Below are 144179 nucleotides of genomic sequence, written 5' to 3'. Positions count from 1 at the left end.
GCATCATACATAACCATTAAATTTATTACGTCACTGCTACTAACTCCGTTCAGAAAAAAATTCCACGCAGTATCCACATATGCCACTAAATGTACCTACAAAATCATATCATAGTACGACACACAGTTCAGAACGTATGACGTCGTAAACACCGAACATCGTGAAAAACTGCCACATCATGCACGACGATTTAATTTAACACACGTTGAATACTAGTTGTATTCACGACTAATTTTGCGGACAGTACGTACCTATTCCACTGAATGTACTTGAAAAATTATATCGCTGTGCGACTTATTGTTGAACTGCGTGAAAAGAAAACTGCAAGAAGAAATTAGATATAGATATATCTGAAAGATGCGTAAAATATCTTAAATGTGTGAAATATATATGACATGTGCCTGCTCTGGCAAAATTGTGGGTAAAAATATCCTCCAAACTCCTGCAGCGATCTCAATCAAACTCGGTACACCTATTACTACCTGGAAAGAATACTGTAGGGCTAAGAACAAGCAACCTCCTATTGAGGTGGAGGTGACAACATGGAGAAACAATGGGGGAGGAAGAAATGGACAGAGAGAGGGTGAAGAAAGACACAGACACAAATATGATGGAGGAGGAGATGAACAGAGAAAGGGGAGATGAGGGCGTAGACAGAGTAATGGGAGAGAAAGCGATGGACAGAAAGGAGGGCGGAGGATATAGACAAAAAGAGGATGAAGGGGGAAATGCGTTAATATAAGTAGAATAAATACATACCCGGGTAATGCAGGGTACTCAACTGTTGTTGTTGTGGTCTTCAATCCTGAGACTGGTTTGATGCAGCTCTCCATATAAACGTGAGCAGCTGTATGAAGTCTAAACTTGTAAGAGGTCCATGATTAAGGAATTTGTTGCTAGCGCACTCGAGCAGCTGGATTGCTCACGCGCAGCCTGCGATATGTAAGCTATAAGAGAATCTGAGACCAAAGAGCAGTGTTGTATGCGGTAGGAACTGTGTGGTAGTAGCAGTAAGTTGATGCTAGCGAGCAGTCTGGTGTATCGTGTTGGCTGGGCCGGTCGTGGTGCAGCGATGACGGAGCCTGAGCGTTATAGTATAAGGTAAAAGCAGCCTCGCGCATATCTAGTAATGTTATGTGAACTCCCATGTAAATCTTTTAAAAATGTCCTAATAATGATCTTTGTCATATAAAGTAATTTCTAACAAGCATTCATTTCAATTTAAAGAATTTACTAATTTCTCCAATCCATGATCATTCCGATTGTTGCAAAAGAAAAATCAGTTGCTTCCTTTAATAAATGACAAACCTATAGGCCAGCATTGCACAGAGCTGTGCCGGAAAAAGCTATTGTAAGAGCAGATAGTTGCCGACTTTATTGAGGTAAGAAATTTTGCTTTTTATTCAGAATGATCTTACAGGGCCATGACGCAGCACTGCTGTCGTTCAAAATTTACCAGCTTACTGAATTCATTTTTTTATTACGAGGTTTAGGAATTTTTCTGTTTCGAGCTTACATTAAATGGGAGACAAATTTTGTGTGGTGGTTAAATGTGAATGAATTTCTGTAGGGAGGTTACACTAAATTAGAATCACATTCATTATTCATATTATTATTTATTATATTTTTTGTGGGGAGGCTACAATCTGTTGGTTCGAAACCGGTAATTTGTGTAACTAGATAGCATTTTTAACAGTAGATGGGTGCTGTTTTCTTCTTTGCAGGAATTAACTTGTATTTTGTACATAGCTACGATTTTTCTCCAAAATAGTACGAGGGTTTTGTTGCAAGTGCCATTAATTCTGAGGCACTACACTGTATTAGTGGTAATACAAGTACATTAAGTTTTTAAGTAGAAGAGCTATAGTGCCACTTTTCATATCGAATCTTTAAAATCGAGGCGGAAGCACAATTTAGCACAATGACCATGCACCATCTACTAACCCGTGTTTGAAAGACTTTCTTCGTGGTTTTGCACCTGGATCAAGTCTAGGGACATGCAAGAGTATACCGAGAACACAGTAGCACTGAAAATGCGTTTTGTGAACGAATGGCACTTAAAACGTTATCAATTTCCACTCTTCATATGTAAATGAATTTGTATTTGACAACGTTTCTTGTAGAGGTATCTCGAGACACATTCAATTACAATGTGTTGTTCCCCATGGTGATTGAGTGCAGCTTCTTCACTTCGCCTGAAAGTGCGAAACCGCGGGGTGATTTCAATGCTTTCATAATTAATTCGCTGCCTTAAAGATCGCTCCTAGCTCCGTACCCTGAAACGTCACATTTCACAAGGCCTAACATCGTCTAATCTCATTCTTGGTTATTACTGACAAGTACAAGTCTTTTAATAACAGATTGAATTCCTAAAGAGTGAATTTCATGTTACTGTAACTTTTATGCTATTCGCGAAGTACGCGTAACTGGTAATCTGCGAGAAAAGCGAACATTTTGTGATTATCATGGAGTAACACATTTTGTGGTAGAGATTTCAGACGACGTTTGCTGTTTCAGAGGCTATGTGCGACGGTTGCTGGAGAGGGCCGCTTCCGTCGCATGGAGTCCAGCGCCGCGTCGATCCTGATTCATCGAATTTCGTTTCCACACACACAAAATTCTTCGCGTTATTATATTGTTGAATTATGCCAATATTCTCATTTTCCAGTAGTTTCCTGTGTTGTTCGAGTCGTGTTAATGGAATAAAGATGTTAAAATAACACGAACCTTAAATTTTATTCATTTTGTAATATCTACATCTGTAACTTTTTTTCAGTAGAAAACGTAATATCTACTAGTACATTACAGCACGTCGTTTGTTTGCTGCAAGAGTGACTCAATTCGAAAATTGGTAGCAAACTTTTAATTGCTGGCAGGGAAAGAACCGCTTGCAGCTATTCCTTGAAATGCTAGGGCGATACTACTGTGCTTGCAAAACTCACCGCTAGATGACCTTTGCGCCCTTTCCACACGCATTTAATTTAGTGCTCCAGGTGGCACTTACAGTGTCGCATCACAGTTGTGGTTTGACTGTTGTCGAGTTAAAATTCAGTGGCTTACGCGAGGATCGTTAGACTTCGCGTTAGAATGTTAGGCTGATTGGTAAGAGCATTCTTAGTTGTAGCAACAATGTATTCTTCCTACATGTGCCAATTTTGTTAAATTAAAATTCCAATATTTTTATGTGATCGAACATCGGCATCTGCAAACATTGTCGCGATTATATGGCTGCGTCGTCGTATTGTTTTGTAGATATCCATCTGGTTCCTGTATTTACCTCTTGCATGAAAGCCATTTGCATCAGTAGCCAAATCATTGGTTAAAAACAAGCACCGTCACATATGTCAAAGTTTTACTGAATATATTTTGAAATATGAAATTTTTGCAACAAAGATATTTCGAAGCAAGCTACTCACTTTCACAAATGTGATGTCCGTGTGATGTCCGTGCAGCAAATCGTCTGCGCTCCTTGCTGCATAATACGTCCTTACTAGGGGAAGGCCCTACACTCGGGCTACCGTTTCGACTCGTGTTTGACAGTCCGCTTCTGTAGCACATAAAATGAAGAACTCTAACAGCAACACCACGACATACACGAAAATTGGTAGACGTGTCTCTACATCTGGAAGATGGTGTCTACTGAAATTTGGCGCCAGTCGCCTAAGAGTGGCGCTAGTAGCCAATCAGTTTTACTTTAAATACACGCTGTAACATCGTGAGCGTTGAAACGTCCCCTTTGAAAAATTTATACAAGACTGTGCTTAAACTGACACACAATATTTTTTAGCGCAACGCAATCTGACTTTCAAAATTCCCTACAAAAGAATGGCCCTGACTAACATTAAACTATACCTTTCACAAATCACTTACCTCACAAAAGGCTAATGGCTTTTTTTCGGGTGGCTGTCGCCCAGGTGGGTGCCCGCGACAGAGAATTTGCGTTACAAATGTGTAGAAACAAAATCCTATAAATATAACAGCGTCCAAAAAATTTTCACCAGCATTGTGATACATTGACGCATATACACACATTTCATAACTCTTAAAGTACGATTCTTCGTTTCCAACAACCTTTTTCACAAATCAGAGTCCCTAATCACTACTCATTATTCCTTACCTTATTCGTCGACACTTCTTCAGTATTTCATCATAAGAAATACGTAGCATAATCAAACTCCTCATATAGCATCAGCTTACTGATCATAAACATACCGCAACAGCATAATACACATCGTCGTCGTAATAATAACATCATAACACCTCAGTCAAATCTCAAAAACGTCGTAGCTTTCTGTAATAATTTCAAAACCTAAAAAAAATTCTCTGCTCATTTCAATAGTGTCGTCTACCTCAAACATACTTTAAAATCATGCTCCCTTACCAAATATATCATTCAAAGCTCTCATAGTATCACAATGGTTCCAAAAAAATATGAGCATTTCACAAAGTACAGACAAAAATACAATTTCATGAGTGTGAAGTTATCCAACTGTGTAATTGCGTAAACTGATGTAATAAAAAAATGTTTATCTCACAGTTAAATGATCAGATAGCTGTGTAATTTGTGTGTTAGAGAAATACGGTACCGATGTGTAAAGTTGTATAAGCAAATACCATATTAGCTTGTGGTTGCCACACACATGGTACACAAAGTAAGCGTGTACCCCCCTGAGGATTAATGTAATTATACCCTCAGGTGTTACAGATTACAGCAATGGAATGAAATGTATCATGGAAAAACTTCGTATCATTGTACTTCAAATATCTTTAAAAATAAATGTTTTAAATACAAAATTAATCACTCAAATGCGTGTCCTGTAGCGCTAAATGTGCGTCTTGCTGTAAGATAATTCTGTGGAAGTGTCGTAATTATCGTCCTCCGAAAGCTAAGTTCTGCAGAAGTCAATGTACTTACCCCATCATAAACGAAAGTGAAATGCTTTGTGTATAGATATCGTAATTATTATGTACATTACTGTGATCAAGAAAATACTATACTGTAAAGTATTGTTGTGCTACGAAAAAGGCCCTCACATTGTAGCTTACTACTAAAACATGTTTTGCTTTCCAGAAGAATTCAGAAAAACTGTGCGGATATAAAACAGATACTCCGCAAAAGCAACATTGTAAATTGTCACTCATTAGTAGCGTCGTGATATAATGGTGTATCTGTCAAAGAAACCAAATGCTAAGTCATCATTAATTCCACAGAAAGTACTTTAAATCCAGAATGTATTTTCAAGTAAACCAAAATGTTGCATTAAAATCTCATTAGCAGTACTGGTAAATGTTCTAAGTATGTGAGCCTTATAGTCGTTACGTAATCGTGCAACTAACAAGCAAGAATGTACACACACAATAACACTGTGACATCTGTTCACTATAACAATGCATTCGTCATTTCTGTTTCAATAAGTTCTCTTGGTTCTTGACTGGATATTTAACTTCAAACATTGTTGCATGTTAACAGATTCTAAGCCTGACAAGCATACTAGTAATGTAAAGTGAAAAGTTTTATGGCAATGACAAAGTTAAAAAGCAGATTATCTTTCAATAAACGGTTTTACATGTGAAATGTGGTGTAAACCTTTACTCTTCCTAGTACGCAGAGTTTCAACTTCAACGCAATTATCATGTGGTATACGTCGTTAAAGAATACTGGAATTTTTCTTAATGTTAGCGTCTATGTTATTTTTCTCTGAGCCAGCCGGCGCACGTGGGTGCCTGCGGCGCGAGTCATTGTCTGTCTCTTTGTTGGCGCGCGTTGTTATTGGGATTAGGAGACCTAACTTCTACAAATTTGCCTTGCCGAGAGGGCCCAGCTCTGTTAGAATCCCGCCAGTTCTGATGAAATTGACGTCTGTCGTTATGATTATATCGTCTGTCGTCATGTCGGTAGAGTCCGTAGTTTCTTCCTTGTCGGTCACGTGGTGGAGAATTTCTCCCTGAATCGTAACTCCGCGCTGAACTGTTGCGTCTGAAGTTATTCTGTCTCCCCTGGTAATAATTGTTTTGGTTCCCATATTGTCTGTTTCTGTGGTTATCTCTGTCATATTCATTACTACGGAAATGCGATCTTTCTCTGTAACTATTATTACTCTGCCAGTGGTTGTCATATGGGTGGTGTCTGTTTTGGTCACGATTTGCGTTGTAAGAATAGCCTTGTCGTGTCCAGTTATTGTTTCTGTCGTCACGGAAATGTGACGTATGTGACCTATAGTGATTGTTTTCCTGTTTTCGCATCCCGCGACTGTCTGTGTCAATTTCTAATTCCTGTAAGAGTCCTTGAAATGCTTCAATGTCGTCTTGGCAACGTCCTGCCAAAATAATATGTCGTAAATGTTCAGGCAGTTTGATTAAGCAAATGCGGATGAGTTCTGAGGGGCTGTATGGGTTTGAAAGATACTGATTCTTATGCAACATGTCTTCAAAATATTTCATAAGACTGGAAAATTCAGATTGTTCGAAACGTTTCATCATTATGATGCTATGTTTTACTCGGTCTTGTGTGGCTTGAGACCAATATGCTGAGAGGAAGGCATGGTAAAACTCTCCTTCACTGTGGCAATCGTGAATTACCGATCGCATTCTTACATCTGGTTCATTCTCCAAGTAGCCACACATAAATTCTAATCTGTGTTCTAACGACCAGTTGGGAGGAAAACAATGCGACAATTGATGGAGCCATGTTTGTGGATGAATGTCGTTTCCAGAATTCTTAAATGTTTTGAATTTACGTGTAGTAATGAACAGCTTATAGTCAAAATCATCATGTCGGCGAGTCGCATATCGGTCATTGTTAGGTCGTGTCGGCCGTTCCATCTCAAAATTCGGTGCACATTGCCAATTTCTTTCATAACTTCCGAAATGCCCTGTGTTATTATTTTGTGGCTGTTCCGTATTTCTGTGTCCCTCTTCCCGTATTGGGGCGCGAGTATCCTCTGAAATACGTAATTCTTGTATTACCTGTGTCAGCTGATCTTGTACTTCCCGGATTTCTCTTTTGTACTGTGTATTGATTTGATTTTGATTCTGTTTGAATTTTCTAATTTGTTCATACTCTTCTGTGTCAGTGAAGGCTACAGGTCTTGTGTCATTCAGATCATCATCTACCTTTGTAGATAAGTTAGTGACCTTATCCGAAAGTTCGGCTACTTTCTCCGATAGTGAACACATTTCCTCAGTGTGTTTTTCTGAACCAAGTTTCAGGGTGTCCATTTGTGTTGAAATCGTATCTACTGTGTCCTTTAAGTTTTCTTGAGTTTTTGCAAGTTGCGTAACCGAATCGGTAGATGCAACTGAGTCAATTTTAGCTTGCAAGGTGTTGTGATTTTCATGAACAATAGTTTGCAGTTCTTTTATGGCTGCTTCATGATTCTGTAATGCATTTTCATGACGCGAAAAAATAGGTTGGAAATGCTCACAAATTTGTGTTTTTACGTCATTACAGACTTTTTGACATTTCGATTCGATGTTATGTAACTCAGTAGTTAAATCTTCACGTGTTTGTTCAAGTGTGGTGTGAAGATTTTGTTCCATTGCGTCTAACTGTTGCTGTGTTTGTCTCTGATGTTGTTCCACTGTGTCTAACTTTTGAAGCTTTTGCTGTGTTTGTCTCTGATTTTGTTCCATTGTGTCTAACTTCTGAAGCTTTTGCTGTGTTTGTCCCATTTGTTGTATTAATTGTAATAACAATGCATTGGTGTCTGAAACATGTTCCTCAGTGCTTTTCGGCAGTGAATTTGCACCGGCGACATTCACATTTTGACAAGCGGAAAATGTGTTTTGACTCATTTGAGAAAACGGTGAGAACCTAAAACCTGAGTCTACAGTATTTGCAATATTGTGTTCTGTCATTCCCGATTCCCGAGGCGAGCTGTTGCCGACCGATCGATCGATAATGCTTCCCTGTTCACTACCTGTTTCACTGTCTACACCATTATTTGACGCCCGCTCCATTTCCCTATGCACAGTTACCAAATTACTACTTTGAACATTAGTAAATTCATTACTCGGCGGCGCTGATAAGCTACGCTCGTCGTCACTATTATTTCTCAGTTTACTTTGGAGCCTAGTGTTACGTTTTTCACACGCCATTATTGTCACAGTATTTCACACGACAACACAGAAAAACACAATTTGAAGATCAAAAATAAGAGAACTGAAAATAATATCTAGTTAATTGCAGCTGCGAAATACTTGGTGCAAATCTAAATGCATGCCACAACTGTGTACAACAATGAAAAAATACAACTACAAAGGAAATTCTCTCTACAATTACGCGCTAGCAATAAACAAAATCTACGCTAATTACACAAACTACAAGGAAAAAATCAGAAGATTCCAGTGAGGTATCCTCGGCTAAGGGTCGACATATGAAACGTCCCCTTTGAAAAATTTATACAAGACTGTGCTTAAACTGACACACAATATTTTGTTAGCGCAACGCAATCTGACTTTCAAAATTCCCTACAAAAGAATGGCCCTGACTAACATTAAACTATACCTTTCACAAATCACTTACCTCACAAAAACCTTCGCTGCTCAAGCTATTGCAATACAGCGAGCGCCACTATGTTGTTGTTGTGGTCTTCAGTCCTGAGACTGGTTTGATGCAGCTCTCCATGCTACTCTATCCTGTGCAAGCTTTTTCATCTCCCAGTACCTACTGCAACCTACATCCTTCTGAATCTGCTTAGTGTATTCATCTCTTGGTCTCCCCCTACGATTTTTACCCTCCACGCTGCCCTCCAATACTAAATTGGTGATCCCTTGATGCCTCAGAACATGTCCTACCAACCGATCCCTTCTTCTGGTCAAGTTGTGCCACAAACTTCTCTTCTCCCCAATCCTATTCAATACTTCCTCATTAGTTATGTGATCCACCCATCTAATCTTCAGCATTCTTCTGTAGCACCACATTTCGAAAGCTTCTATTCTCTTCTTGTCCAAACTATTTATCGTCCATGCTTCACTTCCATACATGGCTACACTCCATACGAATACTTTCAGAAATGACTTCCTGACACTTAAATCAATACTGGATGTTAACAAATTTCTCTTCTTCAGAAACGCTTTCCTTGCCATTGCCAGCCTACATTTTATGTCCTCTCTACTTCGACCATCATCAGTTATTTTGCTCCCCAAATAGCAAAACTCCTTTACTACTTTAAGTGCCTCATTTCCTAATCTAATTCCCTCAGCATCACCCGACTTAATTCGACTACATTCCACTATCCTTGTTTTGCTTTTATTGATGTTCATCTTATATCCTCCTTTCAAGACACTATCCATTCCATTCAACTGCTCTTCCAACTCCTTTGCTGTCTCTGACAGAATTACAATGTCATCGGCGAACCTCAACATTTTTATTTCTTCTCCATGAATTTTAATACCCACTCCGAATTTTTCTTTTGTTTCCTTTACTGCTTGCTCAATATACAGATTGAACAACATCGGGGAGAGGCTACAACCCTGTCTTACTCCCTTCCCAACCACTGCTTCCCTTTCATGTCCCTCGACTCTTATAACTGCCATCTGGTTTCTGTACAAATTGTAAATAGCCTTTCGCTCCCTGTATTTTACCCCTGCCACCTTTAGAATTTGAAAGAGAGTATTCCAGTCAACATTGTCAAAAGCTTTCTCTAAGTCTACAAATGCTAGAAACGTAGGTTTGCCTTTCCTTAATCTTTCTTCTAAGATAAGTCGTAAGGTCAGTATTGCCTCACGTGTTCCAGTGTTTCTACGGAATCCAAACTGATCTTCCCCGAGGTTGGCTTCTACTAGTTTTTCCATTCGTCTGTAAAGAATTCGTGTTAGTATTTTACAGCTGTGACTTATTAAGCTGATAGTTCGGTAATTTTCACATCTGTCAACACCTGCTTTCTTTGGGATTGGAATTATTATATTCTTCTTGAAGTCTGAGGGTATTTCGCCTGTTTCATACATCTTGCTCACCAGATGGTAGAGTTTTGTCAGGACTGGCTCTCCCACGGCCGTCAGTAGTTCCAATGGAATATTGTCTACTCCGGGGGCCTTGTTTCGACTCAGGTCTTTCAGTGCTCTGTCAAACTCTTCACGCAGTATCGTATCTCCCATTTCATCTTCATCTACATCCTCTTCCATTTCCATAATATTGTCCTCAAGTACATCGCCCTTGTATAGACCCTCTATATACTCCTTCCACCTTTCTGCTTTCCCTTCTTTGCTTAGAACTGGGTTTCCATCTGATCTCTTGATATTCATACAAGTCGTTCTCTTATCTCCGAAGGTCTCTTTAATTTTCCTGTAGGCGGTATCTATCTTACCCCTAGTGAGATAGGCCTCTACATCCTTACATTTGTCCTCTAGCCATCCCTGCTTAGCCATTTTGCACTTCCTGTCGATCTCATTTTTGAGACGTTTGTATTCCTTTTTGCCTGTTTCACTTACTGCATTTTTATATTTTCTCCTTTCATCAATTAAATTCAGTATTTCTTCTGTTACCCAAGGATTTCTACTAGCCCTCGTCTTTTTACCTACTTGATCCTCTGCTGCCTTCACTACTTCATCCCTCAAAGCTACCCATTCTTCTTCTACTGTATTTATTTCCCCCATTCCTGTCAATTGCTCCCTTATGCTCTCCCTGAATCTCTGTACAACCTCTGGTTCTTTTAGTTTATCCAGGTCCCATCTCCCTAAATTCCCACCTTTTTGCAGTTTCTTCAGTTTTAATCTACAGGTCATAACCAATAGATTGTGGTCAGAGTCCACATCTGCCCCTGGAAATGTCTTACAATTTAAAACCTGGTTCCTTAATCTCTGTCTTACCATTATATAATCTATCTGATACCTTTTAGTATGACAGCCACTACTGCCAGCTAAATAAAAGATTCAAACTATGGAAGGCACTAACTACTGATAGGGATAGTTAGCAAATGAAAGATATTAATAGAGAACAAACAATGTATTTACCTTGATATCATCATATATAAATATAGCAGTTCATGACAAATTTCAAAACTCCGCCATCTCTCTCCCCACATCCACCACTGCTGGCGACTCACCTCCAACTGCGCAACGCTACGCGCTGTTCACATCCAGCTGCCGCTGCCCAACACTACAATGGCAAGTATTACAACAATGCAAAGCAGCCACAGACTGCACACAGCACAGCTAGTGATTTTCATACAGAGGTGGCGTTACCAATAAAAAAACCTAAACAGCCTACTTACAGCGTTAGTTACCTGTGAGATTGGACGTGGTTAGTTGATGTTAGTCAAGAATGCCTTCAAGGGGACAAAGACGCCATGATCCATACCTCACTGAGTTTGAACGAGGTCGTGTAATAGGGGTACGAAAAACTGGGTGTTCCTCCTGCGATACTGCAGAAAGACTTGGCAGGAGTATAGCGATTGTACGTGATTTCTAGCAGCGCTGGTGACGGTAATGTACGGTCGCAAAAAGGCCGTGCTCCTCGCGGCTACGTGGCAGTACTGAAAGGGATGAGCATTGTGCTCGGGTGAGGCTCTGTCGCATCGTACTGCTTCTGTAGCAGCAGTTGGCACCACAGTGAACAGTTAAAAATCGCTTACTTCAATAACAGCTCCGAGCCAGAGCCCTTGAAGTGTGCATTTCAGTGATCCCAAACCACCGCCATTTCCAACTACAATGGTGACAAGCGAGAGCTAATTGGAGGTCTGCGTAGAGGCATGTTGCTCTTTTGCATGAAAGGTGTTTCTCCCTCTATGCCAGGGATAGCGGCCAGACGGGGAGGGGGGGGGGGGGGTGGGGGAGGGTGCAACCAACATCTGCATGCTAGACACACTGGACCGACACCTGGAGGTATGCTCTGGGCTTCGAATTCGTATGACAGCGGGAGCACCCTCTTGGTTATACCACGCAGCCTGACTTTAAATTTGTACGTCAGTCTGGTGATTCGATCTGTTGTGCTGCCATTCTTGAGCAGTATGCCAGGGGATGTTTTCCAACGGGATAACGCTCGCCCACATACCGCTGTTGTAACCCATCATGCTCTACCGAGTGTCGACATGTTGCCTTTGTCTGCTCAATGACCAGGTCTGTCTCCAGTCGGGGCATCACTGGTCGACAGCTCCAGCGTCATCCACAAACAGCATTAATCGTCCCTGTATTGACCGACCAAGCCTAACAGACATGGAATTTCATCTCACAAAGTGACACCCGACACTTGTACAAGACAGTGCATGCATGTTTGCATGCTTGCATTCAACGTACTGGCAGTTAGACCGGTTATTAATGAACCAGCATTTCACATTTGCAATGGCTTATCTCGCGCTTACATTAACCGGTTGCAATGCTAATCACTTACGTATGTTACCTTGACAAATATATTCCCAAAGTTTGATTATTCTACATTAATTATTTTTTGGTGTGGCAATTTGTTTTTTTCGTCGGTGTATTTTGATTCACTACACCTCCTCCTCTTACTTTTTGAGAAAACCACCTCTAAGGTTCATGATGAGCAATCGACTCGAAATTAACTGGATCGATAGACAATTGAAAAACTTATATGTATATACAAAAGGTACATAAACTCCTATGTCGCGAGAAATCGTCACAAGAAACTACATCCATAACGACAGCACCTCTCGATGAAAGCGGCACTGGCCGAGCGACAGAGGCAATTGGCTGGACCGTGGTGGTCGATTCCTACTTAGAATTTGCATTTTTATCCACGTCTATATTCTCCCTATCGAAATTTGCAGGCGTAGGTGTATTTCTAGGGTACGTAAATCAATAAGTAATAATAAAAATGTAGCTACATAAATTTCTGAAGAACTTGAAAGAATGAAAGAATTACGTTTTTAACCCTTTTACAATCCCTCTTTTACGCACTGTGCTACACATTTAACATTTCGTCGAACATGACTTCATAATAGCAGTTCGCTTCTAGAGACTCTGCGGGAACTGCAAAATCACGTGGACCCAGTAACGCCACGTATTATCGTTCACGATTAGCTTTCAGTACCGATTGTTCAGGCGATGTTATCACGTGCATGGTATAAACCAAAATTAATTCCCGAAAAGAAAATATTTTAACATGTAAACCACGTCTGTTTATCATCGAATGTTGGGAATGAACGGTGTAGTTACTCGAAGAATGCACTCGGTGAATGTTTTTGGTGCTGCGAATTTATTTGCTTCGAATGCTTGTTAACTAACCTTCCTCCAGGTTGTTCGAAGGAATGTGACGGTATGTTAGAATGCATGTGTGTGTAGACTCTGTGTATGTCCACGGAAAATGCTCAGTTTCCCTTTCTCTTTGGATCCCCTCAATTTTGAGTAGATTTTTATGGGTGGTTTCTCAAAAGCGGGTGGTGGGGGAGGGGTGCCGAAATATACATGAGTCAATAATCTTGCGTATTACGCAAGCTACCTGCTAAACGCGAGCTGAAACTCGTCTGGCTGCGTCAGAGGCCTTTCCTTGTTAACAAAATCTTTTTAAAATCGTACTATACAGCCTACTTGAAAAACGTTTCGTTGCAAATAACCATCATTAGCTGGTAAAAGTTTTTATTTTTATAGTTGTCCAAATGGTTTTAACGTTGAGATCATAACCTGGCATAACTTTTAATTTTTTTTTTATGGCGAATACTTCAAGTCTAAAAATTTAAACTGCAATTCATGGATTGCTACGTACGGTATTCCAACCAACAATTAAGTTGATTTGTTACGCGTGTGGGAAATGTTTTGTAGACATGCAGATTTAATTTGCAATACTCCTACGTAGTATATTACTGTTAATGACACAATTTAACTTGAATTTCTTTCAGATTATTTCATTTCATAATGTCATTGTTCATGGATAAACATGGCAGAAAGAAGACGGCGAAACTAGCCTTACAAGTAATTTTTCAGTGAAAATATAGTAGACGATCTTGGTAACTTATAATTAAGTTACATATAGCTTCTTATTTATAACTGATAACTTATGGCATCATGATTATTCCTTCTTTAAGAAACGTTGCAGATTCTGTCCAGGACGCTGACATTATTACTCGCGTTGTCAGTGCAAGGAGTTCAGTTGTCGGGAGTAAGATTTACAGAAGTACACCCATGTAAGTTCGTTAACCAATTCTTCGTCCTATGGCAGTGTTGGTATGTAGTAGCAGCGACCCAATTTTAAGGATAGTAAAGTGAACCCAAGTACACTGCAGAAGCAATAATCTCTGCGATCAGGTCTGTAACAAAAACTACAGAATCATTTCACATACATGAGATGTTTTTTGAAGGTTTATGTGACGTCAAACATTTGCAAATATGAATCGTGTAACTATGGGGACACGTAATATTAAAGATTGAAAGTTATGAATATTATGAAGGATTCATCCAGTTCACTGTTATACAGACTATCCTGCACTGACGTTAATTTCAAGGAAGCCGATCTAATGAAGAAGAAGTAGAGCGCACTGACAGTGAAGGAACGCTCACCGCTGCACTCACTGTGTTACAGGTAGCCGCGCCACAGTGGGAAAGGGTGCAGCAATTGACTGAGTCTGGATTACAGTTGCATTTTTTAAAACGTTTACTAAAGACCAGATTTTGATAAAACTTCGGTCGCTAATGACGGCACAAATATTTCTTTTTAGGCTGGTCCAGAATTACAGTATTAAACATCGAAACACCGAAACAGCAATTTCGTTCTGAAACAAACCACAGAAAGAAACCAACAACCTCTCAATTAAATGAATAAATTTCTGAATTTAATGAAGCAACCAAAACATTGTGCCACAACAAATTTCAACTGTGTTTGCTGTTCGCAAACAGTAAAAAACTGCCTGTCTCGCACTGTCTTACGAGGCCAGCATATACAGGGTGAGTCACCTAACGTTACCGCTGGATATATTTCGTAAACCACATCAAATACTGACGAATCGATTCCACAGACCGAACGTGAGGAGAGGGGCTAGTGTAACTGGCTAATACAAACCATAAAAAAATGCACGAAAGTATGTTTTTTAACACAAACCTACGTTTTTTTAAATGGAACCCCGTTAGTTTTGTTAGCACATCTGAACATATAAACAAAAACGTAATCAGTGCCGTTTGTTGCATTGTAAAATATTAATTACATCCGGAGATATTGTAACCTAAAGTTGACGCTTGAGTACCACTCCTCCGCTGTTCGATCGTGTGTATCGGAGAGCACCGAATTACGTAGGGATCCAAAGGGAACGGTGATGGACCTTAGCTACAGAAGAGACTGGAACAACACATTACGTCCACATGCTAACACCTTTTTATTGGTCTTTTTCACTGACGCACGTGTACATTACCATGAGGGGTGATGTACACGTACACACGTGGTTTCCGTTTTCAGTTACGGAGTGGAATAGAGTGTGTCCCGACATGTCAGGCCAATAGATGTTCAATGTGGTGGCCATCATTTGCTGCACACAATTGCAATCTCTGGCATAGTGAATGTTGTACACGCCGCAGTACATCTGGTGTAATGTCGCCGCAGGCTGCCACAATACTTTGTTTCATATCATCTGGGGTTGTAGGCACATCACGGTACACATTCTCCTTTAACGTACCCCACAGACAGAAGTCCAGAGGTGTAAGATCAGGAGAACGGGCTGGCCAATTTATGCGTCCTCCACGTCCTATGAAACGCCAGTCGAACGTGTACCTCACCCCTCATGGTAATGTACATGTGCGTCAGTGAAAAAGACCAATAAAAAGGTGTTAGCATGTGGACGTAATGTGTTGTTCCAGTCTCTTCTGTACCTAAGGTCCATCACTGTTCCCTTTGGATCACTACGTAATTCGGTGCTCTCCGATACACACGATCGAACAGCGGAGGAGTGGTACTCAAGCGTCAACTTTAGGTTACAATATCTCCGGATGTAATTAAGATTCTACAATGCAACAAACGGCACTGATTACGTATTTGTTTATATGTTCAGATGTGCTAACAAAACTAACGGGGTTCCATTTAAAAAAAACGTAGGTTTGTGTTAAAAAACATACTTCCGTGCATTTTTTTATGGTTTGTATTAACCAATTACACTAGCCCCTCTCCTCACGTTCGGTCTGTGGAATCGGTTCGTCAGTATTTGATGTGGTTTACGAAATATATCCAGCGGTAACGTTAGGTGACTCACCCTGTATATAGCAACTGACACCAGTACAAGCCAACAACAAATTAACAGTTTCACACTTTAGAAAAGAATCTATACCACTAGTTGTTAATGCTCACTGAGAATTACGTAATCTGAGATGGAACATAGCCTCCCTTTTTTATAAACGACTGGTCGTCCCAGCCACTGGTTCATCATTAACAGGTCCATTAGAATATAGCATTAGTCTATGTCAGTCCACAGAAATACAATACAGTATCGGCTCTTACACATGAAACGTATCTGTATTATACATTTGCATAACCAGTCTCCCTGAACCCACTAGCACAGCTATTGTTTCAATGTTAATCATTCCAGCCACTGCCGTGGCCTGATTCCAAAGTATTATTAACTGTTTCAGCTAGTGAACCTGAACCAGTTGCTTCCTCATTACACAATACCATACAGCAAATATGCTCTGAGCAGCTATCTAGTCTTTAAAATAAAGCTTCACAATTGAAGAACATCAATTTTAAGCACCAATATCAGAAGAAAGAAATGGATGCACTATCTAAAACTGTAGCGCTAAGAAATGACGACAGTAAATTACCGAGGGACAAACCTGTGGCAAATATTCCACTGACTCAACAGCTGCATTTCCCCTTATGAATGTTTCCGAGAGGCAAGTTATGGACAGGTCGCCTGCTGTAGGCCATTGTGTCTTCCAATACACAGCGTGCGAGCCGCTAACCGCTGTGTCCAGAGTAGTCTCCAGTAAAACAAAACAGCAGCGCTGCAAACCTGGGTCCCGCTTACGACAGCGTACCATTCTCCAGTATCCGTCGACTAGACTTTTATACTCCTTCTTCGCTCAAAGCTCACTCGGTCGCGCAGATAAACGAATTTGAAGCAGGGTGGTTCCGCTACACCCGGACAAATAAGTGTCGCCAACCTAGTTCGTCTGTTGCCAACCTAGATCAAAATTTCAAACACGGCACTACTCCACAGCCAGGATCTCTGAGAGGAAGAAAAGAGCAAGAGCTGTATCTTGCTGGAGCAGAGGGAGGCGGTGGGGATTCACCTACAATCCTCGGTGAAAGTGAATCCCCACTGTCTCTCTCTCTCTCTCTCTCGCTCTCTGCCGAGAAGCGAATCTTTTATTATTTATAATTACTGTTTAAATATTAATACACAGCTCCAGCCGTTCTGATGACGTTACTTGCACTGAGAACTTGTTAATAATAATTTCAGGTCATCAGAAAACGCTAACTACAAATTTTAGTTACTGTCAGTGCTTATTGACGAAAAGTATGGATGAATAATCAGTGCGTCCTGAAAAGGTAGACGACAGACCGCTAAGATAGCTCGAGGTGGCAACAAGCGAACTAGTGAGTGAAGTGAACTCTACACAAAGACGGAATTAATTGTTAGAGCTGCTTCGGCAAACACAGTTTTGCGATATCGTGTGGATTCTAAAATCGTGTGAAGCACTTTGTGACTTTGGCGGTGCTCGGGAACTAATCATTAATGTCCGGCAATCTTGTTATGAATACTAATGGTAAACTGGCCCCAGAAATCATTTTATTAATTTTGCAAGTGGACAAATAAAACGAAATTAGTTGGCATCCTAACATTTTACTATTCTCATTATGCTTAGCATTTAAAACTATCCATTTGCCACATTTTTGTGCAGTGTTGCACAACCGTTAGACCTGCGACCGACGGAGGAAAACCAATTGGGGCAACGTCCACGAAACATGAGGTAAGGAGGTTAGATACAATTTAGTTACAAGACGTGGTGGTACGGGGGAGGGGGGGGGGGGAGGAGGTGGGGGGGGCGGACGCACTGGACTTTCATGTGGAAATAACACGTAGCATCATTGTGCATCCCAGTGTACATACTGTGGCAGACGATAGCAGACGATGTTTCGAACATTCATTCCCCTGTCTGCTGTGATAGTGTTACACTTTCTTCACTTTCTAATTGAACCATTTGGCGAACTAAATAGCGGCGGCTTGCAGAATCAGTCCAATCCTGTAAGCTGTGCCTCAGTCATGTCTCCGCAATATCCCTTCATTCAGGAGCACAAGCGCCGCTAGGAATGCGGAGAACTTCTGTGAAGGCTGGAAGATAGGAGGGAGGTATTGCCAAATGTAAAGCTGTGAGGAAGGGGGGGAGGGCAAGGAGGTTTGTCGTAAGAAGCGCATGGTTAACTCAGTAAGAGCATTGTTCGCGAATGGCAAAGAGTTCTAGTCCCCATCTGGCGCAAAGTTTGTCCGCCAGGAATTTTCAGTGTAGTGTTAGCTAATTACTGTAAGTCGATAAGCAAAGCTCTCTGCACTCACTAAAACAGCCATATTACGTATGAAGGAAAACTACATCCCACTTATCTTTAAATATTGCGTCACATGTTCTGTATCAACGCATGGGCAGCACTACATGACTCCGGTTTGCTTGTGACACAGTGGGTGGCACATGCTTGACCTCGTAGTAAGAAGTACAACATAACTCACTGAAAGAAGAATTTTAGTGAGTCTGCTACAAACGTGATTTCATCACGATGGTATACTATACCACCATCCTGCGCACTTCCAGTTTATTCTCTCTTGAAATAACAAAACCGTAGTATGCAACACTACGTACATGAAGACAAACATAGTCACCGTAGAAGAAACTGAACACGGAAACACAAAGTCTTTGAGAGAGTTTGTATCCAAACATGTATCTAGTTACGATATAGACAACAAGCATGGTGCTGACTCGAATAAATGATACAAACAGCTCTAGGTGCCGATCTGCGAGTGTATTCTCTGAAAGGGAAAAGTGCGAAAATAGTGTTAATTAGAAGAGAGATTCATATAACTGAATGTAAATATGTAACAGTAACAATTTCGAATAATTCTTTACGGTAGATAATGACTAATTTCCTGTCTGATCCTCGTCGGTTGATAAACGATTCAGGGTGAACCTGCTGCTGCTTGCTGCGCACGGCTTCCAGCAAGTTTACAAAGAAGTCGCCCTTGACTGCGCACGATCGACAGAGCGGAGATTAAAGATGATAAGAACTTAATAATGGGAGGTGAGGCTGATTTATTGGCTTTGTACTGGAAAATATCTTGCTGACCTTACATTATTCATCTCTGTGCGTCACATAACAATAAGTAGGCCTACATTTCTTACTGGAATAAAGACGTTTACAGAAGCACATTCCTTAATTGTTACCCATATTTATTTTATGATTGATATCATTGTGTAAGATCGCGAAAGGGGGATGATATACAGCAGCACAGTAAAATCACGTTTTTTGCACTCTACCTGAGGCGATACTTCAGACACAGAACTTTACTTTTATGAAAACAAGTAGTTAGTATTCACTTCGTCAATTTTCTATTTGAAGTGAAAACAAAAAAAATGAACTGTGTTTCTACTGAAGCATATCGAAAAAAGTTCGTTTCCACGTATTTGTGAAATCACCATTGGAATTGTGGAACAGTCGTACAAAGGAATGTCCATAATGTACAAATGCATAACTACAGTATCCAAATTAAGAAACATGATCCAGGACAGTTCCTGCACACTGGGCGCAGCTGCTTCGCGTGTCTGTAACGCGAACCGTGGCAAAGCGCCCTAGACCACGCGGCTACCCCGCGCGGCACAACGCGCTTTTGTTAACGTCTCTGTGGCAACGGCTTTCCATAGCACTGTAGCCTGCTATCGTTTTCGCGTTCAGTTGTTTGCGCTTCGCAGTTGAAAGCTGTCTATGATGTCATATCTCCTGAACTACATGGGGTTCCATCATATATTTTTTAGATGCATTTAGCGGCACATGTGGATAATGCCTGCGATTTTTTTTTTTTACGAATACATTTAATAACGCAGAAGTAGTACATTTCAACGTCATCCGTGATGAGACTGTTTTTCACACATTTCATTGTTTATGACGTCATTTTTTCTGAACTATGTTAGGTAGGTGGTTCTTACGCCAACAGCGATTGTTGCCTGACAGGGATGTGCACCAAATTTGGTTGAAATCAGTCGTGTGATTCAGGAGGAGGAAACACACTCAGATACAAACATACATTTTTATCATATATATAGATTCGTTGTTTCTTTACATATAACAAATATATATGTTCAGGTTTTTTTTAAAGATAGCAGAGAATCATAAAACGAAAACTTTGAGTTCAGGATCAGTGGAAATCAGTATCTCAAGTGGAGTGACGTGTGAAATGAGCAATGAATACGATTTATATATGATCTTATTATGCTTTAAAAAAATTAACTGTTCGTTGGTGCTCTTAAAAAATTGCCTGTTCGTTGGTGGCGCTCGTTGAGAACCAGTACACCACTGTCTGCGTCCACCGATATTTTTAGTTGATAACAGGCTGACGATGGACCAGTCTGCGTTACAGGAATTTGCACATATGCATTTAATCTACAGTGCGAACGAAAGAACGGAGATATATCTTGATCAGGAATTATACCGCCAGTTACATTATTAATACCTACGTGTGGGCATCCTGGGATATTTGCAAATTCTTCTGTGAACTCCGATGGGCCGATATTGACACTAATTTATTTACTGAGTGTACATACTGCATCGGAAGAATCACATGGCTGGCCATAGTACGTCTAACTTTCTGTCTTTCTTCTTTCTCTTTGATGTCAGCAAATGGGGGCAGTATGTCAATGTCATGGGCGTCCGAAGAAATTTACACGAGTGGAGCAAGATTATAAAACTTCCATTTTTAGTCCAACTGAGAAGTTGACCTAGAGAACGCGCTCCAAGAAACGCGTTTGCCAGGATGTACCCAGAGCTTATTGTATCGTAAAAGTTTCATCGTCATCCAGTCAATATTATTGTAAAGGTAGATTACTGATGTACCTTAAATGTAAGCATATTTTATTGATATATTCAAAGCACATCTTTCTGTACGAGTAATGAGATATATCTTTCTTCTCTACCAAATTCGGCTGAAAAAATGCGGAGTTTGCTGTGGCACATCGTGGAATATCCCGCTTCAGCCTCTAGAGTTTCATGAAATCCGATAGGTGGCGACGCTATACCTGTATAGTCTTCAAAATTGCTTCTGTAACGGAGGATCATTCCAAGCAGAGGTAACTGGCTGTCAACAAAAGCATGGTGAGTCGTTGGGCGAGTGTTCTGTCGCCATCGCAACAAAGACGCGCAGACCTGTCCGGTCTCTCACGTGTTGGCCGGCGGCACACAGCTGTGACTCCTGCCGTGTTTAAACGTGCGGACACAATCATGCATCACGCTGTTCTCCTCCTCCACGAAAACACAAGGCCTCACGCAAGGCTGCGCACCCAAGAAGAGCTCAGAAAACGTCACTGGTCTTGTCTTCTTCATCCACTTTACAGCCCGGATCTCGCACCCCACGACTGTCATCCGTTTGGCCCAGTGAAGGATGCTCTTCACGGGAGGCAATACTTCGATGACTAAAACGACTTGCAAAATGATTTAGATAAGATATCTGTATGGTGCAAAAAGTGGCAATTGACCCTGAATAAAGAAAAGTGTGAAGTTATTCACATGAGTACTAAAAGAAATCAGCTAAATTTCGATTACGCTATAAGTCATACAAATCTGAAGGTTGTAAATTCGTCTAAATACTTAGGGATTACAATTACAAATAACCTGAATTGGAACCATCACATAGATAATATTGTGGATAGAGCATACCAACGACTGCGATTCATTGTCAGAACAGTTAGAAGGTGCAACAGGTCTACTAAAGAGACTGCTTGCACCACACTTGTCCGCCTTATTCTGGAGTATTGCTGTGCCGTGTGAGATCCGCATCAGGAGGGACTGACGGATGACATCGAAAAAATACAAAGAAGAGCAGCTCGTTTTGTATTATCGCGAAATAGGGGACGTAGTGTCACAGACATGATACGTGTATTGGAGTGGCAATCATTAAAACAAAGGCGTTTTTAGTTGCGACGGGATCTTCTCATGAAAGTTCAATCGCCAGTTTTCTCCTCCGATTGCGGAAACATTATGTTGGCACCCACCTACAGATGGAGAAATGGTCATTACGATAAAATAAGAGAAATCAGGGCACACACAGAAAAATTTAAGTGCTCATTTTTCTCGTGTGCCGTTTTAGAGTAGAACGGCAGAAAGACAGCTGGAAGGTGGTTCATTGAACCCTCTGCCCGGCACTTTATTGTGAATAGCAGAGTAATCACGTAGATGTATATGTGGATGTAGATGAAGCTTATGGATGCAGGAAGACGTTGGCTCCGACGTGGACCAGTAGAGTAGTACCATGCGGGCATACAAGCCCTCCCAGTAGCGTGCCGTAAAGCCGCCGCACTGAACGCATTGTAGCCAAAAGAATGGGGAATAATATGGTGTTTTCTAAACATGAATAAAACCAACTTGCTTTCAGTACAAAAGTGTTGCGTTACTTACAGAGCGCCCCTTGTGTCAGTAATATGAATATGGATTCAGGAAACATCCGATAACAACCATCAAATTGGCTGGTAGAACCAACTGCTCAACTTCTTTACTCAACCTAACCGGCCTTTGACTGTCGTTTAGCTGTTGTTATGTTGATATGAAAATGGGCCACGTACCTCACAATTCTAAGGCTGGATGTCGTGCAGGATTGCACCCCCATATAGTTCAGGTATAATATAGATTCAGAGGGTCTGAGCATCTTACCTACCTTGATTCACCATTTTTTCCTCTTGTAAGGGGCGTCCACAGATGAAGTCTACGTGGATACATCTACAGTGTAGCATGGCCGTGCTCAGCATACACTTCTACAATTGCACTATCGTCTCAGCAAGCCTTGAAGTGTCAAATGCAAACTTGGTGTTGACTTTAAGATGTGTACAAGCGATGGGGTTGTTCTTGTGGGCAATGGGGACGGATGTCGGGTAGACATATTGCAACCATGTTTGTACAGTGCTAGGTGTTGGAACTGCTCCTTTCCGTATGTCAGTAAGCGCTGTGCAAGAAAGCGACAGACAAAAAGTCGAGTACTCTATTTTGAATAATTTCTGTAAAGATTCGCAGCCTCCAACATTTCAAAACAACGCCGAAATTGTTCCCACGACGAGGTAACGGTATAACAGTCCGCCATCATTCTGCCAACTGAGCAATGTAATACTTAATGCCACCTTGTTACCGTTTGCGTGAGGTTGTTTAGAATCTGAGACGATCGTTTCTGGCGGTACGCCTATGCTCACTGTTAGGTAGCTTGTTAACTGACACCCTCCCAGAATCCGTGTATGGCGACTGGTTGAATTTAAACTCAATAACTGCCACTGTCGTTTCTTGCTTGTTAACTGGCACCCTCCCAGAATCCGTGTATGGCGACTGGCTGAATTTAAACTCAATAACTGCCACTGTCGTTTCTTGCTGCTATTATTTTGTTGTTGTTGTTGTGGTCCTCAGTCCTGAGACTGGTTTGATGCAGCTCTCCATGCTACTCTATCCTGTGCAATCTTCTTCATCTCCCAGTACCTACTGCAGCCTACATCCTTCTGAATCTGCTTAGTGTATTCATCTCTTGGTCTCCCTCTACGATTTTTACCCTCCACGCTGCCCTCCAATGCTAAATTTGTGATCCCTTGATGCCTCAAAACATGTCCTACCAACCGATCCCTTCTTCTAGTCAAGTTGTGCCACAAACTCCTCCCCAATCCTATTCAATACCTCCTCATTAGTTACGTGATCTACCCACCTTATCTTCAGCATTCTTCTGTAGCACCACATTTCGAAAGCTTCTATTCTCTTATTGTCCAAACTAGTTATCGTCCATGTTTCACTTCCATACATGGCTACACTCCATACAAATACTTTCAGAAACGACTTCCTGACACTTAAATCTATACTCGATGTTAACAAATTTCTCTTCTACAGAAACGATTTACTTGTCATTGCCAGTCTACATTTTATTTCCTCTCTACTTCGACCATCATCAGTTATTTTACAACCTAAATAGCAAAACTCCTTTACTACTTTAAGTGTCTCATTTCCTAATCTAATTCCCTCAGCATCACCCGATTTAATTTGACTACATTCCATTATCCTCGTTTTGCTTTTGTTGATGTTCATCTTATATCTTCCTTTCAAGACACTGTCCATTCCGTTCAACTGCTCTTCCACGTCCTTTGCTGTCTCTGACAGAATTACAATGTCATTCGCAAACCTCAAAGTTTTTACTTCTTCTCCATGAATTTTAATACCTACTCCGAATTTTTCTTTTGTTTCCTTTACTGCTTGCTCAATGTACAGATTGAACAACATCGGGGAGAGGCTACAACCCTGTCTCACTCCTTTCCCAACCACTGCTTCCCTTTCATGCCCCTCGACTCTTATAACTGCCATCTGGTTTCTGTACAAATTGTAAATAGCCTTTCGCTCCCTGTATTTTACCCCTGCCATTTTCAGAATTTGAAAGAGAGTATTCCAGTTAACATTGTCAAAAGCTTTCTCTAAGTCTACAAATGCTAGAAACGTAGGTTTGCCTTTTCTTAATCTTTCTTCTAAGATAAGTCGTAAGGTTAGTATTGCCTCACGTGTTCCAACATTTCTACGGAATCTGAACTGATCTTCCCCGAGGTCCGCTTCTACCAGATTTTCCATTTCTCTGTACAGAATTCGCGTTAGTATTTTGCAGTTGTGACTTATTAAACTGATAGTTCGGTAATTTTCACATCTGTCAACACCTGCTTTCTTTGGGATTGGAATTATTATATTCTTCTTGAGGTCTGAGGGTATTTCGCCTGTCTCATACATCTTGCTCACCTAGAGTTTTGTCAGGACTGGCTCTCCCAAGGCCGTCAGTAGTTCCATCGGAATGTTGTCTACTCCCGGGGCCTTGTTTCGACTCAGGTCTTTCAGTGCTCTATCAAACTCTTCACGCAGTATCTTATCTCCCATTTCGTCTTCGTCTACATCCTCTTCCATTTCCATAATATTGTCCTCAAGTACATCGCCCTTGTATAAACCCTCTATATACTCCTTCCACCTTTCTGCCTTCCCTTCTTTGCTTAGAACTGGGTTGCCATCTGAGCTCTTGATATTCATGCAAGTGGTTCTCTTCTCTCCAAAGGTCTCTTTAATTTTCCTGTAGGCAGTATCTATCTTACCCCTAGTGAGACAAGCCTCTATATCCTTAATTTGTCCTCTAGCCGTCCCTGCTTAGCCATTTTGCACTTCCTGTCGATCTCATTTTTGAGACGTTTGTATTCCTTTTTGCCTGCTTCATTCACTGCATTTTTATATTCTCTCCTTTCATCAATTAAATTCAATATTTCTTCTGTTACCCAAGGATTTCTATTAGTCCTCGCCTTTTTACCTACTTGATCGTCTGCTGCCTTCACTAATTCATCCCTCAGAGTTACCCATTCTTCTTCTACTGTATTTCTTTCCCCCATTCCTGTCAATTGTTCCCTTATGCTCTCCCTGAAACTCTCTACACCCTCTGGTTCTTTCAGTTTATCCAGGTCCCATCTCCTTAAATTCCCACCTTTTTGGAATTTCTTCAGTTTCAATCTGCAGTTCATAACCAATAGATTGTGGTCAGAATCCACATCTGCCCCTGGAAATGTCTTACAATTTAAAACCTGGTTCCTAAATCTCTGTCTTACCATTATATAATCTATCTGATACCTTTTAGTATCTCCAGGATTCTTCCAGGTATACACCCTTCTTTTATGATTCTTGAACCAAGTGTTAGCTATGATTAAGTTATGCTCTGTGCAAAATTCTACAAGGCGGCTTCCTCTTTCATTTCTTCCCCCCCCCCCCCCCCCCAATCCATATTCACCTACTATGTTTCCTTCTCTCCCTTTTCCTACTGACGAATTCCAGTCACCCATGACTATTAAATTTTCGTCTCCCTTCACTACCTGAATAATTTCTTTTATCTCGTCATACATTTCTTCAATTTCTTCATCATCTGCAGAGCTAGTTGGCATATAAACTTGTACTACTGCAGTAGGCGTGGGCTTTGTGTCTATCTTTGCCACAATAATGCGTTCACTATGCTGTTTGTAGTAGCAAACCAGCACTCCTATTTTCCTATTCATTATTAAACCTACTCCTGCATTACCCCTATTTGATTTTGTATTTATAACCCGGTAATCACCTGACCAAAAGTCTTGTTCCTCCTGCCACCGAACTTCACTAGTTCCCACTATATCTAACTTTAACCTATCCATTTCCCTTTTTAAATTTTCTAACCTACCTGCCCGATTAAGGGATCTGACATTCCACGCTCCAATCCGTAGAGCGCCAGTTTTCTTTCTCCTGATAATGACGTCCCCTTGAGTAGTCCCCGCCCGGAGATCCGAATGGCGGACTATTTTACCTCCGGAATATTTTACCCAAGAGGACACCATCATCATTTAATCATACAGTAAAGCTGCATGTCCTCGGGAAAAATTACGGCTGTAGTTTGCCCTTGCTATTATTTTAGGTTTATGAAATACTGTACAGTAACTGAAACAAAAAAAAACCGAAACGATTCCAATGAACCAGAGATCCGAATTAATGAGACCAGAGAAACGAGATGCCACTATCCGAAGAGCCTAACAAATCTTCAGAAAGAAGTTACACATCCTGACTGTTTCTAGCCACAGAGACATGGTTAGCATTCCCCACGAGTAATTGTTCACATAGTAAAATTCGAGGGACTGTTGTTGAATCGTGTGCGAGGAAGATACATCAATAAGCACCATCAGTCTGCCCTTGAAGTGAACACTTCGAAGTACCGAATATGGAAAATACTTGCGAAGCAGCGCCTACGCTACTGCCATGAACATCGCGGAGCCAAACGATTTAGGACAAAGAGTTCAGATGTGCCGTTATCTAGTGTAGCACTCCCTACAGTTTGACTGCTCGCGGGTGAGGCCTCTTTCAAGCATGAAAGTGTTTTCAGTAGCCTCAGCAGTCACGTTCAGATTGATGAAGGTACATGGCCCAAGTTCGTCTCAGATCAACAGTGACTGCCTCTACCAATCCATCAATCTGTGTGTTTGTGTGTGTGTGGTTTATGTAGAGACATACACTGCAGTTTTACAAAGACCTGCGCCGTGTGTCGTTAACAGCTGCCAGTGTCTATTGATAACAATGGACGTACGTTGTCTTTATTTGAACTTGTTACATCTCGCACCTGTCACATACTTCTTTGGGAATCGTAGTTCCTCTGTTTTCTAAATATTTTATTTTCCACTGATAAATAGATCTGATTAAACAAAATGATCTCCTTTTCTGATAAAAGGGAAAAAAAAGCCTTATGGGCACTTCATCAGGAAAGAAATTGTTGTACAGTAGCAATCTTCGGATTCAGCTTGTATAGCTTTATTCAGTAGTTACATTAAAATGCGGGGGAGCATATTCATTTGTACCAACGGCATTAGAAGTAACTGGTGCATAGTCAACAGTACAGGAGTGTGCGGGTGGCAAAAGGCGCTGCGGCAAGCGTCACTTCTGTTCGAGTCCTCTTGTGGGAACTTCCGCTGACGATTACCTTGGACTGGCACCCTCTTGATTTTAATGTTAGAATCACTCTCTCTAGAGGGATCCCTGTGAATATTCGTAGAAAAGCTACTTTGTTCTTAAGCTGTGCTTTGGTGCCACATGCTATGGAATTATTTAACGAAAAAGTACTAATAAAAAGAAATAAAATTGTATCTGAGTGCTTCTGTTGTTAATTAACCGAAAATCTCTGAGAATTGACGTAATAATCACTACAAATCACCTTGTTCTGGCGCCATCTGAACGAGTTCTACGTATTTGGGAGGATAATGGAATGTTAACAAGGTTTTTTTAACTATTATAACTGGACAGGTTCAAGTATTACTCTGCGAATGTACATGTTTCAAAGATATGAAGAAACAAGCAGTCTTTGTTGCAATGTTGAAGATTTTATTCTTTGTAATTTCCCAATGACGCGTTTCACCTTTATTTAGGTGTCTTCGGATTGATCTACGGAAGAAATATAAAATTTCATAGTAGTGGCGTGACGTTATTTAATGATATTGGATTGCCACGAAAATATTAAACAATCTACTGATATTTGGTGGCGATGGATATGTGGGGTACCGCGTATAAAATATCCCAATCGGTAAACGTCCCTTGCCAAAGCTTTAAAACCACTGCAAAGCGTCCTATAAAATAGGATAAAACAGTAGGTGACCGAAAGGCAGTTCTTAAAAAACATGTAACCTTCTTTGTCCTAAATTGACAGCCCACACTGGAAATAAGAAGGAAGCAGCAGATTACCTTATTACGGCACCTTATTACGGCACGCGGAGCAGTTCAATGCAAACGAGACGGGGTTAGGACTACAGTATCAATGCAGTGCTGCAATCTTCTTATCGTGGATTGAGTGATAAGAAGACTGCAGCACTGCATTGATACCAATAGTCACCACTTCGAACACCTTCTGTAAATGAACGTTCATGCCACCTTTGCGAGCTTCGTTGACCTTCAAAGACCTTACTGTTACACATCGTTGGATTCGTCTCGATAGCCGCTATCAGACAATAAGTACCAAACTATAGCATTCCATTTAATAAAACGAAGTTGATCTTCTTATCTCTGAAGCGACCCCACCTAGCAACAAAAAACCAACGTCATATTATGGCCTATTATGGCCCCCCATTGTTCCATGCAGCTTTTGTTCCACAAATTTTTCAGCTCCTATCATACTTTCGGAGCTAGTTAGTGACTCATCCTGCATAACAACTTTTGAAGACGTTTTTGTAAGCTTATTTCTGCGCGTCTTCTTGCAGATAACTAGTAGTTTTAATTTAATAGTTCGAAATTAATTTAGAGGTATCGTTTAAAGGTATAGTGAATTATACTGAAATCCGGTAATTTAATTTGTCATATGACATCCTGATAGTGCGATATTTGAGTGTTGTTGAGATTCTTATTGCGTGTAGGGCTACGTTTTTCTGTCTTGCTAAAATGTATTCAGTATCTGAGAAACTAAAAAGCTGTGTACAGCGCACTACTGGCATTCCATAGCAAGCATCAGAAACTTTCCGCTTTAGGATCCAATAAAGAACCCACACGAATGCTATCCTCAAACCAAACACTGTACTGAAATATTGATCGAGTTGAAAGGAAGATTCAATTGGTTCAGCGCTCAGAAAAAAGAATTCATAATGATAAACATCTACCAATTTTACTTTTGTAGAAAAGTGTCGCACTGGTCGACTTGCTCATATATTGGGTACATGTGGTCATGGCTGTCCCTTCTAGTGCGTTTCATTCGGCTGCTGTGCTTTTGCGATTACATTTAAATTCATAAATTCAGTAATATGGAACGTTAAAAATCAGTAAATCCAGTGCAGAGTAGCGTTCGGTTTCAATTTTCGAAATTGGCGGTCGCTTTTGAATAAAACATTTAATGAAAGTACGAATGTGATATGCTTTTAATAGCTTCCACTACGAAATTCCGTCTCTAAATCTGGCAGAAAACCCAAAAAAATTCTGGTCGTGTGTACAGTACACCTGTGGAAAGACGCAGTCTATACCTTCACTACGCGATGACAATGGTACTGTTATTGATGACAGCCCCACTACAGCAGAGTTACTAAACACGTTTTTCCGAGATCCTTCACAAAAGAAGACGAAGTAAATATTCCCGAATTCGAACCAAAAACAACTGCCAACACCAGTAGCAGATATCCTCGGTGCAGCCAAGCAGCATAAAACACAAGAAGGCAAGGTTTCTGGTCCAAACTGTACACCTGTCAGGTTCCTTTCAGAGTACGGTGATACAATAGCCCCATGCATAGCAACCTTATACATCCTCTCGCTTGTATAAAGATCCGTACCCAGAGACTGGAAAGCTGCACAAGTCACGCCAGTACCCAAGAAATGAGGTAGAAGTAATCCGCTGAATGGCAGACCAATATCACTAACGTCGATTTGCAGTTGGATTTTCGAACATATACTGTGCTCAAACATTATAAATCACCTCGAGGAAAACGTGTTATTAACAAATAGCCAAGACGTATTCACAAGATATCATTCTTGTGAAACACAACTAGCTCTTTATTCGCACGAGGTAATGAGTGCTATCGTTGTGGGCAAAGCAAACCGAATACTGCAGTTTATTAGCGGAACACTTAGAAAATGTAACAGATCTACTAAAGAGACAGCTTATACCACGCTTGACCACACTCTTCTGAATTTTCTGGAGTACTGCTGTGCAGTGTGGAATCCGAGTCAGATAGGTCTGGCGGAAGACTTCGAAAAAGTTCAAAGACGGGTGACTCGTTTTGTATTATTGCATATGTAACACGAACTGAGGTTTTTCCCTGCGGCAGGACCTTCTCGTGAAATTTCAGTTAGCAACTTTCTCCTCAGAGTGTGGAAATGTTCTGTTAGCGCCCACCTAAGTAGGGAGAAATGATTATTGTAATAAAATAAGAGAAATCAGAGTTCGCACGGAAAGATTTAAGTGCTCGTTTTTCCCGCGCGCTCTTCGAGAGCAGATCGGTACAGAAGTGGCTTAGAAGTGGTTCGATGAACCTGTGCCAAGCACTTAATCGTGAATTGCCGTGTAGTGATGTGGATGTAGATCTCGTTATTAGCCACCTAGCTTTATGGTAAATACTGTGGACTCGCATTTGGGAGAAAGTTGGTTCGAAATCCCATCCAGCCATCCAGAGTTAGGTGTCCTTAAACAGCTTAAGGCAAGTGCCGGAATGTTTTATCTGGAAAGGAGCTTGTGCTCTGTCTCTAATGACCCCGCAGCAGACGGAACGTTAAACTCTAATTTTCGTTCCTCCATTTCAAGCCACTTTCAACGTCTTAAGATAACCGCTATCTAGATCAAGCAAATTAGGTTTTTCGATGCATGTCAATGGAATAAAGTTTTCTTGCGTTTCTTGCGGCGTGAGTTCGCTGTGTGTCCGCGACGTTTCGGAGGGCATACATTCTTTTCCCATTTACTGCGAAATCAGTCTCCACCAGAAGATGGAAGGAATGTCTTCCGAAAAGTGACGGATACACTGCGAATTCGGGCGTCAAGAAAAACAAGAAGAATTTGCTGCGCTGCCCTAGAAGTTTGCGTAATTTCTCAATATTCGTACATTAATTTTAGATCCATGTGTACTGTTTCGCTAACACCAGTAACTCCCCGCCCACGATTCCATGTATAAAACAGCTTCAAAAGTCTGATTAGTTTACAAATGAGTTAAAGTGTTAAATAGTTTTTCACGAATATCAATATTTTTAACCTCATATCTCCTTAACTAAGCACGTACATTCAGTGGTATTAGTGGATAACGTCTACAAAATGAGTTAGTAGCAAAGAGGTAGTAAATGAAACTTCGTGCCTAATGCTGAAGTTTGACTGCGTGAATAGCGAAAATGTAGCAAGCGATAATTTTTTCCCTTTCATTATTTTGTGAGGGGAAAAAGTTTCGAGAAGTTTCGAAAAATGTGTCAAGTTTTGATGGAACTCGCTAAGTGCAGCGGATGAATACAGTCTGGGTAATTTTACGCCCTGAGTTACGCTGCCTCACGACATGTACACAATTTCTAACTATTATACTTGAGTTATTGTGTTAAATCTCTAACGTAAGATGAGTAGATTGTGATAGCTTCTTAAATTTTTAAAGCCACTCAATAATTTGTTGATTAAATTCCAATCGTTAGCGAAATGGAAACCACAATGAAAATCAACAACGTTTTATAGGCAGCGGTTAGTAACCCCGTCTACATAATCGCCACTCCGACTGCGACATTTTTCGTAGCGTTGTACCAACTTCCGAACACCCTCCTCAGAGAATCCAGCCACCTGTGCTTTCCGCCAGTTCTCTACGCTGGCCTACAGTTCGCTGCTGTGACAAACGCTGTCTTCGTGGGCAGCAGTCATGTCAACAGAGATGAAAATCAGACGGAGCCAAATCCGGGCTTCCCACCGAAAACGCGGCAGAGGCGTCCTCATTTCCCTTCCAGTGTACTGGCGAGAATTCTGCCGAAGAAGGAAATTCATGACAGGTCCGTTATGTGGGGTTGCATGAAATCAGGCGAAATCTCTCGGCAGGCACCCATACTGGGTGGGAAATACTGTTTTCTAAGGCATCCTTACACGCTAACTGTGCACTCAGAACTGAAAAGACTGACGTGACGAGATCGACGTGCATACTATTGACAGTGCAAAGCTTCATCGCATTTTCACTGAGGTTTTCATTTCTCGACCGATCGTACCTTAATACACTAATAGCCCTCGTATGAAATACCGAAAATGAAATTTATTTTTTGAACCTAGAAACCGTTAGACAGACAACCAGCATCTGGAACCAGGTGAGCGGGTGACAGTTTTAGCTGGCTACTAATCTAGATTCTTAACTTTAGGAGGGGTCTCTTCTCAACTTTCGACCATCCATCTTTTTGCACTGCGTACTTCGCGTCTACAGGGTGTTACAAAAAGGTACGGCCAAACTTTCAGGAAACATTCCTCACACACAAATAAAGAAAAGATGTTATGTGGACATGTGTCCGGATACGTTTAATTTCGATGTTAGAGCTTCTTTTAGTTTCGTCAGTATGTACTGTACTTCCTCGATTCACCGCCAGTTGGCCCAATTGAAGGAAGGTAATGTTGACTTCGGTGGTTGTGTTGACATGCGACTCATTGCTCTACAGTACTAGCATCAAGCACATCAGTACGTAGCATCAACAGGCTAGTGTTCATCACGAACGTGGTTTTGCAGTCAGTGCAATGTTTACAAATGCGGAGTTGGCAGATGCCCATTTGATGTATGGATTAGCACGGGCAATAGCCGTGGCGCTGTACGATTGTATCGAGACAGATTTCCAGAAAGAAGATGTCCCGACAGGAAGACGTTCGAAGCAATTGATCGGCGTCTTAGGGAGCACGGAACATTCCAGCCTATGACTCGTGACTGGGGAAGACCTAGAACGACGAGGACACCTGCAATGGACGAGGCAATTCTTCGTGCAGTTGACGATAACCCTAATGTCAGCGTCAGAGAAGTTGCTGCTGTACAAGGTAACGTTGACCACGTCACTGTATGGAGAGTGCTACGGGAGAACCCGTTGTTTCCGTACCATGTACAGCGTGTGCAGGGACTATCAGCAGCTGATTGGCCTCCACGGGTACAATTCTGCGAATGGTTTATCCAACAATGTGTCAATCCTCATTTCAGTGCAAATGTTCTCTTTACGGATGAGGCTTCATTCCAACGTGATCAAATTGTAAATTTTCACAATCAACATGTGTGGGCTCACGAGAATCCGCGCGCAATTGTGCAAATACGTCATCAATACAGATTTTCTGTGAACGTTTGGGCAGGCATTGTTGGTGATGTCTTGATTGGGCCCCATGTTCGTCCACCTACGCTCAATGGAGCACTTTATCATGATTTCATACGAGATACTCTACCTGTGCTGCCAGAACATGTGCCTTTACAAGTACGACACAACATGTGGTTCATGCAGGATGGAGTTCCTGCACGTTTCAGTCGAAGTGTTCGTACGCTTCTCAACAACAGATTCGGTGACCGATGAATTGGTAGAGAATTCCATGGCCTCCACGCTCTCCTGACCTCAACCCTCTTGACTTTCATATATGGGGGCATTTGAAAGCTCTTGTCTACGCAACCCCGCTACCAAATGTAGAGACTCTTCGTGCTCGTATTGTGGACGGCTGTGATACAATACGCCATTCTCCAGGGGTGCATCAGCGCATCAGGGATTCCATGCGACGGAGGGTGGATGCATGTATCCTCGCTAACGGAGGACATTTTGAACATTTCCTGTAACAAAGTGTTTGAAGTCACGCTGGTACGTTCTGTTGCTGTGTGTTTCCAATCCATGACTAATGTGATTTGAAGAGAAGTAATAAAATGAGCTCTAACATGGTAAGTAAGCGTTTCCGGACACATGTCCACATAACATATTTTCTTTCTTTGTGTGTGAGGAATGTTTCCAGAAAGTTTGGCCGTACCTTTTTGTAACACCCTGTATAAAAGAGTGAGACAGCACCTTCGGAATTACGCGGGATGACGTCAGGAGTGAGAGATACGTAGTCTGGGGCGAGGCGCTGGGAACATGGGCGGACGAGTGGAAAGCTGGCAGGCGAACCGGTCTGCTCCGACGGTACAGACAGGTGCGGAAACGGCGGCGGTCGCACGGTGCGTCCGTCTTCTGAGCGAATGCTGAGAGCACGTTTTCGCTTTGTTGTCAATGAGATTGCAATATGTCTTAGCTGCCTTTGAGAAAAGGAAGGATCGAAATTTGGCTACTAAAAGGCCCCCGTACACCATCAAACAAATAGTCAAATATTACTACGTTTCCCATACATTGGACGTTGTACGGTGGTGTTTGATGTGTTTGTCAAGCATGGATCACAGTTGATGTGTTTGCGAGAAATTCTGGCTGACAGAAAGTTTGACAAGATGGCGGGCGTTGTTTGTGTCGATGTTTTGCAGCGTATTTTTATTGAAAAGTAGCTTTATTACAATTAATCTCACTGTATAGTGTGTTTCCACTACTATGGAAACTACTATCAGGTATAAAAACAAAACAGCACTGGCATTACCAAAATGGTAGAGGCTTCGCATCTCTTCCAGCTATAGATTACGTAGGCAAAGGTTAAGGACCAAATTAATAATCTAAGCATAATATACAGGCGGGAGTGCAGTGAAAGAAGTCGATGTTCCCGGTTCTTCCACGGACGATATAGTCTGTACATTCCCTCGTCAAGTTATTTTAATGAACTGTCATTAGAAAACCAAGTAGAAGAGAATAAATTTTCTCACACTTGTGTCTTGTTTTGAGACGACATAGTACTTCTAATAAGGTTTTAAAAGTTTCGCTATCCGTCCGCAGAAAGTTGATGTAATCATCAGGTTCTGTGTGTAACATTTCTTTAACAGGTTTTCGTAAGTATATTTCTCTCTCGTTCGTACCAATCCCTGGTCCATCATCCTGTTTTCTTCTTCTTCTTCTTCTTCGTCTACTACTACTACTACTATTACTTTAAACACAGTGCAAGAGTCAATATGAGAAATGCTTCGAAGTGAGATTAAACCGAGAAACATTCACTGTACGTGTACCGACTTGTTTGACAAATCTGCGGCTACATAAGGCCGAATTTGGCAAACAAGTTTGCTCGTTTACATGGGCCTTTATATCTTTTGACGATACTCAGAAGAAGGCAGTAGATAATGACTCCCGGGTTGGTGCCTTGTTCTTTCACCTCCAGAAGGCGCTCGATAGAGTACAACACTAAAGCCTAATGGAAAAAAAAATGAGCGTACGAAATATCAGACCAGCTATTTGAGTAGACTGAAGAGTTCCTAGCAATCACAACACACCATGTCGCTCTTAACGGAGAGAAATCTTCAGCCGAAAAAGTAACTTCGGTCCATCCCGAAGAGAGTGTTATAGAAATATTACTTTTCACAATAAATGACCTCAAGAAGAACGTAAGAAGTTCCACGGAGCGATTCGCGGATGATACTCCTGTATGTAGAGGAGTCGCGATGCCAGAAAATTGGGGTGAAGTGCAGCAGGAAATGCAGAGGATCGGCACTTCGTATTGCGATTGACAGCTGACCCTCAACATAAACCAGTGTGACGTATTGTGCAAAAGCAGACACAAAGACCCACTGCTGTATGATTATGCGATTGCGGAACAATCACTGAGGGCCGTCACATCCATAAAATATCTAGAGTATGTGTGCTGAGAGATTTTAAGTGGAACGACCAGATAAAACTAATCACAGGTACGGCAGATGCCAGATTGAGACTCAAAGACTTCTTAGGAAGTGCAGTAGGCTTCAGAACCTTCGTTCCACCAATACTCGAATATTGCTCGTCAGTCTGGGATTCGTACCAAATAGGATTGGCGGAGGAAATAGAAAATCTCCAAGTAACAGCAGAGCGTTTCATTACATGCGCCTTTACTGAGCGTGAAAGCGTCATTGAGATGCTCAGCCGACTGCAGTGGCAGTCGCTACAGAAGAGATGTTCAGTATCTTGCTAGGATAGTCAGTCAACGTATAACTTTCTCCTACGTATATTTCACGAAAAGACCACGATGATGACGTTAGAGACGTTGTAGATCATATAGCGGCTTACCGAAAATAGTTCTTCCCTCGAACCATTCACGACTGGAACACGGAAGAGGGAAACTGAGTGTAGTACACGAAGCACCCGGTGAGGTGGCTTGCAGAGTATAGGTGTAAATGTACTTTCTTGCCTTCCTTAGAACTTGCCCATCGAGTTATGGGGGGGATCTAAGCTGACTATCGTCTCTCAACCACGGTTTGTCTTGGTATTTTTCATACGAAAGTAATTTCCAGGAGAAGAAAGCGGTAAGTGACGGGAGATATTTGTAGTCTGACTGTTACTGCTCCACCACCCTGCACGTAACACTAAAACATCTAGTACTAAAAAAAGAAAAAAAATATCGTTCGGGTTGCACGTTCAGTTGGAGCACGACATTAAAGTTTATTTGGAAGTCTCTGTACGGATCTTAATCTCGTCATTGCTTGAGGTACGAAAGAAGCGCCCGTGTATATTTTTCTCTTAAGTCGGCCAACTCAGTTCGTGAAAAGAACGTCGTACTTCTTCTATAAATTTGCTATCAGTTGCAAGTGTGGAGGATTGTCAAATTTCGAAGATCACAAAACGTAAACATGCAGTGCTATAGCCTACAGGTTCAATGAGTTTCATCTGACGTCAGTCGAGATATATGGAGACTTGAGAGAAACGATGTTTGGCATCATGTAGTAGAGCGTCTAAAGAGGCACACCTGTACCTAAAATAAATGACTTATTTGTAGTGCACTCGGAAAGTACGTTTTTTTCGCGTGGCCTGTAATAACATACTGCTTGACTGTACGGGAATCGCCGGCCGCGGTGGTCTCGCGGTTGTAGGCGCGCAGTCCGGAACCGCGCGGCTGCTACGGTCGCAGGTTCGAATCCTGCCTCGGGCATGGATGTGTGTGATGTCCTTAGGTTAGTTAGGTTTAAGTAGTTCTAAGTTCTGGGGGGCTGATGACCTTAGAAGTTAAGTCCCATAGTGCTCAGAGCCATTTGAACCATCCGAAAATGCAATAAAAATGAAGGAGTTCCCATCTGAAAATACAAAGTTTACTCCTCCCGCACAGGAAGGGTGGCTGAGGGTGGCCAGTTGCAGCACAGGCAGATGTCCCCCTTGCTAACGTTAACTTTTCACCTACAACATTTTTTTCGTACGATACGTCGTTTTCGAGATATTTAGTTGCCTCTAGTTAAAACAAACAAACTGAATGTCATTGTCATTAGATTTTGCAAAACTAGAGAGAAATGCAGAATCAGGCAAGGATATACTTCAACTGGGAAAACAATGAAGTAATACGTTTGAATGGGACATATCTCAACTTCCTCCGTTCTGATTCTAGTGCAGACGAACTTCAACAAGAAATGTAAACAATTCAGTAAAACACATTTGAAGCTACGTTTGAAAATCAATCTTATGAAGACTATAATTTGAAAGTGAAATGATAGAACCAACTGATCTCTATTTGTATTTGTACATAGGGTACTTGAAGAAAACGTTAGGATAAGCAGGCAAAGAAGAAAAGAGAGCAGTAACAGTTTTGCGGAATGCTTTTAGTAAACTTGGTAATAGATTTGAAAACGAAGCTTTCAATGTGCCTGAAACGGGCAGTATACTGTCAGCGTGTATTTTCAGTTTCGAGTTCAACTCCTGATAGTAATAGAAAGACTTTAAATGCTAAAACCATTCGATATCATGGGTTTTCAAGAAGTAATGATGAAATTCATGTCGCGAATTATTGAAAAGAGACGGAAACAAAAGAAATGGATTTCGGGACAGTCTGGTATGGAAGACATTTTTCTGACGGAAAATGGATGTGAGTGGGACTTGAAACCCAATGAATAGATGGTAGGTGGATCAAGAAATATTTTTCTTGGCTCCAGAAGATAAAATACCGAGGCGATGATCTGATGGAAGGTGTAAGGACGGCAACAGAAAACATGCAGGAGTAACGAGGTTTCACACGGTAGAAGTCCATGACGCACGAAAAGCAGAGGGAATCACGTGGCTAAGACGATGACGATGGTGAGGTTGTGTTACGGTCAAGAGAAGGAGGACGCAGCACTCGCTTTGGGGTAATCGCTAGGTTTTCAGCGTTTCTGAATAGCGCTCACTGACCGATAAACCATACCGGTGTGTGTTGTTAAAATGCTAATCGTGCCAGTCAAATACTGACGAAGATATTCCTTATGCTGCCATCAATGGTACAAAACGACAGATACATTCTCGAAGGTGTTATTGAAACGTGGGTGAGAAACTGGAATGTTTTTGCATACGAGTAGTAAGTTGTAAACCCATGCACATTTTTGGAGAGAAAAAAAAGTGTAAGAGCACATGCAAACACAGAAGATTTTATCCGATCAAGGAGAATATAATAAGACTTATATTTTACATCCGATAAAGAACAAGATCATCGTCTCATTGTACAAGAATGAGACGGAAACTGACCTCTCCTCGTCATATGAACCATCCCGTCTTTGCCCTAAACGATTTAGGAAAAGTACTGGTAATCTAAATAGAACGTGTTCGCATATCGTAAAGCGTAGGGCGTTGATGTGCGAGGCAGGCGAGATTAACAGTAGAAGCCTGAAAATCTATATTTGGACATCCGGGCTCACATCTAAACTTCGAGCAACAAGAATGCTGGACTAGTGGCTTAAGAATCGCACCACCTGACCCTGTGGCAGAAAATCAACAACTCTTTCTGAGACTGGCATCGGACAGTTTCAGGATTAGCGAGGAACTGTGTTAACGCCACACTCATAAAGAATGTGAATGTAGGTTCTGTTTCTGTCTGTTCCTGCACAAGTGACTGACTCGGTATAAAAAACACAAGTAGAAACTGCTGGAAACAATATTGACCTGTGACAGAGACCCGTTTCTTTCTGCAGACCATTATAACAGAAACATAGGTACTGTGCTACTAGTGACGTACGGATTAGTATAGGCACAGTCCACATACTGTAAAAAAATGTCCAATGACGTGGAACGTCAATTCTTCGATGAACACAGACAGATTCCGGGAAGTTCATAAACTGTAATGCAAGTACAGAGTGTATCAAAGAGACTGACCCGATTTTATAACGGTATATTACTATATGAATGAAGACAGAAGCTTGAGTAGAATATTAAGTTTCGCGTCGAAACAAAAGTTTAACTTGGTGCCGTAAGTAAGTTGCCGGTTCATGTGGTTGAAGGTTCTCCATAGAGTGAACAGCGCATACGCTCACTCGTTGGTTCTGTACCCAATGTGTGTCGAATCGAGACGACGACAACATAACGACCAAATTTCATTTTTCAACAGTATGGAGAACTACCACACTGTCACCTCCATGTAAGAACTTTTCTTACCAATGAGCTGCTGCCTCAACAGAGGATGCTCCGATGGGGCGTACGAATCTCGCACTGCACCAATGCCCGCTAGGTCGCCTGACCTCAAGATACGTGGTTTTTACTGTGATTGTTTGTGAAACGCTGCGTTCATGTGCCTCCTCACCCAACAACTTTGGGCGAACTGTGGAGCTGCATGAAAACAGCAATAATGTCGAAACTGCAGACATACTCCCAAAAGTATAGGACGAATTTGACTGTCGTCCAGATGTTCGTTGTGCGTCTGGTGCAGGGCGCATTGCGAAACGACAACAAAGAAACTGCTCGTAGATGTGACTGAAAAAAGTACCCAAGGTTGTGTTAGCATGCAGGTAACAGACTGACCCTTGAAAATCAGATGATTCTTTTGAAGTAAAAACTTTGCAGTCTTGTACGTAAGTTAATATCTTCTCCAAGAAGAAGACATAGCCGGATAAAATCGGGTCCTTCTTTTTGAAACACCCACTACACTGTTATCAGTGTAGGTTAAGGAGTACCGATAAAAATGTTTTGCCTGTATCTTCCATTTTCTAATAGAATTCACTAAACTTTTTGATATATTTTATATTTTTCGCTAAACAAGATTTCTTGTATTTTATTCACATGTGCACCGACCTTTCTTTTCAGAACATATCAGTAAAGCCTGTACTAGGAAAAATATGGCATGACAACCGACACATTCAACCGCAACAATTTGTTGCTTGTAGCATTTCACTGTTATTTTAAGGAGTTCCTGAAGCTGTCTTTGTACCGGACAGTGGCGTTTGTAAGATTTTTTGCTGCAGAGATTGTGGTGGAAATGTTAAAACTCCCCTTTTTCCAGTTTTAAGGGACCTCGAGCAGTTTCGTTCTTACAATTGTAGATAAAATCGTCTTGGTGATAAGTTACATCTGCGAAGAATTGTTTCATTTCCCCCTGGTCAGTTAGGCGTAAACCATATGTACGTGCTAGCTGATAAACCCTGCACTGCCAGGGTATTCATTTTGCCAGTTTTCTATTAGAAACGAAAACAAAAAATGAACAGTGTTTGCATTGTAATGTTGACAAAATTTAATTTCCATGTTTTCATGAAAACATCTTTGAAATTATCCAGTACGCTCCTTGTCATATGATCTCGGATAGTTTCTGTGGTGTCACCGCCAGACACCACACTTGCTAGGTGGTAGCCTTTAAATCGGCCGCGGTCCGTTAGTATACGTCGGACCCGTGTGTCGCCACTGTCAGTGATTGCAGACCGAGCGCCACCACACGGCAGGTCTAGAAAGACGTCCTGGCACTCGCCCCAGTTGTACAGCCGACGTTAATAGCAATGGTTCACTGACAAATACGCTCTCATTTGCCGAGACGATAGTTAGCATAGCCTTCAGCTACGTCATTTGCTACGACCTAGCAAGGCGCCATTACCAGTTAATATTGAAATTATAAAACATGTACCGTCAAGAGCGATGTTCTCCAATTATGGATTAAAGTTAAGTATTATATCAACTACGTACTTTATTTGCTACTATTAATTCCCTTAACTGTTCCAGACCTCGCGCCAGCCTGCGTGAGCTTAAGCGCGTGCCTTTCGGCTTCCTCTCATTGTGACTTGGCTGTCTTGCCAAGTCACAACAGTTTCTGTGCACCGATCGCAGCTGACTCGAGTGTCTACAACGCGATTTTGTAAACATCTCCATGGCAACGCCTCTTCACAGCTCTATAGATGGCTAGTGTTTTCGCCTACAGCTGTTTGCTCTTCGCAGTTGAAAGCTGTCAAAAGCATTGCCAGGTGTCAGGGAATTCCTTACGTTGATCCGAATGTAGGAGTGTCTTAGTAACAAAGAATAAATGTATTAAAACTTTATGCGTGATACGACAATTTGCACACATCTCAATGATTATGACGTCATCTCTCTTCAACTATATGTCGTAAAATGGTATATTTGTGTAGGTACATTCAGCATCATATGTGGATACTGTATACGAAATATATTGAGAGTTGGTAGCAAAGAAGTAATAAATTTTACGTCATGCATGATATGGCAATATTTCACGCAACCAGTATTTATGGCGTCATAAGTCTTCATCTACGTGTAATACGATGATGTAATTTTGTATGTACACTCAGCAGAATATGTGGATACTGGCTGCAAAATATGCTGCCAACAGAGATTATCCAAAGAAGCAATAAATTCAAACGTAATACACATGCGGCAGTTTTTCAAGCGTATCAATGCTTACGTCACAAAATCTCCTGAACGCTGTAGATAGAAAATCGTGTTAAATAAAATGTAGCACAGCTGAAATGCCTAATATCCACAGCACATTACACTTTCAAGTTGTGCTCCCCTTTATTCTCTCCCCGGAGAGAAAGTGACGGCGTACTGGTAGTTCGGTTTATCTGGCTTTTGAATCTCCGCGAAGCGTTATCAGCAGTTGCTTTAGGGAGCCGACACCATATGGGACGGAAAGAAACGTGACGCCTTAGACGCTGAAACCGCTGACGATAGGGTTCCGGAAGCGAACGCCGGGCGCGCAGGCAGAAAACGGCCGAGTGGTCGGTGGTCGGCAGTTGGCGAAGCCGCGACCGCTGAGGTAAGCGTCCGCTCTCGTCGATGATTCAGCGCCGCGCCGTCGCAGAGATGCAGATTATGCGCCAATCAGAAATTGCTCCGTTACTTTTCCCGCCAACGAGCGCCTTGGCGAAACTGGCACGAACAGCCCGCTTTGCGACCCGGCTATTGCTGTTCACTCCCAGGTTGTTCAGCTGACAGCCAGAGGCGTCGAAGCGGTAAGCGGACGTGCTTTTGCACGGCTGGGGTACACTGAGGTGACAAAAGTCACGAGATACCTTCTGATATCGTGTCGGACATTGGTCTCTATTTGAGAAAGAAATTTCTTAGAATGAACGTTTCGGGGACAGAACTGTGTGCAAGTGAGTCATGGACTGTGAGATCATCATCATCATCATTTAAGACTGATTATACGTTTCAGCGTTCAGTCTAGAGCATAGTCCCCCTTATAAAATTCCTCCATGATCCCCTATTCAGTGCTAACATTGGTGCCTCTTCTGATGTTAAGCCTATTACTACAAAATCATTCTTAACCGAATCCAGGTACCTTCTCCTTGGTCTACTCCGACTCCTACTACCCTCTACTGCTGAACCCATGAGTCTCTTGGGTAACCTTGCTTCTCCCATGCGTGTAACATGACCCCACCATCTAAGCCTCTTCGCCCTGACTGCTACATCTATAGAGTTCATTCCCAGTTTTTCTTTGATTTCCTCATTGTGGACACCCTCCTGCCATTGTTCCCATCTACTAGTACCTCCAATCATCCTAGCTACTTTCATATCCGTAACCTCAACCTTGTTGATAAGGTAACCTGAATCCACCCAGCTTTCGCTCCCATACAACAAAGTTGGTCGAAAGATTGAACGGTGGACAGATAACTTAGTCTTGGTATTGACTTCCCTCTTGCAGAAGAGACTAGATCGTAGCTGAGCGCTCGCTGCATTTGCTTTGCTACACCTCGCTTCCAGTTCTTTCACCAAGTTGCCATCCTGTGAGAATATGCATCCTAAGTACTTGAAACCGTCCACCTGTTCTAACTTTGTTCCTCTTATTTGACACACAACCGGTTTATATTTCTTTCCCACTGACATTGCTTTCGTTTTGGAGATGCTAATCTTCATACCATAGTCCTTACATTTCTGATCTAGCTCTGAAATATTACTTTGCAAACTTTCAATCGAATCTGCCATCACAACTAAGTCATCCACATATGCAAGACTGCTTATTTTGTGTTCACATATCTTAATCTCACCCAGCCAGTCTATTGTTTTCAACATATGATCCATAAATAATATGAACAACAAAAAAATGGTTCAAATGGCTCTGAGCACTATGGGACTCAACTGCTGAGGTCATTAGTCCCCTAGAACTTAGAACTAGTTAAACCTAACTAACCTAAGGACATCACAAACATCCATGCCCGAGGCAGGATTCGAACCTGCGACCGTAGCGGTCTTGCGGTTCCAGACTGCAGCGCCTTTAACCGCATGGCCACTTCGGCCGGCAATATGAACAACAGTGGAGACAGGTTGCAGCCTTGTCTTACCCCTGAAACTATTCTGAACCATGAACTCAATTTACCGTCAACTTTAACTGCTGCCTGACTATCTGTGTAAAGACCTTTATTTGCTTGCAAAAGTTTGCCTCCTATTCCATAATCTCGTAGAACAGACAATAGCTTCCTCCTAGGAACCTGGTCATATGGCTTTTCTATATCTATAAAACGTAGATACGATTTCCTGTTCCCCTCGTAAGATTTCTCCGTTACTTGCCGTAAGCTAAAGATGTGGTCCTGACAACCTGTAAGAGGCCTAAACCCACACTGATTTTCATCCAATTTGTCCTCAACTAATACTAGCACTTTCAACAATACCTGAGAAGATTTTACCCACAACGCTGATTAAAGAGATTGTAGTTGTTACAATCTTTTCTGTTTCCATGTTTAGAGATTGGTGTGATTACTGCTTTCGTCCAGTCTCCTGGAACCTGCCCCGACTCCCACGCCATTTCAATTATCCTGTGTAGCCTTTTAAGACTTGACATTCCACTGTATTTGATGAGTTCCGACTTAAAACTGAAAAAAATACCAGAGTCGACTCTATTCAAAGGAGGTGCTACAGAAGGATGAAGAAAGTGAGGTGAACTGATAAGATAATGAAAGAGGAGGTTCTCCGTAGAATCGACGAGGTGGGGGACATGTGGAAAACACTTACAAGAAGGAGAGACAACGTGACATACGTGTGTTAACTACAACAAGGGATAATTTCCGTGGTACTTGAGTTCCGTGGTACTTGAGGGAGATGTAGAGAAAGATAGAGAATGTAATATAAGCGGCAGTCAAGTGAAATCGAGACAGGTGGAAAAGAAGTAACAAACTGTATACTATTTCAAAAGTAATCACCATAATTGTCAGTACATTTATCATACTGACAGACGGTAAGTGCCTTCATGAAAAAATGTTTGCCGTTGCCTTCGGAACCATGATTGAATCCAGGAGGGTATATCTTCGTTCGAAGCAAATCGACAGCCACGAATGTCTTTCTTTAGGGCCCACATGTTGTCAAAGTTGTACCGAATATGCCGCAGAAGTTTCACTGGGAAGCCCTTACACATCCTCCACGCAGTGATCATCCTGTTCCCGCCCTTTTTCCATATTCTGGGAGCCCAAGAAAGACATTCGTGGCCGCCGATTTGCTTCCGACGAATAAGTGCACGCATGGCTACAGTCATGGCTCGGTAGGCAACAGCAAACACTTTTCCATGGAGGTGTTAACCGTCTTGTCTCATAGTGGAATAAATGTACAAACAGTTATCGCGATTACTTTTGAAACAATAAACGGTTTACTTAACCTTCTTCCATCTGACGTTTTCATTTGACTGCCCCTTATACGCTGAAGAGCCAAAGAGACTGCTACACCTGACAACATCGTGTAGGGCTCCCGCGAACAGCAGAACTGTCGCAACAGGACGTGGAATGGACTCGACTAATGTCTGAAGTAGCGCTGGAGGAAACTGACACCATGAATCCTGCAGGACTGTAGGATCTTTTTCCGACCGCAACGATGTCGGAAATTTGATGTTTTACAGGATTCCTGATATTCACGGTACTCTCGAGAAATGGTCGTTCGGAAAAATCCCCACTTCATCTCTACCTGTGTCCCATTGCTCGTGTGCCGACTATAGTACCACGTTCAAATTCACTTAAATCTTGGTATCCAGCCATTGTTTCAGCGGTAACCGATCTAACAACTGCGCCACACACCTTCGGTCGAATGTAGGCGTTGCCGACAGCAGCGCCGTATTCTTCCCGTTTACGTATCTCTGAGTATGAATACGCGTGTCTTTACCAGTTTCTTTGGCCCTTAGAGTATCTCCAACTGACATAATATAAATAAATAAAGTGCATATCCCACGCTCGATTCCGCCTTTCCTTGTAGCAGATCGATGAGAAGTACGACGTTCTCAGCTTTATCTAAAGGGAGATAATATTGTTTCGTATTTCTCTTCTCCAGTCAAGACTCCTCTTTCTCTTTCCAACCTGTCTTCCCAAGCTCACAGGAAAAAAATATTAGCCACCCAATTACAAGAGCATGTTGGTCGCTTTGGAGATTATGAAAAACTGGCACCAGGTCGTCGTGAGATCGTCTCCACAGTTGTAAGAGGGAGATGTCATTTTGGGTAGTTAACTTTGTTGACTTGCTCAGGCTGAGAGAAACACTACCCCACGTCCCTGAGTCACGGATTAACATGTCAACGGATCAAACTGGAGATAGCGTCTTCCGTAAAATATCTAGGCGTAACCATCCAGAGCGATGTTAAGTGGAATGACCACATAAAACAGATAGTGGGAAAAGCAGACGCTAGACTCAGATTCATCGGAAGAATCTTAAGGAGATGTAACCCCCGCGAAAGAAGCTTATAAGGCGCTTGTTTGCCTGATTCTTAAGTATTGTTCATTTATCTGGGATCCCTTTCAGGAAGGACTGATAGAGGAGGTAGAGGAGAAGATCCAACGAAGAGTGGCGCGTTTCGTCACGGGATCTTTTTGCTGACGAGAGAGCGTTACGGAGGTGCTAAACAACTCCACTGGCAGACGCTACAAGAGAGGCGTTGTGCATCACGGAGAGATTTGCTACTCGCATTTCGAGACAGCACTTTCAGGAGGAGTCGGTCAACATATTACTTCCCCCAAATACATCTCGCGTATTGACCACGAGGAGAAAATTTGAGAAATTAGATCCAATACAGAGGCTTACCGACAATCATTCTTTCCACGCACTATTCGCGAGTGGAACATGGTTGGAGGAATCTGACAGTGGCACCGAAAATACCCTCCGCCAGACCCATTAGGTGGCTTGCGGAGTATGATGCAGATGTAAATGTAGATGGTTTTTCTTATTATATAACCAAGTTAACAAATTATATTTATGTAATTAATATTTAGCCCACAGAACGTACAGGTTTATCTAAATTAATTCTGCTTGGTTAGAGCTTCCACGAACAAGAGACAAGGTAGCAACAGACGATAACAAATGAACAAAACTCTATTTCAATGACTTTAAATTTGCCACCTATACAGCTTCCGGAAGTATCGATGCAGCAGAATGTTATTTAGTTCTTTGGTGAATGGGATATTTACGAATAAAAAAAAAACTTTGAACATAGCTGCTAAGGTTCAGTGACCGTGTCAGAATTATATTGGAACAAATAAGCCCTCGGTCACAAATATTAAGTCAAAATTGACCTGGTTTCGACGCTACTATGAGCGTCGTCTTCAGAATTAGACTAGCTGTTCTAAAACATATTAGGTATATAGTATATTAATAAAATTAAAGTTTGTACTGATTGGAAAAGATGCAGTACTTACTAGTCACATATTAAAAAAGATCTGAGCCGGAAAGGCGATGTCATGAACCGTTGTGAGATGGCGAGCCGCTAAGGGCTAGTCTTGTTGCAACCCTTGTTCACAGCACGAGCAGCCCTTAGCGGCTCGCCATCTCACAACGGTTCATGACGTCGCCTTTCCGGCTCAGATCTTTTTTAATATGTGACTAGTAAGTACTGCATCTTTTCCAATCAGTACAAACTTTAATTTTATTAATATACTATATACCTAACATGTTTTAGAACAGTTAGTCTAATTCTGAAGACGACGCTCATAGTAGCGTCGAAACCAGGTCAATGTAACTTAATATTTGTGACCGAGGGCTTATTTGTTCCAATATTTACGAATAAGTTATAAAATCATCAATGAAATGAGAAGAAACTAGGCAGAAAAAGAGAATAATAAGAAAATCTCAATGCGGACAGCGATCAAGCACCCTTCTTTCCGAAGTAGATGGCAAAGGTTCATTAATAGTGAGATCTGGTAACTCGTGGCCAAGGGAGATGTGACACATCATCCTCGTGCTCACATAATAATCAGTCGTGGACGATGCGAGTTCTGCGAACAGGGGCTCCGTCGTCTCGGAACGCAGCATCGCCATTGGGGAACAAACACTGTACTGTAGGATGGACCTGATCAGCCAAAATGGTCACATAATTCTTGTCAGTAATGCTACCTCGTAGAGTAACCACGGGACCCATGGAATACCACGTTATGGCTCACCAAGTCATCACCCAAACCCCGCCATGTTTCACTCTTGGTACGTAAACTCGGCCACATGTTAGAGGCAGTGTGAAACGAGACTCATCCGGCGGAATGACTTTCTTCCATTGCTCCATAGCCAAGTTTTATGGCTTTGGGTATTTGCATCAGGTATGAGCGGTTCTGGAATTCCATCTCGCTCTACAATTTCCAGTTCCTTTCGTATTGTTTTGGTGCTGAGAGGGTTCGCGAGCGGGACATTCAGTTCTGCAGTGACTTTTACAACTGTTGTCCTCGTATTCTTCGTCACAACCCTCTTCAATGAGCAACTCCCGTGATCACTCAACCCACACTTTCGTCCGCTTCGTGACGTAGCGGATGATGTTTTTCTGCTCTCCCTGTATGTGGTATAAATGTTCGTCGCGGTGCCTCCTGAAACACCAAACACACCGGCTGCCGTGGTTACGGAAGCAACCATCATATTGACACCAAAAATTTGCCCACGTTCGACTTCACTTAGCCCCGACATAATTCACTCACAGCTATACAGAACACTGTTCTATGACTGACACGTACATCGTATTGAGGACATTGCGCAGGTGCCGTTTGTGGTCAAATACAGCAGCGTAACCTGAATACGTCGCTGGGGTCAGCGTTAATGCTCACGCACGCATTTCTCGCTCCATTTTCTGTTCACCTCTGTAGTTTCTCGACAGAAAACTGTGAATATTGAATGTTATTCGAGTAAACTGAGCATTGACAGATAAAACTGTGCAGTGGAAGCTACTCAGACGAATTTACACGAGCTACATGAGCTGTCATCGGAAGCACACTGGACAAAAAAATGACGTACCTCCCAGGACGCATAACGCTAATAGTGTGTAACACCAGGTTTGGTCTTGATAATGGCTTTAGTTCGACAAGGGAGAGATACAAGTTTCTTCTGGTATGCCATATCTGGCTAAAGCCGCTGACTGATGATTACATCCTGCAGAGCCACTAAACTACGGTTTTTTTACCATGGTTTCGACATTTTCAAATCCGCCTTCTTGTGAAAGGCAGACTTCACATTAGCAATTCATTCAGTAAAGCTGTCTCCACATTACACGTACCAGCAACAGTCTATACGTTCATATATAAAAATTAAGGCCTCTAGAATCAAGGAACTCATCTCGACATGTAGCTGCTAACTTGGTGTGTTATTTTAAAGGACTGGTTTTACTGAAGTGCGTACTGGCGTATGCTGGCGCCAGCACACCATGCGCCATAGAGTTTACGAGAGTATCGTTAGAGGCCAACAACAAGACCTGCAGGAAACGCGCCGCCAACGCCCTCACAGCCGCCAGTAAGATATCCGCCGCAAATCGGAGGGCCAGTTTGTTCGAGTTTAGTCAGTTAGTTCGTTCCAGATAGTTCACTTAGTTCGAGAGTTATGCCAGTTAGTTCGAGTTCGTACGCCGTGGAGATCTGGCGTGTCACTGAGACAGAGCCACAGACTTGGTGTCTAACACAGAGACAGGCAGCACATAGAAACCTTATAGTGAACATAGCGGACTTCTACTTCATCAGCATTGAGACTATGTGGACTATACAGAAGAGAGCTCGTACCACAGCACATGGAAACTTAAGTAGCTCTTTGTTCATGAGTAAAGAACCCAGTTAGTAATTGCGTGCAGTTTGTGTTCTAGAATAAGGATACCGGCCACCAACCAACATCCTTTCCTTGATTCCCGTGGTACAGCTCTACAGAGACAATGAGACGACATGAAAGTGGCTAACGAGGGTACAACAATGCGACAAGCCCTTGATTCTAGGGCCCTTAACTTTTACATACGGGCATACAGACTGTTGCCAACACATGTCATGTGGAGACAGCTTTACTGAATGAACTGTTAATGTAAAGTTTGTATGTCCTCCTGAAGAAGACGTATTTAAATCCGTCGAAATCGTGGTAAAGGTAATTAGAAAATCACTATTTATTGCAACAGGTTGTTTGCGTATTGTACTTGCTGTTCTGTAACCGTTGGTGTAGTGCAGCCACGTTCAAAATACGGGGATTTTGATTCTTATATTCCATCCACTGTTAGAAATGGTCCCTGACATTTTCTGTGCGTGATTTAGCGAGCCAGTTTAGGTGCAATAGTGTGGCTGAGTAGACGTGCAACTAGCCCTCTGAACAAAGCTGTATCGTCTTGGAAGACGAGATTGTCGACAGCACACTCGTCATGAAGATGTGGGACTCGACAAATAGCTGAGACAGTTCGTCGTCGAGAATATTAAAATAAACAAGTAAAAACCCTCGTTAATTTCTACGTAAATGGCCACAGAAAAAATAAAATAAAATAAAAATAAAAAAATAAATCTGGTGTAAACTATGCCCCAGTAGGTCAACCGTGTACTCGACACAATACATCGTTTGGAATCAAGCAAATTCGTCATGCATCGTACCACAGTACTCGGTTCCACTCAACTACCGTCCTCTTTTGGGTTGTATGGTCCATTGTTCAGATCAAGGTGCCTTTGTGAGAAATGATCTTTTGCGAAGTTCTCGGCACAAACTGAGCATTGCATACAGTTCCGTTCACAGTTTTCGCTCCGAAACTGATTGAGATGGACTTGCTTTTACAGAGAGCCGAAATTCCTGTCGGGTTTGATACCGTATGTCACTGCCAAGGTGTCGGTTAGAATCTTTTTACGACCATTTGTTCTTACATCATGCTACTACATATCTATAATTGATGTACAACGCCTATGGAGAGGTTGAACAGTGCAAATTGATACCTTAACAAAATCCAAGACACGTCTAAATATTTCCAGACACAGTAGCCCCTTTCTGCCCTTCCGTCATGTCTACTTGACGACCAATATCACTGCGCTGTTTTCGTACAACCGACTGTCACTTTCACACCACTTCATTGCGAAAGCGCCCCACTATGTGTTTCTGTATGAAATTTAGCTCAAATTTACCTCCCACTCTATAAAAGATTTACGTGTTACCAAAACTATGTACCCACAAACTGTTACTCAAACTCGTATGCTAACCTTTGACTAAAGAGAACTTAATTGGATTTAGACTGTAACTGCTCTAAACACGACCTGTCTTTACACTGAATGCGCAACTGAAGTAAAACAATTATCTGGGACTAATCAGAATTTCCACTTACCCCGCAGCTTGACAACATTGTTGCAGGTTTCTCGGAAACACGACAGCAAGCAGGCAGCGGCTAAGCTAGAATTTTATTTTTAAATAAAATTTCTAAACAATATTCAAACTGTTGCATACGATACGGTGCAATGTGGCAATGCGCAATAATAAACTTTCTTTAAACAGTCGGATGGGAAGAGTAGCATTCCTACGAAATGATACTCCAAGACAATGATTTTAGAATGAAGTATGTATTCAGAAAGAGAGTAAAAATCCTCGTGATCTTCACACATAACACTTGTCTGAACAATACTGTGCTTAGCAAAGTGAACAATGATCTAAAACGGGTACAATGTTCACAGAGAATTTCTATTTGTCATCAATAGTGTACAGTAGTGGATTTCTGTTCCTAAGTATGCGCAATATGTTACATCTATTTACGTTCCGGGTCAACTATCAGAGCCTGCACCATTCATCAATTCTCTGCAGGTCGTTTTGCTAATTCTTACTATATTCTGGCGTTGCTAGTTTAGTATAGACAACTGCATCATCTGCGAATAGCTTTAAAGAGCATCCGACGCTTTCTACTAGATCATGTATGTATATTGTAAACAGCAACGGTCCTGTCATACTTCCCTGCATTCCTCTGCATTTTATCTTTACGTCTGTCGATATAGTTTCGTAAGAGCGACGTGTTGTGTTCTATCTGCAAGAAAGTCTCGAATCCAGTCGTATGTCTGCTCCGATACTACGTAAGCGCGTATTTTTTTCATTAAACGGCAGTGCAGGACGGAGTCAAATGCCTTACTGAAGTCAAGGAACACGGCGCTGTGGATCTCATGGAGGAACAGAGCGAGCTGAGTTTCGCAGGATCTCTGTTTGCGAAATCCATGTTGATTTTTATAGAGGACTTGTTCGTTTTCCAAAAACCTCATAATTCTTGAGCATAAAACGTGTTCCATAATTCTACGACAGATTAACGTCAATAGGTCTATAATTGTGTAGATCTGTTGCGAGGTGCCGGGGCTAGCAGTGTATTTAACACTAAATTCTAGAATCTACATATGCAAATGATGCTCTAAGCCCCCCCTATTCTAACTCCGACTTTTGCTGTTGCACAAGGATTAAAAAATATACGCGAACTGACTGTAATCAACCCTGCAAGTGGAGTAGAAAAGAATTTGGCACCTGCAATAATTTAATTTGATAAATAAGTTAAATAAAGGAAGGTTTCATTAACGTAGTGAGAAATGATGGGTTGCTCTACCGATTAACAGAATGAAAGTTCTGTCCAAAATAACAATATGATTTATTAAGACTAAACACAAAATAATAAACAAAAACACATGAAACATTTATAATACATCAAATTGGCTCAAATTGGATACACAAACAAACGCTGTGAAGGTGAAGTTGTCCCTAAACTAGATTGTGAGGTTTATGACGAAGTGGTATGTGGAGCCAATTCCTTGCCACTCAAATCTTAAGAGAGACACACAGCTAACCCAACATTAATTGCTGCTACTCAAGACAGAACAAAGTTAGAAAAAGACGAACAGGCGCGCTCTGCTGAGCTCTGATTATCACCCAGGAAAATCCCTATCTGCCGGTGCTGTGGACATACATTACCAAACTGTCTTCTTAACTGCCAGAACACGATCTGGCGTACCGGAGGCGATGGCTGGTTGCTTCGACGTCCTCGACCGAAAGGCGAGAGCCGACCACCAATGGAGATTCTTGGCGCCAATTTCTGCGTTGATTTTGCTACGTCATGGAGCTATGCCCTGAGCAAGCAAATCACAGTTACTATTTTGCAGAAAGCGCGGGAATTTTCCCGCCACAACTGCCTGGGTACACAAGTCATTCCCACGCCTCGCTGGTAGCCCGCCAGAAAGTGTTTTCGCTAAGATTCTGCGAAGTAATGGAACCTCTAGTCCAGCCGCTACTTCAGACCCCTCCGGGCGTGTCTTTTGACAATGTCGGAGTCTGCAAAGCATTCACTCGACTCCTCACACCCGTCGGCTTAACCCTTTCCAGATCAGGAGCACCCGCCTGTCACCGGACCACCCGGGTGACGAGAGACGCTGCGTGGGAAGTCCGCGTGTGAGGGAATAGCAACTTTTCACCGCATGCAATTAGAGACGAAAATCGTAAGATAAAAATATGAGAGGGGCCTCATGCCACCTCTCACTGTCTTACGGCCTTTCTTTAAAACAGGAATGACCTGCGCTCTTTTCCAGTCGTTATGTACCTTTCGTTGCATAAGCGATCTACGATGAATTACTTGTAGAAGGGGAGCAAGTTCTTTCGCATAATCTTTATAGAATCTCGTAGGTATCTCATCTGGTCCCGCCGCCTTTCCACTACTAAGCGATTGTAGCTGCTTTTCAATTCCGCGATCGGTTATCTCTGTTTCTGCCGTTTCGACGTTTGCACGACGATTGTAAAGGAGGGACAGTGTTACGATCTTCCGCGGTGGAACAACTTCGGAAGACCGAATTCAGTATTTCGGCATTCCGTCTGTTATCTTCCGTTTCGGTATCGGTGTGTGTTTGCTGAGAGAATGAATAGGTGATTTTGACCCACTTACTGATTTTACATACCAAAATCTCTGAAGGTTTTTACTCAGGTCGGTTGACAACGTCTTACTTTGAAAATCATTGAACGCTTCTCTCATTGGTCTCCTTACGCTCATTTTCGCTTCGTTCAGCATGCGTTTGTCAGCTAGGTTTTTACTTCTCTTGAATCTGAGATGAAATGCTCTTTGCTTACATAGCGCTGTTCTAACACAGCTATTAAACCGTGGTGGATCTTTCCCATCCTTTAATCTTATTCGGAACATACTTGTCTAGGGCATATTGAACGACGCCTTTGAATTTTTTTTCCGTTTGTACTCCACATCTTCGCCCTCATCACCAATTATTTGATGCTGACTGGTAAGATATTTTGAAATTTGTATCCTCTCACCCCTGCTGAGCAAATATATCTTCCTACCTTTCTTAACATTCTCTGAAGGATCGGTCGTCATAGATGCTGTCACAGCCATATGATCACTGATACCTTCCTCTACGTTAACTATTCGATAAGTTCAGGTCTTGACTCCTCATCTTTTACTTGATTTAGATTTTACATGTGTTTCGGAGAATAAACAGACGATGCTGGTGGCAGATTGTTTGGTGGCGAACGGCCGGACACTATTCGTGTTCTTTCGATAAAGGCTATTAAGAGCCAAAACTCCGCTAAGATCTTTTAGCCGATCATTCCGCTGCTGTATGTGTCTCTTTGTGATGAGAATTACTGTGGGCCTGATCGGCTACAACTTCTGAACAACGATGCCTGCCATCCCGCTCACTCGCCTGACACAATACAAATTTTAAGAAAACTACCGAGGGTGGACCATAACAACGTGAGTTGCCTCCATGTCGCGACTATTGTATCATGCTGAATAACATACCTCGTAAATTGAGAAACTGATGTCTCATCTGTGAGAAACCTTCACAGTAAACCTCTCACTGCGAGACAGGAGTTTGTACCGCAACCTCCATCACCTGAATTTACCAATTTTCCAGGAAGAACGGTTTACCATTCCCTTGAAAACTATTCCGTAACGACTGGAAGCTGTTTTGAATGTCAATGGTTTTTGTGCATCGTATTAGATAGGGCTGTTGTTAAAAAAGCAATGTATCGATATACCGATTTTTTTTTTAAAGAGTGTGATAGATGCCGGCAATATTTTTGACAGCAATTCATCGATACATCGATGTACCGATATCGAAACGTCAATATCGAGAGCCATATTTTTATTTTATATTATATTTTTTCGCAACTTTCGATAAATATTTTAGGTTTTTCTTTTGAAATTGTAGGAGAACACAATTTCACTTTCACTGTGTGAAAGAGTCTTACTACTCTTTGAGCTTTCATTACGTCCAGTCTTTCTCTCTGACTATGTGAAGCAAGTACAGATGGCACAAAGAAGAAGTTCTATTGCACTGAGGGGGGAGGGGCGCATAGAATAACAAGGTATCCAATATGGAGAAATGGCACACCAGATGACCAGTTGCATTGAAAAAGTATTTTTAACGCTACTAGTGGGCTATTTCTTCACATCGGCATTCTTCAAAAACGGTTGCTGAAACTGATGAACAAAAATCAAACTGACAAGATTGGTCTTTGCGATGGGCGGAGACGTCGGATGGGAATGCTGACATAATCGCCACTCGGCGCTACCAACAGGACCTGCAATGAAATTAAAATGTGTGCTGGACCGAAACTCGAACTCGGGACCTTTGCCTTTCGCGGGCAAGTCCTCTACCAACTGATCTACCCAAGCACGACTCATGCCCCGTCCACACAGCTTTACATCCGCCATTTCCTCGTCTCCTAGCTTTCAAACTTTACAGAAGCTCTCCTGCGAACCCCGGTCCGGCACACAGTTTTAATCTGCCAGGAAGTTTCATATCAGGTCATTCTAGAACCTGCAATGGTTAACTGCACAACGCAATTTTCACACTACATCTGTTGGGTCACTGGCATTTGCAGAAAGAAGAAACAGGGAAGTCGACATGGAGTGTTCCGCACAAATCCGATATGTGACGAAACCGAACGACGGACCCATTGGACATCTTTTACTGTCCCCCCTTATCTGCAGTTACCATTGTTAGCAAAGTGGTTATCGCAAACGTGAACGTGCATCGTTTTCCTTTCAATTCTTGCTCTACGGGGGAAAAGCAGGCTGCTAGCTTGATGATGAACAGAATATCTTATGATAAATCAATACTTTAATATATATATATATATATATATATATATATATATATATATCGTATCTCTCGAGATATATAGATATATATATATATACATGGCCGGTTCGACGATATTTTTTCCGCTGATATATTGATAACTTTCTCCAACATATCTAGAGCCCATAGCGCTATTTTTTTTTTCAAAAGTCGATATATCAGATGCCTGATAACTTTAAAAATATCAACAGTCCTCGTATTAGGTATGGCAGTGTGTTGTGTTTTTGGTGTTACATATTTGTTTACTCCATGTACTACCTACTGCTACTTTGCTATTCATCGCCTACTCAAACTAAAAACTACTCGGTATACGTAGCATTCTCTAAGTTTTATACGATTTGTTCTGTCCTGAAACAACAACAACGAAAAAGGTGACGTGTCGTGAAGGGCATTGTAATATAAAGAGCTGATGATAAATTGCGCCATTTCTGCGGGAACTGTTGTCACTTTTGATGGACGAGAATTTGCCGTTATTGGGTAACTAGGACACGTCCGACAAACATATTTCATTGTCCGAAATATCGATTTTACAATATTCACGGAGCTGTCCTCTCTCTTTCCGCTTGTACATTACGTCGCTGTTCAAGCGACAGTGCGTTAGGAAATCACGTAACACCGTTCTGTCTGGTGAGAACAGCGAGAGCTCAAGCGTAATAGAAGGGGCGCAGTGGACTTCGTGCAGCGAGAGGTGCTCCGCGCGTGTGTCGAGACTGCGTCGAACGTGTTCCACAAGAGCGAGCGCAGAAGTGAACGCGCCTATCAGCGGCGTAAATGGAAACCATTGCCTGGTTGCACGGCAGCTGAGCTACTACTCACGTCTCTCCTCCCCCCCCCCCCTCCCCCGCCCCTACCCACTCGAATCTCTTTTCCCTGGAACAGGGAGGTAACTGCGGCCTAATTTTCACGGGGCCCTGCTGCACGTGCCAGGCTCGTGGTCATTTACCCTATTACACAATCCCTCTCGTTCTTCCTTTTACTCTCACAGCGATAAACATCGAGCACGTGAGATCTGCGCACGACCAGGTCACTTCTGCCTCCGCTGAGGTTTGGCCGCCGTTCCGTATAACAGCGTAGGGAAGCGAGGGCGAAAACCGCGTAAACGGTCGCGTACACAAAGGAAAAGCGGCTCACCGCTGTTTCGATTGCGTTCTTTTTTATCTTCTGTTCATTTCAATGGTGCCTGTTGCCTTTCTCCTCTCGCAAGGAATCAGTTTCGGCTTGGCAACAACAACTCGATTGTGCTGCGGGCGCCACAGCGGGATTCGGCCGTAACGAGTGCATTGTATCCGCGAGGGAACAAGAAAAAAAGGGAGGGCAGAAAAGTAGCGGAGAGATAGAAACGGCATTAAAAGGAGTCGGCGAAACAAAGCGCCCCGGGAGGGGAAGCGGAGGGGGAGATGTTTCATTATTGCGAATCCAACCAGACCGCGGGACGTCTCAGTGGGGACCAAAGAGGACAAAGACGGCGGAAAGAGAGGCAGGGAGAAAACGGCGTGAGCCGTGGGAGGGGAGGAGGTGGTGTGGCAAGGGAGGAAGGGAAGGGGCCGTAGTAGAAGGAGCAGGAGGAGGAGGAGGAAAAGAGAGAGCGCGAGAGAGCGAGCGGGGTGAAGAACCGGCAACTGGGTCAGGAGCAGAGAATAGTCACGCAGCGCGGCGCAGTCAATGGCACATTATGCAACCTTATTATATGGCAGCGCGGGCAGCAGCAGCAGCAGCAGCGGCGAGCAGAGCAGCGCCAAATGACGGGCCGTGCAGCGGCGCTCCGTGTAGGGCGGTGGCACGCCCCCCCCCTGGCCCCAGCAGAGCGGGGCCTACTGCTGTAGCACAAGAGCAACAGTGTCAACTTGTGGCCTGCGCTCACTGCTGTACCACTGTTCTCTGCCAATCGTACAGCCAAGCAGTGGGGGGTGGGAGGGGGCAGGGACTGGGGTTACGTGTGTCCCAACAGTTTTTGAAAGCAATTTCAATTTTTTAAGTGTTGAAACTTCCTGCCAGATTGAAAGTGTGTGACGGACAGAGACTCGAACTTTGCCTCTCGCTGGCAAGGGCTCTGCTGACTGATCTACCGAAGCACGACTCACGACCTGTCCTCACAGTTTTACTTTCGCCAGTTCCTCGTCTCCTACCTTCCTAATAATCATATCAGCGCGCAGTCCGCTGCAGACTGAAAATTACGTACTGAAAAAAAAAGCAATGAAAAATAGCATGTAGCAGCAGTAACCGATCTAACAGCTGTGGCAGTCTCTTGTTGTCTTGTATAGGCGTTGCCCACCGCAGCGCTGCATTGTCCCTGTTTAAATATCTCCGTACTTGAATACGCATGACTATACTAGTTTCTTTGGCGTTTCATTGTAAGAGAATAAATGTCGCTAGATCGGTTGCTGCTGGTACAATGGCAGGTTATCGAGATTTAAGTGATTTTGAACGCGGTATTATGGTCGGCGCACGAGCGATGGGACACAGCACCTCCGAGGTAGCGATGAAGTGCGGATTTTCCCGTACGACCATTTCTCGAGGGTACTATGCATATCAGGGGTCCGGTAAAATACCAGATCTCCATCATTGCTGCGGCCGGAGAAAGATTCTACAAGAACGGGGCCAGCGACGACTGAAGAGAATTGTTCAACGTAACAGATATGCAACCCTTCCGCAGACTGTTGCAGATTTCATTGCTGCGCTATCAAGAAGTGTCAGCCTGTGAACCATTCAGCAAAACATTATCTATACAGGCTTTGGGAGCTAAAGGCTCACTAGTGTACCGTTGATGACTGCACGACACAAAGCTATACGCCTCGCCTGGGCCCGTCAACACCGACAATGGACTGTTGATGACTGGAAACATGTTGCCTGGTCGGACGAGTCTCATTTAAATTCTATCGAACGGTTGGACGTGTACGTGCATGGAGACAAGCTCGTGTACGCATGGACCTCGCATGCTAGCAGAGGACTGTTCAAGCTTGTGGAGGCTCTGTAATGGCTTGGGGCATGTGCAGTTGGAGTGATATGGAACCCCTGATACGTGTAGATACGACTCTGACAGGTGAGACGTACGTAAGCATCCTGTCTGATCACCTGCACCCATTCATGTCCGTTGTGCATTCCGACGGACTTGGGCAATTCCAGGAGGACAAAGCGACAACGCACACGTCCAGAATTGCTGCAGACTGGCTCCAGGTACACACTTATGAGTTTAAACACTTCCGCTGGCCACCGAACTACCCAGACATGAACATATTTGAGCTTATCTGGGATGCCTTGCAGCGTGCTGTTCAGAAGGGAACTCCACCCCCTCGTACTCTTACGGATTTATGGAGAGCCCTGGAGAATTCGTGGTGTCGATTCCCTGCAGCACTACTTCGGACGTTTGTCGAGTCCATGCGATATCGTGTTGCGGCACTTCTCGTGCCGCGGGGGCCCTACGCGATATTACGCAAGTCCACTAGTTTCTTTGGCTCTTAAGTGTAATATGGACACTGCCTACAGAAAAAACAGCATTTCTGGAAAAGCATAATTTAAATTTTTGAAAACGAAATGCAGGCGATATGTAGTTCAGACAACAAGAGAACAGCGACTTTTTAAATGTGCTGCTACACAAGAATGCTAAAGAGGTGTCACACAAGAACGCTGATGATTTGTCGGTAGATCGGGCACGTGATGAGGAGGTACTGAACGGAACTGAGGAGAAAAGAAATTTGTGGCAGAAATTGAAGAAAAAAAAGGGATCGGTTGATTTGACTTGTACTGAGGTATTAAGGAACCGTCAATTTAATAACGGAGGAAAGTGTGGGGGTAAAATTTGTAGAGGGAAACCAAGGGGTGAATAGAGTTAGCATATATGTTGCAGTAGTTATACAGTGATGGAAGGGCTTGCACACGATATTTTAGCGTGGAAAGTTACAGCAAACCAGTTTTCGGACTGAAGCCCACAACAACAACAACGTAACTAATAACGAAAACTGACAGAGGTGAAAATAAGTGATAACAGGTGGAAAAGTACTCCACTGTGCATGGACTTACAAACGGGCGATATGCGAGATAGCCGCTAATGTGGTGTTACGTCCCGCCAATGTCTCCAGTGTGAAATATTGTCCTAGTAAGTTCTAATGTAATCTAAATGCTAACTTCTGTCCGCATCTAACTGAGCTCAATTTTCAATCGTTGTCGACCTTAACAAGAACTGTAATACTGCTTCAGCTCTTAAATGTTACAGTTTGCTGTATAGTCGTATGTGTTACAGGAGATGCACATGTCGTACTCGCATCTGAATACAATACTACAGTTACCTCTCTAGTGAATTACGAATTCTTCCAATCACCTCCGTGTCATCTAGTAACTATTGACAGGCAGTACAATTCTCTCCTCCATTTGTCAACCGCATCAATGGAGGAGCTCTCACTTCTCTTCTGAGAAGACCCAAAACAAAAAAACAAGGATTGATAGGTGATCGCGGAGACAAGGGTCCAGGTTTTCCATCGTGCGCCCTGCTGGCGCTTTAGATATCCCTTACAACGCGAGCCAGATGTGACAGTGCCCCATCACGCAACAACTGCAGGCCGTGGATCATGTCTGCGTGGATTTACAAGGGGCTTTAAATTCCTAGAATAGCAGCGACAAAATGCACAGAGCGAGAGGCCATCTACAGCTCGTCCAGAAAGCAGACGGTACTTATAAGAGACGATGGACACGAACGGGGAGCAGTAGTTGAAGGGAGTGAAACAGGATTGTAGCTTACTCCCAACGTTATACAATCTGAACACTGAGTCAGCAGCAAGAGAAACCAAGGAGAAATTTGGAATGTGCATTAAAGTTCATAGAGAAGAAATGAAGCCGCGCGGGGTAGCAGCGCGAGCTAGCGCGCCTTGCCACGTTTTGCACGGCTTCCTTCGTCGGAGGTTCGAGTCCTCCCTCGTGCATGGGTGTGTGTAAGTAAGTTAGTTTAAGTTAGGTTAAGTAGTGTGTAGGCCTAGCGGTTTGGCCCCACAGTAACTTATCACAAATTTCCAAAGAAAAAATGGAAATTTTACGGTTTATTGGAGACTTCGTAAATCTGTCAGTTACAGCAAAGGACTTGTAAGATCAGTTCAGCGAAAAGGATAGTGCCTTGAAAAGATGTTGTGAAATGAATATCAACAAATTCAAAACAACAGTTCAAAAATGATTCAAATGGCTCCGAGCACTATGGGACTCAACTTCTGAGGTCATCAGTCCCCTAGAACTTAGAACTACTTAAACCTAACTAACCTAAGGACATCACACACATCCATGCCCGAGGCAGGATTCGAACCTGCGACCGTAGCGGTCCCGCGGTTACAGATTATAGCGCCTAGAACAGCACGGCCACCCCGGCCGGCAAAACAACAGTAATGGGGGTATAGTCGAAATAGATCAAGTGATACTGAGGGAATTTGGTCCGAAATTGAGACACCATAATTAATATTTGAGCTTTGCTATTTGGTTAGCAAAAAAGCAGACGGTGGAAGAAGTAGAAAGGATAAAAAAAAAGACCAGCAAAAGCAAGAAAATCGTTTCTGTAAGAGAGGAATTTTTTAACAACGAATACAAATTTATGTCAGAAAAAGTCTTTTGTAAGTCATTTGTCCTGAGTACACGTGCGTGCAGAAGTAATACTTGGACGATAAACAGTTCAGTTAAGAAAAAAGAAAGGTTCAAATGGCTCTGAGCACTATTGGACTTAAATTCTGAGGTCATCAGTCCCCTAGAACTTAGAACTACTGAAACATAACTAACCTAAGGACATCACACTCATCCATGCCTGAGGCAGGATTCGAACCTGCGACCGTAGCGGTCGCACAGTTCCAGACTGTAGCGCCTAGAACCGCTCGGCCACCCCGGCCGGCAGTTAAGAAGAGAACAGAAACTTTTTAAATGTGCTGGTACAGATGAGAAGACCCGATGGGTTATAAATTATGAAAAATTTGATGCTAATTACACGGATTCATTGTCCAGTCCAGTGAAAGGAAGAAAGAAGGTAGATCTGGATTTAACATTCTGCCAATGACCACAAACTGGGATTGGGGGAAACTGGTCATCTCCTTTTCAAAGGAACCTTCCCAGCATATAGGAGAGCCACAGAAATATTAAATTTTGATGGCTCGAGGAGTATATCAATCGCAGTCACCCCGAATACAAGTAATGTAACCACTTCGTCCCTCGCGTAATTTGATCAGTGAGGCAAATACGTTAGTTTACAATCTCATTATCCCCAGGAGAGAGCATAAACAGAGTTTTGAGTCAACTTTTATACAGGGAGTTTAGGCATACCAGAAGAAAGAATGATTAGCGATGAGAAAACTTTAAGCAAGATGACAGTTACTTTTTTTAATGTTGTCCAGTATTAATGGGAAAACAATGTTGAAACACGTCTCCAAATTGCCTAGCTGAAGTGTTTCATTTGATACAATTTCTGGCACCCTGACAGAGAGAATGAATATAGAATTCAAGACGAACAGAAAGGATGTATGAGGCAAGTAGCTTGTACCCTTCATGTCTCGTTTTCCGATTGTAATTGGGACGCATTTTCCTGTTGGTATTGCTTGTCGTTAAATTCGTTTCTGGTCAGTACAGCTCAAGGATGGGAAGCCTCAGTACTGCAAACGAACGCGGCTCTGATGCGTCCAGTGCCAGCCGCGGATCACAGATGACGTGTCAGTGCGTCTTCGCACAAAAGGGCGGCTGCTTACGCTTTCAAATGCTGTGCGGACGGAGAGCTTCAGAAAACAAGTAGTTCTTACGACCTGGGTGGTGAGGCTGGCACCCTGATGTCCCCGTATCTCTTTCAAGACACACCGCCCTCTTGTGTACTGGTAAATTTACCACTTACAAACGCGTTAATTGCCGCGCGGAATTAGCCGAGCGGTCTCAGACGCTGCAGTCATGAACTGTGCGGCTGATACCGGCGGAGGTTCGAGTCCTCCCTCGGGCATGGGTGTGTGAGTTCGTCCTTAGGATAATTTAGGTTAAGTAGTGTGTAACCTTAGGGACTGATGACCTTAGCAGTTAAGTCCCATAAGATTTCACACACATTTGAACATTTGAAAAAAGTTAAGATGTCGTATATTAAAAAAAGTTTGTAAATTGCAGATCTTTTGAACAAACACGGTAATTGCTAATGTGTAGGCACGTTTCTACCAAGCGATACCAGGAGTGTTTACTTAGCTGTAAGTTTCTCCTTTCTTTGTTAATGTTTGCCCGGTTACGGTGTGAATAGCTGGTGTGAGGAACGCAACTCTTCTGTAGCCAAAGGTATTTCTCAGGCCACAGCTGACGTGGCCATGTGGTGTCATGCACAGGGATGCAGGTCTCCGGTTTCGCCAACATAAGTGGACCAGCCTTCTGAAGAGCAGTATCCCGTAACAAACTGGCACCATGCTGGGCGTTAAGAAAGCTGTTTCTTTCTTCTCCCTGCATCTATCTTTTCTCACGTGGGATATTTCCAAAAAAAGTTATTTTTAGGGGAGGGTTTAGAAGTTTCAGTCTCTGCTCACCACTGCCTGACCACTAGTAACACATTTTGATTGCCTGAGAAAGTTTAGGTGGCGCTCTTTTTCATGGTGCATACAGGAGCATGAAAAAGCGAAGTTTTTACATATTCTGTTGTTGGATGTGGGTAGACGCAGATGTTATTGCCTTGGATTCAGACTTTGATAAGGCAGGCATTGCACACTGGGGTCTTAATGGATGTGGAGGAATTTCAACTCTAATATCTGACTTCGATGAAGACTGACGGTTTCTGGTCTGAGATTCCGATGGATGCAGACGTTACGTTTGGACACGGAAGGCATCTCTTCATTGGTCAGGCCGGCCGGTGTGGCCGTGCAGATCTAGGCTCTTAAGTCTGGAACCGCGTGACCACTACGGTCGCAGGTTCGAATCCTGCCTCGGGCATGGATGTGTGTGATGTCCTTAGGTTAGTTAGGTTTAAGTAGTTCTAGGTTCTAGGGGACTGATGACCACAGATGTCAAGTCCCATAGTGCTCAGAGCCATTTGAACCATTTTTTTTTTCATTGGTCAGTGCTGCTTTGCTCCGTGAACGCTGTAGATTCTAAAAGGGGCGAATATACGAATCCAAGATCGTATTATTAATTTCATAAGAGGTTTTATAGGAACACATAATTCCTTTAGACTGCACACAATGTAACTTGGCGGATGAGGCCTGGATGCACAGAAGCCCGGATACGTCACGTGACGTGCCAATCAATAGCAGTCAGCCGTAGCGTGCTCTCGAGTTCATTTCGTATTGTGCGGAGCGAGTTTACGACTGATTCTGGAATTCTGCACAGTGCTCTTTCAAACGTTATTTCGAAGTAATCTGATCAGTACTAGTGGCAAAAGCAAATCTCACCCACCGTTTTACAAGTAGACAAGAGAAATTGTGTTTGGCGTGTATCAGTTCCTTAGACGGGAGTCGGAAGGGGCGTCCACAGTTGATCACAAAGCTTCTCCCGTTGTTGCTAGTTATAATGAATTCTACTCTGCTTTTGTAAATGATGAAAGTCTATGTGAATGCAGCTTGTCGCTAACTTGGTGTAATGTTTTGTCTGTACAGAAGTGTATCTGTCGCCTTTATCGCTCTTTCCCTCTCACACATAAATCGGTACAATAAAGTCAGGGCTTCGTGTTTTCTAGTTAGGCTGATCCGTGAAAAGACAGAGAAACAATTATGCTAATGGAGGATTCTCTCACTCTCTCTCTCTCTCTCTCTCTCTCTCTGTCCTTTATCTGTGTACAGTTTAAATATATTATTTACGTGAAATCAGCCTAGTAGAATCTCTGGTGGAGCCCTTCGTCTTAATATTCAGCGGCTGGCTTGCTAGAAAAGATCTTTACATTGGTTATTATTATTAAGCGCTGCATTCAGTTGGGAAAATCGATCGTTTGAACAATTCGTTCAGTTTACGACAGATCTAAAATTTCAGATGTAGACGAAGCCTTTTTGGACGATTTCAAAAAACTCAGAGATTGCAGGCTCTCTTCGTCACAGCTGAAACTTCCCAATTAATTACAGGGCCCAGACAATCATCAATGGTTCAGACAGAGAACTCATTCGTCATTCACTCTAGAATAAAATGGTCACAAACCTTATTTCTGAGGAAAATTGTATATTGAATCCATTTCCGTACATGTTCCGTTTTCCGTTGGTTCCAAGTCTCATGTAATTTTCTTTTACAGGTTTTTCTTTCTCTTTATCTATCACGCTAGCGGCACAAACTTTCCTAGCTCGCTTTAGCGCGAAGAAGAGTAAATAAATCTCCTTTAGCAATCCGACAATCTTCCAACCGATACTTCCGAAGCTGTTCCTCTCTCTCTCTATAATAACCATGGAGCATACATTTCTGTACCTCTGTTGTTCCAAAGAATAAACGTACTAGAAAAATACCTTGGCGTCGACGAGCTGTCGGCGCATATATTACTAGAAAATCTGATCAGATACTTTTCAAACGTAAATACATGTGGATGATTTGGTTGACCATCATTAATTATTGCGTGGTAGAGGGTAATTTTCCGTGGGGAGATTACATAGTGCCGAAAACAAACACCTGAGGCATGCGGTATCGGGTTGAGAACTGTTCAACGGATCCAAGTAAAGTCAAAGCATGTGCGGAAAACGGAGGATCCACCGATAAGCGTCGAAATCGAAAGAAATTAGTAAGCTAGCTCGACGATTTCAGCAAGAATGTATTAAGGCTCAAAATATTTGACATTTATAGCAAAGGTGAATATCCCACAGCAGATAAACTATGTTCTTACACGAAAGAAGTCGACAGTTTCAGCGCCAGCGAATCTACCATGCTCAAAATATTAAATGGAGAAAGATCAATAACGGAAGAAAACTGCCCTTGGAGAGAAGTGAGATTGTGGAAGCAAATCTGTTTCCTTGAGATCAATGTACGAGATAAAACAAGCTGGGAAATCGGCGTTTACTACCTCAGAACTATTCAAGACCAATGTGCCGAAAGACAACGCAGGATGTTGGAGGTCTGAAGGTTCCTGTGGGCAAGGGGAGACACCTTATTGTGCGTCAAGCTGGTTCTGCCGAAACAGGCTTCATACCAGAAAGTAACTTAACATTTAAAGCAAGAAAGTCAAAGCATTCAGATGACCACCACTGTGAAATGACTTACGCTGTCTTCAAGGAGTGGTTTGTACTACAGCTACTTCCGCACCTGGTCGAGAATTCTGCTATTTTCATGGACAATGCATTTTGTGAGAGTGAGTAAGGGTCCTACTTGAAATACAAGTAAGGATGAAATTATTTCATAGTTGTCACTGCGCCACAAACCAGGAGAGAGTTACTCGTGCTTGTAAATGGATACAAGCCTAAATACCGCACTACGAGACGGACGCACATGCAAGACAGCATGGTCACCGTGTAATCAGATTACCACCGTATCATTGCCACTACAATCGTACTGCGTTGGTATGGGCGCAAGTTAAAGCCTGTATCACAGGAAGAAATTGCACCTTTTGAATTGCTGACGTCGAAAAAGTCGCTCAGGAAACAGTGAACAACGTAGCTACATTCATAAACACTGCAGAGAGAAGAATGTTAAAAGGAAATCGACAGAGACTCGGTGATGGAGCCTTTCATTCTTTATCTTCACGACTCTGATTCGCCTGAAACAGACAGCGAGGATGAAAACCATATTTTGGGCTAACTGCGTCAGTACTGCTTATTGCCGCATTTAAAAATATTCGTGCAACTGAAGTCAATATTACGTGACTTGAGACTGGATTTTCTTGGCCGGTAACCGACTGATAAAAAAAAATGTATTCCTTTTGCTGTTTCGGTGTGGACTATGTTTTGAGCGTGCCTTCGGTCTTCAACAACTCGCTGATGTGGTTGTGAACTCAAATGCGTAAAAAGTTTTTTTATTTATGCTGATCGGATTTCAATCTTCACTTTTGAAACGTTAATTATTCGTTCATTCGACGTGTTATGACAGTTACGTCAGTGATTTAATATTCTAAAATTTTCTTCGAAAATTTTTGTTGGAAAGATTATCGAAATTTGTTCATGCTTTCTCAGAGATTAGCTATAACAAACAGCGAGTGAAAACTTTTTTTATATAATGTGTGTGCTGTGTATAATAGGAAGAGTATCATCGACGATCATAAATTATTTGATGTAAGTGAGGTGCAAGAAACAGAAAACGCCATTGTTTTTCTAAGTAATGATTTTTAATGTATGACACACTTTTTTTTATATTTTCTGAAATAAGATTCTAGCTGCTGCGAGTCGAAAAGATACTGCACACGTAGATCGCTAAGACGTTTGCTTAAGTCATTAAAAAAATAACAGATATAACTTTCATACATGCAAAAATTTACTCTGCCACACCAAATTAAAATTGTGACTACAGTTTGGAAACCATCAAAGGATGAACGTAATCTTCGGTTTCGAAAGGGACAGGTAAGTACTTGTAAATGCACCACAGTTTTTCCCATTAATCACAGGCATTGCAAAACATTTTATACAAACTGTTTGTGGATGGTCCAGGATGCGTCAGTAAACAAAACATATTTCGCTACGTTTCTTTTCTTCTTCTTTTTAAATTTCATTTTGCAAGACAGCACAAGATGATCCTATTTTCCCGGTTCGAACGGGAAAGATAAGTAAATAAACTGCGGTTTTTCCCGGCTGCTCATCATGGTATTTTCTTGAACTGATCGACTGAAACGACGAACAAAGCAAATCTGTCTGTTATTGTTGTCACTATTCATCCTATTATCAAGCGTTATTTTTCTACGTTCCACGTTTTATAAAGCCCCGTATTTTAAAGGCGCGCAGTTTGATGACGTGGCCTTCCTCACAAAGCTGTAAATCAGTGCGCTTGTCACCTGTCTTGTATGAGCACGGAACGCACGTAGCGTTGATGGTCGGCAGTCAGTAACCGACTGCCGAAAGGAGCGCAGCTAACGCACAGCCTGGCTACATTGCAACAGACGGCTCCCCCACCACTAACTGATGGCTGCGCGAAGTCTCCGGCCACCCGCTAAGTTAAGCTGCGTGCGCTCTAGTATGACATTAATGATTTTCATTTAACTTTTTTCTCTGACTCGCAAGTGGACTTATTCCAGTAAATCATTGGCCACACTTTTTTTTCTTTTTTTTAGATTTCGCATACTATGCATAGTATTAACTCCCTAGCATCTCCGACTGATACTCCCATATAACATGACCAATACAACTGTTTTTGCTTCACCGGCTATACCCTGCAGTCCACTCTAGGTCTTCTGGCCTTTTTTTTTTTAAGAGAAAAGGAAATATTGACGTGAAGAGGTCCGGCGAATGGACTGTCCTGCTGATTCCCTGAACTTAAATCCTATCGAGCACGTGTGAGGTGCGTAGGAGAAACATATTTCGGGCCGTCCACATGCACCAAGGGTTATCAGCATTATCAACCGCTCCGGTGGAGTAATGGAACGCCCTACCACAAGATCTCCTTATCAACGTTGTAGCTAGCATGGGAGCGCGTGGTGCAGGCAGCATGCATTGTTGTCTGTGGTGATCATAGGCTCTGCTAAAAACTATGCCCCTCCTTTTTTGATGTGCAAGGGACCGTCATAAATCGCAGTGAATTCATTGTAACTATTGTGCTTGATAAAAGTGTTATTTTTGTTCATCCCATTGCGTATTTCTTTCACTTACCCCCTTTAGCATTTCATGCATGGTCCAAGTTTCACGTTTTTCAAGTTAGAAACAACTTTTGCAGCACAAGATTCGTGAGGTTAAATTATGGTGTTACTTTCGATTTCCTGTGTTGCTAGTCCATGTTTGTGATGCAGGAGATACCTTCATTCGGTCCGCACATTCCAGCTGGCCGATTTCTGGCGTGTTTCACCATTTGTTACACTACTTCACTTGCTCTTCTAATTGGGAGATCAAAATACCTGTGTTTACAGTGTGTAGTGTTGGAAAATGTCTCTGTGGGTTTATCTTCTGTTTTTAGTTTGTGTTGTGTGTGTGGTTTGGTATTTTCTTCTTTTTTCGTATGGATGTGTAATTGTGTATGTATTTTACACATTGTTTACAGAACAAGAGACACACTCCCGTCGCATTTACAAACAGCAGTAGACAAACGAGACAAATGGCAAGGAGCAGGTACATACTAGTTAGAATGCCAAGAATGTGAGTCAGTATTCCTGGGAATGACAAGTAGGTATAAAGAACATACACGAAGCTGGAAGTACGAAAAAAGCCATTCTACCTTTGCTGAACACCTGATAAAACATGGACATGAACCATCCAAAACGGAACAATACACGAAAATCATTAGAGTGAACAGTTACAAGAAAAAACTCCTGACATTACAAGGAAAGTTTCGTATACAAAGAGCTCTTGCATGAAAAAGAAAGTTATTAATGACCAAATCAACATAAGCAGTAACTCATTGATCATGTTAGTCACTGAAACAACAACAAACAGAAACGTGAAACACAAATAGAATGAATAATTAATGAGTCTTCCTCTCCTCCCCCCTTTCTCTCTCTCTCTCTCTCTCTCTCTCTCTCTCTCTCTCTCTCTCTGTCACACACACACACACACACACACACACACACACACACACACACACACACACACACACACAAAACTACCCACTCATGTAACGAATAACACATTCACACATAGTAAAAAAAGGAAAGATGAAAGACAAATTCAGAGTGGTAGTTGGCAACCATACACACAGTAAACATACACACACATGTTGATCATCACACAAACTGAAGTGCAAGTGAAGTGTTGTAATAAATGTGGAAGTCGTAAGTAAACCCATAATTTAACCTCGGGAAATTTGTGTTACAAAAGTTGTTTCTAATCTGAAAACCGTGAGAAAACGTAACGTAGTAACACATTTATAAATGCCACATAGTACGTTTATTATATATATAAAAACAAACATGTATTACAGGCCACTGCAGAATCTTCATAAATAAAAGAAGCAAAACAATACTACGAAAAACAAACTGCCTTTCATTTAGTTGCAAATATGGAACATTCTCCGTGAATTTTGAAGCAACTAAGGAACGACGGAAAACGGAAAAAAAATGGTAGTAATCATATTTCTGAGAAATTTACACATTTCGCTTAACTATGTCAGCATTTCCGTTACGCATTCTGATGGTTAAACTGAACCACTTTCACCACTAAAGTTGTATGGCATGAATGTCTGGGAGACCCCAAAGGCAGGTTCAGCCATCTAAATGGACAGGTCTCTCCTTTTCTTCGCGAAGGGATTAGCCGAGCGGTCTCAGGCGCTACAGTCATGGATTGTGCGGCTGGTCCCGGCGGAGGTTCGAGTCCTTCCTCGGGCATGGGTCTGTGTGTTTGTCCTTAGGAAAATTTAGGTTAAGTAGTGTGTAAGCTTAGGGACTGATGACCTTAGCAGTTACGTCCCATAAGATTTCACACACATTAATATTGAAATGGGTGTGTGTGTAGCATAGCGTCATGCTCGTGACGGAGGTGATAGAGAAGGCCCCCAGTGACGGCACACAATCTACTCCTCTCGAGTAGCACCGATGGGACCGCCGGGATTAACGTCCTGACCTGACGGGCCGATGGTCATCACTACATGAGACGCTGAGCAGAGGCTTGGAACTTCGCGCAAAGGCTGGTGACCACGTATTTTACGTCACCTCTCTTCCTGTCCCCTCTGCCGTAAAGGCAAAGTGAAGACGGTCGCGCATTCAAGTACTGGTCAACCCTGACGGTGCTTAACGTCGGTGATCTGACAGGAACCGGTGTATCCACCTCAGCAGGGCCGTTGACACTTTCACCACTGACAGTAGGGGCGGAAGTAGCGGTCTAGAGCCACGAGACAAAGGCCGGTCGGGGTGGCCGAGCGGTTCTAGGCGCTACAGTCTGGAACCGCGCGACCGCTACGGTCGCAGGTTCGAATCCTGCCTCGGGCATGGATGTGTGTGATGTCCTTAGGTTAGTTAGGTTTAAGTAGTTCTAAGTTCTATGGGACTGATGACCTCAGAAGTTAAGTCCCATAGTGCTCAGAGCCATGTGAACCACAAGACAAAGAGCGGCGCCTCAGTGGGATCTGTGACCAGGGTTCATGTGTCTAAACGGTCCGCCTTGTACGACACAGTCGAGACCAAAACAGCGAGAGGTCTCGCCAGCTTAGCTATGAGGGCAGCCGTATGTTATAGCAATGATGGCATGTCACAGAGCGTGCATGCACATGAACTTTTTTATCAGTCTGTACTCAAAGGCAGAAGGTAAGATAACAAAATCGAGAGCTGACATGGTACATGCTTTGAAAGATACAATATGGGCAGTCTGTATCACTCGCAGAGCTGTATGGAAAGGTTGAAACATCCCCTTTGAAAAATTGTGAATGTTCAACCTTATGACTTATGTCATTTGATTTTCAAACAGCTGAGCAAAACTGAACGTACTCAGACATTTCTCTCTTTACTTATTCTGATCATCACTAAACTGACGCTCAATATTTTTTTTTTTTTTTAGCGCAACGCAATCAGACTTTCAATAATCCCTACAAAAGAGTGGCCCTGACTAACAATAACCCGTACCTTTGATGAATCACTTACCTCACAAAAATCTTCGTTACTCGAACTACTGCAACACAGCGAGCGCCAATACTGCCATGTAAATAAAAGATTCTAACTACTGAAGGCACTAACTACTGATAGGCACAGTTAGCAAATGAAAGGTTTTGATAGAGAACAAACAATGTATTTACCTTAATAATGTTCAAAAGTCATATATATATATATATATATATATATATATATATATATATATATATATATCAGTTCATAACATCCATCTTTACAAATTTCCTCCTTTTTGGGGGACACACGTCCAGATCGTCCGCTTATAGTAATCTCTCTCCACATCCACCACTGCTGGCGGCTCACCTCCAACTGCACAACGTTACGCGCTGTTCACATCCAACACTACACAAGCGCGTATTCCAACAGTGAGTCCAGCCAGCCACAGACTGCACACAGCGCAGTCAGCGATTTTCATACAGAGCACTACGTGGCGTTACCAACATAAAAACCTGAACAGCCTACTTACAAGGCCATTCCAGAACGTCAATCACATTTTTCTGTTCTACATCCTTCGTGCTAAAACGTGGCAGCAGAATCAAATGTCATGTCATTCACTCTGAGTACAATCCCCTAAAAAGGAAGGTGTGGAAAAATTTAGTATCTATTGAAACATGGAACTAGTACTTGTAAACATTACCACTAGATTTGCAACATCACGCTTGGTGACAAATTCCAAAACTCAAGGCAGAAAGGAACATTAGAGTAAAGGCTCTCTCTGTGTCCCACTAACAGCAGCAGATCAAACTGCAATACTAAGAGCTCATATGAAGCACTGTACGCCACCACACGTGGTACAATCTGTAGACAAGCACTTAACATGGCTGAGAATGACATGGGGTGGATTGCAGACGTAGGAAGGACAGCGTGTGTCATGCCCATACTTGGACAATTCTCTGAAACAATCCGGCGCGCACCCACATCCTCTTCCAACTGACACCTCGAAGATGACGACACCTCTAGCTGACAAGTAGCAGCATACCATCGCCCTCCCACATACTGAATCACACGCGTCTCGCCTCAAACTCTGACCGAAACAGTGCGTAACTCCTTTTTGTGCGTGGGAGCCAGCTGTGAAAATCGTGACTAGCATGTGAAGCAAATCTGAATTTATTATTGTTAGAAAAAATGTTTAGTGAGACACTTTTCTTTCAGTAAGACATCATTTTTGATTATGCTTATCATTTTACTGAGCTTGATACCTATATGTTCCTTGTCATCATGCTCATGGACATCACATACAGGCATTTCACATGTGCGCACCTTAACTTTAAATGATTTGATTTTTGTAATTTTCCTTGTCATACCTGTATTCTGTGTACAAATACATTCAAAATCACATGTGAAAATATTTGGTACCGCGGACTATGCATGGAATTTTGTTGCATTTCACTTGTCTCTTTAGGTCTGATAAACTGCAATTTTTTACTGTTTTTTTCTGAGTGTAAATATTTTTTTGTTTTTGTGTACGATAAATGTCGTGTTTTCTCTGTAGTGTAAAGCACATGTTCTTTAACCTTTCATGATCATGTTTAATGATATGCATCCTCGCATTTATAAATGCAGTGTTAATGTTCACAAGTGCCAGTTCCATGTTTCAATACATACTAAATTTTTCACACCTTTCTTTTTATGGGATTGTACTCAGATATACGTAAATTTGCACTGGTACCCAAATTAAGGTACCCATGTTTCTTTTGGTTTAGTGACCTAAACTGAATTTCAGCATCATTCACTTTCACTGTTTGAAGATGTTTGCCATTAGGTAACGACTCTGTAACTGAAATGCAGCATCTAGTTAACCAACGTCTGTGGAGTGGTCAGCTATAGGTGGCGTGCTGGTTTCAACAAGTATGACTGTGTTAAGATGTATTTTTTTTTTTTGTTTATACTCTGTACGTTGGTAAGGCGTACCTTCCCTATCCATCCAGATTTTTCGGCTCATCATAAGGTGAACAGTTCCACTGACTGAGATAACTACCATCTAGGGAATAAAATTTGCTTGGCAGTGTCACAGTAGGTATCACAACGTGCATCATCGAATGCAAAGATTTTTTTTAATGCAATTGAGCGTTACTGAAAATCGCCGAAGCCGTGTGTTCATCACTTTTCATTCTACAACACCTTGCTAAGCAGATCATTTACATTTTTTGATATGCTAATTAATGACAGTTTGATTTGCGAAGTAATAACATTCATTTAAGTCCAGTCGAAATCAGGCAGCCTGCATATACGAATGTTTATTGCTATTTGCAGTATAACGATAGTGATTGCAAAGCCGATTTCTGTTCCTGTTTTCATTTCTTCATGAGCAGTTTGACTTTGCATGTGTACTGGGTACAGCTGAAGGCGACTTCAGCAAGATGTGTCCACCCCAAAGCAAACAGGAAACTTCAACACACGAACCGTCCTGACTCCCCCTTCCCTCCGAGGAGGTGGGAAAAGGTACGATAGAGTGCCACTGGGCCACAAGCCGGCCACTATGCCCATAAATTCCAGGAGAGACGTCGCTGGTGAGGCGCCCCAGCTAAAAGTTGTACGGCTATGGAAATCCGCAAAATGCCTCCCTGTTGGAAGTACGATTCCTAAACAGTACGGGCGGTTCTTTGTGTCACTCGTAAGAGAAATTTTCTAGGGAGAGGGGGGAATGCAGATCTTGAAATCGTTCTAAAAAGGCACACCAGTACCTGAAAATAATGGTTACATGCTTTGGCTGCCAGTTCGGCGCATACCCCAGCATTTTTACTTATTTTTGTGTTCCCAAAACTGAAAACAGCGTACCAGGGGCACCAAAATAATACGACATAGCGACTGACTGGAACATGAAAATTTTTTTACGTGGACGTCTCTCAAAGTCGGACATCAGTACACTTGAGGCGCGTAAAAACGCAGAACGGAGGCACTCTGCGCTCTTTCGACACTTCGAATTCCGCTCTCAGTTGAGACACTTCAGTGAGGACGCTATGGGTGGGGACTTGGCCTAGCAGACTTCCGGTTCAGACCTCATCAAGTGCAATGCAGCAGCTGCGCGGAAACAGACACACTCAGTGAGCCACCGGCAGCGCCCGCAGCCAACACATTCACACTTTAGGGATGGTGAGACTGATATGCAGCATGGGCAGTGTAGGTCGCGATTAGTTGAGTAACCTTCCATAATATCACTATTGGATTTCACTTGGTCACTGGGGCAGGCACAGTTGCACAGTAAAAACGTTTCTGTTTTGAGCATGATTAGCAATCACTGCTGTTGAGTCGCGGATTTTAATCAGTCAATCTTAATACGTTACGAAGCTGAAGATACCAGCACATACTTCCCTATCCTAAAGTTTCTCAACCGCAGTTCATTCAAATATTGTTTCTTCCTTTCATTATTAATTCTTATCGTATCGGGAATAAGTTTTTACAGCATTATTAGTCAATGTTTGAAAATCAGCTGTTGTTAATAAACTCAGTGATTTATTTTAGCTTTGAATTACATTTCATTGTCAGTATAATTAATGAAAATTTGTGATTATCTCGACTCATTGACCGACTGCTGGGTCGAAAAGTTAGCGTTTGCTAATTCTGTTACGCACATTTTAATTAACAGCGTTTCTTTGGGCAGAGATCTATGTTGGCAACTAGCTATCATCATTAAACTCTTTTTAAAAGAGCGGGTGTTTTGCGTTATTCATATTTCATAGAACTTTATGATGTATTGCTATTGTTAAAATGCATTTTCAGATAATCTGAAATAACCTCGCAGAGTAGAGGAGGAAAGAAAAGAACTATGTGCCTGCTGACAGTAAAGCTAACGCTACTTTTCACAGTCAAGAGTAGAGTGGAGGAAGCAATCGCATGTAGTCGAATTATGTCAGGAGATGCTGGGTTATTACGTTAGGAAATTATACGCTACAAATAATGGACGAGTTTCGCAATTAAGATAACCAATGACGGCAGAAGTAAATAGCACGTACGGGGTGATCAAAAAGTCAGTATAAATTTGAAAACGGAATAAATCACGGAATAATGTAGATAGAGAGGTACAGATTGACACTCATGCTGGAATGACATGGGGTTTATTAGAACCAAAAAAAACGTTCAAAAAATGTCCGACAGATGGCCCTTCATCTGATCAGAATAGCAATAATTATCATAACAAAGTAAGACAAAGCAAAGATGATGTTCTTCACAGGAATTCCTCAACAATAGCTGTAGTCGAGGAATAATATTGTGAACAGCACTGTAAAGCATGTCCGGAGTTATGGTGAGGCATTGGCGTCGGATGTTGTCTTTCAGCATTCCTAGAGATGTCGGTCGATCACGATACACTTGCGACTTCAGGTAATCCCCGAAGCCAATAATCGCACGGACTGAGGTCTGGGGACCTGGGAGGCCAAGCATGACGAAAGTGGCGGCTGAGCACACGATCATCACCAAACGACGCGCGCAAGAGATCTTTCACACGTCTAGCAATACTTTGTTTTTTTTTGTTCTAATAAAACCCCATGTCATTCCAAGAATGTGTGTCATTTTCTACCTCTCTATCTACATTATTCCGTGGTTTATTAAGTTCTCAAATTTATACTGACTTTTTGATCACCCGATACACTGCAGACTACAAACAGCGGGGAAAGTTTTCCTAAAAAAGAGACGTTTGTTAATATCGAATATACACTGTCCAGTCACATTAATGTTACCACCTGTCAATAACCCGAATAACCACCTCTTGTAGCGCGGATCGCTGCGAGGCGTGTGGGAAGACAGCCAGTGAGGTTCTGGGAGGTACCAACAGGTATCTTAAGACGCCATTGGCGTGCCCAGCTACACATGGTCTCTTGGTTGAGGATCCGTGGCGCGAACAGCCCGATCGAGGTGGTCCCACAGATTTTCGATGGATTCGGGGAATTTTTGGTCAGGGGAGTGTGGTAAAGCCCGCTGGTGCTCTTCGATCTGTGTAGGTACACTGCGAACTGTGTGACACGTTGCACTGTCCTGAAGATAGATGATGTTATGCCGAAGGAGAGCAGATTGCATATAGAGCTAGACATGGTCGCTAAGGATAGATGCATACTACTGTTAAGCCACTGTGCCTTCCAGAGCGACCAAATCGTCCAGGGAATGGCTTAAAAACATTCCCCAGACGGTAAAGCTTCCTACTCCAGCTTGGACCCTTCCGCGGACTGTTGCAGGATGTATTTGCTTTTGGACGTTTCACGCCGTACGCGCCAACAGCCAGCAGATCGGTGGAGCATAAAGCGTGATTAATTTGAGAAGGTCACCTGTCGCCATTCACTGGACGTACAGTTGCGGTGCTGGCGTGGAAAGTCCAGCCTTCGTCGTCGATGAAGAACAGCATGGATGAGTGAGACAGGCGCATGCCGCGGAGGCCCTTACGCAGCAACTTCCGATTAATGTTCGTTGAGGAGACGCTGTTGGTAGCCCCTCGGTTCATATGTGTGATCAATAGCTCAAAACTCGCACCTGTATTCGCCCTTACACATCTCCGCATGCGTCGTTCACCCCTCTCATCTATGGCCCGTGGCACACCACTTGTCGCCGGTTTTGGAAAGCGCCATTTTGCCATGCGCGACATTCTTTAACCACTGTCGCACGCGGACAGTTTACAAATGTAGCCACTTCGGGAATGTTTCCACCCTTGGGCCGAAACCAATGGTCGTGCTCTTCTGGACGTCAGATAAATCGCTCCGTTTCCGCGTTACAACGATTGCACTGTTTTCCGCGTCCCATCAACACACTTTATGTACCCTCCACTGCTAGTGCTAGCACGTGCTGACTGTGAGGAGGAATTGCCCATTGTTATCGAATATTGCCGGTGGTCACATTAATATGACTCGGCCACGTACAAGTTAATTTCATTGTATGGAAGAGTTTTTATATTTAATAAAATTGCAGCCAAATAGCCATATACAGTTACTTTGCTTAACATTTTACATTTACATTTACATTTTACATTTTTGCATATTCATTTATCGATTTCACTCTTTTACTGCGCAGTTCTATGTGATATCGTTCACAGGCTTCGTTACACAGTTAACATACACATATTGTGGTTGGGTCGTGATAAGTTTTGTTTTTGGAGATTAGATGATGAAAGCCGTGAATAGAAAGTCTAGTTACGACATGTCGCTGTTCGAAGTTTGGTGCTGTCCACGAGGTGCTTCGGTGCCATTGACATCTGGCCATATTCTCGTTTGTCCTCCATGATCTTCAATTGCTTTCTGGAAGCCCTGGTGTGTGGCATCATATATCGCAGCTTGATGTCTTCAATTAGGAATGTCTCTCTCGCTAGAAGGTACACTAGTCTAGATCTTGTTGTCTGTGAGAGACCTAGTGCTCTTTTTAGATAAGTCGATTTTACCTTTTCTACTGTTTCTACATTTTTTCTGTCAGGTGGTCCCATATAACCTCCATCCGATAGGCCAGGATTGGCAAGATTTTTTTTTTGGTGGAAATCTTTGTCTGGAGTGTAAGATTCCATGGAAGTGATAAGTGATACGTAGACGATAAGCAGTACAGGCGAGTGGAGAATAGAAGTTTTTTAAACATGATGCTACTAGATTAAGTGTGTAAATCGAGTAGCTCATGTAGAGATACTAGACCGAATTGGGAAGCAAATAGTTTCATGGTATAACTTCATTAATGACAGAATTGGTTGACAGGACACAGTCGAGGCATCAAGGATTACTTAACTTGGCAATGGAGAAACCTGCATGGTAGGGGTAAAAATTTTAGTGGAGGTGCAAGGCATGACTACACGTAACAGGTTCAAATGGATGTCAGTTGCAGAAGCTATGAAGAGCTTTAGAGTCCTGCACAGGATAACAACAACAATTGATGAAAGTAAAAGCCGACTGAGCAGACGGGGTGCCCACATGCAAAGTGAACGAGCGGACAGCGGTAAGCGAGAGGCGGGAAGCAAGCGTTTACTCGCGTCTGCTCGCCAGTCACCAGCGATGCTTGCGTAACTCCCTCCACACTGAGGTTTCAGCTCCGTCCGGTCCACTGCCTCCTACATGCCATAACGCAAACGGGTAAAAATTAACGGATTTCTGTCTACTTTAAGACTGATTTGAGACACACAAATGTCGTTATGTTGTCTTCATCCGAACTGGATACACCCAGAGGCGTTAATTTCACTGAAATTTCAAACAGCGAAGAAAGACAAGTTGAGGAATACATCTAGCATGTAAGGTGGTCATGTCCTTTGAATTTTGTATATTATCGATGTGCACGTCAGAGGGAGAGCAAGTTACGCTACTGTTAAACAATCTTTGGTCTCGATGTGGCACAGTCTCGGCCTCTTCGCAGTCTAATACATTCTTAGTTGAAGTATGGCTGGTGATGGACGGACTCAGTTGTGCTGTGTTGACTTGTGATTGTATCTGTTACATGAACAAAGATTTACTGTAGAGGACAGCAGGATATATATAATATATATATATTGAAAGGCGGAAGGAAAATAAATTCGAATAATGTTTGATGTAAGACTGCAACACTGCGCACCTAACTTGTAGAAATGATTATTGGTAGCTAGTTAACTTTTTTCACATGCTCAGAGCTGAGAGAAATACCATCCCACTTCCCTGAATCATGCATTAAGAGATGAAGTGATTAAGCTGTTGGACTTTTATAGAAATTTTCTGTTAACATAGTGCCATTTGTAGATCATTGTTCACTTCCTTAAGCATAGTATTGTTGAGACGACTGTTGTGTGTCAAGATCAAGCGAAGCCTTACTCTGTCTTTCTTAATACATACTTCATGCTAAAATTGTTGTCTTGGGATATCATCTCGTAGGAATAGTTACTCTTCCCATCCCGCTGTTTATCATTACGCTTTACCACGTTGCACCATGTGGTATGAAACAGGATGAATAATTTGCAAATTTTATTTGGAAGTAGAGATCTAGATTAGACGCTGCCTGCTCGCTGTTTACTGTTGTGCTTTCGACAAATCTGCAACAATATTGTGAACACGCTAGGCAGGCGGAAATTTTGATTAGGGCCAGATAATTGTTTTACTTCAGTTCCGTGTTGAATATAAAGGCAAGTCACATTCAAATCAGTTACAATTCAGTTCAAATTAGGTTCTGTTTAGTCAAACGTTTGCATACGAATTTAAGTAGGATAACAGTTTGTGAGTGCATAGGTTTGGTAGTACGTAGATTTTTATGTAGTGGAAGGTAAATTTGGGACAGAATTTTCATGCAAAAACAAAAATATAAAGTATATATATATATATATATATATATATATATATATATATATATAAAATCCATCAAAACATTAGAGGGCCAAATTACTAGGTAAACAATCTTTTTATCTTTGAGATAAATTAGGAAGTCTTAAAAGAGTTCCTCCTCAATACTTACCATAACGATACAGACAAAAATTAAATGTAGTGAACTATTAATACTAATATTTTCTGAAAGACAATTGTGTTCGTTGATGGATGCCGTTACTTGGATTAAAGTACAGACTTGCTTTGAATTCTTCACTACTGATAAATTTTGACTGTGTAGCAATTTTAAAATGTGGCTGAAACACACATCAGATCTAACATTGTTAAAATATAAATGTAAAACAGCGATTCTTTTTTTAAGTCGAAAGAATACAAACCCAATAAAAATGGCCTTACATGTTATAACTCATCTGGCCTTAAGTTAAAACCTTCGTCTACTCAAGCATTGTTAAAATGCAGTTGGCTGGCATGAATGCATGAATGAACTCTTTAAATGTGAACATATTTTGGTTCGGACTTACGGTGACCGTTATGGAAATGGTTACAGTTAACTTGTGGTTTATTTGAAAATTAAATAGTAGTAGAATTAAAAAGTAGGTATACAATAAAGGATAACTTCATACAACAAAATATTTTATCAGGCCTCCGTATTTGAAAACGAACAACATGATCTCTTGAAAAGCTGTGAAGTAATTAACCGCCTGCGTACTGGGCTAAGGACAGTGATATCTTGCGGTTAGTGAATTCTATGTGTTATGCTACTAACATTAAAAGTAATTTTTGCACACCTACGAAACTGGCATAGTGCATGAATAAATGGCGGGAAGGAAAGTAGAATTAGTATTTTTTTAGTCTGTGAGCAGGTCAATAGTGAAGTCATATCCACATTTCTCTCAGCATAGAAATAAAGAATAATATTGTAATTACAGTTTGTTACAATACAGATGAAATGGGATACTACTTTTGTGACTTCTTACGGCTTTCTGCAATATCGGCCGACGCGATCACAAGGGGAGGGGGGGGGGGCGGGGGGGGGGGGGGGGGGGGGAAGAGGCGGGAATACAATGAATTACGATCGCAAAAGTTTATACTGAAATATGTTGTCTTTTCCCGTACCAAACATACATCAAGTGATGAAACTTTTTCACCAACGCGTTTCGTTTTATTAGTAAAGAGTCATCAGCGGCGATTATGTAAACATTTTGCAATAATTTCTATATAGTAATCGAACCGTAAGAACGTATTACCCTTAAATGTTTACAGAATCACCGCTAATTCTACCTTACTAACAAAGCGCAACGATACTGGTAAAAGTTTTTTTTCTTTGTAACGCGTTAAAGGCAGAAGACGTCAAGTAATACTAGTTTTAAGACAGCTGTTGCCAACTGTGGCCATCAGAACAAGCATTTCTGCAGCAGCAACCACTAAACAGTCACCATTATCTTCCGCAGCCGATCGTTAGGGCTCATAATATGTTTTGATAAGAATGTGAGCGTCTGACTAAAGTCTTAAATGAAGTGCTCATATAACATCGAAGGCGCCAGTATTGTTTCTCTGATCATGTTCAGAAACTTGTAACTTTCTTTTATCATTTCACTGAGAGAGTTCGTAGGCGTCGGAATTACATCAGAATGGCAGGTAGAATTACGTAAGGAAATGATTCCACAAACGTAAAAATGTTAGTACCGTTAGCTCGTCTGAGAGAGCGTTCGTCAGAGAACGCTACATCACACTTACGCTGAATGCACATTAATGTTTATGACGTCTATAGGGGCAGTAATATTCATACTAAACGTTATTAACAGCATGTTTCTTTCCTCTTACGTAGGCTGTGAGTTAAAGATGCATCTGTAGTGTCGATTGATATTCTACCACTCTTAGTTAATTTCGCTTTCGACGTTTTTAATATGCAAGCTCATTTCACTTTCGACATTCTGTATATACATTCCATTATACTGAATGAATAAAAGTACTAATTTTATGCTCTCTACTTCAATAACGAAATTTTACGTTCGTCTTTACATGGTAGAGATTGCTTATAAGTCAACAGAGAACTAATATGACCTAGAATTTCGTGTTCGAAAAACTCTGAGTGCAGGTAATGTAACTGAAAGTCATAGTGAACTTCACTTCTTGCTCAGATGAATTACGGGTCGACTTCAAAAAGTAAGAAGAACATTATTATGGCAGGCCAAGTAACGTTTCTTGAATACTTCACTGCACTTAAAAGTGACACAGTCACATAACACTATTTTTCAACATAGTCACCAAGTTTCTATTAACAGCGGTCAGAACGTTCTATCAATCGTTCAGTTCCTCAACGATGCAAATCCGCTCCTTGGTCACGTCGTCGCGATGACGAAAGCGATAGACAGGAGAGAGTAGTTATCGGACGGGTGGCTTAGATAATAATACACTCTGTATGACAGAATTTGTGCCCATTAACGAGCCGATAATATATGCACTCATGAAGCGTCATGGTAACCACAAGACTCCTGGTCCTTGACGAATCCATACCCCCCCCCCCAAAAAACACACCTTCCCCCTCCCGCCATATCCTACATAGCAAGCGTGGAGAACTGCGGAGGTCACCACCCTACCCAAACCTAACAAAAAACCTGCTCCTTGCCGAAAGCTACAGGCCCATTTCCCTGCTAACTGGCCTCAGTAAAATTCTACAATTAATAATCCTTTCACCCCTCCATCAGTTCCTCACTGAAAACAATATCCTTGTGCCTGAACAGTTTGGATTCCGCGCTGAGCATTCCACTATTCAACAATCCCTCCGCTTAGTACAACACATTTGTCTGGGCAGGGCAAAGAGAGAAGCAACAGGAGCAGTGTTCCTGGACATAGAGAAAGCATTCGACGGTGACTGGCACGATAGGCTAATTTATAAGCTAGATAGGTGACCCAGTACACATAATCTGGATCATTGACTTCTTCCTTACAGGAGGACATTTCTTCGTAAGGAACAGAGAAAAGTCTAGCCAGATATGACAGATTTCGGCTGGAGTCCCACAAGGCTCGGTTTTAGGTCCTGTCCTTTATACCATATACAGGAATGACATTCTTTAGCAGATCGGCGGAGAGATTGCTCTATTCCGTTGATATCGCCATATACAAAAGTAGCCGCACCCTCCTCCATATACACCTCCACCTATACAACACCTGGACAAGATATCGGTGGAAGATAAAGATCAACCCCACAAAGTGCCAGGCGATCTCGTATCTCACCCACAAAATCAAGCTCCCTGGTCGTCAACTCACCACTGACGGCAGAGAATTGACCTGGAGAAACTCAGTAATTTACCTGGCCCTTTAAATAGATCGACGCGTAACGTGGAACAAGCAATTCACCACTACAGCAAATGAAGGCTGCGCACTTTTCTGTACGTTGTGTCCCCTCCCGAAAGATGACGGGTTAGCCGTTCAGTACAGGAAGTGTGGTCTATGGCGCCAGACACAGCACTAACACGGCTACGTCACCAAAACAAAGTTTTCCACGTCGTCTCAAGCATTGCCAGATACGTCCTCAACACATACGTAAGTGATCTTTTAGGCCAACCCACCATTTACACACTTATTTAGGACAAATCCACAATATCTTACGAAACGACACAAACATCACCCCTCCTCATTCACATTCAAAATTTAGGACACGAAACACCGGAAGCCTCTCACAAACCCCCAAAATTAATCCTTACGCGCCACTCACACAACACTCATACAAAACACCAAACATAGGCTTACACATTGAAAATACACGTACAAAAGATACATACAAACCCAGTACCTCATTCTGGCGTCAGAATGGCAAAGCCCAATGGTACTTCATACACAACATACACAATCAGCTTTCTTTGGTCACAGAACCATGCGAGAATCGCTGCCTGAACACCTTCATCCCTGGAAAATCTCTTTCCCTCCAGATGTTGTTTCAGCTTGCCGAAAAAACGGAAACTGCAGGGTGCAAGATTTGGGTTGTATGGTGGATCAGTATCGTCCAGGCCTGTGCGTCCTTGGTGAAAAACATTGGCACCGTTGCACGTGACATTGCATTTCATCCACATACCTCTAGGATTTCACGGTTAATCTGTATGAAATTTAGACATTTTGATGGTAAGAGTCGTACTGCCCAGCGTACTTCAGCTTTGGAGTACGTTCCCAGTTGCCTCGGCATTTCAGTCCCACACTGTTACCCGAACCGTAGCAGAACTGTCTCTGCAAAAAAAACGGAACGTGTACTCTCTTAATGCGCCACGCAGCGGTGAGTAACTCAGTTCTGAGGTCCCTCCATAGTTCTTATTAGCCGTTATATCTGTCTTTGCCTATAGTTCATCTGATTAGGCTTTTGGCAATATTTTGTATAATGCTAAGTAAACGATACGCATTCATCAGTGTTGGGATCAGATTTTTTAAAAGTATTAATCTTTTGTGGCAGGATAACTGCCTACCATTGTCTAATCATGGCAATGAATTAATGACGCTCGAATGACTGAAGTCTGAAGGTAATCAAGAACTAACCAGTTTTCTCATTGCAGGTAGGGCAGCATTTCTGGTTGTACAAAGAGAATGACAAATATTCAAAGGAACTTCTAGTTTCGTTTCCTTGTGGTGCTGTTTGTAAGTAGGTTATCACAACACCGCTTTCAAGAATGCAGCTCGCTTTACTGGTTATGGGTATAAGGAAACCTGTTCTATGCGCATGCTGTTTACGTCCGAATAGCTGCCTAGATTTGTTGGAACATTACATAGCTGCAGCGGCCAGAACATAGCAGGCATTGTGACGGGATGATGAGGTGAGAGGAGGGAGTGGGATACATACTGCTGCATACAGTAATTTACGCGGTCGAGTGCGGTACGGGGTGATTTTTTAAAGCCAGCATGCGGCAACTGAGGATCTGCATGAAGAGGATAGAGGCCGCATGACCTGGCATAAGATAAGAGATGCTGAATGTAGTGTTACGGACACAAGATATTTTGCCACGCTTTCCCTTGTCGTACAACTCAGAATGTCACTTCCGCCGTCTAATAGGAAACTCTCCGCAAGTGGACCCTACATGCGAGATTACTGCGGCATGTTTAGAGGAATATGGAGATAAACGTATCCTAAAACCAAACTCTCGGAGTAGTTTATTGTACAAATTGGTGCACTTTGCCCCTTAAGATATGAGTGCCTGGCAGATTCATCGTTTCGATGGGGTTCATCAGGACCTTTTGTACATTAAATCTTGTTCGAACGCTTTCCAATACTTGCGCTTGGCGGAAGTATGCAGGTGTTGCAGGGGAGTCTGTTCTGAGAAATTACTGTTAAGAAAAATATCGATAGTTTGAGCAGGTTTCGAGTTATTTAGCATTGAAATCAGGTCGTCCCGTGCTCAAGCTCCAGCTGCCTGCCAAGGGCGCTGTCGCCAAATGTGTTCTGCATTTGGAACAAACGTAGCTTTTGCTCAACTAGCTTCTATTTATCACTTCCGAAAAGGCAAATTTTAATTGGTAAAGAGCATTTCAGTAAGTGGTAACTCACAGACCCACAAATGTCTTTGCATTACTGCATTTCAGCGCGTGCCAGTACTTTAACTTGCGCGCACGACGTCTTGGTTGGCTAACTTAAATGCTAAATAACTCGGAGACGACGCAACATACCGTATTTTTTCTTAACACAACCCTTACAAGCTTTTCAGACTATTTCTGACCACCTTGCATACGAAAGAATTCGGAGTACGTTCAATGAGTAACGGTGTTCTGCGTCCACATGTCCATCTATACGTACTCCGCAAAGCCAATGGCGCATTGTGAAGGATACCTTGTTTACTTGCCTGCTCCACTCACAAACAGAACGGGGTAAGAACGACTGTCAATATGACTCTGTACGAGCCCTTACTTCACTTACCTTGCCTTCGTGGTCTTTAGGCGAAACGTACACAGGCGGTAATAGAACAGTCCTAGAGTTAGCTTCAAATGCTGGTCCTCTATATTTTCTCAATATTGTCCCCGAATGGAACGTCTTCCTCCCTCCAGGGATTCTAACCAGAGTTCTCGAAGTACCTCCGTAAGACTTGCGTGTTGATAGAACCTACCGGTAACAAATCTAACAGCACTCCGAATTGCTTCCACGTCTTCCTTTAATACGACCTGGTGGGCAACCTAACACTCCAGCAGACTCACGAATGGGTCGCACTAGTGTTCCACACTCGGTCTCCGTTATAAATGAACTACACTTTCCTAAAACTGACTGAATAAACTGAAGTCGACCATTTGCCCTCACTGCTATTGTCCTTATGTGCTCGATCATTTCACATCGCTTTGCAGCGTTATGCCCAGATATTTAATCGTCGTGACAGTGTCAAGCAGCACACTACTAATGTTGTATCACAAAAATTTTGGAATTGCTCTTTCTACTCATTTACGTTAACTTACTTTTTACTATTTGTAATGCAACTGCCATTCATCACACTACGGCGTCATCAGAAGACAGCCGCAGATCGCCCGTCACCCTGGCTGTCTTATAAACAACGCAATTCCAAAAATAAGTGATAGCAGAAGGTATGATGGTGACACGATTCTAAAGACACACCGTAATTCGTGGTAGGATACGCAACATTATGCCAATAATGGAAATAAGGAAAGAACTGGTGGTATGCGGTTCAAAGACCAGTGCTAGATGTTCGGAACCGTCACGTTGACCGAATGCCTAGGAGTAATTCTACGAAGCGATGCGATACAGGACGAGTACTTGAAATCTGTAAAAGTGAAGATGAAAGAAACAATATTAATTTAAATTAGTGCTAAATTAAATATTAATAAATAGTAAGAAACTAGTAAATAATATTTCAAAAGTAATTAAACATAAATGAATTAATTTTAAACTAAATACTAAGGCGACGACTGAAAATGGTCTAAGAAGCCGAAACCCAGTTCGTAACGATATGCACTGGCATCCAAAATTAAAGCAACGAACAGAGCCGCGCGGGTTAGCTGCGTGGTCCAGGGCTCCTTGCCACAGTTCGCGCGGCTCCCTCGTCGGAGATTTGAGTCCTCCCTCGGGCATGGGTGTGTGTGATGTCCTTAGCGTAAGTTAGTTTAACTTAGATTAAGTAGGTGCAAGCCTAGGGACCGATGACCTCAGCACTTTGATCCCATAGCAGCTAACCGCAAATTTCCGATTTTCCAACGAACGTAAATTTTGCAAGGCTGACTTTATTTTGCCAAAGAACAATATGAACAGGTGACAGTAAAGTAAAAACAATGTAAAGAATACAGAACATAATCAACCAGACCATACATAAAGGTAGACAAAAATGTTCTTCATTTTTTCCAACTTAACGGATTTGCACACACATTCTGACAAAAGATTAATGTGCTCAGTATCCGGCGTGACAACGAGGACACATGTTGTGAATGACTGAGGCAATCACTCAGAATTGCTTACAAGTCTAGGACAGTAGTTGGTGGATGCTGACGTGATGGAACCCCTCTCCCTAGTTCAAAAATGGAGCAGATCGCTCTAAGCACTATGGGACTGAGGTCATCAGTCCTCTAGACTTAGAACTACTTAAACCTAACTAACCTAAGGACATCACACACATCCACGCCCGAGATAGGATTCGAACCTGCGACTGTAGCAGCAGCGCGGTTCCGGACTGAAGCGCCTAGAACCGCTCCCTAGTGCACTCATGACGTGCTCTAGGGGATTCAAATGAGGAAAGACTGCAGGCCACGCCATGCGTGCAGTACCCTCCGTTTCCAAGAAAAACATCAACCACCCGTGCTCTATGAGATCGAACACTATCGTCCATTAGTACGAAGTCTGGTCCCACAGCACGTCGCAACAACCGCACATGAGAGCCCAAGATCACGCTATATTTGTCAGCAGTTAAATCTTGGTGATTCACCCGTACAATTTCGTGAAGAGCTATCGAGTGGACAACATAATCGCAGCCCACACCATTAGGGATCCTCCTCAGTATCCGTCTCTTTGCGTCCCGATATCGTGTTCGACGTGTCCTCCAGATGCGAATCCGTTGCTATTCACTCTCCAGACCAAATCGGGACCCTTCTGTGAAAACCATATTGGCCGACTGTTCGACCGTCGAGATGGCATCTTGACGGCTCCCTTCTAGGCGTTCACTTCTGTGAAGACACGCCAGAGGTAAACATAACAGCATGTCTCCGTCGCCGGCCGAAGTGACCGTGCGGTTAAAGGCGCTGCAGTCTGGAACCGCAAGACCGCTACGGTCGCAGGTTCGAATCCTGCCTCGGGCATGGATGTTTGTAATGTCCTTAGGTTCGTTAGGTTTAACTAGTTCTAAGTTCTAGGGGACTAATGACCTCAGCAGTTGAGTCCCATAGTGCTCAGAGCCATTTGAACCATTTGTCTCCGTCAATAAAGGCCACTCTGTCGAAGCCTTCTGTACACCCTTTGCCTCGATACGACACGTCAGGGGACGCTGCGAGGTTAGATGCCAGCTGCAGGGCAGTACTAAGGCGGTACTGTCGTGCTCTTACAGCCAAGTAACGCTCCACTCTTTCTGATGGCACACGTGGTCGGCCCTGTTCTGGTCTCCGGGATACAGTATCGGTCTCTATAAACTGTCGCCTCATCCGAGAAACAACAGAACGACTCGCATTAAGCCATCGGGCCACATCACTTTGTGACTCTCCTGCTTCCATTCCCCCTACGGCCCTTCTCAGCACAGAGTCTGCAGGCATCTTCTCTGTGTCATACTGCAGTATGTGTGACGGTGTACATAGCGACTGTGGATGTGGGACTACCCTGCAAACATTACCCCGTTTGATAGGTATCCATTGTTGGAGTGGTTGTCCGTTGATCGGATTGCCGTCTTCCATGCAGAACACGATTGTAACGACATCTGTTGACAATTTGTATGATTATATCGTGAATTAGACACAGGTCGGGGAAATAGCATTTTGTTGCTTCAATTTTGGACACCAGTGTAAATATAATTTTAAAGACTGTTAGGAAGTGTTTTCTATTTAATATTACTATCATGTTCTGCCAAGCACCGATAGGAAAATCAGACAGTGAAAGAAATACTTAAGATTTGTTGGGAAACTTCTGTAAAGGAAACGGCGGAGAAGAGGTTAGTACGACTCATGGTTTGCCTCAAGACGGAGCCTTGTGGCTTCTAAATCGATTACAATTACATTAGAAAGCAATAAATACAGCTGTTTGGGTATAGAAATGGTAGCTGACGTCACCACCTCTTCGATGACTGTGGAAGATACACAGTATTCTACAGTACTGCTCCAACTTCCTAACCTTTATCAACTAGGCATAAATGGAAACACTAGAGAATTCAGCCTCATTGCTAAGTCGGTTACAGTTCAGTAGAGCACACACACAAATGTAACAGAGATCGTTACTGGCCTAAGCTAGGTAAAGTGCCTCAGAAAAACTCATTCCAAAATTTGTGAAAGAAGACGATTTTTTTGAATTCGGACAAATTAGAAAGAAAGGTCTCGCTATGAAAAGATAATCTTTCTGAAGCCCCAGTCGAGATCGATGGCGTCTCCATCCATCCATCCTCCCGTGGGTTGTCAGCGGCTTTTCTAAAACCCTTACACCGAATGCCGGTATGGTTCCCAAGATAAAGCCATCTCTTGTTCAGTACGAGCTAGTGTTCAGTCCTTAATGACATAGAAGCCGACGGTACGTGAAATACTTTCTTCCTTCAATGTTTCAGAGAAATATTGGTGTGGGAGATGAGTTTTATGAGGTGTTGGAGGTACGGTTTGGTATCTAGACCGAATGAATAACGCAGATATTAAGGCACTAATCTCGCATTCCCAATAATATGGGACATCCCGTTTCAGATTTCCCATAGTTTCCCTAAACTGCACTAATTATATGCAGAAATGGTTTATTCGAAAACGACGGGATCTAAGTCTAAAAACATCCTTGTTTGCGAGATTCCGAATTCTACAGTGTAACACTGTGTCCGAGAAGTCCCTGCACTCTTAAGTCAAAACTGTATGATAATTGCATTGTATAGTACTACTGTACTGCTTTATTTTTATTAAAGAGGGTAGATTTCTGTCATAAATTGACCATCTTCGAGACTCAGAAAAGTATTCAGCTATGCATTGCTCAACTGCAATGTCCAATGAATATCCGGCTCTCATACGAGTTGCCTGTGTGTAACAGTGATGTCTCGTAAACATATAACATATTTGCATAATCGTGTTAGATGTTTATAAGATATTACTATCACACTTTGGCAACTGGTATGAGAATGTAACATTCTAAAAGTTTCACTGGCAATTGCAGTTGTTCAATGAGTAACTGATTACTTTTTCGTGACGTATACTATAGTTTTTTTAAGGGAGGGAAGGGGAGGGGTTGTTAATCTTCTGCCTACTTTGCTGCGATCCGCCACGATCTTTTCTCCTGCACCATCCTCTTCATCTGAGACTAACAATTGAATTCCAACGTCGCCCGTTATTTCTTGGACATGTTACAAACTCTGCCTTCCCTTACAGATTTTGCTCTCGAAACTTCTCTCAGCTAACGTGGAGGCTGTTTCTTGGTCTCTTAACACATGTCCCGTCATCCAGTCCCTTCTTGACGTCAGCATTTTCCAAATGTTTCTTTCTTTGTCGATCCTGCGGAGAACACCGTCATTGCTTGTCTTATTGGTCCACCTAATTTTCATCACTCTTAAGTAACAGCACATCTCAAACAATTCGATTCTCCTTTTTTTCTGGTTTCCCGACGTCTACGATTCACTTGCGAACAATGCTGTGCTCCAAACGTACTGTCCTCAAATTAAGGCCGATGTCTGATGCCGCTCAGGAATGCCCTGTTTGCTGTGCTACTCTGATTTTATGTCCTACTTGCTTCGTCCTTCACGTCTTACTTTGCTGGTACGGTAACAGAATTCCTTCATTTCTTCTAGATTGTAGTCCTCGATTTTGATAAGTTTATCAATGGAGGGGCAGCAGCCTTTCCAGTACTTGCAGGGGCAACAGTCTGGATGATTGACTGATCTGGCCTTGAAACAGTAACCAAAAAGGACTTGCTGTGTTGGTACTGCGAACGGCTGAAAGCAACGGGAAACTACAGCCGTAATTTTTCCCGAGGGCATCCAGGTTTACTGTATGGTTAAATGAAAACGGCGTCCTCTTGGGTAAAATATTCCGGAGCTAAAATAGTCCCCCATTCGCATCTCCGTAGGGGGACTACCCAGGAGGACGTCGTTATCAGGAGAAACAAAATTGGCTTTTACGGATCGGAACGTAATGTGAGATCGCTTAGTCGGGCGGGTATGTTATAAAATTTAAAAAGGGAAACGGATAGGTTAAAGTTTGATCTAGTGGGAATTACTGAAGACTTCTAGTCAAATAACTGTAACGCGGGAGTAGGTTTAATAATGAATTTAAAAAATTGGAACGCGGATAAGCTACTGCTAACAGCATAGTGAACGCATTATTGTAGGCAAGATAGACACGAAGCCCACACCTACCACAGTGGAACAAGTTTATATGCCAACTAGCACCGCAGATGATGAAGATATTGAAGAAATGTGTGATGCGATAAAAGATATTATTCATATAGTTAAAGGAGACGAAACTTTAATAACCATGGGGGTCTGGAATTCGATAGTAGGAAAAGGAAGAGAAGGAAAAGTAGTTGGTGAGTATGGACCGGGAGGTAAAGAATGAAAGAGGAAGCCGCCGGTAGAATTTTGCAGAGAGCATAACGTAATCATAGCTAATACTTGGTTTAAGAGTCTTTAAAGAAGTTTGTCTACAGGGAAGAGGCCTGGAGATACTAGAAGGTTTCAGATAGATTATATAATGGTAAGACAGAGATTTAGGAACCAAGTTTTAAATTGTAAGATATTTCCAACGGGAGATGGAACTCTGACCACAATTTATTGGTTATGAACTGTAGATTAAAACTGAAGAAACTGCAAAAAGGTAGGAATCTGAGGAGATGGGACCTGGATAAACTGAAAGAACCATAGGATGTAGAGAGTTTCAGAGACAGCATTAGGGAGCGATTGAGAAGAACAGGGGAAAGAAATACAGTAGCAGAAGAATGGGCAGCTTTGAGAGATGAAACAGTGAAGGCAGCAGAGGATCAAGTAAGTAAAAAGACGAGGGGTAGTAGAAATCCTTGGGTAACAAAAGAGATATTACATTTAATTGATGAAAGGCGAAAATATAAGAACGCGAAAAGGAGTACAAACGTCTCAAAAATGAAATCGACAGAATGTGCAAAATGTTTGAGCAGGGATGGCTAGAGGACAAATGTAGGGATGAAGAGGCATATATCACTAGGGGTAAGATAGATACAGCCTACAAGAAAATTAAAGAGATCCTTGGAGATGAGAGAACCACGTGTATGAATATCAAGAGCTCAAATGGGAAACAGTCCTAAGCAAAGATGGGAAAGCAAAAAGGTGGGAGTATATAGAGTGTCTATACATGGGCGATGTACTTGAGGGCAATAATATGGACATGGAAGGAGACGCAGATGAAGATGAAATGGGATATATGATACTGCATGCAGAATTTGACAGAACACTGAAAGACCTAAGTCGAAACAAGGCCCCGGGAGTGGACAACATTCCATTAGAACTACTGTTAGCCTTGGAAGAGCCATCCATGACAAAACTCTGCCATCTGGTGAGCAAGATGTATGACACAGGCGAAATACCCCCAGACTTCAAGAAAAGTGTAGTAATTCCAATCCTAAAGAAAGCAGGTGCCGACAGGTGCGAAAATTATCGAACTATCAGTGTAATATATCATGGGTGCAAAATGCTAACAAGATTCCTTTACAGACGAATGGAAAAACTGGTAGAAGCCGACCTCGCGGAAGATCAGTTTGGCTTCTGCAGAAACGGTGGAACACGCGAGGAAATACTGACCATACGATTTATCTTAGAAGATAGATTTAAAAAAGGCGAATCTGCGATTCTAGCATTTGTAGACTTAGAGAAAGCTTTTGACAATGTTGACTGGAATACTCCATTTCAAATTCTGAAGGTGGCAGTGGTAAAATACAGGGAGTGAAAGGCTATTTATAATTGGTACAGAAACCTGATAGCAGTTACAAGAGTCGAGGGGAATGAAAGGTAAGCAGTGGTTGAGAAGGGAGTGAGACAGGGATGTAGCCTATCCCGATGTTATTCAATCTGTATATTGAGCAAGCAGTAAAGGAAACGAAAAAAAAATCGGAGTAGGAATTAAAATCCATGGACAACAAATAAAAACTTTGAGTTTCACCGATGACGATGTAATTCTGTCAAAGACAGCAAAGGATCTGGAAGAGCAGCTGAACGGAATGGACAGTGTCTTGAAAGGAGAATATAAGATGAACATCAACAAAAGCAAAACGAGGATAATGGAATCTAGACGAATTAAATCCGGTGGAGCTGCGGGAATTAGATTAGGAAATCAGACACTTAAAGTAGTAAAGGAGTTTTGCTGTTTGGGGAGCAAAATAACTGATGACGGTCGAAGTAGAGAGGACATAAAATGTAGACTGGCTATGGCGAGGAAGAAGGGAAATTTGTTAACATCGAATATAGATTTAAGTGTCAGTAATCTTTTCTGAAAAGTATTTGTATGGTGTGTTGCTATGTATAGCAGTGAAACATGGACGATAAATAGTTTAGACAAGAAGAGAATAGAAGCTTTCGAAATGTGGTGCTACAGAAGAACGCGTAAGATTAGATGGGCAGATCACGTGACTAATGATCTCTTTCTGCTATGTTATTGGCGAATCTTATCATTGATGTCCTTTCTCCTTAAGTTTTATTCGCACTCCTTGACCTTCCTTTTATATCTGTTTTATAGTTACAACACAGGGAAAAAGTCTTAACCCTGTCTTAGACCCTTTTCCAATCGGCGCACTTCGTTCTTGATCTTCCGCTCTTATTGTTCCCTCTTACTTCTTGACAGATTGCTTATTATTCCGTCGTTCCCTATAACTTACATCTATTTCCCTGTTGTTTTCGAACATTTTGTATCATATATTGTGGAAGCTTTTTTATGATCGAGCAATCCTATGAACACCTCTTGGTTTTTCTTGAAGTATTTTCACATAAAAACTATACATCCAGCTATCTGTGTGTAAACGATTACGCAAAGAACTGTTTTTCTTGGCATGTTGTGGAGCACAAAAGGAATTAGATTTAGAAAGTATTCCTCAACATCTTTGGGCAATTTTTCATTAGTCTTCTATCGGCGTTGTGCCACATGGTACTTGATTATTGCCTGTAATGACTTTAAGACGCGATACAGTCCAGGCTTCGTTACGGCCATTTCAAGGGGCTGGAGCTGTTGCGCAACTACCTCCAATCCAGAAGCCTCGACATTGTCCATTAACGAAGTCACGCACTTGAATAGCAACGTGTGCTGGAGCTCTGTCCTGCTGTAACGGGACATCTCTCTTGTCTTCGAGCTGATGTACGAACCACGTTTGCCTGTCTAAATACGATTTTTTCATTCAAGTTCCCTTCAAAATGATACGGTCGGAGCAGGTATTTGATGATATCGGAGCCTATCTAATAACATGAACAAGGTTCCTTTTCAACTCTTGAGCATAATATGGGTTTCCGGAAAATCAAAACCACATACCTCCTTTGCGAACTGCTATTTATCTTACATTTATCAGAAAAGATTGTTCTTGGACGAGAGAAAATTGGATACCTGCCAAAAGAAGAGGGCAGGCTGTGTCTGCTCACATCAGCCATGGCTTCACCATTGAGACAATACCATACTGAAACGTAATAATACAATATCCTCAACGAGGCTTCTCATCAGCTTCGTAACAGGGATACCAGTTAAACAAATATTTATTTCCCCAAGAGTATGAAGAGTGGTACGGGGACATTCTGCAAAAACCAGGCCTCCATTACTCTTAGGACCGAGCGGCATTTGAAGAGTGCAACGGGAGATGGTGACTCCTAATTAACTTCCTTCTGATGTCCCTACACGCGTGGACTCGTTGAAATGCTGTCTTTACAGTTAGCGTAGCCTGCCGGCCTTGTACAGTGTACACTCTGTGGGCCATGGCCACTGCAGCTGCTTCACCTCCGTACATGGTAACAGGCTTTGTACCAGGCCGCGCTGCTATTGTGTGCCGACGTGTTTCTCCTGCGCTGTGCTAACACGATTGTCTGTTACGGTACTGCTGAGTTGACGGTGTCCGTGTCTGCTGCTTATCTATACGACTCCTACGATGCAACGCCGTTGCAATGTGATTTCTTCTCGAAGTACCAGATAGTTAAAACGAGACTACCACCTCACAGCTCCACGAAGAAATTTAAGAATGAAGTTTGTACTACAGAAGCGCGATTGTTCCAATGGTTAGGTTCTTTCGCGATTTCCACGTAATTTATTCAGATGGTTCAAATGGCTCTAAGAAGTATGGGACTTAACATCTGAGGCCATCAGTCCCCTAGACTTAGAACTACTTAAACCTAACTAATTTAAGTACATCACACACATCCATGTCCGTGGCAGGATTCGAACCTGCGACCGTAACAGCAGCGCGGTTGCGGACTGAAGCGCCTAAAACCGCTCGTCCAAAGAGGCCGGCAATTTATTCATGAACAGATCTTATGTACAGTGGCAAAATATGGATGTCTATACGAAGTGGAGAGAAATTCCTGTAAAAGCCTGGAAGTTGTTTATTCTTTCTCTGGCGATACGTTTGCATTTTATAAACTCTATGTAATGCTGTAAGCCTGTCTGTGTGCGCTGCACGTTCCTCTTTTACCATCATTAGGTCATTACCTAATAAATAATCAATCTATTGATGCATAACTGCTTGCAAACATCAAGACTTCCTGCACACTGCCTTCTTTTACATATAAATACGAGGAAAATTAATACGAGGGTTGCCCAGAAAGTAACGCACCGCATTTTTTTTAACAGTTCCTTATTGAACACAATGAGAATTACACACACGAAAGAATGGTGTTTTCTCTACACATCTTATTTTTCCATGTAATCTCCATCCCGTTCTATGGCCTTCCTCCAGCGCGAAACAAGGGCGTATATACCCTGCCGGTACCAATCCTTGTCCTGGCGATGGAGCCAGTCCTTCACTGTGTGAATTACCTCCTCATTGTCCTCAAAATGTCTCCCACGAACGGCATCCTTTAATGGTCCAAACAAGTGGATGCTCGCTGCATGTCGGTTGTGACAGCCGTGACTGGTCTCCCCGACCGCTGCAAATTGTGGAGCTCTCCCGAATCAGCTGCGCGGGGTAGCAGCACGGTCAAGGGCGCCTTGTCACGGTTGGAGCAGCACCCCCCCCCCCCCCCCCCCCCCCCCCTCGAAGGTACGAGTCCTCCTTCGGGCATGTGTGTGTGTGTGTGTGTGTGTGTGTGTGTGTGTGTGTGTGTGTGTTGTCCTTAGAGTAAGTTAGTTTAAGTCAGATTAATTACTGTGTGAGCCTAGGGACCGATTAATTCAGCAGTTTGGTCCCAGAGGAACTAACCACAAATTTCAACGAAAATTTTTCCCTCCGATCCGCCTTCTGATGACATCGCCCTCCATGCCCAGCGTCTAATTGTACTTCTGTCAACAGCAGATGCCATAGACTTCGCACAAGCGTTTGTGAATATTCCCCACAGTTTCTTTCTCTGCAGGGAGAAATTGAATGACGGCACGTTGCTTGTAACGTACATCACCTACAGACGCCATTTTAAAATGTCCTGCAGCTGCGCTATCTGTTGGAAGTGAGGAAAACTTGGCTCGCTCTCTCAGGAGACTTCAAACAATACATACGTAACGTTTCGCATTCGTAGCATTGTTTCCGGCTGAGAAAAAAATGCGGTGCATTACTTCCTGGGCAAAAAATATTGCGAGTGAGGAAACATAGTAACTTGCAGCCAACTTTACACGTAATTTAAAACTTTTACGAAACTTTTTCGCTGACAACCTCGCCCCCCCCCCCCCAAAAAAAAATGAAAAGAAAAGAGTTTATCACTTACTACATTTCCACCGTTCATGCAGTAAAACTGCCACAAAAGTCGTGATGTTTAAATTTATTACTTCTCTATTCGTAATTATATTCACAATAAATCTGACAGACGCTCCCAGACAGTGCCCACTTTTGTCGCTGGCTGTCCTTACAAAATTAAATCATTGAGTGACACATTGTTCAGGGAATATGACGTTATGAAGACTGAGCTGCTTGGAAAACAAACTGCCGGACGAAATACGCTAAAGATACAAATGAAAACCGTGTAAAAATGCGTGTAAAATGTGTTACATACATGCGAAGTATATGCGGGACGTGCATATTCTGGAAAATCCATTCAAAAAAGCACAAAAAAGCACGTTCAGCCGAACTTGGCATCTATATTAATTACCATCTGGAAAGAAATAATATGGGAGTAGGAACCACCAGCCTGCTATTGGTGTGGGTGGTAACTTGGCGATGGTGAGAGAAGGTGGGAAGAAAGAGATAGGCAGAAATGGGGAAAGGAGGAGTTGGAAAGAGGAAGGGGGGAGAAGGTGAACAGAGAGAGGGGGAGGAGACTGATTTATAGGGGAGTGGGGGGATAAACTTAGAGGGGGGGGGGGGAACGAGAAGATGAGCTTACGGGGGAGTAAAAGGGAGTTAGAGGGGAAAGGAGGTGGTGAACAGAGGGAGGGGAGGAGGAGATGGACAGAGATGGGGTACAGAGTGATGGGGTGCAGATGTACAGAGAGATGGGGTGCAGATGTACAGGGAGAAGGGCAGGAGGAGATGGACAGAAAGTACGGGGGAGGAGCGGATGGACAAGGAGGAAGGAGGAGATGGCCTAAAGGGACACTGGAATAAATACATGACAGAGCATAGTTGGTACTCAGCTAGTACACATACAGGATGCTCTGAAATTACCTTTACAGACTTCTAGGACTTGTAGAGGGGACTGAATAGACAACCCATGTCTGGAAATGTACTGTTTCCCTGCTACGACCATTTGAAAACATGTTTCTTAGGTAGGTATTCAACTGGGTAGTCACAGTGAGGGTGGAGGAGGGGGTGCCTATTTCGGATAGGCTGATGTCATTTGTTGTCTATCCCACCTTTTTGATCTGGTTCGAGCCTCATTCTTGTGTCTGTGAGGGTCAGACCAACATGGCTGAGGACGCATTTGCAGATTACACCGACATGATCCTTGAGTATGGCGAAGCTCACTGTAATGGAAGAGCCGGCCGGTGTGGCCGAGCGGTTCTAGGCGGTACAGTCTGGAACCGCGCGAACGCTACGGTCGCAAGTTCGAATCCTGCCTCGGGTATGGATGTGTGTGATGTCCTTAGGTTACTTAGGTTTAAGTAGTTCTAAGTTTAACTGTAAACAACAGTGTTTGTGAAATCTGTTTAAGTTTCCTTTTTGTTACTTTGGTTATCAATAAGTGCAACTGTGTAAAACAAGTAATGTGCTGGGTCACGCCTAATAAATTACTTGTAAAAGTTGTCACGTAACCAACATGTTTTCAAATGGTTGTCCCCGGACGTATGTTCTAATTCAAAATATAATCTATTCAGTTCGGCCTACAAGTCCTAGTTTGTAAGGGTATATATATATATATATATATATATATAGAGAGAGAGAGAGAGAGAGAGAGAGAGAGAGAGAGAGAGAGGGGGGGGAGGAAGGGGGGAGGGAGGGGGGAGGGAGGGAGGAAGGGAGAGAGCAAGAAAAGAAGAAGACCAAGAAATGAACCTTGTGGTAGCCGTCTTTACAGCTTCCTTTACGTACGGGAAAACAGCGTAGCGGCGATCTTGATGGCCTGATCTACTGGCTGAGCAGAAAGACGTGCGAGCGGCGCTTCTGGCCGCAGAGGCGTGGACACAAAGCTGTCCCTGTGCGGCCCGGCGGCTGGTAAAAGCTCCTCTTGTGTTCGGCGGGTGCCGAGTGCGTCGACCCCAGCGAAAGTGCGGCTCGTGGCGCGCCCGGCCCGGCGCCTCTGCCTACCTGTTTGTCCTTCCAATAATGCCCCTCAGAGAAAAAAAATATTCGTGTCAAGGCACTCGCGGGATTCGTCCGGCTTTCAGCACCAGGAGATTTTACGGCCGCTACGAATAAAGGTAAACATCCTCTCTGCTGACAAAAGACGGCTTTCACGGCGCGGCTGGCGGGTGAATTGCAGGATAAACAGCCAGGTAGCCGCGCTGGCGAGGGATGCAAATAGTAGGGACGTGGCCCGCCGGACAGGAAGGAATAACAGCGGTGGGCAAACGCAAACCGCGGACTCTGAATGCTCTCCAGTTGCGAGCGCCGCTTCCGCCTGACAGCGACAACAAATAAATAAAAAGGCTCCTCTGAGATACAAGGAAAGAAGGAAATCGAATTTTGGTATTCACGCCAACGTGAATTGGGGTCTGAAGCTTTGTTTTTCTCTTTGCTCGCCAGTCATCTATTTTTTCCCCTCTTTGCTGGGCTTTTAGTGTCCAGTCACTGACGAGTTCATTACAGGCTGACAAAGGACAGTCTGCATCAGGAGAAATGCCCAAAGATAAAATGCAGTATGGAGTGTGTAAGACAAACTACAGCTTCATCAGTTTTCTCAAAAAGTTTGTTCTTTCGTTATTTCATAATTATATGCTTTATCAGATGATTTATAAGATGACTAACTAACAGTGTCGCAGCACTTACTCTAGGAAGACTTATTTGGCGGCTGATAAAGTACCAGATAACGTGCTAAGTTCACTATGATGGCTCTAACACCTCGTACCTGATATAAGAGAGTGTCTTTCATACTGCTAAGTTACTATCTTTAAAGTAAAAGTTTGTTTAAATACTGGTATGATTTATTGTTAGCTCATCAAACCTAAAGAAATTGTGATACATAAATAAAGACGACAAAGGGATGTACATTTCACAGACAATAAAGCAGCCCACACTTCAGTTTGTCAGGCATCAAAGACTTTGAAAAATCGTTGACACAGAAAATCATACAACAGAACTGATTTTTTTCTGAATTTTATAACCCCTGTAGAGCCTTGTGGTTTTTAATAACACTCTTGCATACATTGATCAAATAAATTTCCTCTCTTTTCTTTGCGGAACATGTATGAATCTCGTGCGCCTATTATTCTTTAGCTCTAGATTACTAAACCCTCGTAAAATTAATAATTGCAGTAGGCTATAAAACACGACATTTTGCACTTAATTTGGCATGTAATTTACAATTGGAGATTTAATAATTGTAGCTAACTAACGCACAACCTGTAAATTACGACTTTCTTTGAGTAAATTTGGAATAGTACAAGTTACGATGGTTTAGTAGCAATGTAACATTTTTCCCCCTTTAGTGTTCTAGGATTAAATTTAATTGTTCCCTGCTCTTATTTCTATTATTCTGAATCAATTGTTCCTTCTTAAATTAAAAACTGATGTTTGCTTCTTACGAAAACGTGCCGTACGTCACCTTCTTAACCAGTTGTAAACAAGTTTTTCGTGGCTATTTCCTCTAGCATGTAAATCCCTACACCAAGAAACACTTTACACGAAACTCTGACAACCATTTGTCGCATAAATGTTGCATGTAGAGTTATAGACCATCAGATGTGTTGGGAAGTGCGTATCCATTCCTCAGGACTACACATGAGTAGTAAAGGTTTTCCTGTTGGCTGATGTACGTCTCAAACAGTGAACAGAAGAAAAGATACGTGAAATTTCTCCTTAGCCTTCGGTACCTCGAGTTACTAAGAAGGACTTAAGGGGATCGCAAGTAAATCATCAGCGGGTCGATCGGTAAGCGCGAAAACGTCAAGGAGACGCTAATCCAGCTACAGCGGTGGACGCTATAAAGAAGAAAACTCGTTGTGTATCACGATGCTGTTTACTATTAAAATTTTGAGGACGTACGTTCTTAGAGGAGTCAACCAATGCATTGGTTGCTCCACATATATCTCGCGAACAGACCGCGGAGGTAACATGAGAGAGTCGAACTCACAGAGGCTTATCAACAGTTGTTAACACTGCATACCATTGATGACTAGAGCAGAAAAGGGAGGGAGTGGCAGTGCAACATGAAGTACTCTCCCCCACACACCGCAAAGCGGCTTGCGCAGTGTGCATCCAAATGTTCAATTTAAGTATTAGGCTTCCACTTGATAGAGAAAGCACTGCGTTGGTCATCGGATTATTGAAAGTAGATGAGCATGGTATTTTCTAAATAAATGTAGTTTTTAAAGTAACTTATTTAGAAGAAATTAAGCGTTATTTACAAGTTTCCTTTAATGACGGTTCGCACTTATTATTCTTCGTTTAATTCCTTCTCTGTCTCACTTTTGATCGACTGTGCTGCCCACAGATACTTGAATTTTTCAACTCTTTCAAAATTGTGGCTGATGGCGTCCATATCATTTTGTCGACGATATCAGCTGTTATGAATTAAATAATATTTTGGTATATTAATTTAGGAATTCACCCACAAATTCCTTCTGGATGAACAACAGCTAACAGCCTATAGTCATTTGTGGTATAGTGACAGCTATTGATGAAGATAGTTGGAGACAAACATAATGAAGAAAAGGAGCACTCAAGTTTAACATGGGACTCGCAGTTTTACTGTGGGAGAAACAGAAACGACAGAAGAGATAACAAGCGGTGCTGGAGTCAAAACAGTGTGGTGCGTCTGGTGTGCACTAGTTTCAGGCTATTGCTGCTTACTTTGAGCGTTGTTTGAATTTCTTCTTTAATTCTTTCACATCTACCGTACGAGGTTGTCTCGTGTCCTTGGGATTTATTCAGTGCTGTTACGACGAGGCTTGGGTGGTTACGTAAGGTTTTTTTTTTTTTTAAATTGCAGTATAATGCCACGTATGGAGGAACCTCACGATAAAGGAGGCCGCGCCTACGTTTAATTGTCCATTTTCAATTTATTACTCACTTTCTTATGAAATATTTAATTACTACCGATCCACAACTAAGCAAATTAAATTTCAAAAATAGCATTTAAATGTGCCGCGATCCAGACCAAAGAGCGCATTCCTGTTGTTTTGGCTGCGAGACTTGAAGTCTCTGATCAAATAATATTGAGTTAACTACTTTTCTGCTCTTTAGAGAAAGGGTTTCTACACAGTCACTGGTATTTAAAGCTTCAAATACTACCACTTTTTACCACATGAAAGTGTAGTGACGTAACAAGACTGTTACGCCACTTGAGGTAGCCGAAAGAAAGGCACGCGTACACACACGCCGACTGGCGTCAAGTCTGGAACAGGATAACTATTGAATGGTAGCAAGAAAAGTACGTAGCTGCTTTATACTTAACTTTACTGATCCTTGTGATACATCTCTCTTGACTATACAAATGCGACTCGTAAGATACATGCACTGTTACAATTGGCGTCTTGCTAGGTCGTAGCCATGGACTTAGCAGAAGGCTATTCTAACTGTCTCTCGGCAAATGAGAGGAAGGCTTCGTCCGTATTGTCGCTAGCAATGTCGTCCGTACAACTGGGGCGAGTGCTCTATCGTATATCGAGACCTGCCTTGTGGTGGCGCTAGGTCTGCGATCACACAGTGGCGACACGCGGGTCCGACATGTACTAAATGGACCGCGGCCGATTTAAGCTACCACCTACCAAGTGTGGTGTCTGGCGGTGACACCACAGAAAGCATTAATTAGATTTGTCGTTTAAAATGTCGTAGTAATATCAGTCTCCTTTTTCTTACGCAACAAGTCAGCGTTAAAGTGCTTGAAAAATGAGCATCTCTTCGTCATATGTAGGTGATTAACTATTATGAAAGAATAATACGAAGTCCTTTTTATACATATATTTCACACTTTAAAAGGAGTTCCCACTTGAAAGATAAGTCATCTAGCGAACCCGTGCCAACAACAAGAACACGAATCTTCTAATTACGGCTTTTATATACTACTAGTACAGAGCTTACGTAAAACATACAGACTCTGTTTTTAAATAATACTACTTTTAATATTATTTTTCTACCTCTTTTCATACAAGCTATTACATTTTTTATTTGGAATACTATGTACAAAAATTTCTGTCATATGTAATTTTACTCATTGCGCCAGCGATGACTCATAAGATCGGTTACAGCCGACGTCCTCCACTCTCGGTAAGTTGTGATGAGCGACATGGGAAGCAGCCTACAACAAAAGCGAAGCAAACGGGTGAGCGACCCCTCGGTGAGCTGCATTTAAGCTTTCCGTCTGTCAACCACGCTTCACTTGCAGTGAAGGAGAGTGTAAACACACCAACGTCTTATTCTCGGCGACCTCGAAATAGACGCCCTGGCGTCTTTCAACGGCCCCCTTTCCCGGGGGCAGGACAAGCGTTCGATAAACACGTTACGGCAGACGCGCCAGCCTGGATTAATCTCCGGTGCATGAATGCACTCCGGTCGTGGCAAGGTCGAGTGCAGGGCTGGCTCTATTCTGGTCTAGGTCAAGTGCAAGGTCAGGAAGTGGCGTGAACGAGCAGGAAGCGGCGTGGAGGAAGAAAGCCATAAATCACAGCCAGAGGGAGAGGGGTTAAGCCAAGCTGCAGCAAAACGCACAATGGCACACTGAGACAACTTCCTCCGCGTGTTTAGTCCGGTAAAGTCGGCACCTGATTTTCGAGGAGTATACATTTTTTTCAGTGTTCTCGTTAGATATCCTATAGTTCTAGAGTTCTATGCACAAAATCTGAACAATTCTGCAAATATTTTGAGTAGAATACAATACTATTCGGCACAATATTGATCTTGTAAAAAAAATTATACACCAATACAGAACCTTGGCATATTAAACGGTACAGGACATGCTTGGACATACATACCGGTAAGGACAATACGGACAGAAAAAATTGCGGTTTATTCTTGTGGTTGTAAGTCAACTTAGTCAAGAAACATAAACTTTTTCAAAACATAAATGGTTTCGCCATCCACTTTACTTGATGGGTCCCTTTGCAACAAGAAAAGATACTCCAAGAGATGGTCCTTCCAGAAGACAATTCACAGTTAGTTCAATAACTGTCAGTATAATCGTCCACTTATCTTCTGGCTGGAAGGTAAATAAAAGAGACCTTTTTCCAAGAAGGTTACAAAAAAAGGCAAGTAATGAATTAACAGAAAAGCCATTCAGTGGGTTCCATGTCCTTTTCCGTGACGAGTTAAACGACCGATGGATTTATCTTTTCTTTTATTTGCAAACACATTTGTGTCTAAGATTTATCTTTAAGTACACTAATACATAATTTACTGATTTGTTGATTTTCATGTTCGTTTCATTCTCGTCTGTTAACGGCTGCCTTACTCGCTGGGAAGACCTCTTTCTCAAATAATTGATCGACGATTACACGCATGAGGCTATGGCCGCTTTTCAGCTACTGACTGATCAAAAACTGGTTGTCTTTTTCGATTGCAGAGATAGTCAAAGAAATTATGTATGCTATGCCGTCAACGTTTTGAGAAAAAAGTCTTGTATATTCCCACTCGTCAAATTTCGACGATCTCCCAGCTTATTTATATAACTGCTGCCGCTGCTGATACAAACATTCTGATTTTACCATGCAGCTCATCTCCTGTGTCTGAAGTCGTTAATTTTTCGTACAAATTTTCATTTCCCACATAGCATGACTCTTTGGTGCTTAGGAAATTTACACGTAAGCAAATTGTAAAAGTTAATTATTAATGTTGTTTTTACAGATGATAGTTTACTTCCGCGCTAGTAATTCCCACATTGTAAGTAGGCTGTTTAGGTTTTTTTATTGGTAACGCCACCTCTGTATAAAAAAATCACTGGCTGTGCTGTGTGCAGTCTCTAGTTTGCATAGTTGTCTGCCATTGTAGTGTTGGGCAGCGGCAGCTGGATGTGAACAGCGCGTAGCGTTGCGCAGTTGGAGGTGAGCCGCCAGCAGTAGTAGATGTGGGAAGAGAGATGGCGGAGTTTTGTAATTTGTCATGAACTGCTAGATATATGATGATATTAAGGTAAATACATTGTTTGTTCTCTATTAAAATCTTTCATTTGCTAACTATCCCTATCAGTAGTTAGTGCCTTCCATAGTTTGAATCTTTTATTTAGCTGGCAGTAGTGGCGCTCGCTGTATTGCAGTAGTTCGACTAACGAAGATTTTTGTGAGGTAAGTGATTTGTGAAACGTATAGGTTAATGCTAGTCAGGGCCATTCTTTTGTAGGGATTTTTGAAAGTCAGATTGCGTTGCGCTAAAAAATATTGTGTATCAGTTTAAGCACAGTCTTATGTATAATTGTTCAAATGGGACGTTTCAACATAAATGTGTATTACTAGCTGTACTAGGCTACGTTTTGCTGTGGCTCGGTCTGCCTAGATGGAAAAGAAAGAAAAGAGAAAGCACACGTTTCTAATATGTTTGGGAATCTCCTTCTCTCCCCTGTCTCAGTCCGTCTCCTCCCCCTGTCTTTGTGTATCTCCTCTTCCTCCCACTCTCTCTGTCCATCACCTCTTCCCCTTCTCTCTGTTCGTCTTATCCCCCCCCCCTCTCTCTCCGTTTGATCCTCCCCCCCCTCTATCTCTCCCTCTCTCAGTCCATCAACTCTTTCCCCTTTCTCTGTCCATCTTCTTCTCCATAATTTCTCTTCGTCTCCTCCTGCCACACTCTCTGTCCATCTCTTCCTTCCCATTTTCTATGTCCATTTCCTCTCACTCCTCCGTCCATCCATTCTTCCTTTCTCCTTTGACCTTGAGTAATTTTGATTGTTACTGCAAACTCAGAATCTGTAGTAGCGTTCTAATCATAAACCAATAAGTCATTAATACACTTATATTGAGAAAAAATCAGAACATTTTGATCGACTAGAGACAGAACGTTCATATTCACAGGACATGTACATTAGGATGTTCTGCAGAAATGATTAGCAATATAAACATGACGGCCCGTGGGTTCAAGGTCAACATCGATATCGCCGCGCAACACCACCTACCGGCAAAATGTCCTTCGGCTGTCGTTATCGCAATAAATCGAAAGTAGTGGATCAGCATGACTAGAACAGATGTGGAGGATGCCTCGCAGATGTATGCGAGAAGCAAACCGTCAAATCAGTGAGTTTGAAAGAGGGCGCATTATTGGTATGAGAGAACGTGATGCATCCATCCGGAAAATTGTTGCTCGTGTGGGACGAAATGGTCGGCAGTGCCACAGGCGAATGCAGAATGGTTCACCGAAGGCCGTAGGACACGACGAGATGAGTCCCGGTGGCACCATCCAGACCACCCCCGAGAGGATCGACACCTCATCCGAATGACATGGCAGAACAAATTTTCGTCTTCCTCGGCTCAGGCGCAACAGTGGAGCAGTGGATCTCACTGTACACTGTCAGGGGTGACAGTCCATGGCCGTTTATTGCGGCATGTAATACGTGCATGTCGTCCACTTCTCCGCCTACCTTTGACGAAATGCAGAAACATGCTAGACGGCAATGGTGTATGGTATGACGTCACTAGGGACGGGAATAGCTTCAGATAGTGTTTTCGGACGAATCCAGGTTCTGTTCAGGGCCTTAGGTGTGAGATGGTATTGGATACAGCCACAGATCACAGTTGGTGCGTATCCATGGTACTATGGCCAGTACATCCTGCGACCCGTAGCCGCACCCTTTCTGCAAAACACTCGAGACACCATTTTTCAACAAGTCAATGCACGACCACATGTTGCTGCGCGAACACATGCCTTTCTGGTGCCACTACATGTCAGCCTTTGACCCTCGCCAACCATATCACCAGACTTGTCGCTAGTTGAAAACGTGGGGGCAAGGTGAATCGATGAGTGCAGCGTTGTGAACCAACCACCACAGATGAACTTTGGAATCAGGTGAATGCAACATGTATGGCTATACCACAGGACGCCATTCGCGCCTTCTACTCGTCGATGCAGTTACATATTACAGTAACGTGCATGAATTTGAAGTAAATCGGAAAGGTACACTTTGAGATTCGTGTTAAATTTTTTTTCGTTTATGTATACCTATATATTAAAGAAGTAGGTACCTAAAAGCGCTGCCGTATTAGAATTTAGCGTTATGTCAAAATTTCAAAGTAACTGGGCATACCTTTCGGAGATTAACGATTCTGAACAAACCAACATTAAGTTTTTATAAAGTTACTCCTTTTATTAGGTATATATTACACATATACCCAGATGACATTCCAGTAGGCATATGAAACACGTGAGTTTTCAAATACAATGTTGCGTCTGAATTGCAAAGCAATTCGTGAGGGTCTTCGGAGATTTGAGATTTTGAAGACACGAACATATACGTTTGCACTTATATAGAAACTGTAAATGTCGCTAATGGCAAATCTCTGAAATTTTTTGACCGAATGCTTTGAGTTTCGACACAGCGTTGCACTGGAATACGTGTGTGTTTTTACGTACCTACTTTTTCGATATGTGTTATACATAATTTTTTCTTCATTTAATAATAGGAAAACGTTGTTACAAAAAAATATCAAAAAGTTACGTATATCATTTATCACGTCAAAATACGCCTGTATTAGACTGCAACTTCGTGTCAAATTTTCAAAGCAATCGCTCAAGATCTTTCGGAGATACACGATTTTGAACAAATGAACATTTTCATTTTTACTGATATAGATTTTCAATAAATGAACTGAAAACCAAGACACTGTACTTGCTACGACTACGAGCTTCCCTCGAAAGTGAAAGACGACTAACATTTTCCGCGCCGGGTCGTAAACAGGTTGCGTAATCTGTGCTACCGTTCAGCTTGTCCTGGCCTCTCCCTGACTGGCTTCCTGTCACTGGCCTGTCACGTCACCTAGCTAATTTGACAACACATTCAGCTAAGATTAACGAAATAAACAACCTGTCTACGTTAGGTAACCAATGAATTTATCATGCAGAAGTAATACTTGGGCGTATTAGATATTTTTCTGGAAATTTATCTAAACTCCTTATATTACACAGTTAGATAAAAAAGAAACGGTCAACAAGTAAAAATGAGCGGTTCCCAAAAAGGAACGATCACCTGTGAACTAGTCCCCAAAGATGATTTGAGTTTGCCCAACTTTAATAACAGATATTCAGCGATTCAAAACTGTGATCTTAATTTTTTCGCTAAATTCTGCAGAACTATTCACGTTTTGTATACAAACTCCAGAAAAATGGCATATCTATCAAGAACTCTGAAAAATAAAGTGTTATTTCTCGAAATCTGGGTTTATTATTCTCGAGTCAGAAACACACAAATTTACAGTAGCCATACACATCAATAAATATACACAAATTGTATTTATATTACATGTGCCCAGTACTTTGGCCGAGCGGTTCTAGGCGCTTCAGTCCGGAACCGCGCGACTGCTACGGTCGCAGGATCGAATCCTGCCTCGGGCATGGATGTGTGTGATGTCCTTAGGTTAGTTAGGTTTAAGTAGTTCTAAGTTCTAGGGGACTGACGACCTCCGATGTTAAGTCCCATAGTGCTCAGAACCATTTGAACCTCCAAGGCTCTTGGAGTGGCTTGCACGAGATCAATCTTCGTGCATGTAGGGCACAAAAGGCTCTAGAGCATGTGGCTTGTGGTTTGTTCTTGTCCACAATCACAGGACGTATCTTCTGTTATGAAGCCCCATCTCTTCAGGTTGTCTCTGGATCGTCCAACTCCTGATCGTAGTCTGTTTAAAGATTTCCACACCAGCCAGCTCTCGTTGTGTCCAGGTGGTAGTTCTTCAGCTTCTGGCGTCTGCAGGTGAGGCGAAGACTTCTTCCATAACTCCAGCCTTGCCTTCTCTGGTGAAATGGTGAGCTTCTCGGATGTTCTCAGGAAGCTCTTTCGCGATCTCAGCCGTTGCTGTGGTGGATTATGTCCGTGCAGTGGATGGGCACTGTCCAGCCTTGCCTTCTCTGGTGAATTGGTGAGCTTCTCGGATGTTCTCAGGAAGCTCTTTCGCGATCTCAGCCGTTGCTGTGGTGGATTATGGCCGTGCAGTGGATGGGCACTGTCCAGCCTTGCCTTCTCTGGTGAAATGGTGAGCTTCTCGGATGTTCTCAGGAAGCTCTTTCGCGATCTCAGCCGTTGCTGTGGTGGATTATGTCCGTGCAGTGGATGGGCACTGTCCAGCCTTGCCTTCTCTGGTGAAATGGTGAGCTTCTCGGATGTTCTCAGGAAGCTCTTTCGCGATCTCAGCCGTTGCTGTGGTGGATTATGTCCGTGCAGTGGATGGGCACTGTCCAGCCTTGCCTTCTCTGGTGAAATGGTGAGCTTCTCGGATGTTCTCAGGAAGCTCTTTCGCGATCTCAGCCGTTGCTGTGGTGGACTATGGCCGTGCAGTGGATGGGCACTGTCCAGCCTTGCCTTCTCTGGTGAAATGGTGAGCTTCTCGGATGTTCTCAGGAAGCTCTTTCGCGATCTCAGCCGTTGCTGTGGTGGATTATGTCCGTGCAGTGGATGGGCACTGTCCAGCCTTGCCTTCTCTGGTGAAATGGTGAGCTTCTCGGATGTTCTCAGGAAGCTCTTTCGCGATCTCAGCCGTTGCTGTGGTGGATTATGTCCGTGCAGTGGATGGGCACTGTCCAGCCTTGCCTTCTCTGGTGAAATGGTGAGCTTCTCGGATGTTCTCAGGAAGCTCTTTCGCGATCTCAGCCGTTGCTGTGGTGGATTATGTCCGTGCAGTGGATGGGCACTGTCCAGCCTTGCCTTCTCTGGTGAAATGGTGAGCTTCTCGGATGTTCTCAGGAAGATCTTTCGCGATCTCAGCCGCTGCTGTGGTGGATTATGTCCGTGCAGTGGATGGGCACTGTCCTGTTCCACTTTCAGTCTCTCCTTGTTGGCAGCCACTGTTCTGTGTACCCATGGTGGCGCTATTCCAGCCAGGCAGTAGAACTTATCAGTTGGGGTAGGTCTTAAACAACCTGTGATCAACCTGCTAAATTATACAATATGATCACGAACGCCCACCTCGTTAGACCACTCGGCACCCTCCTCCAAAACTGCAGGTTTTTTGTTGAATTTCAAGGACAACGCAGTCGCTGGAGAGTGCAGAAAAATGGTCTACCTCAGGGAAGCGTCTTGGTTCCACTTCTCTTCAACATTTATACCAACGACCAGCCATTGACCCCACGCACAAGGAGATTCTTATATCCAGATGACCTAGCCCTTGCTACGCAGAGCTCATGCTTTGAAAGAGTGGAAAGAAACCTGACAACAGCACTTAGAACACTGTCAAGCTACTACAGTCGGAACCAACTCAGACCAAAATCTTAGAAGACACAAGTGTGTGCCTTTCATTTAAGGAACAGGGAAGCTAATCGTGAGCTACATATTGCATGGTCAGGCATCCAACTCTAGCATCATCACGCACCTAAATACTTGGGAGTCACTCTCGATAGAACTCTGGCATTCAAAACTCACTGCAAGAACACCAAAATGAAAATCTCCGCTCGAAACAACCTAATTCGCAAACTAGCGGGGACACAGTGGGGATCACATCCACAAACTATTCGCTGTTCTGCAATGGCACTGTGCTTTTCTACTGCTGAATATGCTTCTCCAGTCCGGTACAGGTCATCTCATGCCAGATAAGTAGACATTGCTCTCAACGAAATCTGGGTGCCAACTTCACAGCTATTCAGAATTGCGATCATAATTTTTGTCCCAAAATTCTACAGATCTATTCAAATTTTGTGCAGAGAACTCTAGAACTATAGCGCGTGCACCAAGAACTCTGACACAAATGCATACTTCTTGAATGTCCGATGCATCTTCACAAGTAATGAAAATGGGTCCCTCACTGTTGCAGTGCAATAAAGTATTATGGGCGGGAAAAAAATCGTTTGGAGTTTACTGTAGAGCTCTTGGGGAGCTATACAGAATACTGATCATTACTTTTTTCGCATATTTGGTATCCTACATAACGCTTTTATACGCTTTTTAGAAGTCTCCCAAGTCAGCGAAAGGCTTACACGTCTGTAATTTTTCTGACTGTCATGATCTCTAAACGACATTGACGCAGGGTTACTATGTAGCTTTCTTGAATCTCGGTTGACAATATTTAGTCACCGGTCACGATATCAATGTTTCATTTCTTCCAACGGTTCCTACTTGCTTGTCTGGGTGCAACTGCCACACTTTAGTACGGCATGTGCCATCGTGCTGTTATCCTAGCACAACGTTTCTAAATTCTTTCGACATCGCCTTACAGTGACAGTGTCCGCAGCTCGTGGTCGTGCGGTAGCGTTCTCGCTTCCCGCGCCCGGGTTCCCGGGTTCGATTGCCGGTGGGGTCAGGGATTTTCTCTGCCTCGTGATGACTGGGTGTTGTGTGATGTCCTTAGGTTAGTTAGGTTTAAGTAGTTCTAAGTTCTAGGGGACTGATGACCATAGATGTTAAGTCCCATAGCGCTCAGAGCCATTTGAACCATTTTTGAACAGTGACAGTTGATGACAACCTCAACCACAGCTGCGGTAATCTACAACGTATCATACAAGACGCTCGTACGCGATTTGATCAACAAATGGAGTGGTATTCCCAGCAATCTCTGAACAAATTTAAGTTTTCCTTTCATTTTCCTTACTATTGACTTCAAGTATTCATTTTATGTCGTATCACTTCGTAAACCTATTCTGGATATTTGAACAATGAGGGCGAACCTAAAAGTTAATCGTTATGGCTGTAATCCGATACCACAAGATTCTTTATTATGTTTATGTACATCATTACGTAGGTATTATCGGAGTTTTAGATGCATTTAACGGGAGTTCGTGTTCGGTGCACCAAGCAGAAATAATATCTACGTCGTTCTCGGCTTCCTTGCAGTGTTCAGCGATATTAGTTTCCTACAGACGACGTCCCACAAAACGGTATGCTTGCCCTATGCAATAAATCTACGGTGCAGATCTACATCACATGTCATCGTACGGTATGTGGCGGAGGCTGTTTGGTGTACCAGAATCGTTTTCTCCTTTTCTCCTCCAGTTGCTTTGATATTATATAATTCTGATTGACGATTTTTGTGGAATTTCGACAGAACTTGAAAACAGCAAATAAAGAAGCACGGCAGCTACTGTGGTGTCATCATACATTAAAAAACCAACAGAATCAACAGACGCTTGTTCTTTTGGCAACAGAGGCCGCAGAAGACATTTTATATTTCGCCAGGTTCTGCGTTTGACCTATATTTCGACAGTTCGCAACCAGTATTTCGGGTCAGCGATGGTGCAACACCTGTCTCAAGAGATTCTTCTCTGTTTTGAACGCACAGATGCTAAGGATGAAATCGGCTTCTTAATGCTTCTGACAAGAGTAACGGAAGCAATATATATGGCTGATGCTAAATAATATTCCTTATCCTCGTTTGAGTACATTAAATTGTGATTGTTCTGTCTTTCAACACCTGGTGCCTACAGATTGCCTCACGTTTTCTCCTATTGTTTCATAAGTTGACGAGTTTGATGCTACCTGCCGTGAATGAGACAGAAGACATTGCTAAACCGAAGTTTAAGTCATCTTGAGTGGAGAGATCTGCCTGCAATCCCAAGTTATGTTCATACATAAGCTTTTTCTGTGGACGGTATCAGAGCCAAAGAAAGCTTAAAATACAAAGCACATTTATTAATCTTCAAATTAATTCCGTAGGCCATCGTCAGTCGCACTAAGCTAACATATTTTGCATTTTTTCAATAACGGATGCCTTATGGAATAATGTTATGACGTCATTCCTCAGGTAGACAAAAGGCACCAGGTGATCAAAAAGTCAGTATAAATTTGAAAACTGAATAAATCACGGAACAATGTAGATAGATAGGTACAAATTGACACACATGCTTGGAATGACATGGGGTTTTATTAGAACAAAACAAATGCAAAAGTTCAAAAAATTTCCGACAGATGGCGCTTCATCTGATCAGAATAGCAATAATTAGCTTAACAAAGTAAGACGAAGCAAATATGATGTTCTTTACAGGAAATGCTCAATATGTCCACCATCATTCCTCAACAATAGCTGCAGTCGAGGAATAATGTTGTGAGCAGCACTGTAAAGCATGTCCGGAGTTATGGTGAGACATTGGCGCCGGATGTTGTCTTTCAGCATCCCTAGAGATGTCGGTCGATCACGATACACTTGCGACTTCAGGTAACCCCGAAGCCAATAATCGCACGAACTGAGGTCTGGGGACCTGGAAGGCCAAGCATGACGAAAGTGGCGGCTGAGCACACGATCATCACCAAACGACGCGCGCAAGAGATCTTTCACGCGTCTAGCAATACTTTGCTTTTTTTTTTGTTCTAATAAAACCCCATGTCATTAGAAGAATGTGTGTCAATTTCTACCTCTCTCTCTACATTATTCCGTGGTTTATTAAGTTTTAAAATTTATACTGACTTTTTGATCACCCTGTATTTATTGTACAAAAGAGAGCAATTAGAAATGAGTGTGTGTGGTTCATAGATGTACATTCTTTAAGCAGATGTGAATATTAACTTCTGCCTTTCAGTACATTTATTCGCTTATGAAATTCGTTATTAACAATCCATCTGGAATTAAGAGTAACAGAAATATTCACGAGTACAACACTGGAAGGAAACTTGCGGTATATTATCCTTTAATAAAGCTAACTTTACAAATGAAACTATAAAACTCTTTGACAGTCGAGCTACAAAAAGAAAATCTTTGACAAATATCATAATATGTTTTTCCAATACGGCTCCTTCTATACCAATAGAGGAATTGTTGAATATAAATAATATGCCATTTTAAAAGAAAATAACCTATTAAGTTCCCAGCCAGCATTGACTATATATTATTCTCCATTATTCGCCTTTAGGAGAGGGATGAATCTGGGCCAATCACTGCATCATTTCCTTCTCTTCTTTTCTTCCCAAAAACTTTTCGTTAATTCACTGTATTTTTTCTCCTTTCCGTCTGTCCATTTTTTCCATGTTGTTTGTTTCGGTGAGACTCGTTCAAGTTTCTGGTTTTTGATTTTAATTGTGAATTGCTTCATAGCCACAATTTCTTTTTCTGAATTTTTCAGGTGTTGCGGGTCTTTTTGAGTTTCTTTCATCGGAGTTTGGTGCATATTGCTCAAATGTAACTCCAGAATGGCTCGTCATGAAGGGCAACAAAACGGGCCATAGAATACCGTCGAAGTGCTGCTGTTCTGTAAGGGTGCCGCTGATGACAACCAAAGGGGTCCTGCAACGAAAGGAAATGGCACTCCAGACCATCACTCCTGGTTGTTCGGTCCTTTTGGTGGTCAACAGTCAGGTTGTTATCCCACGGTCATCCAGTGTCTTCGGCCTGGAATCTCATTGACTGGAGTAGGATTGTGTTCAGCGATGAGTCCCGCTTCGAACTGAGCCGCAGTGATCAGTGAAGACGTGTCTGGAGACGCCTAGGATAGTGGTGGGATATCAAACTGACTGTCTGACGGCCCGACAACCGGATATGATGGTCTGGGGCGCCATTTCATTTGATAGCACGACCCCTTTGATTGTCCTCCGCGGTACCCTTAGGACACAGTGGTACGTCGGCGATATTCTACGCCCCGTTTTGTTGTCCAAGGCAAGCCATGTTGGGGTTAAATTTCAGCAAGATAATGATCGCCCGCACATGGAGCGTGTTTGTACTGCTTGTCTTCGTGTCTGCCAAGCCATACCTTGGCCGGAAAGGCTGCCGGATCTCTTCCCGATTGAGAACGTTTGGAGGATTATTGGCAGAGCCTTTCTACCAGCTCGGGATTTTGACGATCTAAAGCGCCAGCGGGACAGAATTTGGCAAGATACCCCTCATGCTGATATACAACAGTATCAATCAATGGCAAGCCTAATAACTGCTTGCACTGGGGTCAGAGGTGCACCCACGCCTTACTGACTTGCTCAGTTGCGAAGCTCGTTGTCTTGAATATATCATCCAATTTTTCTGAATCTGTAAAGATTTGGTTGTTTGCACATGTACACCATATCTACCGATGTCCGTGCAATTGGGATAATTCCTTCGTGATGCGTCGTTTTTTTTCTTAATTTTCGTTGACTTCGGCAGAACAGACCTCGTAAGGTGAAAAGGCACCGTCCGACCGGCGTGTCTTCCACTGCCGACAGGCGTGACTGATTGCGGATACGGAGGGGCATATAGTCAGCGCTCCACATTCCCGGTCGTTGTCAGTTTTCGTTGCCGGAACCGCTAATTCTCAATCAAGTACCTCCTCAAATGGCGTCACAAGGGCTGAGAACTGAGTGCACTTTGCTTGCCAACAGCGTTCGGCAGACTCGGACTGTATGCGTATGTTTGTGTGTGTGTGTGTGTGTGTGTGTGTGTGTGTGTGTGTGTGTGTATGTGTGTGAGTGAGTGAGTGTGTGTGCGTGTGTGTTGTTCTGCTGACACATTCCACTCACATTGTTTATCGTGAATATGATCTACGGAAAAACTATATTGTTTATTTGCTTGTTGATGTGCTGGATGATAATGCAGCATCACTGAATAGGTTTACCCTTCCGCCCCCAAAACATTTCAAGTAGGCATAAGCCATTTTCGGACTGTAATTCTGATTTCGTGCAAGTGCACCTCATTACACGTACACCACTGGCCATTAAAATTGCTACATCGCGAAGATGACGCGCTGCAGACGCGAAATTTAACCGACGGGAAGAAGATGCTGTGATATTCGAATGATTAGCTTTTCAGAGCATTCGCACAAGGTTGGCGCCGGTGGCGACACCTACAACGTGCTGACATGAGGAAAGTTTCCAACCGATTTCTCATACACAAACAGCAGTTGACCGGCGTTGCCTGGTGAAACGTTGTTGTGCGCCTCGTGTAAGGAGGAAAAATGCGTACCATAACGTTTCCGACTTTGATAAAGGTCGGATTGTAGCCTCTCGCGATTGCGGTTTATCGTATCGCGACATTGCTGCTCACGTTGGTCCAGACAGGAGCGCCTGCGATGGTGTACTCAACGACGAACCTGGGTGCACGAATGGCAAAACGTCATTTTTTCGGATGAATCCAGGTTTTGTGTACAGCATCATGATGGTCGCATCCGTGTTTGGCGACATCGCGGTGTACGCACATTGGAAGAGTGTATTCGTCATCGCCATACTGGCGTATCACCCGGTGTGATGGTATGCGGTGCCATTGGTTACACGTCTCGGTCATCTCTTGTTCGCATTGACGGCACTTTGAACCGTGGCTCTACCCCTCATTCGATCTCTGCGAAACCCTACATTTCAGCAGGATAATGCACGACCGCATGTGGCAGGTCCTGTACGGGCCTTTCTGGATACTGAAAATGTTCGACTGATGGCCTGGCAAGCACATTCTCCAGACCTCTCACCAATGAAAACGTCTGATCAATGGTGGCCGAGCAACTGGCTCGTCACAATACGCCAGTTACTACTCTTGATGAACTGTGGTATCGTGTTGAAGTTGCACGGGCAGCTGTACCTGTACACGATATCCAAACTCTGTTTGACTCAATGCCCAAGCGTATCAAGGCCGTTATTACGGCCAGAGGTGGTTGTTCTGGGTACTGATTTCTCAGGAGCTATGCATCCAAATTGCGTGGAAATGTAATCTCATGTCAGTTCTAGTATAATATATTTGTCCAATGAATACCCGTTTATCATCTGCATTTCTTCTTGGTGTAGCAATTTTAATGGCCAGCATATATTCGTCACCCTATTGGACACGCTTTCTGGAGAAGGTGTTTCGTATCCCCGTCCGTCCAAGTTTTAATATTTTTATCTTCATTGCTTTTATCAGTTTGTGGAACAATTCTGACGATGAAAGCTTGCTCCTTCGAGCGTATCAAATTTAGTGCTTTGGCGTTATGGTTGGGCCTACATTCTAATGTTGTTTTACTTCTGTTGGACGTTGATCTCATGTAGCAATACACGTAGAAATTAAAGCAGCCCCCGTGGGACAGTGGACGGCGCCTGCCGTTTTGGCACGTGAGGCGTGGTGAGGCGTGGAGCCGGCGGGTTACGTCAGCCTCACGCAGCGTGGACTCGGCCATGGGGGAAGCCCTGCATGCGGCCGCACAGCCGCGCCGCGCGCCCAGGAATAGCGCTGGCCGCCGCGCGCAAAACAACACGGCGGCCCGGCTGCCCGGCTGCCAGCTGGCAGGCTTTCTGGGTCCGGTCCGGCGCCGCCGTCCCCTCTGGATGCACTCTCGCCGGCGCGCGCCGGTGCTTCTCTCTGACGCCAGCCCTATTTGCTGCAGCACTTTAATTAAAAGGACAAGGTCACGCTCTGGCACTTGTTTTCGCCGATTACCTTTCCTTCAAGGCCGCTGCTAGCACCACGACGCTGCAACAACAAAAACGACTGCAAAAAAGTCGTCCACTGACTGACAAATGGTTCAAATGGCTGTGAGCTCTATGGGACTTAACATCTGAGGTCATCATTTCCCTAGAACTTAGCACTACTTAAACCTAACTAACCTAAGGACATCACACACATCCATGCCCGAGGCAGGATTCGAACCTGCGACCGTATCAGTCGCGCGGTTCCGGACTGAAGTGCCTAGAACCGCTCGCCACATCGGCCCGCACTGACTGACATTTACGACTGCAGTATTCATCATGTTTGCTAAGGAGCTTTTTATTTTCTGTCCCTCCAACCCGCCGGCGGAGGTGACCGAGCGGTTCTAGGCGGTACAGTCTGGAACCGCGCGAACGCAACGGTCGCAGGTTCGAATCCTGCCTCGGGCATGGATGTGTGTGATGTCCTTGGGTTAGTTAGGTTTAAGTAGTGCTAAGTTCTAGGGGACTGATGACCTCAGATGTTAAGTCCCATAGTGCTCAGAGCCATTTGAACCAACCCTCCAACCCAGTGGTTCCCTATCTGGGCGTAATCACCCTCTGAGGGGTAAAATGAAATTTTTCTGAAGGTTAATAACCAAACGATTCGATTCTGTTTCATAAAAGATTACGTTTTCCGTTGTAGGCTGTAGTGTGCTTTATTAAACTCGTGCTATTGGCTAATAATGCATAACACAATGACATAGTAAATGTCCTTGATAATGTCTCACGAGTGAAATTAGCTAAAAGTACAATTTTAATAAAGCACTGTACAGCTTACAACGGACTACGTACTCTTTTATTAAATACTTAGAGGCTGCGGATTTCCGCGGAATCAAAAAGATTCTGTTCAGTCACTAAACTACATTATTTTCAGAAGTTCGTTATTATTATGACAATTTAGGAAGGCTATAATATTGATTATATAAGTTATCAGTACTTGCTTTTCCACAATACCGCATTAACGCAGTGGAGGTTACTGGTTCCTCACGTGGTCCATCCACTACACACACATGTTATGCTTTGTTCCGTACATCGCTGATGATACACAGTGACAAATATTGAACTATATGAAATAAAATCTTCACAACTTCTGAACGGGTTGATTTCGGACGCTCAAACTGCAGTGCTGGCCGCGGGACATGATGGGAATAAGAATGGTTTGATTTAGCGACGAAACACACATTTGTTTGGATGGGTTCGTCAATAAGCAAAATTGTCGCATTTCGTGGACTGAGAATCCGCATTCCTCAATCGAGGAGTCTCTTCACCCTCAACGGGTGATTGTGTGGTGTGCAAAGTCCAGTCACGGAATAATCGGTGCAATATTCCTCGATGGCACGGTGACCTCCGAACGGTATGTGAAGGTTTCGGAAGACGATTTCATCCCCATTATCCAAAGTGACCCTGATTTCGGCAGTATGTGGTTTATGCAAGTCGGAGCTTGTCCCCATCGACCCAGGAGAGTGTTTGACATCCTGGAGGAGCACTTTGAGGACCGCATTTTGGCTCCGGGATACTCAGAGGCCACTGGCATGAGCCTCGATTGCTCCGGATCTGAGTACATGCGACTCCTTGTTGTGGGGCTATATTAAAGACAAGGTGTACAGCAATAACCCCGAAACCATTGCTGAGCTGAAAACAGGCATCCAGGAGGTCATCGACAGCATCGATGTTCCGACACTTCAGCGAATCATACAAAATTTCCCTGTTCGTCTGTGTCACATCATCGCCAATGATGGCAGGCGTATCGAACATGTCACAAACTAAATCCGAATATCTGTAGTGACGTATAAATGCGAATAAAGTGCGTGCACGCCGTAGTTTGTAACTAATTTACTTTTCCTTTCATATGGTTCAATAATTGTCACTCTTTAAGAGTGAGAAATCTACTTAACAAATGCTAAATATCTCAAGAAAATGTTTTCTCCAAATTGTAGATAGTAACTGCATAAGTCCGCAAATTGCTTCATTACTCGCTTCGAGACAGATAAATGAATTAATTGACAGCAGAACGCAGCAGTAACAACATAAGGGCTACTATTATTATTACTATTAGTGGCTTTGGTCAGGCACAAAGCATCAACAGCCTGAAGTCTTCCAATTTCTGCCAGTTCATAAGTAAAAAAGGAAAAAGTCGTGTGGCTAGGGCCTCCCGTTCGGTAGACCGTTCGCCGGATGCACGTCTTTCGAGTTAACGCCGCTTCGGAGACTTGCGTGTCGATGGAGACAAAATGATGATGATTAGGACAAAACAACACCCAGTCCCTGAGCGGAGAAAATCTCCGACCTGGCCGGGAGTCGAACCGGGGCCCGTAAGGTTGATATTCTGTCGCGCTGACCACTTTTTTTTTCTTGTATTCTCATTTTGTTCGTTTTCGTTCGTTGTATGTGCTCGGGGCGGACGTCGTAAGACATCCGTTAAAGTTCGTCTTTGATCGGTTAACTCAGTTTTTTTTTATTACAGAGGGCTGCTAACCCTCTGACCGGACACGCTGAGCTACCGTGCCGGCGTCCACTCAGCTACTGGGGGCGGACGGTTCAGACGTAAGAGAGTGCAGCAATCAAGTGATTTCCGAACAGTAAATATAGTGCACACAAATCAACTTGGTTGACCGTAAATGGGGGTTTGCAATGTGTAGCTCAAGCAGGTGCCGCAATAGAGAGGAGTAACGCAAGGGAAGTATGCTTTATAACAAGTGTCTACCCTCACAGTGGATAGTTAGTTGTGGATAGCACTTGCGATGCACCACGAGTTGCTTCGTCATTCATTGTCACTCACTCACTCACACACACACACACACTCAAAAACAAACTAAATAACATTCACCTTTCAAAATTTTAAAAATAATAGTATTCCAAGAAAAGTCTTATACTCTACAGTTTAGTTAGGTACTAAAATATATGACAATGTGTGGAAGGGACGGGGGGCAACAGATGCAACAGACGGCAGTGGAGGAAGAGAGGCCGGGGATACTAGCTAACATCTAACTGCACTCAGGAGTAACAGTCCATTTAAGTTTGGGAACCACTGCAGTCTAACCTCACGATTCTCCTTCCAACAACACGATCTCAAGAAATATTTTGCATTGATCACCTATAAAACTGTACAATGAAAGATCAACACCGAAGTTCTCGGATTAGAAAAGGTTGTCTTTCGCTCCCATTGTTCACGGTATACATTAAAAAGCAATGACGGAAACAAAAGAGGGGTGTGATTAAAATTCAAGGTAAAAGGATACCAAAGAGACGATTCGCTGATGATGCAGCTATCCTGAATGAAAGTGTGGAAGAATTGAATGGAGTGAACAGTCTAATGAGCAGATACTATGGATCGAGAGTAAACAAAAGAAATGAGGAGTAGCAGAAAAGAGTTTAACAAAAAACTTGACATCAAAATTAGAGACCACGAAATAGACGAAGTGAAGGAATTCTGCTATCTTGGAAACAAAATAACACATCACGAGCGAAACGAAGAGGACATAAAAAGTTGAGTAGCACCGGCAAATAGGGCATTCCTAACCAACAGAAGTCTACTGGTATAAAAAACATAGGTTTTCATCTGAGAAAGAAACAGCTCACAATGAACGTTTGGAGCACTGCATTGTATAGTAGAGAATCGTAAACTATGGGAAAACTAGAAAAGAAGAGAATAGGTGCATGTGACACGTAGTGCCTATACAAGCATGCTGAAACATAGGTAGACTGATTTGATGAGGAATTGAATGGTTCCCCACAGAAAAAAATTTAGGAGAAGACGGAGGTTGCAATACTTTTATCCAGTAACTGACGACTTAGGGTGCTAATGCTATTCTAAGATCATGGTGTTGTCACAAGAACGTAATTCGTAGTTGACGGCATCGAACCAGTTAGAAGAGTGATGACTCAAGAAAGTACAGGGAACGATTCGTTTACACCAAAAGAATACACATAACAGTGGAGCGTGGTGTAACAAGCAGCATGTTTTTGCAATATATTGTGTTAGTCGCACCATGGATTAAAACGTTATGTGATACCTTGTCTCATTCATATGAATATACTGGAACCATATGAGGGGAACAGCCAAAAGATCGAAATGTGCCAGGCAATATGAATAACATACCACCATCTGCACACACATTCCGCAAATTAGCGTACACTGAAGCGCCAAAGGAACTGGTATATGCATGCATATTCAAGTACAGAGATATCTAACAGGCAGAATACGGCCTACGGTCAGCAACACCTATATAAGACAACAAGTGCCTGGCGCAATAGTTATATTGGTTACCGTTGCTGCAATCGCATGTTATCGAGATTTAAGTGAATTTGAAAGTGATGTTACAGTCGGCGTACGAGCAATGGGACACAGAATCTCCGAGATAGCGCTGAATTGGGGATTTTACAGTACGACCATTTCACGAGTGTACCGTGAATATCAGGAATCCGGTAAAACATCACGTCTCCGACATCACTGCGGCCGGAAGAAGAAGATCCTCCAAGAACGGGACCAACGACGACTGAAGAGAATCTTTCAACATGACGCAAGTCCATCCCTTCCGCAAAATGGTGCAGATTTCAATGTTGGGCTATCAGCAAGTGTCAGAGTGCGAACCATTCAGCGAAACATCGTCGATATGGGCTGTCCGAGCCGAAGGCCTAGTGCATGACACAAAGCTTTACGCCTTGCCTGGGCCCGTCAAGATCGACATTGGACTGTTGATGACTGGGAACATATTGCCCGGTCGGACGAGTCCCGTATCAAATCGTATCGAGCGGTACATGGACCACACACGTCTGCAGGGGACTGTTCAAGCTGTTCGAAGCTGTGTGATGGTGTGGGCGCGTGTATTTGGAGTGATATGGGGCCTCTGATAAGTCTACATACGACTCTGACAGGTGACACGCATTCAAGCATCCTGTCTGATCACCTGCGTCCATTCACGTCCAGTGTGCATTTCAATGGGCAATTCCGGCAGGACAATGCGACACATTTTCATAATTGCTACAAAGTGGCCCCAGGAACACTCTGCTGAGTTTAAAAGCTTCCGCTGGCCACCAAACTCCACAGACATGAACAACATCATTGAGGATATTTAGGATGCCTTGCAATGTGCTGTTCAGAGGAGATCTCCATCCCCTCGTACTCTTACTGATTTATGCCCTGCAGGATTCATAGTGTCATTTCCCTCCAGCATCACTTCAGACATTAGTTGAGTCCATGCCACGTCGTGCTGCGGCACTTCTGAGTGCTCACGGGGACCCTACACGATATTAGGCAAGTGTACCAGTTTCTTTTGCTCTTCAGTGCAGTATTCCGCCGAGGTGGTCTGATGGGTAATGAACCCCTGTGCTCAAAGGATCGGATCTGATGTGATCCCTGCCTTTTGTCTGATGACAGTGGTAACGAAGTGGTGGGATGAAAGCGTCGTGATTGTGTGTATGTGTTTAGTGTCTGAGTGTTTGTGTTATGGTGTCTTTAGCTTATATGATGTGATTAAATGCGTACGTTGTAGTTCCTGGTATTTGTCATGATGGGGAATTTAGTTCTGGGGTCAGGCGGATTTTGTCCCACATTTCTGATGAATAAGTGGTTGGAGTCTGAAGATTGATGGAAAAATTTAATAGACTTCTTTTGGACGATTTCTGGAATTTTTTGTATACTGTGTGTTGTGTAAATGTCTCTGTTTGATTGGTACCGGCTAGCATCTGCAGCAGTACTGAAGTATTTGTTCTGGACTCTCTGTACTTTTGCAATGCAGTATTATAGATTGTCTGTCCAGTTGCATTCGTGTGCTGAGTGAGGGAAACACACCGGTTTGTGTGACTCTGTACGTGCCACAACTATGGAGTAAAAGCTCTTTTGCTCCGGAACCGTCATCACGTTTGGTCTCAAAATACGTTCTGAGATTATATAAAAGAAGAGACTGCAGATGTGTTCTTCAATTCTTCTTACATGCGGAAGTCGCACCTGTTCTTTTCGAATCACGCAGGGTTGTTTGCTGTACGATAGAGTCCTGAATTAATATGGTCCTGTGTGTCCTATCCAATGAGAAAATGAAGGGCAGTGGATTCGGGACGAGATGGTAAGCAGGCGACAAGAGGAGGGACAAGTGGGCGGCCTCTCCAGCTGTTGTTGACGCGGAAGCCCGGCAGGCGGCCAGCGGGTTTGTCTTTTTCTGGTGCGCCGCCTCCCGAGTGGAGAGCATCGCGGAAAGGCGTCGAGGGCTCTCGAAGGACAGCGAGCCGGTGACCCCAGCGCCGGCTTCAGCCACGGCTGACTGGCTGGCGGTTGTCGGCGTGCGTGAAGTACAGGGCGCGGGGTGTTCCCACTTGTTCGCCAGGGTCCGACACACGGCAAGTGCCAAGTCAGCCGATACAGGTCCCGCCTTTAAGCTGTAGACCGCGGCAGAGATCTTGTAATCCTTCGCCTACCATACAGCAGAAAAGGCCTGATGACCTTCAGTTGTATCTAAGTGCGAAACCAAGCAATCTTAAGAAAGCTATTGAAAATTTCAATACTGATCTCGATGCACTATCAAAATGGGCACAGGACTAAAACTAAACCCATCTAAAACCCAAGCGGTACTTGTTGGTCACTCTAAGCTCATTAGCCCATAACATCGGGAATCCGTACCAGCTCTCAACCTAAACAAATATTAACTTCTCTCCCTCAGCAAAGAGTTTGGTAGTAATAATAGATGAAAATGTAAATTGGGCAGAGCACGTAACTGCAGCGTGCAAAAAAGTGAGAGGCACCCACTTGCCTTTCTCATACTGTGGCATCAAGCAGTCAGGCCTGCAAGATGTGTGGTTTGCCAAGCGAGTGGAATCTTCCTTAATTTATCGAGCAACATGAATTCTCGTATCTTACTATTTAGTTACAAATTATCCTCCTGTATGAATAATACGCAACGGAAACACGCATCTGACTATCAGTGATTTATAGAACTCTGACTGTACACTACGCACTGGCAATACCACATTTACCTTTTGTCTTTGATTTAACGGCATTTATATAAATTCGGGACATTACGATAACATACAATTTAATGAAAAAGGCCACCAATCTCTTTCTTTTCACTATTTGATTTATTCCTAAACACACAAATTCTACAACCTACAACAAAATCACGTGAGAAATTCCGCCCAGTGGGCATGGCTTTACGTTAGTGAATCTCTATACTATGGTCTCGTAATCTATTTACCGCAACAGTGCACTCCCTGGATCGGATGGTGGATCTTTTATTATACCTCACACTTCGCCTCTCACAATAATCCTCACGAAACTTTCCTCCAGATCGAGCGATACAGAAGGAACAGGCATACCCACAAATCTTTCGAAACTACCTTGCTACTCCCATGCAAAACACACATACCCAAATTACAAGACATACACAACACAACAATATGAAATATTACACAAAGAACGGTTACAACTTCATCACTTTCCGCTTTCCCACTTCAATCAATATTTATCCCAGTTTCACTCGACACTGCCCCACTTTGTAATTCTACTTTCCTACTGTGAACTCTGGAGATAAACGCACGTCTTCCTGTGCAATGCAAGCCAAGTGGCGTTGCTGGAAAAACGGCCGACTCACCTTGATTCTCTCTCAGAGTTTAAATTTAGCGTCACACGGAATGATATTTCTTAAATACTTCAACTTATGATACACACGCTATTTCTTAAATATTTCAGCTTATTGTACACACGCTATTAATTCTTAGATATTTCAGCTTATTGTACACACGCTATTAATTCTTAAATATTTCAGCTTAAGCTCACGGAAGTGTCTCAACTTATAACTACACGTGGGCTCTTTGTGACCGTTGGTTTACTACAATCCCCTTAAAATTACCTGCCTCACTTTGTAATTTTCCCCACAAAAGGTCCTGTGAAAGAGAAATTATTAATTCTAACTACTCTTAAATATTCCACATCCATACCATGCCTCCACTCTTTCACTACGGAGCACAACAAAAAAAACAGGTCTTTACAGCAGAAGGTTCAGCGGCAGAGTGCTGAAACATGGCCGTATTCTGGTTCTCTCGCACCTCTCTCGAAGTGGGAGAAGCACCTTGCTACCTTATTGGTCAGCCACATTTCAGACGCTCAAAGCTCTGGTAACTTCCATCTCTTTGGTCTCACCAAAGGTAGCCAAAGGATCGACTCAAAGATGATCATATATTCCGATTCACTATCTGTGGTTAGCAGACGACCATACATTCATTCCTTTCACAGATCTCACCAAACTGGATGTAGGGATTTATTTTGAGGGAGTGCACATGTGATCAATTAAATAAATAAATTGTCATTCTTTCCCACACTGGTATCCGGCTTCGCTGTATTAATTGAAATTGAGTTACTTTTACAAAAAAAATGTGTTGTTCTGACAAGAATTTCGTACCTATTTTCAATGTTGGGCGGTACTGTACCCTTTCACCACCGGCTACCCATGCAGAAAAAAATGGCACGGTACTATCCTTGCAATGCGAGGGTAGTTCCGAACATTTTTTTAAGAAAACTGTATTAGAACAAACGTAGCAAATCATCAAAGTAACCAGGAGGAGACCTTAGCCCCTGGTGACCTCAAATAGACGACCAAATGTTGTTACTTTACGCAATTGGCAGTTGTTGCATTATTGTACTCTCCACAATCCGGAGGAACGTACACATACAAATTTACAACAATCTACATGACAAATAAAACATCACATCATAGAAATGAAAAAATAATCTTGAGATAAAATTTTGCTTTAGTTACTGGGATCTTCGTTATTTTTATGAGTAATCCAAATTTCAATAGTTCTAAAACAAATAAAAAATACTTTCTCTGTTGTCACACATATAGACGACAAGAACTTGCATTTCGACTAGCCTTCGTTACACTGTAATGTGAAATGTCACCACTGTGATAATAAAAATAAGTGGCTTCAGTCAAAACACCAACAAGATTATTACTATGGACGACATCAAAATACATCAGTTAATTCCGATATTTGTTGTGCAATGCAAACTCTTGTCCCCTGTGACAATCTTACTGATCAATGCTACATGAACCGCTACGTTAGTATTACGCCACTTGCTTATAATTAGAGCATCATTGTACGAAATATTCTAATAAACATGCTACGTGAACTTGATAACCCAGAACAGACAAAAAACAAACACTAACTATTCTAAACACAAATGTTGATGAAATACAATTACACTTGCTGTCCCTTCAGGAATGAAACACATAAAAAAACATTTACACAATTACAAATACATTATTTCCTATCTTGCGAGTCACACGGAAACCTTTCATTCTGTGATTTTCTTGTGGTCAAAAAGTTGCTGATAGTTTTCCTAGAACCACTGTCTCGGTGTCAAAGCTCTCCCATGGTTACCCGGACGAAAGTCTTTGAGTCACTCAAATCGGCATTTTGAACACGCACTGAACAGTAAACTGTATCTCACATTAAAGACTAATGTCATAGTCACTGTCAGAGTACCATCCACACGAATCTGTTCGTCCAAAAAGAAAAATGGCCCTACAACTACTATTACCCACGGTTCTGTCCTTTCAGTTCATGGTGTAATTAAAAGTCGTAAGTTTCAACAAACAGCACTTATTCCCGCACCAGTTCAAGAAATGTCTCCTACTACAGACGCAAATGTCAATGTCCCACTCTAGTTTCTTGCCTTCATACAATAATTGTTCACCAAACGACAACTGTCCTCTAAGTATACCAAGTGTCCCACGTGCAATTCACGAAGCACACTTAACAAGTCACTGCCAAAAGTTTATGGATCCCACCATTCAGTGGTCAAGACAAAACAAAACGATCGTCCTGTCTGCTAAAGACAAAATCTTTTCCACCACTCACAACGTGGAAACACCAGTCCTTCACTTTCCACATTATGTAAAGTCGCAGTCATCCTGTTTCACGGCTCCACAGTCCAGTACTAGTTATTAGCTGCTGGTAAAAAAAATGCTCGCCGGGCTCTGCCGCGCCTCGTCCATTCTGCAGTAGCGCCGCTGCGCGCGCCGTTGAGGAGAAGAAACCACCCGCTGTTGCCTCCGCGGGATACCTTCCCCAGTCGTAAGGGTGGCGGAACTCATGAATGGCCAGTGGTACGTGCGTGTCGCCCCAGGCCGTTGACCTGCTGTAGCGGGCGCGTGGAGTGTACCCCGTCCGACAGTGGAGTGGGGAGTGCCGCGGCTCTGTCGCCTGTCGCCATGGCACCGTCAGCTCGGCCCGCTAGCGGTATGGGCGTTACGACACCCAATCAGTTAGCCTTCCGTGCATCTCGCAACATTACAGACAAAAGGAAATTCTTACATTAAAATTATACACCCTAGTTTTCTACACATACAACATCAACATTTATCTCTTTTCTATAGACAGCCCACACTCGTTCTATTCATTGTACCTGTCGTCCCTCATACAAAACATGAAAGTGTAAAAAAAAACAAAAGGAATAATAAACAATCTATACAGCTCATAATTACAATAGCAAATAGTAGGCTACTCTAACATCCTATCACAGTGAAAGTATTAGAAACTTTATCCTAAAACTACAATATACAATGAACTTTTGTGCTCGTGACAGACTGAAATTAATACCCCTTGAAAGTGTTCTAACAAAAAAAATAAGAAATAATCTATACAGCTCACAATTACCTACCACAGGTTATTAAATATTAAACTACTTTAACCTCCTAACACAATAAACATTTTAGAAACTGGTGACTCTAAATCTACAACATACAATGCACCCTTGTGTTTGTGACAGACTGAAATTAGTATCTCTTTATACATTTTACATTTTATTATATATAACAACATTTCTAGGACATGTATGAACCATCCACATGATGTCAAATCCTGACCTGCCATCGAGGTTCATCCAAATCAAACAATACATAATAATGTTGTAGTTACAGAACGGTAGCATCCCCTTTACATGAGTGTGCGCATTGGTCACACTACTCTACGACTCTCACTCACCAGACATCACATTTTCCCTCTCATTCAATCCATAGATACACTAACAGAATAGGTCTAGAAGTCGGCTAACCTTAACACCACCACACTCACGACAACATACCATACCTTAGCTCCCTTATACTCAACCACATAACACATGAAGCTGTTTCAGAGATAGCATTCCAGTCTCCGAATTCGTCCTTTCACTCTGGCACCTCTCTCCATCGGCTTACCTGCGCATTCGCTTTACCCATTAATCATTCTGCTAAACACCAACTTAGAATTGCGACATTTCATCTAAGAACAAAAAATACACAAATTAATCAACCTGCAAAATAACTGTACACATTCTAGGTACCGTTTTGATTGGTTATACTGGTACCAGGCTTCAACAACAACAAAAAATATTATTTTTTTGCCCAATCGCAAATGTTATGCTAAGAATTAGAGCTTACACTTATATTACATCTTACGTCAGTGTTCCACAACGTTCACCATCTGGATCTCATACTCCCTTTATGTCCTTTCACATTGTGCAGTTGTCCTCATCTCTTCATTCGTATTTCGGCTCTCCGTCCGTCCATTACTCCATCATTTCCTGGTCTTCCTTCGCCATTCGCATCAATCTCTATTGCAGCATACACAGGTCTCTCTGTAACATACATCTAAGACATCTCCACATTATTCAGTTCTACTCACCTTTATTTACCACTATTTCATCACGTCGAATCTCTATTTATTAATCACACTGCTTCACGTCGCTTCTTCCCTTACCTATCACCTTTATCCACTACTATTTATCACGTCGCTTCTCTATCTACCATCTTTATTCACTCATAAATCATCACGTCGTTTCTGCTTGATCCTTATTCATACGACAAAAAATACGTACATACACCACTCTGTCGACTCCTGTTCATGACTCATTTGACCAGTCTATTCCGTCATACTTCCTGACATCCCGCCTGAAAATTCTTATGTTCGATTTGACCCTGCACAACGTTACACACCACAAATAAATACACTGACTATCTACCATAAATTGCCTACTTTAGATCTATCCTTAACTTTTCCATAATTTGATGTTAGAAATGTGATGAAACCCACGAGATTGTTTTCCCTTGATCGTCTCAATCAGTACAGCATTTTCATGGACAATCCGCCTCACTCTGAATGGTCCACTATACAGAATTTGCTAGTTAGGAATCTAAGCTTACATGAAAATTAAATGTATGCAGAGAATATACAAGCTGGGAGAAATGGGACAGCCCAAGTGTTAGTAACTTTGGTGCTAGTGGCCTCTTTCCCTAACACCAGACTCCGAACATCCATACGCAGCACCTCATAACTGTCGCTATAACAATGACATACTACCCATCAGATGGCAGCTAATCTAAAAACTTCGATCACAATGTTGACTTTTTTACATTACGTGTTAAGTACCTGCAATAGTCAAATCGCACTAATTAAACTGGACTTATTGGCATTATTACATAACATTTCAGCAACTGGTTTCTTTGAGGAAACAATCGTTTTACTTTACTGTTCGAAATAAAAAATTTGCAAATTTTGCTCTGAGAGACCAGCCTAACAGATTCCATTACTGGTGTTTTACTCTCTGATCAGAAGTATGGTATTTGCATTCCTACATATCAGTAGAGTATGTCTGCTACATAGACAATTTTCAGTGCCAGCTGCATGTGTTTTAAGGCAAGATGCTAAGGGCTGATATGTTGGATTTGTTTCTCCTATCCATCAATCTATTACGACAAGAAAGAAATACCAGGATTCCATGCTCTTCTGTCATTCTGATAGTTCCTGCCGTTCCTATCCTCGACACTATGTGACCTATGAGTCGTGTCTCCGTTCACAATGTTGCTCTCATTACCCAATTCTTGTAACAAGTGCCGGAGTGACGCGGAATCGTCTAAGCCTCTGCCTGCCATCACTATACCTCTGCGCAATTTCACTGGCAACTTCGTTATACAGATCTTAATGAACTCCCCAGGTTCGTATGTCACATCCAAATACCTATTTCCTCTCAGGATTTTCTGATAGCACGACACTGGATCTCTTATACCACCTTCGTTACAATTTGGCATCATCAATATGCTTTGCTTAACCTGGTCCTGCTTACTTTTCGACCAGAATTCATTTAAAAATTTGTCACAAAACATCTTGTAGCTACTACAGTCTTTAATAACTTCCTGCATTTTCGCTCTAGCCTCGTCCCTCAAATGGTTACACACAAACTTCATTTTTAGGAGCGGTCCCCACGATGAAGGTAATGAATCTTGAAATTGAGACAGCCACAGGCATGGATGTTGGTAATTATCAGGATCCGGAAAACAAGTGTACGTTTGTACCGACACGAAGTGTCTCCTACATTCTTCTTCCGCATTTATGTTTTCCGACCTTGGGCTATACCCAGTTGGGTTTGCCACCTGTTTTATCCGACACAACCGTTCTTCTAACTCTCTGAGTTCGTCATCCTCTTTCTGCCTATTTTCGATTTTTGAATTTATCTCACTCTCCCTCCGCAGTCTACCTGGTGGTGTTTCACCTTCGCTTCTGCACGCTAATTGCAACTGTGCTAGTTCTTCCCTATGTTTCCTATTTGTTTCTAATTGTGCCTCTTTAAACTGTAATAGTGATTGTATCTCCTCCTGGTCGGCATAAACCTCTCGCTGCGTACTGTCAGAGCCTGTTTCGCCTCTTATACTGATCTTTTCTACATCTGCGCTAATCGTATTCATTCTGACCACTACCTCCGCAACTTCATCCCTGTGTTTATTTAGCGCCATTTCCTGCCGTGTGACTTGAGCTTCCACGCTGTCTAATGCCCCTTGTTTATCTGCAAGTAAGTCCTCCACTATCTCTTTGATTCGCTCATCCGGCCACACGCCCCTATGTTCTGTAATATCGCTTTCTATTGCACTTATTCGTACCTCCAAATTATTGGCCTTTTCTTTCACAGCATCGCATTCTTGCTGCACCGCATCCAGATTCTTCTCCCCCTCATCTAACCGATTATTAACTGCGGACAGACGCTCATCGATAACTGTGTGTAGCTTCCTCATTGCCTCTTTATTTCCCTTATCAATTGCCTCCAATCTTTCCTTATTTGCTTCCAATCTCTCCTTAGTCTCCCTATCTCTCTCCTTAGCCTCCCTATCTCTCTCCTTATTATCTCTATTGATTGCTTCTAATCTTTCGTTAGTCTCCCTACTCATCGCTTGTAAAAACTGCAGTATCACATCGTTATTTCCTACTTTCGACGCGCTCACCTCGTTCGCCTGAGAAACCGTAGCTTCGCTAAGGGTAGCTGCACTTTCACCGCACACCTGGCCTAGTCTCGGCTCGCCCGCGTCGTCGGGAAAAGCCCGCGTTTGTGGACAAAGCCCGCCGCATAAAGGATCCCCTTGCAGCGGTCCACTGAACAATACAGCCCCTTCGGAGTGTTTGTCTTTCTCGCTCATTAACCCATGGTCAACAGTTACTTCCTGCTGCACTGCTACGTCCACCCCAGAATCGCTATTCTCCATGGTGGCTACAATTTTTGACTGCGACCTAGTTACTACGGACATTACGCAAAAAAAAAATTATGAAACGATCTTCCAGCCTTGTGCGATATAGCAATTAATTACATAAAATAAAACAAAAGATCCTCACCAATCCAGAAAGAATTTCCAAACAGAAAAAATTTTACTTCTTAGCGCTATCACAATACATTCCATAAAAAAAATCTTAACAGAAAGCCCTAACAACAAAATATCCTAACAAAAACGATCCTGGCAAAGGAATCCTGGCAACAAATTAAATATCCTGGTAACAAAATTATCGTGGCAAAAAACGGAATCCTGGCAACAAATTAAATATCCTGGTAACAAATTTATCGTGGCAAAAAATGGAATCCTGGCAACAAATTAAATATCCAGGTAACAAAATTATCGTGGCAAAAAACGGAATCCTGGCAGGGTCGAAATTATGAGAGGCACCCACTTGCCTTTCTCATACTGTGGCATCAAGCAGTCAGGCCTGCAAGATGTGTGGTTTGCCAAGCGAGTGGAATCTTCCTTAATTTATCGAGCAACATGAATTCTCGTATCTTACTATTTAGTTACAAATTATCCTCCTGTATGAATAATACGCAACGGAAACACGCATCTGACTATCAGTGATTTATAGAACTCTGACTGTACACTACGCACTGGCAATACCACATTTACCTTTTGTCTTTGATTTAATGGCATTTATATAAATTCGGGACATTACGATAACATACAATTTAATGAAAAAGGCCACCAATCTCTTTCTTTTCACTATTTGATTTATTCCTAAACACACAAATTCTACAACCTACAACAAAATCACGTGAGAAATTCCGCCCAGTGGGCATGGCTTTACGTTAGTGAATCTCTATACTATGGTCTCGTAATCTATTTACCGCAACAGTGCACTCCCTGGATCGGATGGTGGATCTTTTATTATACCTCACACTTCGCCTCTCACAATAATCCTCACGAAACTTTCCTCCAGATCGAGCGATACAGAAGGAACAGGCATACCCACAAATCTTTCGAAACTACCTTGCTACTCCCATGCAAAACACACATACCCAAATTACAAGACATACACAACACAACAATATGAAATATTACACAAAGAACGGTTACAACTTCATCACTTTCCGCTTTCCCACTTCAATCAATATTTATCCCAGTTTCACTCGACACTGCCCCACTTTGTAATTCTACTTTCCTACTGTGAACTCTGGAGATAAACGCACGTCTTCCTGTGCAATGCAAGCCAAGTGGCGTTGCTGGAAAAACGGCCGACTCACCTTGATTCTCTCTCAGAGTTTAAATTTAGCGTCACACGGAATGATATTTCTTAAATACTTCAACTTATGATACACACGCTATTTCTTAAATATTTCAGCTTATTGTACACACGCTATTAATTCTTAGATATTTCAGCTTATTGTACACACGCTATTAATTCTTAAATATTTCAGCTTAAGCTCACGGAAGTGTCTCAACTTATAACTACACGTGGGCTCTTTGTGACCGTTGGTTTACTACAATCCCCTTAAAATTACCTGCCTCACTTTGTAATTTTCCCCACAAAAGGTCCTGTGAAAGAGAAATTATTAATTCTAACTACTCTTAAATATTCCACATCCATACCATGCCTCCACTCTTTCACTACGGAGCACAACAAAAAAAACAGGTCTTTACAGCAGAAGGTTCAGCGGCAGAGTGCTGAAACATGGCCGTATTCTGGTTCTCTCGCACCTCTCTCGAAGTGGGAGAAGCACCTTGCTACCTTATTGGTCAGCCACATTTCAGACGCTCAAAGCTCTGGTAACTTCCATCTCTTTGGTCTCACCAAAGGTAGCCAAAGGATCGACTCAAAGATGATCATATATTCCGATTCACTATCTGTGGTTAGCAGACGACCATACATTCATTCCTTTCACAGATCTCACCAAACTGGATGTAGGGATTTATTTTGAGGGAGTGCACATGTGATCAATTAAATAAATAAATTGTCATTCTTTCCCACACTGGTATCCGGCTTCGCTGTATTAATTGAAATTGAGTTACTTTTACAAAAAAAATGTGTTGTTCTGACAAGAATTTCGTACCTATTTTCAATGTTGGGCGGTACTGTACCCTTTCAAAAGCATCCCTTCATGTCCTACAAAAATATAAAAATCTCTTCCCTTTCGATCTGAAAAAGAAATTAGTACAAACGCTTATACTCCCAATCATTGACTACAGCGATATTATTCTACAAGGCCTCTCTCAGGAAAATTCGCGACGTCTGGAACTGGTCATGAATTCCTGCGTCCGATATATCTGTGACGTTCGACTTTTTGATCACATTTCACCAGCATATGCCAAATTGTCCTGGCTGCGTGCAGACAAACGCAGAGATTTCCATACACTCTGTCTCATCTACTGCCTTATAAATGTACATTGTCCTCATATCTCTCCTCGTCCTTAACGCTTATGTCGGAACAACATGCCAGAAACACACGTTCCCATCATAATAAAATCCTCTCTGTTCCACTGCATCGCTCAGTCACCTTCTCCTTTACAGTAGCGGGAACCAGACTCTGGAATAACCTCCCTCGTTATGTTAGAGAACTTAAAAACATGTCCGGCTTCAAAAAACAGGTAATGACGTATCTACTTAAGCAACAGTAATGCCTTCCTCTGCACGTGAATGCACTTCACCTCATTACTTCCCTCTTTCCCCCTCCCTAAATCTCCCTTCCCCAAAACTCGCTATACTAGTAAACATCTACTTTACACACCAAGATATTAATGTACATCTGCACAAATCTTCATTACTATTGCCAATTTTTCTCATGTTTATCATTATCATTTGAATTTTTTTACTATTACTATTATTGCTTCTATCGTAATTTGTATGTATAGTACCTGTTGTAAAAATACTGCCAGCACTTACTTTATTAGGTCTTAGTCATTACTCTTTATTCGTATTGTCACTAGAGTAATCTAATTTTATTAATTAAACCATTGTCTTGATGTAACTCTGATGTGTGAAATGCTGCATGTGTGAAACACTGGTCCGATGTAAGAGAGGGCCTGATGGCCCTAATCTGATCAGGTTAAATAAATAAATAAATTAAATAAATAAAATAATGTATCTTCCTTTGCGCTGTGTTTTAATGTACGTTGTAGTGGTCCACAGAAATATGTGAAACTGGTCAAAGTTAGTTCTACGTCATCTGACTTGGAAAATTTAAAATTGTGCTCCGAGTATTGAAACTCTCTCACTTGTTCAATTATTTGTCCAGCAATAACAATTTTGGCTCTTTATCCGCTTTTAGTCAACAACGAAGATGAACTTGCTGAGCTACTAACGAGAATAAAGGACGTTAATCCAGCATATGGATTAGACATCAACCTCAGCAGGTCCCAACTCATGATAATTGAACGAGAAGAACAGATCCAGCGCACAGGTCGATTATAGGAACTGGAAGCCGTGCATTTCTTCATCTATCTTGGGTCAACCATCTCCAGCTGATCTGATAAGAAGACGGATCACGGTAGGGCGAGTGGGTAGGAAGAAGCTCACCAAGATCGGGCACAGCAGAGCAATAACAAACAGCACAAAGATCTGGCTAGTTGAAACGCTAGTGTTTTCTGTCTTCTTTTATGGTTGCGAAACGTGGACACTCAAGGCCAGAGACGAACAGCGCATTGATGAGTTTGAGCTTTGGTGCTGTCGTAGGGTGCTACACATAAAAAGGACCGAAAGAAGAACAAATGTGTCCATTATTGAACAACTCGATATCTCCAGACGCCTTTCTACTCGAGTCACCTAAAAAATTCTCCCGTTCTTTGGCTATATTGTGAGAAGAGATGGAGAAATTCTAGAGAAAATAATGTTGCAAAGAAAGAGGAGGGCAAGAGACCAAGAGGAAGAGCAGCGAGCAGATGGATGGATCAAATCAAAAATATCTCCGCAGCAGGCACTAAGAGAAGCTGGTAACCGTTCGGGATGGAGACGCTTGGTTCATGGGGTCACGACGCTCAGCAATGAGCATAACGACTTATGATGATGATGATGCAATTTATAAGTAAAGTTCTCTGGGAAAAATTTTTGTATCCTAATACACTGACATCGGTTTCTATCATATCAGACGGTCCTCTTCAGATTAATGGACACTATAGTAGTCTTAGACTTGTTGAACATTTTAAAGGATAGTGGCCCGGAGCCATGAAGAACAGTAAAATAAAAGCTTTTCAGACACATGTGTGGCTCCTTGTGGTCGTCCTTAACATTAATTAAGGTAATAATACACTGCTACACTTTTCCCATGTTCGGCTAAAATAAACATTAAAATTAACATTGTAATTTGAAGATTCACCAACGTGTGCCACAGCCTATTGTAGTTCGAGAAAACATTATGAAGATAAAATTAGCGAGATTCCAGCTCACACAGAAGCCTACCAATTACAGTTCTTCCTGCGCACCATTCGCTATTGGAATACGAAAGGGGGAAGGAGCATGGTGCACCAAGTACGTTCCTCTGTACTTGGCTTCTACATATATGTACGTGTACCTGTACGTGTACAACTGTACAAGTAGTTATAACTGATAGCGATGTTTCTGGGACAGTAATCACTGTAGCTATTAGGTTGGTGCATAACTTCGTAGAGTTTTTGTTTTGCATGTTGGTATTATGGCTGTAGAACGGTGACAGCATCAGAGGCAGCCAGAAACATTTGCGCCGTGTCTGGGGATAATGCCATTTGACGGAGCACGGCAAGAAACTGGTTTTCTTGTTGTGAGGAGGATCATCTTGAAATTAGTGACTCTCCATGTTCAGGAAGACCGTCATGAATTGATGAAGATCTTTTAAACTGAATGATCCACGTCAATGTACTCGATAACTGTGACCGTTGCACAATCGTGCGACATTTGCATGCAGTGGGGAGGGTTCGAAAATGGGGCGTATGGGTACTGCATGCTCTAAGCGAAAATTACAGAAATCAGCGGGTGACCGTGTGTGAACCCCTGTTTATTCGTCACGAGTTGGCTCGTGAACAATACTGACGATTCCAAGCATTTATCTTTAATGATGACGAGAAATGTTGTCTTTATGCTAAGAGGCTGAGCCATAGGGAAGCAGCAACTCCCCGTACAAAGAGCTGTACTCGTACACAAATAATAATAATGTTATGCATCTGATGGAACAGTGGCGGTGTCGTGTACTACGAATCGCTGCTGACATTTATTGTCAACAACCGTGACGTCTTTCAGACGCAGTTCAAGAACAACCACCAGGAAGACAGCGTGAAGTGACGCACTTTCTGTTAGACTGACAAAAAACACTGTACATGAGTTGGATTGGGAAGTCATCCCGCACCCACTTTATTTCCCTCATCTGTCGCCCTCAGAATTTCACCTTTTCCGCTCTCTATGGAACAACGTACAAGGAACGTCCTTTCCGGATGGAAATGTGTTCCGTGTGTGGGCCGACGAGTACTTCCCTCAAAACCACGCGATTCCTAAAATCGCGCACATCGAAAGTTTGCCCCAGCGTTGACAGACAATTGCAAACAGTGGAGGAGAATATGTTATTGATGCCTGAAGTCTCTGTTTGTTTACCTTTTGCATTTATTAAACTTGTGGAAAAACGCTCACGAAATTATGCACCAACATAATACAATGAAGACAGACACCGACTTGGGCCAGTTGTCATATTTTCCTTTGATAACCGGTTTCAGTCCATTACACTGCAGAGCGCAGATCCTCAGCAGGGCGAAGATTCAAAGAAAGCTATGGAAATTGTACAGATGGTGGTATAAGGATAGTTATGCACATATTGCCACAAGGCTACAAATAAAAAAAAATGATTTTTGGCGTTCCATTACTCACTGTATGGACTCTTTTTCTACATTTTGATGAAGTAGAGAAGTTATATACTGATTATGTAACGGGTTTGGCAGTGGACCGTACCCTTCGCTGCAGACTGCACGCAAGTGCATGTGTTTTGTTGAGGCCTTACCTCACCGCTCTTCTTAGGCTGCTAAACTCGCTCGGCTAATTGTGCCAGAGAACCTTGAAGTCTGAAATAGAACACTCGTTTTCATGATTTGTTTGCTTCCTGACCTACGGCGTATAAATGGGAGGACGCGCCCGACATTAACCTTCACCGGCTCTGCGACACTTCGATTTTAATGTGCCGAAGAGAGCGAGCATGCGCTTGCTGGTCACGTGACGGCAATTAGCCGTGCGTGAGTGCTCCTCTTGGCACGTTGGTGTGCCGTGTTCCGTGTTTTCCCCGGGTTACTCTGCCCGCTCCCCTCCGTTGTGTGTTATAAATAACGAGGCTCACTTCTCGGAAAAGCTCGTTTAAATTAAACGAGCGCCCTTAAGTGTTTTCACAAACAAGCAACTCAAAGACAGGTGAAAGGAATTCGTTGCTGTTATTTTGGCAATAATTGGGCAACAAAGTGCTGGAAAATGTTCCTTTGAGGTTTTCGTTCTTTTCTTTCCGTTTAACATTCCCTACAATGTTTTCCGTATGAAATTTCACTCGCAAAACGTTTCGAAAATATTTCTCTCAGCTAAAGCTAGACAGTACTTCACGCTCAATTTGTTTATTCACGCATCTGTTATTCCTTAGCTCTTCAGTTGCACAGAAAACCTCTTCACAACTTCCGGTGGAATACGGTATGACAATAAGATGATGTTAGAGTAACTGTTTACTAATTAATTTCGAGTATAACTTCAGACACGCCGCACAGAAATGCATTCACACCATTGCTGTACACGTTATGCATTAGCAACCTTGCAGCTAAGTTAATAGATTCTCAAACTCTCCGCAGATGATGCATTCTTCTGAAATGAAGAAGTACCTGAAAAAAAAGTGACAAATTATGCGATCGCTGCTCGTGTATAGCATCTACCATTCATTGATTGGCGACTCCTTTGAGTGCTGTGTGCACATCGACCATGTATGTTAAATTAAAAGGAAGGTCAGCGTTGGCCGTAATACTGGTGGTTTATTCATAGCAAAATCGATTTTCAATCACATAGTGATCATCTTCAGTGCTGTGATGTATAAATTAAACTCATAGGCACTGGTCTCAAGTTATCAGTAACCAAAACTGAGAAACGATCACAACTCAGTTTTGGTTACTGATAACTTGATACCAGGGCCTATGAGTTTAACTTATACATCACAGCACTGAAGATGATCACTATGTGATTGAAAATCGATTTTGCTGTCAATAAACAATCAGTATTACGGCCAACGCTGACCTTCCTTCTAATCTACCACTCATTCTCTTCCAAGCAATTCCTTTTGCTGTTGGCGGTACCAATACATTCTGGCACATGTGTTACAGAAAAAAGTTGAAGCTCCCTCTTCGTCGTCCTGATGTAGTGTTACGGGAAATCTCACGCTCGTCCTCGGCCAGAATCCACTAATAGCCCTGTTAAAGCGTGGCGTGGACTGCCTCAAGAAAAGTATCTGGACATGTATTAATTGACATTAATATGGGGTGTGTCCACCCTTCAACTTTATGGCGGTATGAACGCTGCTTGTATACTTTGAATGAGTTGTCTGAATGCTCTAACAGTTCACGGGTGTACTGTTGGTTCATTGTATCCAATGGGCACTGTGCCCCTTGGACACTGTGAACCAGCACTGTAGACGTGAACTGTTCTATCAACAAATACATCAGGAGAAACTGAAGAATCATCGGTGTCTGAATGTGTGAGGAGGAATGGCAGCGCATCGTTGCTCTAGAGTCGAAACCACAGAAAGTACTGGTGTCGGACGCTGTGGTCTGGAGTGATTTCGACGTTCTGACTCTTCCACTGGGCTCACGTCGTGATGCCGAAAATGCCAGTCCATTTTGGAAATCTTATTGTGATCAAACCAGCTGTTCCTGTACTGTATGTAACACACAGCGCTGTAAAATGTGTGCTGATCCTCCCGCATTTAGCGCTTTTTTAAGCTCAGTAAGCAGATCACCCACTAAGCACAAAAAACAACCCCATATCGTAACGCTACCTTCTCTGCACTACAACATTGGCACTACACATGATGCCAGATAACGTTCTCCAAGCATTCACCAAACCAAACGTTTCGTACTGTCACAAGTTGTAGCGTAATTCGTCACACCAGCCACTTGTTTCCAGTAACCCATTGCCCAGTGGCGTTGCTCTTTACAGCATCTCAAGTGTCGCCTAGCATTGACTAGAGACATTCTTTTTGTTATGAGAAGCTGTTCCACCGTTGTATCCCATTCTTTTTAAATCTCTACGCTAGCTGTACCACTGGTAGCGCTTTATAACTGAGGAATGTTTCCCACCCCCCTTCCCCCGCTGATTTCATGCGATTTTGTACAACCGTCCTCCGCAATGCTCGGCGGCCCCTGTCCATCAGTCGATGAGCTCTGCCTGGTCTCGGTTTAGCTGCGATTCTTCCTTCGTCTTTCCACTACACAATCGAATCACCAACAGTCGATCTGGCAGCTTTTCAAAGGTCGATATGTCGCTTACGGATTTGTTACTTAGGTCGACATCCAGTGACGAGTCCCCGTTCCCCATTCTGCTGTTACTGTTTCTCTACTGACAACAGTCCCTGCTTCCTTTTATACTCTCGGGTCCGCCTCCTGTGACATCTAGCGGTCAATGAGCATTACATAGGGTGTCAGGACACTGTTGATCAGATCACAGTCAATGCCCATCCACAATCGGAACTTCCTAACTTGCCAGAAATCTCCATATAGCTAACACGTCAGAGCTTTACAGCGCAAGAGACACACCAATATCAAAACACTTCAAGTTTCCTTGGAAATAAACAACGTTGTTTCCCTTTAGCTGGTATCCGTTAGGTCCATCAGTTGATTTATTCCCGCGTCCACGTAGCTGCGCGATTTCGCGGTCTCCAAGCAACTGCCAAATTTGTTGAACGAAGCTTTCCTGAAACGTTGAATGTTTGGGTTTTGATTCAACGCGTTTACTCCTTTTCTCTCACTAACAAAAAAGAAGTGCAGTATATCGAACACCACTTGAGTTTTCCTGACCACGGCTTGCAGCACACATCCAAGCCACTCAAGCTGAATCTAAGGTGGATCCGTAATCAGTAATTTGGTCGATTGTACATTGCATGATACGTACTTTCCGCAAAGCCTTGGCAGGCATCCTCAACTTGAAAATGGCACCGTATCTTTTGTGAAAGACGCCTCCGACCGTTTGGATGAGCTACAAAATTTCTGATTGTTGGTTAACTTTAAGTTGAAAGTTTGAATAACTTAACTGGAATGGTAACGGAAATAAGGCGTTGCTGTGAGACAAAGAATTTTATGTAGCAACAACATTTTATTTAATAAAACCATGAAAATAACTCTTTGATCGCTGACTTTACTTAACGGTACGGTTATTTGGAATGCTAGCCCGTCATCAGTGATACTAAAAAAATGGCAATTTTATGCAACCTGACTATCTGTCCTAACTAAGATGACTATAGGAGCCATCAGGCAGAGCGTCTGTACCCACCAGAGTCTCAGCAGGGAACGCCTAACCGTCTCCCCTGGTCCGGGGTCCACACATGGTGGCCGGAAGGGCTCAGAGAGCCTGCACAGCGGCTATTTGCCAACCTAACGGGGCCTGCTAACTTGCGGGGAACTCATGTCTCTCTGGTCCAGTGCAGTCGCACTCTACTTGATACAATGGTTGGCTAGACTGCTTCTCCACATTCAGACAGCCCACAGCAGACAGCCCACGCCTACGTCAGCAGACGACCCGCATTCACATCTGCAGATTATACTAAGAGTGATAATATAACATAATTCCGGATTAAAATTCCCTGAGTGTCGGAAAGGCACCCAGGTGTGTTTTGAGCATGTGACTCTTGTGACAAGCCATGTAGCGGCTCACATGCAGCCGTTACAACATCTCCCTGAAGAGATGTTTCGTGCTGCTCCCCATACGTAAAAACTCCAAAGTTAACTATTTACCAAAACGGCAGTGCTTTTATTTTTCCATAGATTACTTTGTAAGAGCAATAGTTAGTTAAGAAAGCTGGATTATAAAAAACAAGCTCTTTTATTCCTACAATAGCTTTATGTAAATGAATAGACGCGGAAAATAGTCGCGAAATATCTTTCTATAATAATTGTACCGAGGTTGAAACAAAGCGAGAAATGCTCGCTTGAATATAAACGCAGATGCTAGCAAAGTCTGCAAGTTACGCTGTTGTATTTGACCGCGCACGGCATCTGTACAACGCCACAACTGGCAAGTATTCAGAATAGTTGTGAGTGCGTTACGTCGGAGCTAAGTGAATTAGAACGTGGCCAAAAAGTTACTGTTCGATTGGTGGGTGTCCACGTAAGCAAGATAATGTAAATGTTCGCTGTTCCAAGAGGCATCGTATCGAAGATTTATATTGCATATACACACATCAAAAAAAGTTTTGCATCACCCCAGTTCTCAGAACTCCTGAATATAGACGTTCACTGTGGATACTGTATCACAGACCCAGTCCCTTTGACTGTTTACAGATGTCACTCAGCCCGCCCAAAGATGTAAACAACCATGCATGAGCAGCGCCTATTAGACGGAGTTGTCTGTAGTTCAACCGTGCCTAGACGGTCAGTACCGCGGTTTGATCGCGTCCCCATTGTGCCAGGAAGGGCTCTCAACAAGGGAAGTGTCCAGGCGTCTCGGAGTGAACAAAAGTGATATTGTTCGGACATGGAGGAGATACAGAGAGAGAGGAATTGTCGGTGGCATTCCTCGCTCAGGCTGCCCAAGGACTACTACTGCAGTGGATGACCGATACCTAGGGAACCCTGACAGGAACGCCACCATGTTGAATAATGCTTTTCGTGCAGCCACAAGACTTCGTGTTACAACTCAAACTGTGCGCAGCGGGCTGCATGATGCGCAACATCACTCCCGACGTCCATGGCGAGGTCCATCTTTGCAACCACAATGCAGCGCGGTACACATGCGCCCAAAAACACGCCGAATGGACCGCTCGGGATTGACATCGCGTTCTCTTCACCGATAAGTGTCGCATATCCCTTCAACCAGACAATCGTCGGAGACGTGTCTGGAGGCAACCCGGTCAGGCTGAACGCCTTGGACACACTGTCCAGCGAGTGCAGCAAGGTGGAGGTTCCCTGATGTTTTGAGGTGGCATTATGTGGAGCCGACGTACGCCGGCCCTACATAATGCCATAACGGCTGTACGATACGTAATGCCATCCTCCGACCGATAGTGCTACCTTATCGGCAGCATATTGGTGAGGCGTTCGTCTTCATGGACGACAATTCGCGCCCCCATCGTGAACATCTTGTGAATGATTTCGTTAATGATAACGACATCGCTCGACTGGAGTGGTCAGCATGTTCTCCAGATACGAACCCTATCGAACATGCCTGGGATAGATTGAAAATGGCTGTTTATTGACTATGTGACCCACCAACCATTCTGAGGGATCTATGCCGAATCACTGCTGAGGAGTGTGGAGCAACAATGCCTTGATGAACTTGTGGATAGTATGTGACGACGAATACAGGCATACATCAATGTAAGAGGACGTTCTACTGGGTATTAGATGTACCGATGTGTCTCTTTATAGTGTTACAACATGCAATGTGTGGTTTTCATGAGCAACAAAAAGTGCTGAAATGATGTTTATGTTGACCTATTCCAGTTTTCTGTACAGGTTCCGGAACTCTAGGAACCGAGGTGATGTAAAACTTTCTTTGATGTGTGTAGATAAAGTGAAAAAACATCTTCCGCTAAGTCACAGCGCGAACGAGAATGCATGTTGTATGATTGTGACAGCTGCTGAAAAGGACTGTGACGAAAAATAATAGGACAACAGCTACGAAAGTCACTGTCGTACTCATGAACCGTGTCAGCACCAAGAATGCGAATGTCCTTAACACGTAAAACGTGGTGCCGAAGCTAGAAAACCTGAACCATGGAGCACTGGAAGCAATTCATTTGGTCAGATGACTTGTTTCAGACTATTTCAGACTTTTGGACGAGATTAGTCTGTGTTCACTGATGATTTGTGCAGCCGCATCGTGATGCCCCATAGAGAATTACAGCCGGAATTAACGTGACTATTTTGGCCGGTCAGGCCCATCCCATGGTACTGTGTTTGTTCCCCGCGTTGTGTTCCAAGACGGTAGGGCCCCTGCTCACACAGCCTGCATCGTCGAGGACATGTTTTACGAGCACGAGGATAAACTGTCGCATCTTCCCTAGCCACTGCAGTCGCCAGTTATCAACATTATCGAGCCTTTGTCAACTACTTCGGAGAGAAGGGTGCTTGATCGCTATCTGTCTCCATAATCGTTACCTGAACTCGCCACTGTTTTTCAGGAAGAATGGTGTACGATTCCCCTGAAAACCATGCAGGCCCTGTCTTTATACATTCCGATGCGACTGGAAGCTGTTGTGTAAGCCAACGGTTTTGCTACACCGTATTAGGCATGGCCACGTGTTGTGTTTTTAGTGTTTCCATATTTTTTCCACTCCCTGCATATTTTCTAAATTCATAAATAAGCCTACTGACAATTTTTACAGCATATCCCCTTACATCAGTACTCCACCTGCCACCTTTCGGTATATGATGGAGGGTACTTCTGGTACTGCTGTCTTGTGCCCATTTCCCTATTCGATTCACGAATGGCACGTGCGAAGAATGACAATGAACTTTCGTTGACCTCTAATTTCTATGATTTTCTCATAGTGGTCATTTCGCAATACATTTGTGGGAGTCATGTAATATACTGACAGACTTCCTGGAACGTACTCTCTCGAAATTTCAAAAATAAACCTTTCCGTCTTCCACAAGGCCTGTCTTGTAATGTCTGCCACCAAAGTTTGTCGAGTACCTCAGTAACGCTCTCACCCCGACTAAACGATGCCGTGACGGAACGGTCAGATCTTCGTTGGATCTTCTCTGTCTCTTCAATTAA

Source organism: Schistocerca piceifrons, chromosome 2 (assembly GCF_021461385.2).
Source record: "Schistocerca piceifrons isolate TAMUIC-IGC-003096 chromosome 2, iqSchPice1.1, whole genome shotgun sequence".
NCBI classification, from domain to species: Eukaryota; Metazoa; Arthropoda; class Insecta; order Orthoptera; family Acrididae; genus Schistocerca; species Schistocerca piceifrons.
This window is presented reverse-complemented; position numbering follows the sequence as displayed.